At 33.6% G+C, this 144,179-nt stretch overlaps 3 protein-coding genes across 5 annotated transcripts in view; 2 read left to right on the forward strand and 1 right to left on the reverse strand.

Annotated features, from left to right (window-relative positions):
• The first annotated feature begins 1,570 nt into the window (after nucleotides 1–1,570).
• Nucleotides 1,571–97,895, forward strand: glra3 (glycine receptor, alpha 3). The gene is made up of 9 exons (XM_056457480.1): nucleotides 1,571–1,808; nucleotides 50,363–50,490; nucleotides 52,988–53,055; nucleotides 67,179–67,402; nucleotides 72,886–72,968; nucleotides 76,323–76,460; nucleotides 88,198–88,412; nucleotides 90,194–90,343; nucleotides 97,267–97,895. Exons 1-9 carry the CDS (start codon nucleotides 1,738–1,740, stop codon nucleotides 97,540–97,542), a joined length of 1,353 nt encoding a protein of 450 aa, XP_056313455.1. The 5' UTR covers nucleotides 1,571–1,737; the 3' UTR covers nucleotides 97,543–97,895.
• A 2,538-nt stretch (nucleotides 97,896–100,433) lies between these two features.
• On the forward strand, nucleotides 100,434–117,722 carry hpgd (15-hydroxyprostaglandin dehydrogenase). Of its 2 annotated transcripts, XM_056457526.1 has the most exons (7): nucleotides 100,438–100,554; nucleotides 100,743–100,866; nucleotides 102,238–102,344; nucleotides 102,713–102,809; nucleotides 112,528–112,604; nucleotides 112,852–113,015; nucleotides 117,164–117,722. In XM_056457526.1, exons 1-7 carry the CDS (start codon nucleotides 100,462–100,464, stop codon nucleotides 117,285–117,287), a joined length of 786 nt encoding a protein of 261 aa, XP_056313501.1. In that variant the 5' UTR covers nucleotides 100,438–100,461; the 3' UTR covers nucleotides 117,288–117,722. The 2 variants fall into 2 exon arrangements, with proteins under 2 accessions (XP_056313510.1, XP_056313501.1); XM_056457535.1 differs by lacking the exon at nucleotides 117,164–117,722 and having other exon boundaries at nucleotides 100,434–100,554; nucleotides 112,817–112,966.
• A 22,734-nt stretch (nucleotides 117,723–140,456) lies between these two features.
• The window catches only part of cep44 (centrosomal protein 44), a 10,420-nt gene continuing 6,697 nt past the window's right edge, over nucleotides 140,457–144,179 (reverse strand). The window contains exons 5-11 of one of the 2 annotated variants that reach the window (XM_056457501.1): nucleotides 144,045–144,143; nucleotides 143,804–143,965; nucleotides 142,406–142,618; nucleotides 141,945–141,984; nucleotides 141,733–141,824; nucleotides 141,611–141,645; nucleotides 140,457–141,500 (exon numbers count right to left, since the gene is read on the reverse strand). In XM_056457501.1, the coding sequence (XP_056313476.1) occupies nucleotides 141,452–141,500; nucleotides 141,611–141,645; nucleotides 141,733–141,824; nucleotides 141,945–141,984; nucleotides 142,406–142,618; nucleotides 143,804–143,965; nucleotides 144,045–144,143 (690 nt within the window). In that variant the 3' untranslated portion in view covers nucleotides 140,457–141,451. Of the gene's footprint in view, nucleotides 141,501–141,610; nucleotides 141,646–141,732; nucleotides 141,825–141,923; nucleotides 141,985–142,405; nucleotides 142,619–143,803; nucleotides 143,966–144,044; nucleotides 144,144–144,179 lie in introns of both variants that reach the window. The other variant, XM_056457493.1, reaches the window with a different exon arrangement.

The raw sequence follows: 144,179 nt of genomic DNA on the forward strand, positions 1-144,179 counted from the left end.
ACATAAAAGGCCTCCGCCAGATTGGACCAGGCACATTCCAGCATCGAGGGAATCAGCATGTGTTCCAGCATGTGCCATCATGTATGACTCACATGTTACATTGCGCTTAGTTTCGTCATTGCTTACTGATACAGAGTTTTTAGATTAAATGTGACTCCATGCCATGATATACTGTATCAACCATAATCTACAGTAAAACAGGACACATTTATTACAAACAAATCAGCAGTTTTGCTACATTATCAGACTTTTCAGATCACTGTTTAAAATGTATCAATCTATTTATCTGTACATCTATCTTTACATCTACCCATCCATCTATCTATCTATACATCTATCCATCTATCCATCTATACATATATCCATCTATACATCTATCTATCTATCTATCTATCTATCTATCTATCTATCTATCTATCTATCTATCTATCTATCTATCTACCCATACATCTATCCATTTGTCCATCCATCCATCCATCCATCCACCTATCCATCCAACATCCATCCATCCATCCATCCGTCTGTCCGACTGTCTATCTATCTACCCATCTACCTATCTATCCAACATCCATCCATCCATCCCTTCTTTCTTTCTTTCTTACTATTAATATTTAATTTTTTGTATTAGTATGTATTGCACTATTTTCATTTATATCAAGCATACAAATGTATGACAAACAACGAATGAACAAACAAAAGAACAAACAAACAATGATTGTGATTTCTGGTAGAAAGCATTGACAAATCTTGAAAGATAGTTTCAAGTAATTTTACTAAGCCTTATATCCACAAAATTTGCATATAATAATGCAGCTGATGTCATCATCATCATTCTAATATAAAGCTTGATAATAATGAAGATTAATTGTTCAGATTGTATTTTAACTCATGTGTCTTTGGGTTTGCTAATAGGGAATATCATTCCTAACAAAGACTTCATGCATCAATCAGATGATTACTGAAAAACAGATATTTGTAGATAAACAAAAAACATAAAAACAAAAGATAAAAAAAATTATTTTAAAACAGTTTGTGTGTACATGCATTTATAATGAGTATTAAATTAAATGAATTGCAAAATATATATATATATATATATATATATATATATATATATATATATATATATATATATATATATATATATAAAAAAAAATATATATATATATATATATATATATATATATATATATATATATAAATAAAAATACAAACAAATAATATTAAGCCTTAACAAATTTAATGCTTCCCTAACGACCATTATTTAATATTATAATCCGATCTCATGTTATCTTTAACAGTACATGCTATTTATCACGTGACCAAAACTAAAATAGGATTGCACGAGTAAGGGGAAGTATCTACATTCAGTTCTCTATAATTGGAAGTATAAGCGCCTCACATGCACGAGTACAACGCGAGTGGAGAAGCGCACTGTCAGTCAAGCGCGCGGCGCGCACGGGGCGGTCTCTGCTCAGAAATGTCTGAATATGTCAAGAATCACTTCAGCTCTCTCACGCTTTCAAACAGCACTCCATCTCTACGAGGGAAGACTATCGTATGTGTTTCTTTAGCTTCGTAAGATTATGAGGGATTCCTCCGCGATTGGCGTGCGCAGCGAGCCTACAGTGCACAGGAGTGAAGCGCTGTCCAGGGTCCTGAAGTCAAGAAGCCGGAGGTGCTGAAGAGCGCGGGCGATCACGGAGGACTGCATGTCTGTGCCAATCCAGTCTTGAGATGACTCGGAAAAGACTGCGCTTTGTGGCTGCTTGGGGATTCATTGCGTGGGAAATTGGAATTCTGTTGAGGTAAGTGCGAATGTTTTCCCTGGTGGAGGAGAGAGAAAAAATAAGAGCGTAAATTTAGTTGTATTTTTCTCAATTGTGTTTTGGGATTAATTTCATATCAACTCTCCGCATTTAGCGGATTGTCGCGCAAATGTGAAGGTTGAAGTATCAAAATTACCACTTTCGGCTTTACTAAACAACGACTAGGATTTTCATTGAACTGATGTTTTTTTTCGTCTTCTTCTTTGAGTCCGTGTCAGAGAGAGTCATAACCTAAAAACCCTGTAGCTTTGTGTGGATCGATTTTCTCATTGTAATTGATCAGCACAGAATGATGTGCGGTTTTGAATGAATCTGAATCATGAATTATCATGCTTATTGAAAACACAGGAAAAGTTATTTATTTTTTAACAGCTTGTTCTTGGAGTAACAGGTGATTTCTTGGCGTTTGCACATTGAGCATCTTACAGCTCAGAGATCAGAGACATTTTTAATTCTTGTTAAAACATTTTTTTTTTTTTTATCATTTGTGGTATTTTGAATAGTGGTATTTAGGAAAACCTATTAATGATGCTTTTGTGTCCAAGTGTTAGAAATGTTGATAATAATAATAATAATAATAATAATAATAATAATAATAATAATAATAATAATAATAATAACAATAAAAAAAATTTAACTGGTAGCCTTGTTCAAAAAGAACCATCTTCTGCATATTCAAATAAAATCTTCAAGTAGTAAATTAATAATTAGGTACAATTGAACAAGCATTGATAACATTTTAGATCAGGACAGAAGAAGTTTTTTAATCTTGTAGAAGCAACAAAGCCCCAAAAATTGCCACTCTTATGCAAGGGAGCCACATTCTGATATGCAAAATGCATTTATATTTTTTGAACAAGGACTTAATTAGTATGGAAAAAAATAAATATTAAATATTATTTGGTAATATTATTAGAAAAAAATGGTTTCTATATTTAATTTAGATTATGACATCTTCCTGCCTCATTAAAGCATGAATTAGTTGAATATTTACATATTTGATTACTTACATTTATTTGAACCTGAATTCCATTTATTTATTAAATCAGGTTGTGATTTTTTTATTTGAATCTTGTTTAATCATATTTTGGCTTTTTTTTCTATTATTTGAATGAAATTATTTATTTATTTGCTTATTTGATACCAAGGTGTGCTTTTTTACATCTTAATAAAAGTTTTAGGATTTTAAGCATTATTTTGCTTTTTTATTCAAACATTTCACGCACCTTTAGCACTCGCCTGCAGACCCCAATTTTCTAAGATGATCTCTCATTACTGCTTATTTATGTAAAGTAGGATAGTAGTTATCAGTTATCAGAATGTAGAACTAGGATCATGAATGTGCCTTTAAAAATGGCCACTATGCTAGTAATGTGCATATTACTAAGCAATTAGTTAATAGTGAATGTGTTCCTAATCTAAAGTCTTCCTGCAGTATGTTTTAATAATTTATTTTATACTCCTGATATTACACTGCAAAACTTAACGTCCTTATTAACCAAAAGCAATAATCATGGAAGCATTCTGTACATCTCTTGGTTTCAGTGATTTCTTTCCAAAACTTTTCCCATCACTTTTTGAGTCTGATCTTGCAAGTAACACTCCGAAATCTGAAATTGGCACAGGCGAGAGTTCTGGGTCCCTTTGAACTGTACAGAGTCTTCACAATTCTTTTGGCTGATGATGCTATGAATTTTTAATGTTTCATTTGTCGACGATCCTCGGGCCCACGCAAGCGTAGTGCCTTGCATTATTGATACGCTGGCACTTGCAGCGTCTGTGTCGCCTTTGTATTGGCTGCCATTCGCTGTGCCCTGAGGGAGAGTTTCTTCTACCTAAAGCCATTTCAGAGGAAGTTGTTTTCAAAGAAAAGCTGGATACACTTCATCCTGCAACTCACAATTAATTACAGTCCACGGGACACATTCCTCCCTGCTGCCATGTTTCACTTTAGTATGCGTTATACATAAATGTTCAGAACTTTTCTTTTAACAGTCAGTAAGAGTTATTTTGAGAAAGACCATGATTTTTTTTCATATAGTGGATAGTTTGAAAGGAGGTGGAAAGGAAAGGATCTCTTTTTTTCCATCAAGGTTAGCTGAGCTTTACTCCACAACAGGTGCATTGTCAGCACAGAATGTGTTGAAAGGTTGTGGTCAGAGTTTCATCTAGATGTGTTTATGTCTGAGCCAAGACCTGCACACAATCCATCTGCGGGCTCTCTAGACAGGATGATGCTTCTACCTGAGACTTTTCACAGCTGTGTTCATTTTCACAACCTGATGACTTTGGTTCAGTCTTGTTAATGTGATAACAGTGATGATTGAATGAACAATTGTAGAATGTGTTAGTTTTCTTTGATTATTTCAAACTAGGATTTCATACTTTTATGTTTACAAAATAATAATAATGAAAATCATCCTCATAATAATAATATATATAATAATATTTATATAACAGCAGAAACCATTGCTACTTCACTTTAGAGCTAGTATTTGAATGATTCTCTAGCTTAATGTCTAAAGTAATGACAAAAGTGATTTTGCTGACATTTTAAGATTATAAGGCTGAACGGCATGGAATGCCATCAGTCTAGAGACATCTCCCAATACCTCTGTTGCAATCCGTATATCACAGTAATTAATCCTGAAAAAGCCAAAGCAAAGCAAACACTACCAGACTATGGTATAAATACAGCAATACAACATATAAAAGAGAGAGATAGACTTAGAGCATCACTAACCTGTTTTATAATGATTTGATCAGCTGTAGTTTGAAAATACACAGAATTTATGTCCTCTAAGGGCTTATTATGTGGTCTCTGTCACCATCTTGTTGGGAACGTCAATAGTCTGCTCTGCTCAATATGACAGATGGATGCCAACCACTATATCTCAGAAATGATAAATATTTAAAATAGGCATTATCCTTATAAATAAACTGCATAGTTGCAATATAAACAACTACAATCTCACCAAAAAAGCCTCAAAAGTACATTATGTTGTCCAACAGCTGCAATATTTGTCAAACTAGTGCGTTTATTGATCTGCTGTCACTATGTGGGGGGAGTTATACAGAAGGTTGAAGAGGCCGAATAAATATATATATATATATATAGTAAAATTGTTCATCAAATTACTTTTATTTACATTTATTTATTTATATTCATAAAATGTTTACAATTTTATTTATTCATTATTCGTTTTAAGATACATTGGACGTATATATACATACATACATACACATATATATATATATATATATATATATATATATATATATATATATATATATATATTTATTTATTTATTTATTTATTTATTTATTTATTTATTTATTTTGTAGGAGTGGACAAAAATATACAATTATTTATTTGAAAATCTTTCACTGACCTGATGGTTAAAAAAAAAAAAATTAAAAATTTGTATTTAGGTTGATATCTAAGTGCTTAGCAAGGCTTATTAATAATCAAAAATTATGTTTTACAGTAATAAATGTACAAAATGTCTTAAATGATCATGATCTTTACCTAATATTCTAATGATTTTTGGCATAAAAGAAAAATCTGCATTTTTACCCATTTAACGTATTTTTGGCTATTCCTACAATACACTCATGCAACATAAGACATAAGGCATTGTAACTGATACTGCAAGTAACTAATCTACCTAATGCTGCTATACACACAATAAGAGTGACACGTTTAAAGCATGATTAGAATTCAAAACGATGAAACCTAAATAAATAAAAAGTGGGAACACGTTTACAATCCCAAAGCCCATTTGCATACACTTAAATGCATCCCAATTTACATCTAAAGTACTCACTACATCGTCATAGATGACAATACACACATCACAGTCAACAACCACAGTCTAACATCAAACAAACAGCCCCAGAACACACACATGCAAGCGTGCGTGCACACAAGCAGAGAGAGAGAGAATGAGTACAGACATTTGAGCTGTCAGTCAGTGTTTTCACAGTAAGGATAATGAAATATGGCATCGTAAAGTGTTGTGTTCCTGCACTACACAACTCAAAACAAGCAAGTTTACATGTTTCTGCTCCATATTACCTTGCTGAAAAAAGAAACCACAACAAAAGTTCTAATGGTTTCCAATACAAATAACACTGAAAACATTACATGCCATCAAATTTGAACCATACAAAGCAGTTCATTTAATGGTTTCTAATATATTCCAACAGGGTTTTCTGTTTTTAATATGACAATAACTTGACAACATGACAATAACAGAAGGACACAAATACCACAAGAGACCCAATGCATCATTAAAGTTTCCATTAAAACCAATACAAAATATATGATGGTTTCTATTTTTTAGCAGGGTATAGCCAGTCATTATAGTATGTGCCTCTGGGTTGACATGGATTTGAATGTGTTGTTTTCGTCAAGAACATAAAGATCTAAATTGGCTGTTTAGTGCCTCGGAGTGTTTCTGCCGCATGCTGTTTTGTTGGTCATTGAATATTGTCACAGTTTCTAACTTGTTGGTGGCGTCACGGATGACTAATCCTATTTCTCAATAGCTTTAGGAACCCAAACAAGGGTGAGGGGGGTGTTAGATGTCATGCGGGGAAGTTGTCACAAGAGCTAGATTTCAGAAACGATAAGGTTTTGCATTAAAAGGTCAATTATTCACATGCTTGTTATGGAAATGTTGGTTGTAATCCATCTGATCAATGCTAAATAATGTGATAAATATTGTGCTTTTAAACACTTGGGTAAACAAATGAAAACACACTTGCATACAGTTTGGCAAAAGTCTGTATACTATAACTACTATACATACACTACCTGACAAAAGTCTTGTCGTCGATCCTAGTTGTAAGAGCAAGAAATAATAACTTCTAGTTGGAAGAGTGACGAAAGGTAGATTTATTTCAGATGAATCATCACAAATCATCACAAATACTGCAGAAGACCTATTGGAACCTGCATGGACCCAAGATTCTCATAGAAATCAGTCAAGTTCGGTGAAGGAAAAATCATGGTTTGGGGTTACATTCAAAGTGGGGGCATGGGAGAGATCTGCAGAGTGGAAGGCAACATCAACAGCCTGAGGTATCATGATATTTGTGCTGTCCATTAACTTACAAACCACATGAGAGGGCAAATCCTTTAGCAGGATAGCACTCCTCATACTTCAGCCTCCACATCAAAGTTTCTGAAAGCAAAGAAGGAAGAAGGAGCTCCAGGATTGGTCAACCCAGTCACCAGACATGAACCTTATTGAGAAAGTCTGGGGTCAGATGAAGGAGGAGGCATTAAAAATGAATCCAAAGAATCTTAATGAACTCTAGGAGTCCTGCAAGAACGCTTTCTCCGCCATTCCAGATGACTTTATTAATAAGTTATTTGAGTCATTGCAGAGTCATGTGGATGCAGTCGTCCAAGCTCATTAGAGTCTTACACACTTCTAATTCTTTTTCCACTGCACCATGACTTTATATTCTATACTGTTCATTATTTCTGTTAAGGTGACAAGACTTTTGTTTAAGAAAAGTCAGACCTTACTGTTCTAATTAAATAATTAAAAATCAAGATAAGATCTATTTTATTTTGGTCAAATAAGTGTAATCAAGAGGCACAGGCGAGAGTTCTGGATCCTTTATACGCCACTTCTGATGCCAAATGATCAAATAGAAGTTATTATTTGTTGTTCCTAAAACTTGGATGGTTGACAAGAGTTTTGTCATATAGTGTATACTATAACTAACTTAATAAATGCACTTTATAAATTAACAAAAATACTTAAATTGTCATATTGGCATTTTAATTAAGGTTGAAGTTTTTGTGTTTCACTTAATTTATGAAAAGCATTTTAAAAGCTTTTGAGGGTTATGCTATTAAAAAAATAAGAAATAAACATTTACAGTTTTGATTATTTTATAGAAAGCCCAAATTTTAAAGTTCTGTTGAAATCCACGCGATTATGTTCACAGGTTTAAACATCATGTTTCAAATGTGTTTCAAATGTAGATTTTTTTTTTAAATCTTCAAAGTTCACCCTCTCAAAAAATACTGTTAATTTACTCTTTAGGTGAATCCAGTGTGATTCACAATAGTAAGTCATCAACTACTGTCACTTTGAGAGTCAAACAAACATAAATATTAAGCATTATAATTAAGAAAAACTAAATTACTATCTGGGATCTTGGTGATACATTGAGGTCTTAATCTGTGCAAGAAACTGAACATTATCAACATTATCATATTCTGTAATCCACAGCATCAAGCAAATGGGTTAATCCACTAATTACTATTTGTTTCTGGCTCAAAGTACAGATTCAATGTATGAACTGAAAACACATAATTATAAACTATTTATCTACATAATTGCAGTGACATAACAAATATTCAGTTATTAATGTCTAATAAAGTATTTTTGAATAACTCACTATTTCACATAAACTATAAGAAACCAATAAAACGTTCATTTCACCTCTTCTTCATAAAAGTAATTGGTTAATTTACTGTATGGGTTTATTAGCAGCTCATCTGCATATGTCTCTGAAACCCAGAATCATAGGATCATATGTGCTGGTATGTTGTTTTTAGTAGGAGCGGCATATCTGAAAGTGAGTTTTGATTATCTTACATCTTTGCCAGCACATGTTGCAAAGTGTTTCATGTACAGTCTTACAAGAACCAGATCAATAGAATGATTAATTCACAAACTGCACATTATTCCAGATTATTTGCTTGAGGGAGTGAATCCCTGTTAATAGTATTGAAATATAACAGTTAGTTTCTTGCACAGATTAATCATATCGCTTCATAAAATCTACAATTGTCTTGCTTTAGTTTCATGTAAAAATCTTATTTCATAGTGCTCTATTCAATTCATCAGATTTTTGCATGTACTGAGATGATCAGTAAACTTTCATTTTTCTTTTGCGGTAAACAATCACTTCAAGGAATTTACCGTATATAAATGTGATTCTACCATAATCAAATGTTCTTTTTGCAATTAATATCTGAAGCATTTATCACGGTATACTGTATTATCATAAAATCACTGCTAAGAAAGATTACTTTGACAGGTATATTTTTTTTATACAAAACTATTTCCTAAGTAAATAATTGTTTTAAGAAAATGAAGTAGCAAAAACATTTGTAAACGTTAGTTAATGCATTCAAATCAACAAGGAAGAAAAGCCATATTATAGTTACTTGTTAAAGTAAAAAAATAAAATAAAATAATTGTATGTCCCCATTTAATAAAACATTAACCCCATTTAATAAAATGCCTTATGATATTGAGGCATTAACTAAGAAATTAACATAACTTAAGACTAATGAAAGCTTTTCCAGTTGACATTATTTTGCCTTTAGTTAAATGAACTGATGTTAACAATTGGATACAAAATTAAGCAACAAAAGGCCTGTAAATATACAGAATTTTCAGGTGTACACCAGATTAATGTGAAAAAAATGGTAACACTTCACTTGAATGGGGTGTTCATAAGACTTAATGTATTCTTAATGTAATTTTAATGTATTTATGTCAAGTTGTCATAACATTGCCATCTTTACATTTAAAATGTCATAACTGAGCAAATTATATCTAATAACAGTTGTCATAAGCATGCATGAAATCTCCTTCACATACAAATCTGATGATTAATAAAGGTTTCATGGCAGTCTTATGAACACCCCATTCAAGCAAAGTGTTACCGAAGACATTAATATCTGAAAATAAGTCACCTAGTAAGTCTTCATCATTTAGTGCTGGGGTGAACAACATCTGTCTGAATTAGTACTAAAAAATGTACTCTAAAAGTTGTCCCCAATATGAATATTTAGCATATTCATTATTACAATACATTAAATTATTTAATATCTGCATATAAACTACTGTATATACCATATTTAAAATAATATTTGCTAAAAAGTGTGACATCTAGTTTTAATTTTTAATACTTCACAAATAAACTTTGTTTTTTTTTTATTGCACAAGAGAGAATTCTTAATCATAACTCGATACAGGAGACACAGGCAGAAGTAATTAGCGTTTGGACTGACAATTTGGAATAATCTGCATTGACAGTTCACAAAAGCTGACTGTTGAAAGACTCAAATGTGTGTTATTATTAAAACTGACATTTCCATCACAGGTTCATGACGGGTTTAATTATATAGAGCCATGAAACAGAAGGAAAAAATTCTGTAGTATGTCTCGGCTTTTATTCATAATAGAGAACTAGCATGCGTAATGAATTTGAGATGGACAGAGACGATCTCATTGTCAGCGTTCTCTATTTTATTAGGGACATTTCATGGCAGCAGTTCTGCCAACTTGACTAGACAAGGACAGACTAATATCAGCACTGTACCAAAGACAGCATAGGTCACTGTACGTCAGTGTCATCTGCTTTAACAGAAAGACACGGCTCTGTTGAGTCCTTCCAAAAAATAACCAGTCATGTCATAGTTTTAAAAGTGAGATTTGCATAAAAACAGCTTAAAAAAATCTTCCTCTAGGTATAAAAACACCTATTTGATTGCTTCATTTACACTCAGGGTGAGAAAACGAACAACTGACACAGATAATCTATCTCGACTATTGTTATCATAATTTGTGCAACAAGTAATAGAAGTTATTTAGTTGAGTCATGTGACACAGTGTTCAAATGAACTCGAGACGCACCTGAAGATTGCCACCCTGATGAAAATAATGATGATTATAAAATAAACCCATCTTTATAAAGACTTAACATTTGTACACTTTGAGTGCCTTGAACTTATGATTTTTAGTTTATTTTTATTAATCCCCTATCTAAAGAGTACTGACACTTTAATCACCCCTATAGCACTTTTTGTTTGATTTTGAATATAACGAACAGAAATTCTTGGTGTTTTAAAGCCAATAGAGTTCATTTCAGCTGGGAACTGCACGGAATTGAATGTACACCTATAATAATCATAACGAAATGCATGATTCCATGAAGAACATTTACCACTTTCCTATGCCACAACAGTTTTTTTTAAGAATTAAAAGTTTAACACTTTGAGGCTCATTCATGCCTTCATCACATCTCATCTTGATTTTTGTAATTCTCTTTTTGGGGATTTACCAGCAAGTTCTCTTCGGAAGTTACAGTACATTCAAAACTCAGCTGCATGTGTTTTGACACTTCACACCATAACAGTACTCCAGTCATTCAACAACTTGGCTCCCTATTCAGTCACATATAGGTTGTTTTCAATCATGTGGTTCTGTTGAAGTGCAAAATTCAGATGGAGGGCAGGAAGTAAAAAACCCAATGGGAGACTTAGTGGAAAGTCTGTATTTTTGCGATTTATACCATATTTTAAAGGAGATAAAAACAGAAAATAACCACATACGCTGGGCATGATCCTTAAATCATGAAGAGGGCCGAGTTTCAACTGAACTAAAATTTATTTGCCTGTCATTGAGCCGGTAAATACTGCGTGAGCTTTTATGTTACATGAAAACATACTTTAGTAAATACTATAGTGTTTGGAAGCATAGATAATGACTTGATTTAAACTGTCATAGTAATTATAATGTTGCTATGGTACAACACAACTGGTGCAATAAACAAATTACTCAATAGACTTCAGCTTCTATAATTACACACCATCACGCACCACAGTTTACACTAACGTTATTGATTACAGTTTATCAGTTTGTTATGCCACAGTATTCTGCAGCATTCATTAACAAAGAGTTGTACACATTATATACTTTACTATGAGGTTCAGAAACATGTTTATTATAAGTTACTATATTTTTTCCCCATGCCGATATCTTCCAGACAACACGGATGAATGCATGCAAACGCGTGGACACATAGTCCACATTATTTATCTATCTATCTATCTATCTATCTATCTATCTATCTATCTATCTATCTATCTATCTATCCATCTATCTATCTATCTATCTATCTATTTATTTATTTATTTTTGTAAGGGGAAATAGGTGCTCCACGATAATAACCGTCTAGTTTTGTCGCAAGGGTTGCATTTCTTATTTTGTTCTGTCAATGAATTTAACATCAACCAACACTCACTGCTGCGCATATAGACTTTAATGTTACGATTGTTTACTCTGTCAAAACACAAGTAAAGGGATGGATTATTGCAAAACAAGACAAAGATTTCATGACAACGATTACGTGGCAGGATACATTATTTATATTCTCCTGGAATTTCTATAAGTGTTGTACACATTAACACATTAACATATTTATACACGTACAGTAGTTAGGCCTGTATATAATCCTTATTGGTACTATCAAACGAATTACCGCGTTCAAAAAAAGCTTGTACACATGGATGTTTTGAAAAAATGTTGATTGCATGCCGCCTTTACTTCCGTTTTTCAGTCAGTGTCTTGAATTTTCCCCTTTATGAGCAAAAACTTTTGGAGTTCTCTAAAAGCTGTTCAGCATCACTTCAGAATCACTTCAGAATCCCTTCCTGCCCTCGATCTCAATTTCATGTGAAAACAACCTATTGATTTTAAGACTCTGATTTTAACCTACAAAGCAATACATGAGCTAGCTCTAGATTACATTTGTGACCTGGTAACTTTTTCTACACCTACTCGCCATCTTCGTTCTTCATCTGGACTCACTTTGCATTAGCCACGCTGTAGACTAAAAACCATGGGAGGTAGGGTTTTTTCTTACTTGCGCCTAAATTATGGAATGCATTACCTATAATCACCAGGAAAGCAGTTTCTTTGGATTGTTTTAAGAAGCTTATTGAGACATATCTTTTTAGCAAAACATTTAAATTGTAATAATCACTGTCACTTTTATGCAATTTGTAACAGCTTGCTTATTTATTGTTCCTTGTTTTAATATTGTAGTGTGACTTCTGGCTTCTTCCTGGGATTTTATGCAAGGTTGTAATCAGTGTTGCCATATATAGCTGACTTTTTCCAGCCCAAAAGCTGTCCAAACCCCACAAAAAAATTCCAAAATATTAGATGATTTTTTATTTAATAATTATTTTTTAAATTGAAATTAACCTAGTTACGTTAACTGTCATAATTTATATCCATACAGCAACCAACACCAGCAGTCCCAGAACCACAATATGAGCAGATCACATCAAAACACTGTCTCTTCTCACCCACACACTGCACTTAACGTTGTGTAGATTACACTACCTATTATAGTATGCGTTTACTTTTATAATGGGGTATAAATTCATCCCATTTAGCCTTTTAAATTCTTTTGAACATAATTTGGTGCTGCTTGTCAACCAGACAATGCTTCTATGTTTGTTCTTGATGTCAATTGTGGAAAAAATGATAGATAAAAGTGTCATCATAAACCGCTGTGAGTTTAACTGCAGGCGCTGCGTGATGCGCGTGCACATGAAAGGGAGTCAGATTGGTCCGGGAGTCAGATTTTGATACAACTTTCCTTCACCTCCTCTTGCAGGTGGGCGCACTGGTCTGTTTGCTCGATGCACCGGTCACTACTAACTGAATGGAGTAGGAGCACACAGTTTTGTTTTGTGAAATAAGTCGCATATAAAAGTTACGTTTCAAAACCACCCACATTTTATCAACTCATCTATGCCCTTTTTTACCTGCACAATCAAATTCAAAACCGCCCAATCTGGCAACACTGCTTGTAATTCTTTGCATTTTTTTTATTGTTATTGTATATCTTGTGGCGCTTTGAGCCTGGAAAAATCTAAATAAAATAAAAATTATTATTATTCTTACTACTACTAGGACAAAATGCTTCTTTTTAGAGAGTGAAATCATATACATGTAATTTTTTTCTTTTTGTTTAGCTTCCTCAATTTCTCTATTCCAAATATAACTACTGTTTTTTCATGTTTTAGATATGAGGACTTCCATAGTTATAATGATTATATAAGGCACAGTTGTATTCTGTCCTCATACCCTATACTCCTACCCCTAAATTCAACCATCACAGAAAGCATTCTTCAGGTTCTACATTTTAAAACTACTTCCCTCCATTATGATTTATTAGTCGTTTAATCGTGGGGACCAAATCTAATTGTCCCCACAAGGAAAACATTACAAGAATGAAATAGTGGTATTACTATTATTGAGGAGATATTTAGTCCCGACAACATGATGAATTTCAGATGCATGTGCATACACTGTGCATAAAAAAATAAATAAATCACTGAGTGTGATAAAACAGTAACAAGGGAGTCTCTTGATAATAGAAGATAATACCAAATGCAATCACACATGCACAATGCAAAGCCAGATGTTTGTTCACATTTGCGCTGCTGTGGCTTTCATTGTCATCGTCTGGGCCGCTCAACAGAGCGTAATGTTCCAATAGACGCAAGCAGAGCAGCTCCCCCTTCCAGCACAGTATCTGTTGTCTGCCAGTTTACCTTTCACCGTGTGCATTAGGACCAACCGGCCAGTCTTACCCCTCCGGCTGGCATTCTTTAACAAACCACTTGGTTTCCAAAAGCACTAATACTCTCTTTTTCTCTGCCTTCAAGGGGTATTTTAGTCCTTTTCTTTGAGCTCGTTTCACTCCTCTGCCTCCTGTGCCAGTTTGCATATTGTAAAAGGCAGATTAGGAAGCTCCTGTTGCATTATTGATATGATTTTGTCACAAAGCATTGATTGCACTTTGAGTTATTCTGCCAGCCTTGTTTCCCTTGAATACTTTCGTCAGAGCTTTTCTGGAAACCAGAGAAAGACACAGAACAGAGGGACGCATCTGTAAGCTGCTTAGAAATGTTTAAGTTTTCATAAAGCTTTCCTGTAGGAGGAAAAAGGCCAAGGAGTAAGATCCAAGTAAATGTCAGGTTAAAACAAAAAGAGCAAATTGTGACACTAAAATTATTAATGATGTAGGTTTTAATGCATATTACACTAAAACAACAGGCACCGAATTCTCAAAAACACGAAAGCCAAAAACACTGTTAAAGGTCTTATGAAGTGCTTTGAAATATGCATTTTTATTTAATTTTTTACGTAATCTCAACCAAGCCACAAAGAGAAGGTGAGATATAGTGTAGCCCCTCCTCTTTTTTAAAAACAGCCAATAGCATTTTGTGTTTTTTACAGCTCTGCCAGTGAGAGCAACTGAACTCAAGTGCTTCGATTGAAAAGTAAATGAGAAGCATCTTGAAGGGGGCGGGGCATGTCGGATACTAGAAAGCATTTCATTGGCATTGGCTTTATAAGAAACTGTAGTTTGATGTGATGTGGAAAACATTTGAATAACATATATAAGCGGAAGTGACAAACTGCAAGCTTTACATGTTCATATCACTTTTATATCTTCTAAACGCGACTTTTATGACTGTTTTTAAGCACACTAGTTAATAGATATCTAAAAAGCTAACAATACTGTACAACAATAATTTTATTTTTATGGAACCTTTAAGACGGTCACGAGCAATCTAACCTATGCAGATTTCTGGAAAACACACACTACATGAAAAAACACTACCAGGATGCTTTGCACCAATTTGGACAGACGGACGGACGCACGCACACAAGCACTGACGCATGCACGCACAACTACGGTTCATTCCCAATGATTACAAGATTATATATAATATTGTGTTCTATGTGTTCCCCTCTCATTGTCTGTTTTTTTTTATTGTTGCTCTCATGTTGCCTGTGTGTTTCCTGGTCTGTTTCGTCCTGTCTTAGTTTTAGTTTTGTTATAGTCTTTCATTAAATGTATGTTAAATGCTGCATTTGGATCCCCAATTTTTTTTCTCCTCTGCACTACACAATGGAGCGTAACAAAGACAAACACACAAGTGCATTTTTTTAAGTGTAAAAACTAAAGAATCACAAAAAAAAGGAAAAAAAAATTGTTTAATTAATATACACACACACACGCACGCACGCACGCACGCACGCACATACACACAGAAGTCAGAATTATTAGCCCCCCTGTTTGTTTTTTTTCCCAATTTCTGTTTAACGGAGAGAAGAGTTTTTGCAGCACATTTCTAAACATAATAGATTTAATAATAACTGGTTTGTTTTATCTTTGCCATGATGACAGTAAATACTATTTGACTATATTTTCAAGACACTTCTTTACAGCTTAAAGTGACATTTAAAGGCTTAACTAGGTTAATTAGGTTATTGTATAATGATGGTTTGTTCTGTAGACTTGTTATATTTAGCCAAAATAAAATAAATAAGACTTTCTCCAGGAGAAAAAATATTATCAGACATACTGTAAAAATTTCCTTGCTCTGTTAAACAGCATTTGGGAAATATTTAAGAAAGAAAAAAATAATAATCAAAGGGGTTAGTAATTCTGACTTCAACTGTGTGTGTGTGTGTATATATATATATATATGTATATATATATATATATATATATATATATATATATATATATATATATATATATATATATATATATATATATATACACACACACACACACACACAATTCATAATTTCATAATTCATAATTTTATTATAATATACAGTTTAAATGTAACCGATTCCTCTGACAGCAAAGCTTTTTTGTTTGTTCTGTCATTCATTCATTAGGAATAAATCTTTAAATTAAAAAAATATATTTTTATCTTGTTTTAAATTTTCATTATATTATAGTTCATTATATTTTCATTTTAGTAGCTGCAGGCAGTATTATTTTAGTAACACTGAGATGCTACTGTATATGTATACATATTATTTTATGTATATTTTCAATGTAATTACTTAAATTTTAGTCATTTTATAGTGTGTTTTGCCATGCTATTTTTTTGGTTTAGTTTATTAGTTCATATATGTTTATATGTCTGAACAAATGTTACACCATTTAAAAAAAATAGATATTATTCTATACATTTATAGCTCATCAAGTTAAACTAAATAAAAATGAAAATATTTCCTTGGCAAATGAATTAATAGCTGAAATTCCATATTATCAGTGTTATGTTTTTCTTAGATTAATAGAAAAATTAATTCATTCATTTTCTTTTCGGCTTAGTCCCTTTATTAATCTGGGGTCACCACAGCGGAATGAACCACCAACTGAATGAACGCCTATGTTTTACGCAGCCATGGCTCGAACCAGTGACCTTCTCACTGTGAGGCGATTACGCTACCCACTGCGCCACTGTGCTACCCTAATAGAAAAATTCAACATTTACATTTTTACATGTTTTTACAGTAGCTTTTGCTTTATTAAATGTATCCTTGCTTAACAAAATAATTAATTTCTTTCAGTAATGCAAAAAAAAATTATTATCCCAACTCAAACTGTTGAACATACAGTGCTCAGCATATATAAGTACACCCCTCACAAAGCTATCTTTTAAATTCATATTTTTAATAGGAAGCTATTCAATATTATATCTGTGGATATACATTAGATTAGTCAGTACTGAAGCCAAATCTGGAGCTTATCTAACAAAATAATGATCCCAAAACTATATGTTTATATGTTATAGAAAAATATTAAATTAAAAAAAGTGGAAAAATCAAGAGAAGCAAAAAAATTTAAAAAATTTAGTTGAAATTTTGTAGGTTGTATTTATTATTATTATTATTATTATTATTATTATTTGTTTATTTTTTGCAATACTTAGCTTGAATTTATTGTACTATCTTTCAATTTCTAAACATGCTAGGAGACTAAAATATTATTTTAATAACCATATCTGTTCAATGAATCGGCTTTGGTTAATGCACCAAAATACATTGCTTATCTTCACTGAGAAATAGATAAAAATATTAATTTTCAAAATGGGGTCTACTCAATTATGCTGAGCACTGTACAGTATAAGAACATGCATTTTGTGAAGAAACAGCTAAACCCTTACAATCCCGATCTCATTCCTCATAAGTCCCACATCAGTCATCATTAATATCACCTCTAAGCAGTTATGTCACTTACTAACTGATAAAGCAGGGATGCTGTGATACCAGCATACAGTCAAAAGAGCTGCCAGGATGGAAGCTCTTACCTGAGTTAAGTGTGCAGGTCACGGTAGACACACACAGTGGTGGAAATAAGCTGCAAGTGTGACATTTATGTTGCCCTGTGGCAGCGATGCATGAAGCTCGCACATCAGTGTCACTGCTGTCATTTACTTCAGATTGAGACTTCCTGTTTTTCTCATGCTCAGTGAAGCTGAATAAACTCTGTCAATAAAAACACGTCTTCTCTGACCACTTTAACTTGTCTCCAGTTTCCACTTGGTTTGAAAACACACATTAACAGACTAAGCAAGGTAAAGTGTACATCTTGTAAGAACGTATGAGAAAAAAGAAGAAAAAACACACACACACACACACAAAATGAGGGTGTTAAAGAGATAGTTCACCTAAAAATGACAAACTCTGTCATCATTTATTTACTTTGTGTTCAGAAGAAAGACACTCAAGCTAGTTTGGAAGAAACAGAGACATTTTGATATTGATGTAAACGGCTTGTGGTTTCCAACATTCTTCAAAACATTTTCTTTTGTGTTTAACCAATAAACTGAAGATTTGCAACCACTTTAGTGCGAGTAAATTTACATATTTGTTTAAACCTTACCTGTTTAATCAATAAATGCTTCATGATTTGTACATGCAGTAGGTTTGAGGACCCCTATGAAATTTCAGGGCAGTTTTTAAAGCTGGTGCTGGAGTGATGCAACACGGCTGAAGGCAAATCCACATGCAGTGAATGGTGAATTGTGTATGTATCCAGAGCAGATTAGAGCTTCAGCCACCGTGGCTGGCCTGGTATATAGTTAAGCCACTATAGTAGCTGCATATTTATTTAGCAGTCATCAGAGTACTTTTATTAGTATTAGGATAATAAGGCTTGTGAGTGTTACGAAGATTGTTACATTTCTGAACTGTTCTTTTTTATTTATGGTTTTGTATTTTATTTTGTGTTTGTTTTATATATTCTATGCAGTTTTTAATTTATTATTATTAATTTCATTATATTTTCAGTTATAATGATTGTAGTACACCAAATGAAACAAAAAAAGGATGTTCTTTATGGCAAAAAATATATATTAAGAAATATGGTAATTTACCGTAAAATATTAACAATTATTTTATGTTCCTACTGTATTATAACAACCACAGCTGCTGTTTTCTTTTTTTTTTTTTTTATGGATTTTTTTTTATGGATATTTTTACAGTATACTTTAACAAAGATTTAATAAATGCTAGATAATATATTGTTCATAACCAATGCCTTGATGTTAAGAAATGACTCGTTACAACACATACATAAACTGTAAAAAGTGATTAGCTGATTTTACTTTTAAAAAATTCTGCCCATAAATTATTAGGTAAATAAAGTCTGTGCATAATAAAATATAACTTTGATTTATTTTATTCAATTAAGTGGTAGCATTTTACAATAATTTTGTTTGAGAATGTTAGTTAATGTATTTAATGTATTTAACACGAAAAAATAAACAAACAAATACATTTACAAACAATAAATAAACAAAACATTTATTACAGTATTTATTCATGTTAGTTAATGTTAATTAATGAAAATACAGTTATTCATTGATATTTCATGTTAATACAGAACATCAACTAATGTTAACAAGCATGAATTTGGATTTTGCATCAGTAAATGTTAAACTATGATTAATAAATGCTTTACAAGTATTGTTCATAATAGACAAATTACCGGTTTGTAAACATTCAGGATTCTAAACATGCAGAAAAAAAACGGTGAGTAGCATTTACAGCGAGGGAATGACATCTGATGCAGTACTGAGTTAACTGAAATAAGTTATATTGATTACATATAATATATATATATATTATTTACATAATGCTTTCAGCGTATTATAAAGCTTGTCACCCAGTGATTCTGCAAAAATTAACATTAAAGCGACTGGTGTTCGTCTGACAGGTCCCTTTGCAATAGCACCCTCCCAATGGATATTGGATAAGACGAAATGGCCAAGCATCCAGCCCGAAATATACAAGTGATACAAGTGATTTTACAAGAGACAAGTTAAAGGCCTACAAGTCTTTGGATGCCTACAATTTTGTTCTGTGTGGTCATGTGCAAGAAATAATGTTTTATTATTACCAGATTCAAAACTTTATAGTGCTAAAAACCGAGGTTCTGCCAAGCCAAAGACAAGGAAAAAAGACTGAGCTATGCAAGGCCTGGATAATCATCAACAAGCAAAACAACTGCATTCTAATAGCAAACTGCACCTGTATGGCAGGGTATGTATACTTACATTTTTACATTTATTCTAAGCATTCAGTGTCCGCAGTTTAATTAACCATATTTAACAGTTTTTGCTGAAATCATTGCTGCAATCAAAAATGAGTATTGTGTACGATTCAGCATAGCGTGAACTTACCTGATATAAAATGAGAACTGCAGAGTCGAGCATTTTTAACTAGGTCATCTCTCCATTCAGCTCTCTTTTAGCCAAAGACGCCTGCGGTTGGCATTAAAAGCAGTGTGGTGTACGGTAAAAGTTAAGTTTTCTATTTTTGGATTTTCGAATTTGGCATCCAAAAGACTACCGCACAACACGACATGTTTGCTATTGCAAGCGGTCTATTTTTGCAACCAGGGAACCCGTGTGACATCATGTGTGACGTAGCTTGGTAATTCCTCTATTAGTTCATGTTAGTAAATTCATTACCTAATAAAACCTTATTGTAAAGTGTGACCAGTTACATGAATGTGTCAAATAACCATTAAAAACTCCATCTTTGTGTTTACTGATATATTAACCACAGCTGAAGAATTTCTAAAGACTTATATTTACTTTATTTTATAACGTTTTATAATATCCTTTAATTATTTGTACTCAACAACTGGAATTTTTCAGCCTGATTCAATGAATTCAAGGAATTTTTGAGCCTGAAGCTTTATAAGGATACATTTTGCTGAAAATATCTGATCGTTATGTGTCCTGCGTGCATGTGTATAAAGGATATTACATTACTGTTCATATATGAAGAGAAGATGAAAGGTGTAGATAGCTGTGCTCAGTATCTGAGGCTGCATTGATCCAAGTATTGATGCAATGTCTCAGTCCATCTTTTGAGCTACAGACAATCAATCCATTGTTAGTGATGCAAACAGACTATTAAGTACATGTGCGTGTTCAACAAAATATAAGTTCACAATATGATATAAAGCAGGAGCTGAGTTTCACAAATGAGTGTGCTTCATCCAACAAAATCTCATGGCAATTCAAAACCCGAACATCTCTTTCTCTTTGTTCTCCATACAGTACATCTCATAAATCTCATTTGCAGTTTTTTCAGATATCTTGCGACTGGTAATGTTAGGGATATGCTACAGTGATTTTGATTTTCCAGCAGTGACATTCATATTGATCTGAACTGAATCAACTAACTATACCTTATAAAAAATAAATAAATAAAAATAAAATATATGGGAAAAACTAAACAAAATAGCAGCTGTGGTGGGCAGAATATTACTATTAAAATGCCTCATAAATAAAAATGTAACTATTTAAAACATATCAAATTTTTTTTGTAAATTACTTAAATTGCTTAATTAGATTAAAACATCAATGTTTAGAAGTACTAACAGCTACACATTTGTTCTAACAGACAAAATTACAACCAAAGCATATGACAATGAAAAAGTCATTTAATAACCCAAAGCTCACCCCAAACAGCTTTTCCACAAGAAGAAAAACTAATATACTGTATAGAAGATGCTCATTCACAGTACTACTAAACATCATCATGGTAAGATACATAAAACAAAAGTGAAGCAAAAAACATTATTTATTAATATCAGACGTAACATAAAAGTCTAATCCACATAACACTAAAAAGAACAATAGATATGTCAACAAAAAATTTTTCAAAAATTAAGTGTCGTGCAGGGAATTTGGGGATATAAAGGTTATTTTTATAACCTCTAAAGATCTTATGGTTATTCAATGTATATTTTAGGGGAACTTATAGTTAAGCAGGTTACGGATTTTACTGAGTATTTTTCTAGGTAAAAATCACAGCATTTTTTATAGTGTAGCAAAAAACCAGCATTGTTTGGAACTGAATGTGTGTAATCAACTGAACTTGCTTCATGCTGATGAAACTTCATATTTGGCCTTTGATTAACGCCTGTTTTCTTTGTAGAAATTTGCTTTGTGTAAAGTGCTGCATAAATAAATGTGACCCGACTTGTCTTAAAGTGCAGCTTAGGGCAAAGATCTACAGATTTGGGTCACACTCACATGGAGAGAAACTGAGAAATATTACTGATCTGCTTGATGTAGTGACCATTCATCATATTTTATCAGTGTTCTGAAGAATGAGGAAATTAAGCATTCAAATGACATTTAGCAAAACACCTTTTAGTTATTTAAAATAAACAATATAAAGCAACACTTTAAAACAATATTAGTTAGTGTTAGTAAATGTACTTACTAACTTCAACAAACTATTAGCAATACATTTATTGCGTTATTTATTCATCTTTGCTAACGTTAGTATTGTTATTTAAGTTAAATAGCATTAGTTCATGTTAGTTCATATTAACTCATGGTGCATTAACTAAAGTTAGCAAGCACAACTCTGGATTTTAATAATGCATTAGTTAATGTTGATCTATGATTTACAAGATAATTGTATGTATGCATTAAACATTGTATATTTAATGCTAGTACATACATTATCATTAACCAATGGACCATTATTTTAAAAGTGTTACCCAATATAATATATGATAATTTGGTCATTACCTGACATTTTTATTTTAATAAATAAAAAAATACTAACATTCAAAAAAATATTTCTAGAAAATATGAAATAGTCTAGAAGTTAAACAGTGTGATTGTAAAGAACAGCTTGCAAAATGTGTTCCCTAAAATTATTCGCTAGTTAACCATTTTAAAAATAAATGAACTGAAATATAAGAAACTTAAACTAAAACATATTACGCATCAAACACTTTTATTAAATATTTTATTTTTATTGCAAGAAATATTTCTTATTTAGCAAAAATTTATAAACAGACAAGCCAACAAAAATTAAACAAATGAGCAAAAAAATAAATAAACTAACAAATACACACACACATACCTGAATATATATTATATATATTCAGAATATACATATACACATACATATATATATATATATATATATATATATATATATATATATATATATACATATATACATATATATATATATACATATATACACATACACGCACACACACACACACACACACACACACACATACATACATACATATATATATATATATATATATATATATATATACATATATACATATATATATTCAGAATATACATATACACATACATATATATATATATATATATATATATATATACATATATACATATATATATATATATATATATATATATACATATATATATATACATATACATATATATATATACATATACATATATATATATACATATATACATATACATATATATATATATATATATATATATATATATATATATATATATATATATATATATATATATATATATATATATGTGTATATGTATATATATATATATATATATATATATATATATATATATATATATATATATATATATATATATATATATATATATATATATATATATATATATAGTAAATTAATTAAAACCTCTGTCATAAGAGAAAAACTAATATTTAGGAATCTTGCAATGTCAATTAGCAAAAAAACAAAAACTAATTTGTGACTTCTCTCAAAAGTGAGATATTAAATCAAAGGTAAAATGTATTATTGAAACTTATTTATCTTTTAAATATAAGAAATAAAATTAAATACTTTGATTAATTAAAATAAAAATGGAAAGCTACACAAATGAATCCATCCAATGAAACCAAACTAGTAATAAAAAGCAGAATCTACACATATCTTAATATGAGCATATGATAATCTGGACTGGATAATTCAGAAAAAAACACAGCAACCTATATAAAAGCATGTTTACAAGCACAGAAAGCCTTCGACGTGGACTCTTCTCATTGGCATGAGTTTGTTGCATCTTACAATTGGCAGAAGAGAAAGATCATTCTGTCACATAATCAGACATGTAGCATTTGGATTCGGACTGATATATTCCAGTATATCTCTCCTGAGCAGCTCCCACAGGACAAACACGCAGGAGAGCTTTCACACCTGTTTAGCGCTAAAACCAGGATTTTTCGTCTTTCAGTAAAGCCCGACTCCACAGGGTGGCTCCCGCAAAAATAGGACAGTCTTCTAAATTTGGCAGCTGCTTTGAAACTCGCACGCTGAGCTACAAGCTACTCATCATAATTTAAAGCAGCGAACTACACTAAATATATGATACTTTAGAAAAAATATATATAACCACAGTTTTGTTTTTGTTTTAAAACAATAGGAGTCCTTAAAATTGTCCTTAAAACAATAAGAGGTTTTGGAATGGCAAACCATATTATTTATGTGTAGTAGATTAATTTAAACTAAATGAAATAGAATTAAATTCATTAAATAAAAGACTGTATGCTCGTTTATACAACTGAGCTAATAATGTTAATTTTAAACAATAGCATTGCATTAATTGTTTAGTTACAGTACATTAAAATACAGATTTGTTTCTCCAGTACATTTAAGATTAAAGATATATTTCAGATTTCTACTGTAACTACTTTGCCATGAGGACAGTACATAAGCTTTTACTAGTTATTTTGCAAGATACTATTTACAATTTAATGGCATAACTTGGTTAATTTGGTTAATTATATGCAAGTTAGATTAAGCTCTTATGTCATGTGATAAACAACTAAAGATATCAAAGTTGTGTAAAACAAGATAAAATGCATTGTCTCAATTTTTTTTGTTAACATTTTGTGTTATGTGTACAATATATGTATTTTCACACATACCGAATCATTAACCTTTTAGCACAGCTGATATCTGAACATCTGTTTAAAAGAAAACGGAACAAGGCTTTTTTGCAGCACGTACTAAACATTTCACTTTGAAACTGCCACAGAATATGCAATAAGCACCAATAACAGTATTTGAATGACAATTGTTTCTCTTCAGTAGGCCCACACAGAATCTCAGATTTTTTGCCTGTCATTGAGTCTATGTATTTTCTTGTGCAAATGTTTGTAAATTTAACTTTATTCCATTTTAAAATTAATTTCAGCAATATTATTAATTAATATGAAAATGTTCATATGATTTGTTTACAATACAGTTTGTAAAGTAATATTTTCTGTCTTTTTGTAAATATAATATAAGATATTTGCTTTACCAAATCTATAGATGGATTTGAACTTTAAACATTAAATAAATAATAAAAATGTATTATTTTTATTTTATATATTAAGTTTTTAGTTGTGATACCCCTGAAATCATTCCACATAATTCCACATTTGTTTTTTTTACAAAATTCTGTGCAGAAAAAGAAATGTCAGCAGATTCTGTCTGGCCCTTCTCATAGGGATGTCTCCAAAAGAAAATAGCTCCATAGCGCCTCACTAGCTACATTTCAATCCAAAGATGTGAATTAAATATATGCATAAAACAGGAATACTGCATAAAAGAAGTGCAAATAAAGCAGCGTTTCTATCCAACGAGTCAAAGAGACCAAAATCTTCACTTCCTGATTAACTGGTACCAAAAATCAAAAGTATAAATCCTTGCTGCGGTAGGATTGAGAAGCTGCGTGAATCTTTTCCTTGTTTAATAAATGACTTATACCTCAAAAGACAAATATCGGCATGCAATGAACGCATAGTGGCGTTTGAAGGTGTGAGACGAGGTGCATAGACTCTCATGACAGTTCTGGAGGTAATTAATAAAATAATAACACTAATATTAAAATGGTTAAGGCATTTTAGAATGACCAAAACATAATTTACAATGTTTTACAATGTGCTTAGCCTTCTGGTTTGTCCATTCACACACATTTTTATCATCACATGACCTCTTAAAACAAAATCACATGACCTTTTTCAATCCACATACTGGAATTTCTTTGGTAAAAGTGTTTCCAGCGTAGTTTATGCGCATATTTTCTTAACAAAAATGTTTAACCTACTCATTTATGCGCATTTGTTTTTTATGGGCATTTTCAAAATTGATGCACATCTTGGCTTTTCCATCAACCAACTTTTTTATGCGCGAATTCAAAATGCACATAAAATAGGTGGATGGAAACATAGCTACTGATTAAACAGATGCTTTCGGATAAAGAAAATTTGCAGTGGATATCCGAGTTTATAATCCTAAGAACGAGGTGTAGTGCTGAAAAACGCACCCCTGACAGATTATACATCCCCTCATTCGCTAGTATCAGGTAGGGTTGGGATTAGGTGAAGGAGAAGGGTTAGGATTATGAGGTATGGTAGGGATCAAGCAATCAGGTAGCAAATTCAGGTGAATGATTGTGAAGGGGTGAAATTCTTAAGGATTCTAATTCTATATGTAGCACATGGGCATGCACATGTTCAATCAGATATTAATATTTAGAAGTGTGATCCACAATCTGGTTTGGGAGGTCCACTTTGCATCAGAGTTTATTTCTAACCCTGATAAAATCATAAGGGGTATTAGCATCAGAGGTGGTGCAATCATTATGACAACAGCCGATAGTTGATGACAACAACAATAAAAAGTAGCATTTCAGTTATCTAGTCATTGATAAACAAAATACTATGGGAAAATGCTAAAAATGTCTTATGTACCCCTAAAAAATACAGATTGAATAGGGCTATAGCATTATCTTTTTTTCCCCAAAACTGCTGCCAACTGAAGTGTTTTAAGAGCCTGTGTGGTTTGTCCGTTAAGGTTTGGATTTTCTGACACTACATAAAAAGCTGATGATTTGCTACACTGCTTCTTGTTGGGATAGTAGTACATTACTGGAAAATACAGACTTTTTTTAAAGGCAGCTGATCTGCTATCACTCTTTTGAGAAATTCAGTTAAGACAGTGGCTTCAGCACACAGTTGCTAGCAAACTGAACTCTCCACAGCCTGCTTAGTCGGTAGAGCACGTTCTGCCTGACTGGAATTACATCTAGTGTTTCTGATGGACATCATACATCCAGGGAATCTCCCAGTGTCTCTCTGATCCCTGATTAAATTGATAATCTCTGCCCTCACACGCTCTCTGCACTCACTCCATGGGAGCATCATGGAAGGACCTTCATGTAACATTTATTGTGGATGGAGATTCAAAGAGGAGTAGAGAGAATTAAATGATGCTTTGCTAGAAAAAGGGCCAAAGATGTTTTTTTTTTTTTCAGATACTAAGTACTTATAAAGATACTCACGAGACATGCTGTCTGAGAGTAAGCTTTTTATGTGTGTAGTTGGCATTGTGTGTTAGAAAACCCAGTTGATCCTGAGGGTTTAATGACTATGGCTGTGCGATTGATCTAGTTTGACAATGACTATGTTTACATGGACATCAGCAATCAAATTACTTGCCTTAATCTAAATAAGACAATAATATGATTGAGGTGTTTACATGAGTTGCTATTTGAATGTTCCTTTCATGATCCCGTTTTACATGTTATGGCACATAGTTGGATTAACGTCATTGCGTCAGCAGGCTATCCACGTTTCCTCTGGAGTTTCATGTAATTTTGTGTTTCATTTTTAATTTGTCGACTTTAACTGCCGGTTGGCACTTTAACTTTCATTCAATACCCCCCGTGACAAACAAGATATTGGATGCACGTATGAACTGCTGGAGGAGTATTGTTTTAATGGAATTTGTTATATGGGGATATATGGGGGAAAAAGACTCTGCAATTTGTGATGCAGGGGTCTGTGGTCCTTTACTGACTCAGTAGGTGCAGAGGATAGTGTCAAGCAGCCGTGTGTGTATCTTGTCATAAAATCCTACACGACGGTAATAGTTTGATTGCAGCGTTTACATGTCTGTACTGCACTTCAATAATGCGACTAAAATTGGCATACTCCACATGTCTTAATATGATTTCTGTTTAATTTAATTATGACCTTAAATTAATCAAAAATCACTATTTACATGGTAGACTCTAAACAGAGTATTGTCTTAATCGTATTAAAATCGAATTATAGATGTCCATTTAAACATACTCAATGCTGCATTCTTTTCTGCTTCTTTTTACTGAATACTCTTAAGTCACCCTTCATATGTAATATCCATATCAGTTCAATTATTTAATGATATGTGACTGTCGGAAATGTTTGCAGTTCAATACTGAAAAACAAATGCTGTTACTCAGCAGAGAAACAGTGGAGCATGGACAAGAAAAGGTTACTTTGGGCTTCAGGTGTGAGCTTAGACAAATACACACAACTATGTCAGTATAGGATCTATATAAATTCAATACAACTAGCATGGGTTAGGGACATACTATAAGCCTCAAACGCCATGGATTCCTCATTCCCATGTAAATCCTGAGTTAAAATCCCAGTGGAAAAAAAGGAAACAAAACATTGATTGTAACAATCCATACGGCATCCCAGGCCACAATGTTTTTTTGTAAAATTACAACAAGATTTTATACTTGGTTTTAAGGTTATCTATTTATTTATGTATATGGAACTCGTCTTTTGACAACTGGAGAAGCTTTAAGGAAGAGTAAAGGAGCAGTTTTGAGAAGCAGACAGCCATGTATGACCAAAATGTATTTACTGCTTGTCAGAATGCAAAATGCAGGATATATAGATTAGCGTATACATTTTCTCAGTGCCACCCCACAGAGGCATAAAATCTGTTTAAATGTATCTTCCGTTAGTTTATAGTGTAAATTGAGAATTTTGCAGTATATGTTTGCAGTCGGACAAAACAAATGCAGGTAGACTTCTGAGTATAAGTGATTCATGCACATTTATGCACCATGTCATATCTCCACAGCTCCTCATTTTTTCTGGAGTGAAAGGATGCCAATAAAATTAAACTCATCTGTTTAAGCAGAGTGCTCAAGAACAAACCAGGTTAGTCTGGTGGCATAAGGATAGCTCACTCACTCCTTCTAGCTATAATAAAGCTCTCCACCAGTTAATTTCAAAGATTATCATTCAACAAGGGGTCTACTCAATTTGTAAAAATTATTTTTTACAATTGAAGTGTGATTAATGTGCATGTTTGCGTATTTCAGAGTACATGGTGCTGCTGGAAGGATCACAGTAAAGCTCGTTCTTTGTCACAACCTTATCAAATATAGTTAAAACCAACCATATCATAATTAGGGCAATTGCAGTCTATAAGGATAATCACAACATTTCAAACTTTATTTTGAAGCAAAGAAATATATGAAAAGTTATACAAAAAAAATATCTGTGTTCTTACCTGCTATACTAAGGGAAAGAAAATTATACTTTACAATGAAACTGTATAACACATCAAAATCAAGTATAAATCTGTATGAAAACAAGAACAGGAAACAGAAATCAGCAAAACCATAACTGAGCAAGCCAGAAGTATTTTAATTGTAGAAATAATGGCTTTGGATATTCATATGAACTTCCATCTGCTCCACATACTGCTGGAACCCCTGAGGCGATCGTGTCTTCAGATCACTGTTTGATCCACGTGCTCTGGTTTTAAGCTTCATTTTTATTTACAGTGCCCATTTAATTGCTCAGTTTCTGTGTTTGTTTATTTGTAGCCAACTATCTTCTGAACCAAGGATTTTTTTGAATGCTTTACAATGTCAAAAAGCTTAAAATCTTGCTTACATTTGAATGAATACAATCTGGTTTCTGGTGAACTGAAATCATGCAATAAAGATTGATTGTGAGCAACATGATTGTTACTATTGGCAATGTTGACCTCAAGCATGGCTGCCGGTTACTAGTAGGTTTCATTATTTATGTCGCTAGAATTTTCATTTTGTTGATTGATTAAGCTCTAATGACAGATTGTTGTGATGTACCACTACCTCCAAGCAATGGAAGTCATTTCACCCAAACTGCATTTATCTTTACTACCAATTTAGTGGTTGACCACACATAGACACACATGAGCACACCCTTTTGAGTATTCACCAATGGTGTGATATCAATGCAATGGGGGAGGACCAGCCTTTGTCCATCAATTAAGCAGAAACATCAACCGTTAAGTTAGCAGTGGCAGATTAGTCATTTCTACTTTGTCCATGAGATGGATAATGTTGGATCAGTTTTATTTTGCACCCTACTTCATTTGTAGATTCATTTGGATTAAAACGACATCAAAATTGCTAAATGTTGGATGGACAAAGCCTTTTTAGTCGATCAAAATCCCTAGCAGAAACCATTAGAAAATCAATACAATAAGTAGACGACAATACACTTCATTTATGGGTTGCATCAGTATGCATTTGAATCATTGGGATGATACACAACACAAAAGCTAATAGATACTTGGATGCATGGTGGTTAATTCACCATCATCAGTAGTCATTTACACCAGCATTATTTAACCCTCTACCACATGCATTATGATAAATCTATAAAGAATATATATATTTGACTGTTTTTCTTTTCTTAAATGGCTTAACTTGAAGCTCTGTAAAAAAATAAATTGGGATTTTTTTTAAGGTACTTTATGATATGTTGCCATTTGGCAACAACGTTCAACAGTGGATCTAACTTAGAAATTTCAAATTGTTTTGTTGTTTGAAATGGTTTAATTGGTGTTGCAATATTATGAGCTTTAACACAGAACTTATAAATGACACCTCATACATACTTTTCAACAACTCATATTCCAACAGCTTTCATTTATTCCATTCTTTTTTGCTTAATATTACTGAAAACAAACATAATATTGTATCATCAAGTTTACAACATACAGTAAATATAAATATTGTCTCCAGTATAATTAACAAATAACAAGTCTAGTACATCCATATGCATCAGAATAATGTAGCTACTAGCTAACAATATTTATATATTATACTATATACTATACTACACCTGTCTTATCTGCCTCTGAGCTAACTTACCTAAACTGTCTCTATCAAATGTCCAATCTGCATCATTCTTATGGTTACTAAAACCCATCTCATCCTCACTTTCATCTGCAGGAGGAGCCAGTTCTGTCATTTTCTTCTTTCACTTATACCATAGAACATGGTGATGCTCGCTAATATACTGTTCTCTGTATTTATATCTATTCAAAAGTAGTATTGCCATTAAAACTAGATTTTATCCATAATGCAAATGTCATGAACATACAAGTAATCAACATTACATTACTAGCTTTCATGTTGTTATTGTTGCAACTTAAAAGTTCACAGCTGACCTTGCTAGCTAGGTAACCCATTGCAATATTGCATGTTCCACTATTGCACATACATTTGATTGATTTACAAAAAACTAATTTGATTTAAAAAATTAAGTTGTGAATATGTCATCATAACTTACTGGAGGTGATGTTTCAGATTTTTTTGTGGATCTGACATAATTTGATCCTTTGGTTTTATTGATGTTTACATTTGCATTTAGCAACTATTCACAATAAACGTGTCTGTCAGAAATCGCGCTACAGAAAAACACATCTTCTCTTACCAACAAAAAAAAATAAAATTGTTGGTCTTAAAGAAACAGTGACAGGGAAATGAACATAAGTATCATGTTGCAATATGGTTATACCGTGCAGTAGAGGGTTAAATATACGTGAAGAATGTAATGTTGCTCTTCTTACGACAAATGATGTGTAATTGAAGCACTGGCATGGGCTGCAGACAGAATAACAAAGTATTTTTGTTGTGTTCAGAAGGCTACATGCTCTCTTTCAGCTTGTACCAAAAATAAAAGTTTGTCAGCCATTTGAAAAAACAAATGAATTAACAAAAACAAATCAAACATAATCAGCTAAAAACAAACAAAAAAAGCATCAAACAAAACAAAAAATATAATAATATATAATAATAATAATAATAATAATAATAATAACAATAGTTCTGTTCAGTTAAAGAAATAAATGACTATTTTAACAATATTACCACTCAGTACAATAATAAATAAATAAATAAATAAAATTATATTTTTAATTAATATTATTTTATTAGTTGCATTTTAAAAATAAACTAATCTAAGATATATTAATATTGTATTAGATAAAAATAAAACAAAAGAAAATGCACTGAGTTTTAAATTATTTTTAATAATAATAATTTAGTAAAAAAAAAAAAAAAAAAAAAAATATATATATATATATTTATATATATATATATATATAAATATATATATATATATATATATATATATATATATATATATATATATATATATATATACACACATATATACACACACACACACACATACATATATATACATACACATATATATATATATATATATATACACATATATATATATATATATATATATATATATATATATATATATATATATATATATATATATATATATATATACACACACATATATAAATTAATTAATTAATGTATTTATATTTGTTTATTTATTAAAACAACAGTTAATTAATTATTTTACTTATTCATTCATTTATAAAAGTTGTTATTTTTTATTATTTTTTGACTCAATGGCTTGAAATCAGTCTGTCATATCACTCTCCGCATGAGGTATTATTTCATCAGGCTGATGTCACTGGATTTTTTTTATTTATCTAAATAGCAGATGTCAAAGCAACATCCATCCAATAATGCTTAATGCCGAACCAAAGCTTACATGACTGAAATGGTGTGGGACATGGTGAGAACACATTCCCCTACACATTACACACTGACATTAAAAACTAACTAGCACCTTAACGAACAAAGACACGTTAGCAAGTCCAGCACACATGACGCCAACGGCCAGTCTGTGCCCATCAGCTAAAAACCACAAGTCCTATCAGCGTCTCACACAAAAACAACACAGAGGAGACAAAGAAAAAAAAACAAAGGAACCAAATAGTGTCCAGCCTCCTCGCATTAGCAGAGCGAGACGACACAGAGAACACCAGGATGACAGGACGGGTCACACCGATCCTGCCGTTTAGCAGTGGATTCTGTTAAGGGTGGGGGCAGAGAGAAATGTTTGTCCCACAGCAATGACAAGCCAATGAGACTGGAGCCTACAGGGGAGACAACAAAAACCACAGCCACACTCCACTCCTACTAGCTGGATACATTTCACACATTTACTATAGATATAATGAGTTAATAAGTGCTGTTTGTCTATGGTTATTTTGGAGCACGGTTCACCAAATAAGCTGATTGAAATCATAGTGAAATATAGTGTATAACGCAATACTACAAAATGTGTTGTTTACAAATTATAAACTCAATGTGTAGATTGAGAGTTTTGCTTTTAGATTATTTCAAGTTTTGAATTACATCAGTCATAATAGAATGAACAAATAAAATAAACATTTGAGGTCTTTATTAATACTGTTATTCGCCAATGGAATTTATAATAAAAGTGAGAGAAAAAGTGGAACAATGCTGTTTTTTTTATTCATTATTATTCTTTATTACATTAATAAAAATACACATTTTAATTAATTTACTAGACTCTGAAGATTAAATTAAGATTTTTTTTTTTACTTTTGAAAGGTTCTTACTCCATAGTAACATTGACTAAACTGACCATAATGTCAAATCCAAAATTCAAATAAAACTGTTGCATAAAATAACAAAAATTCATTTCCTGTTCAAAGATTCATGGATCTAATTATCAGACATTAAAGAGAAAGGTTTGCTTTTAGATTATTTAAATAAGTTTAAAATTGAATTAATTATGATCGTATAAACAAATAAAATTAACATGTGAGGTCTTTTTTTATGAATACTGTTACTCCACAATGGAATTTCTAATAGAAGTGAGAACGATTGTGAAACAATTTTGCTTTTATACACCTTTCTATTCATCAAGTAACCTTAAACAATTGTATTATGGTTTCCACAAATATATGTATACACCATCAATCTCAATATTGATGATAATAAGACATATCTTTGAGCACCAAATCACAAAAAAAAATAATATGAAAATGCTGTTTTGCTCTTATAGAAACAAATCACATTTTTAGAGAAACTAGTCTGTTACAGTATATGCAAAAAATAAATAATAAATAAATATCACGAAAAATACACATTCTTAGCTCATTAACTAGACTCTTCAACTAGAATATTTAATCAACTATTTATTTATATTTTTATTTATTTATAATTTTTTTAACAGGAAAAGATTAAAAGATAATCGGGCCTGACTCTGACTTATGCTCTGCAGAACATAAAAACATACAAACACACTTGCCATCTCATCCATCAATACATGAGAACAGTACAAACAATCACCAAACAGACAAAATAGAGGGAAGCAGGCTACTAACTCAGTGGCTACAGCGATAGTTGACCATCGGATGATGAGCATGGGATTTTTTAAAAAGTCTTCATGTTGGTATTGTTTTTATATGTTGTGGGATCTCATTCCAGGCTTTTGTGAATACATAAAAGAAAGATCTTTGTCCATAACAGTTTTTAAGAGCCAGTAATGGCAAACATCCATTTGTTGCAGATCTGGTGGAACGATCACTCCTTGTGTTAGGTTTTGGTACCAAAGCACAAAGGGCTGGTGAGGTAGCATTATTTAACGTTTGATAGTAGAGTTTAATCCCCGTGTTCATAATGTAGTTTTGAAATGACAAAGCATTAGAGAGTGATAGAGCAAAACAGTGATGTCCATCCAGAAAGTCTATTGTGGATCTTATAGGCCCTATTATAGAGTCTAGCTATTGGGACCAAGATATCATTTGTTGTGAGTGCTGTTTCAGACACAAAAAAAAAGACAAATTTGTCCTAATTTTCCCATAAACAAATAGCTTTTGTTTCAGGTTTTTATAAACATTTTGAACATGGTCACAATAAGTGAGGTAGAAGATTAAATTTAATTTTCTTTACCTTTTAAAAGGTTCTTACTCTGAACTGAACTACAGCATTTTTTTGTATAAAATAATGAAAATGTGCCATGATTTCAGACATTTATATTTTCTGAACAAATGACAATTTTTGTAATGTAAATACATACAAATAAAACATAAACTATACAATGGTTATTTAAAATTTGGAAGAAATGTCATCAGACTTCAAACAAACATTACATTTTATTCAAATTCACACCTAATAAATCCAGAGAAACTCAGAATATATATAATATGCATAATATAAAAGTATTTATGCCAAATAAAATAAACATCCTGCTGTAATTTGCAATTTGTCAATGCACAACAATTAAACATCTCATCAATAATCACTCGACATATTTCAGATACTGGATATGTGGATGGATGTTGTGTGCGAATCTGAGTCTGCTGGCATTTATTCTTGACTGGGTCTGAATGTGAAGTGAAGCGTGTGTGAAATGTAAGTGTTTTTGATTAAGTCTGGGCTGTCACACCGTAAAGGTGAAGCGATAACTCTTCATTTATAATGGCTGCACTGTGAGCTGATGTTTTCAGTTAATTGTCTTCATCATCCTGTTTCTTTTCATCACTGATATACTCTGTCAATCTGTCCGTTTTGTTATTCCTCACTCTTTAACCATCCAATGCTACCAATGCCTTTTTCCAATCCTTAACTTCAAAGTACTGCCTCGTCCGTCTTGCAACTTATATGATATTCGAACCCTTTCTTTTATCTTTGTTTTGTCTGACCCATACTTTTACCGTTTGCTTCTCTCATATTCTGATAAAAGTTTGAATCAAATATAATTAATATTAACAGATTTTAGCAATGTGTTTTTAATACGTATATGTACACTAGATCAAAGAACCATTTACATTACATCTAACATTTTCAGAAAAAAACAGACACTAAAACTATACTTTTTTCCATTACTAATCAATGCCATTGATCACTCTTTATTAAAAAGTGCCTGTGGCAAAATCTTTAGATTCATAACCAGATTAAAGTGCTGTATGTAAGTTTTTGACTCTTCTAAAGCATAAAAATATCATAATATGTTTGCAGATATTTAAGAAACATGCTAAGTGAACATTCCTGTTCATATGAAAAGCAATACTGAAGTCAGATATTGTGCTTTGAAAATGTGCGTTATGTGCCGGAACGTCTGTCTTTGCTTTGGTACCTTTAACCCACCCAACGCTAGTTTAGCCAATTATATTTCAGCACCCCGGGTTGCTTTTGTGGAAAAAAAAAGCGTATTTCATTCAATCAGAAGGCTCTAAAAGCGTGCATTCGAGAATAAAGTTCGACCTCTTGTGCACAGTAGCAGACTCCGAAATGAGACGCAGATTCAGAGCTCCACATAAGTTGGTTATTATTTAACAAATAATATAAATATTACCAACGTACACCTTGGGTAAGCAGGTTGCACTGTGAACCCGTGTCCTAACAACACGGTACGTGACAAGATTTGTAATAAGCAATTTGGCTGTTTGCATCAGAGGAAACATGACCGAAATTTAAATACAGCCTTTCAGAAGCACAGAATATGTGCACTTACTGCACTCCAACGAAATGTTAAGGTTTATAATTTAATTAGTACATATTAAACCTCTTTAACATTATTAAATGTACATGCTGAATCACTGATATGTGTTGACTGAAAGTTCTAAATTTCATTTTCAAATGGTTTATTTTATTTTCAAAATCTGAGGTGAACTATGTAGTTTGGCAATAAATGAGGTGAACTTTCAGTAGTATGGCAATAAATGTCATGTAAAATGGCATTCAAACTCACAGGCACACTCCTGTTGGTGGTGTCAACCTGGCAACCTGCCCTTGCACGTGCCTTAAACCAGGAGTGCAATACCTAGTTCAACCACTAGGCGTCAAACTTACATACTGCACACAATGATAAATGAACAACTGTTTGTTTAATTTGTCTATAATAACTCCAGCATCTGCCATCTAGTCACAGTCAATAACACCATCTTAAACAGCCTTTGCATATCACTTTCACATCTTTTATGAGATAGCAGCCAAATGGAGTCAGATTTATATCCACAATTAACTTCGTATTCTTTAAGTTGATGAAAAAAGTGCTCTACAGTAGCAATTTATAGACTGTATAAGCAAATTTAAGTCAACAATATGCTCACATGGGATTATCACTTCTACTTTGTTTTTTTTGCAAAGAATGAAAAGATTACCAATAAATATTAAGGCTGTGACTCTTTAGTCTTAAATGTGAACAATATCACAGTGGATAAGAGAATGTATATTTTTTAACTTAAGTATCATTTTAAGAAATGGTTTCTTCCTACTCTGCATTGCAAGCAGTTTACTTTATTTATTTAATTAATTACTTTATTTATTTATGTATTTATTTATTATTGTTATTATTATTATTAATAATAGTAATATCGTTGTTATTATTTTACCTGTATAATCTGTTGTTCACTTGTATATTTCAATCTTCTTCCTAAATTGGGATTTATTGAGTAATTGGGCATTTTTCTTGGTTTTAGACCTAACATCAAAGATACTACCAATGAAAACTAGGCTTTGGGCAAATTTGGGTACATTTACAATCTTGAGTAATGTTGATTAATGCACATCGTCCCTTTGTTGTTAAAATAAATAAACATTAGAGGAAATGCCATAGAGGCAGGTTAAAAAGGAGCCAAATGGTGTGTGTGTGTGTGTGTGTGTGTGTGTGTGTGTTTGTGTAGGAGCAGGCCTGTGCGTGAACTGCTAGTTAGCTTTAACCATATGTTATTTCTGTCACTGATTCATCTGTGCAGTGAGGTAGAATGCAATCTACGGATGTCGGTATTCTCCCTCCTGCCTCCACAGGAGTCCATTCACGATGTCTCCTCAATCCCCTTCGATCGGCTCCAGCGTGAGCATCATCCGTGACTTCCTCGCTCTGTTGACCACCATTGATGCTTCACTGGCCTGTGGTTTCCGTGTTAACAGTCTCAAAAAAGCCTCCTCTGGCATTGGTGGGAAGGAATGAGAGAGTGTCAAAGACAATATATATCTGTAGCTAAAGAAAACCAGTAAGACATTTGGACCCAGAGGTAATTCCTTCAAGAAGCTGCACGGGCAAAATCCATGGCTGATGGCTCTCACTGGAAGGGATGTTTCTGCCTGGACTGGGGTTTAAGGATAAGTATGAGAGAGCAAGAGAGAGACGGATGCTGCTGGAAGCTTGGCTCTTTCTGCTGAGAAGGAGCTTGATAATTGGAGGTTTGCTGGTTGCGTACTGCTCCTGGGAGCAAAGGTGGGAGGTTCAGTTCTGCATAGTAAGGTAGATCCATCGCAGAGACACCATCTTCATGGCCAGGGGGTGACACACAGATGCTGAAGTTTCTGTCAGCTTCAGAAGCAACATCAGTACTGCTTAAGACTCTGAGTCGACATCAAAGAATTAGTCAACCCAGGATCACTGGAAATATGTGACTCAGCCTACATTTTAGAAAAGTTAAAAATATATTGCTCTGGGTACGTTTTGTTGTGTTTTCCAGATGACAAATCGACTAGAGGGTGCTGTGTACATTTTTGCTAATCTGAATTGTTACTTTTCAAAATACATGTTCTTCTTGCATACATAAGAAGGCGGAGCTTGTTGTATAGATCACCTAGCAAAGCACTAACCTAAAACCTTCCCTAGAGAAAAGTGCACCGCGATCATGTAGTTTACCTGGATTTAACATTGCCAGAAAAGTTGTCCATTTGGAGAGATAGATGGGTGAGGCAAACATATTTAATTACAAAGTTTAGACATGAGGTTTTGTGGTATATATTTGCTGTTGTGCAAAGAACTACACAAAATAATGATTTATTTGTCAATAAAATATCCCTTTAAATATCATTAATGTGAAAAGGAACAAAATTTGTTGTTTCGATATGTTTTTATTTTTTTTATAATTGTTTTTGTAACTGCTGTCAAATATACGTTTTTATATAGCACAGACTCATTCTGAAAATGTAGCTCCATATATACACGTTTCTGGAGATTGCAAATTATGTAGCCAGAGCTACCACGAATGCTATGGGGCGGTTTGACGCTGTTCCTTTTTTCGCTTACTAGCTGACTGCTTACATGCAAGTGGACGGCTTTTCCACGGTTTCCAGTTTGTCTGGTAGCTCGACACGTAAGTCAGCAGACTTGATATGCAGAGCTGAGTTGACCGTGATGACGTTCGAGTCCAGTGAAGAACGGTTCCATAAAGTGGGTAAGACAAAAATATATGCCAAATATAATATAAACAAGTAAATAACAGGGTGAGAATGTGGTAAAATCTGAAAATGTGGGCTGAAAATCTGAAAATCAGGCGAGGGCTTTTGTTTTTCTGGATTGCCTTTTAAAACACTTCAGTTGGGTTTAGGGAAGGGGGTTGGCGGGTCAATCGGTGCTTTTTAAAATACTATTGGTTGGGTTTAGGGATAGGGGAGGGTGGGGCGATCGGTCGGTTGGTCAGTCAGTCAGTTAGTCTGTCAACAGTAGCCTCTGGTTGACTTACGTGAGAAGAGCAGGCACGAATGACACTCACGAGAGAAATTTGAGATTTGAAAAAGCAGATTAAAAAAAAAGCCTGGGTTGTTTTTGTGGATTCACAAAAATATAGGCTGAAACAGGTATATCTAATAAACCTTTAGTGAGATCAGTGGAGACAAAAGCTGACCATGTTGTTTTCTCATTGTTTTATAACACACTACATAGTCTATAGCCAATGGATAATTGGCACATACATTCTGTAGCTGCTTGAGAGGAAATAACTCCAAAGTATCAGATGCCAGTAGTTTGTTTTTGTCATTCTAAAAGGGAAACTGTGAAATGGGACTATTTGATATACAAGCTGTTCTTTCTTATGTTGAATGTGAAAAATAAAAAACTGTAGATCAGCCTGACTTTAATTTCATAATTTGAGACGACCATGCTTTTAATTATTCAGGTATTGGGATGCTGGCCTTTGTGTTTGTAGTCTTGTTTGTTTAGGGACATTAGTTCCTTCTTGTATAATAAATTATAAGTATAATCCCATTAATTTTGGTTAACATGCATTCATATTCACCTCATGTGACCACCTGTGTTCAGATTTCTCTTTTGCTGGGTACACACAGTAGAGTTTTGGTGGAAATCACAGATAAAGGTGCGAAATCTGTACTTGTTCACATGAACGGTAATTGATTTATGGGTAAACTCTGCCCCACTTAAGTTACTGTTGTAACTCAGCAAACAAACAGAGATGCTACCTGTCTTACAATGAAAACTCTCATTGTTAAAACCTTGTCCCGAGATGTTTTTGATTCATTTCGGACAAAGGACCTCTTATAGTTGCTGAGCATTTGTCTGGTACTTACTGTAAATATGACATGTGACGTATGATATTTGAAAATAATATGGTGGATAACAATATTAACTTGGAAGCAAAGGCTCCTAATTCAACATGGAGAAACCTCCGTTATGGTCATCATGATAGCAGCTGACACATCCATGTCAGGATCAGCACTGTTTATGTAGGGTAAACTAATTTAAGCTTGTGAATAGGTCAATGGCATGGTTTGTATTATCTTATAGATCTAGGATAAGCGATGATGAATCATTGATGCCCATGATATTTTCAGCATACAGTATTCTGTATCTGCACCTGTTTTTGATTTAAAGTCCTCAAGTTTTAAATGGAACTTAGTAATGAGAGAGCAAGATACAGGAACTCATACGGTCAAACACAAGTAACGAACATATTATATCTTAAATATTCTTCTTTCATTGTTCATTTTCACTTCAATTCAGTGCATTAACAGCTTGGATCACAAGCTTCTTGTGAGCTAATATATTTGACAGAAATCTAGTCTTGTGTGTGAACTCATGTGCGATCATACTGTAGGTTATTTAGTCCAGGCAGAGATGACACCAATTCATCCAGCTGAAATGTGATGTGTGTATTCAAAAAATAAATAAAAATTACACCAGACAGATGTGTGCTATGAAAAGAGCATCAATCCGACAACAGCAATCCGAAAATCATGCAGTGTGTAACCGGCATTAAGCGTTGCCTCTGTGAACAGTAAAGCCTGGAATCTTAGTCATTGATGAATGCTGTTAGACAGCTGAGGTAGACCAGCCAAGAATTTAACCTTTTCAACTTTTTGTCATCCACACAACAAACAAAGTGGTATTTCAGTGAGCAGCAAAAAGAATATCAGTCATATCTAAAACTTGAAACATGTCCACCTCAATGTCTACTATAAATTATGACCAAAAGATTGATTAAAGCTTTTATTTTTGAATATAATCAACAGCCTTTCTGAAAAGCATCACACGTTTGCTTCATGTTTTACTTCTCTACTAAGGATCAGAGAAGCCACATTGATAAAAGGCGATCTGGATATTAAGACTTGTATGGCTTAATATAACAATGATAGCTGAAATATCTGGCATGAAGCCTATTTAACATTTGTTATTTTTTAAATGTACATTTATTTTGGACTTAAGGGTTATTTTAATAGTATTTTTTAATGCACATTTATTTTGAACTCAAGGGTTATTTTATATTATTTTTTAATGCACATTTATTTTGGACTTAAGGGTTATTTTAATGTTATTTTTTTAAATGTACATTTATTTTGGACTTAAGGGTTATTTTTAATGTTATTTTTTTAATGCACATTTATTTTGGACTTAAGGGTTATTTTTAATGTTATTTTTTTAATGCACATTTATTTTGGACTTAAGGGTTATTTTTAATGTTATTTTTTTAATGCACATTTATTTTGGACTTAAGGGTTATTTTTATTGTTTTTTTTAATGCACATTTATTTTGGACTTAAGGGTTATTTTTAATGTTATTTTTTAATGCACATTTATTTTGGACTTAAGGGTTATTTTTAATGTTATTTTTTTAATGCACATTTATTTTGGACTTAAGGGTTATTTTAATGTTATTTTTTTAATGCACATTTATTTTGGACTTAAGGGTTATTTTAATGTTATTTTTTTAATGCACATTTATTTTGGACTTAAGGGTTATTTTTAATGTTATTTTTTAATGCACATTTATTTTGGACTTAAGGGTTATTTTAATGTTATTTTTTTAATGCACATTTATTTTGGACTTAAGGGTTATTTTTAATGTTATTTTTTTTAATGCACATTTATTTTGGACTTAAGGGTTGCTTTTATTTTATGAGCACATAGCATGACATCAGATACTGCTGCTGTCTGTTGCTGTTTTCCCTATTATTTTGATATTTTAACTGTGAATACAAAATATTGATATGCTGCCACATTGTGTGGTATTTGGCTGTTATTCTCAGCTGATGGACAACAAGAGAAGTGATGAAAGTCTCGATTATTAAGTAAAGTCTGCTGAGAAACAGCAGAGACAATAAAAGATGGACATTAATCTGACAATTGCAAACATCCGTCAACATTGCTTATTCGTAATAAGAGAACACTGTATTTTTACTGATTGACAAATCACTAGGGGTCTCCACAAATAAGCTTTACTGTCAACCATAGTATTCAGTTAAAGGCTACTCATATATCCATTGGCACTTGTAAGCTTTTTTATACCTAACAACCCTCCCGTTTTCCCCAGGATTCTCCTGTATTCCCACTATCATCCTGTCCAGGTATTTTCCTGTATTTTTCCAGTATCTTTCTATGAAGGGTGGCAATAAACATTAAATGGCTGATCCTCCCTATACACAAGCCAAACCACCGAACCACCAGGGGACACCCCTTGCTGTTAAATATGAAACTGTTCAATTTTTTTGGCCATGAAAACACTTAAAATGGTGCGATTCCCTTCCTTTCCATTACAGGCACTGTTGCCCCTCCTATGCAATCCTCCTAACAGTCAGTTCATGTAGTGGTGCTTTACTGTCAGACACACTCCATAGTGATAAATAGACGCTATTTCTATGTATTTAAAAAGACCGTAAGCATTCAAATATATTTGAAAACATTCAAATATAACCAGAGAGCTGATTTTGTCTAAACGCGTTTTCATTTTTGATTTACAATCATCATCTTTTGGTACATGACCTAGATGTTTCTTATTCTACGTTTAGTTCTCGCTTTTGCACATCATAATTTTACACACAATGTCAATTTTCTGATTTACATTATTTTTCTATCCTCGACTGCGATAGGTGGGAATTTGATCCCATATGTTTCTGTAAACGCATTTTGAAGCGGAGCAAAAGTGGACACTCTGGGTTTTGGGTGCGTGTGTGAACAGACATATACACATAATAATAATAATAATAATAATAATAATAATAATAATAATAATAATAATAATAATAATAATAATAATAATAACAACAACAACATCTAAACATGTCGACCTTGATGGGTTTTCTTATAAACACAACAAATTTTGTTTTAAATGAGCATAAAATGTTAGGAAAGCAATCAAATGCTTTCATTATAGATCTGTGCATTTTTAAAGTGACACCTGTTATTTAATGTAATCAAGCAAAAAATCTAGATGAGAGAATAATTCACTGTTCTTTAATCTAAATGTTTAGTTATACTGAAGAAAAGGTTAATGAGATTTGATAACTTGATTCAGTTTCTTTATTATAGCTATTAATTTGAATAGGCTAAACTGTTTGCTAATTTATTTAGATATCCCTTATTTTACATGCCAATGTTGACAGGTATGTGTTTTGAGTAGCTGTACTATAACGAAAGTGAGAAACAGAGAGACATCAGTCACCAGTAGGGGTGTAGCAAAAACACTGAAGTCACGGTTCAGTGCGTACCTTAGTTTTGAGGTCACAGTTCTGTACAGTTCAACAGGAATAAGCAACAAATCTCCAGTACTTACATTTTCTTCTTATTTTGAACAGTCAGAAGAGTATTGTCACAATCAGCTACAAAGCTGAAGAGCTTCTTGATACAAATTAAACACAATAAAGAAAAATAAAGCTTTATAATTAGGAAACTGTGTATTAAACTTTCAAAGATTAAGCTCAGCCCTTTCCTAAATCAACAGAATAACAACAATTGTGTATTAAATTTTACATTCAGTGAGCTTCAAAATTGAAATCTCTTTTAATGAAAATGCTAGCACTGTATCCATCAATCCAGCAGGTACTGCAAACAACAACTGTTATGAGTAGAGAAGGCACTCATTCTCACAGACTGACTTATGAGATCACAAGATACGATGCTCTATTATATTCCCATTACATGGATGTGTGTAACCATTATACACTCGGATGTTTTGCAGCACAGGGTTTTTAGATTTCAGCTTTCACTCACAGCAGTGCTTATTTGTCATTCATACTGTCAGTTGACCAAATAAAAGAAGTCAGAAAACTAGTGTTGTGCGCTTCTATTTACGGTGTAGCAAGTAGGCATGATAAACAGCCATCTGTGGTTGCCAGAATTTTACCATTAAAAATATGGTAGAAACCATAAAATTATTTTCTAAATTTATGGTAAACTACTGTATTTCATTTATGGTATTAAAGACCCATGTTTTGAAGTATGAAGATCTATACATCATACATTTTGTTGCACAGACAAAAATCAAACACAGGTAATGATGAGTAATTCATAAAACGATTCCTGGAAGAAGAGCAAACCCAACACATATACATATACATATATATACACATATACAAATATATATATATATATATATATATATATATATATATATATATATATATATATATATATATATATATATATATATATATATATATATATATATATAATACACACATATACAAATATAAATATATTTTTAAATATTTCCCAAATGATGTTTAACAGAGCAAGGAAATTTTCACAGTATGTCTGATAATATTTTTTCCTTTGGAGAAAGTCCTATTTGTTTCATTTTGGGTAGAATAAAAGAAGTTTTTCATAAAAAAAATAATAATAATAAAAAAATAAGGTCAAAATTATTAGCCCCTTTAAGCCATTTTTTTTTGATAGTCTACAGCAGGGGTCACCAAACTTGCTCCTGGAGGGCCGGTGTGCTGCAGATTTTAGCTCCAACCCTAATCAAACACACCTGAACAGGCTAATCAAGGTCTTACTAGGTATACTTGAAACACCCAGCCAGGTGTGTTGAGGCAAGTTGGAGCTAAAACCTGCAGGGACACCGGCCCTTCAGGACCGAGATTGGTGACCCCTGGTCTACAGAACAAACCATCATTATAAAATAACTTGCCTAATTACCTTGACCTGCCTAGTTAACCTAATTAACCTAGTCAAGCCTTTAAATGTCACTTTTTTTAAGCTGTACAGAAGTGTCTTGAAAGATATCTAGTAAAATATTATTTACTGTCATCATGGCAAAGATAAAATAAATCAGTTAATAGAAATGGGTTATTAAAACTATTATGTTCAGAAATGTGTCTCCATTAAACAGAAATTGAGGAAAAAAATAAACAGGCGGTTTAATAATTCAGGGGGGCTAATAATTATATATATATATATATATATATATATATATATATATATATATATATATATATATATATATATATATTTTTTTTTTTATTATTTTTTTTTATATATTTAAATATACAGTAACTATTTCATGATTTCTACTATATTTCAGCAGTTGACATTATATTAAATCTTTTTAAGTTAACAGTTAAGATTTGAAACGTAAGTGATGTTAAAATAGACAACTGTGTGAAATAAAATCCAATATACAGTCCTCAGATGTGGAAAAGTGGAGCAATGGCAAGGTGGTCCACCTGCATGATTGCAGACTCTGATTATTTTGCAATTGGCTTTGGAAGAAAGCTAGAAAGCAAATCATTTTCATCCTCTGAGCTGCTTCTGCCGAGTACGGAGAAACAATGGAACTCGCTCAAGTTTCTTTCACTTACTCTAAAATGATCTAGTTTTGCTTGGTCTCAGAGCTTTGAAGCAAAAACAACAGAACTCAAAGCTACAGAAAAATAAGAGGAAACCAGCAGAGAATAACTAGCAACAGAGCGCTGTGAGGAATGTCAGTGTCAACAGTGGTGAGCAAAGCTGATCCGTGCTGAGCAAAGCAGCCTCAGAGTTGCGTGTGTGTGTGCGCTTGTTTTTGCCTCACAAGATGATTTTTTTGCGGGACAGAGCGGCGAGTGTCAGTAATTTTGCGTCACATGCTTTTAATCCTAATCTTGCTATATGCCCTTTGACCTGTGTTGATCTTACACTTAACGAGAAGCTTCAGAATTTAGAAAGAAGCCTTTCTGTACATATAATCTTGTCACATTGCTTGATACACAGCTGACCGAAATGTCACAGATTACACTATATGGATGGCAGATCATGGTTCAAGTTTAGTGCACTGACGTAACACCAACAAGCACATAAATACCATGACACGCATGAGTATATACACAACTATAAATTCTTAGTTTCTCTGGATTTATTAGGTATAGATTTGAATAAAATGTTTGATGTTATATTCTGTTAAGGTCTAATGACATTTTTGTTTTCAAACATATCATATAAAAATAAGGTAATTGGTTTAATTTCCCATTAAATGACACATGGTGAGCAATTGTTTTCATTGGTTTTGATTAGAGATTAGGGTTATTTCATAAAGAAGAGTCAGGAAAGCAATATTAAAATTAAAACACTGGTTTAAATAAATAAACTATAAACATGTAAAACATGGCACCTTTATATTTATTTAATGCATAAAAAGTGTCAAATTAAGACCTCATGAATCAAAGAAACAAAATATAAAAAAATATATATCATAATACACTTTTTCATACTTTATTGTTCTGAGAGACTTATGTTTAGCAGTAGGGAAGGATAAGAGGATAAAATATACAGTTTTTACATCATAAAAAGTGTTACTTTAAGTGTTAAAATCTATTAATAAAATAATATTATTATAAATAAATTAAAAAAATCTAATAATTATATCCCTATAAACCTTTTTTTAACAATTTCTAATTGAAAAATGAACGATTGCATTAATATTATAACTCACATTTTCTATATGTAAATATTTAATTAATTTTTGAACACATTGCTTGCTGACAAACATTGCATTTTTTCATTAATATTCCAACTGGTCTCTTATTTTTGTATTCTATGCCTCAATAATAGAAAGCATAGTGCTTCTTTTCATTTAATGTTAGATTTCTCTATGAATTGCAAGAAAATGGCCAGTGGTGCACTTTCAGTTTTCTCATTTCCATGTGATAATTGATAATGACTGTATCAAGAGGATTGCATGAGTCAGGACTAACAATTTTTCCTGGATAATTATCTCGGCAGAACTGATTGGCTAGGAAAACACAAAATGCATGCATGGAGTATGAGGAATATGGCTGGGAATAACCTACAATTCCAACTTTTTTCTGAATAATATGTTCTAAAAATGTCCTTTTTGTAAAATATGTCAATACTTTCAGCATTCAATAGAGCTACTGTATGTCAGGTGATCATTATTAAAAGGATTCTTTATTTACAATGTCCTGTGTACACTTGATATCAATGCACTTTTATCAATATGACTACAAGTAGATGATATTAAATGGAGGTATAAATGCAGTCTGAAATGTTTTGAGCCACTTCTGGGATAGCTGAAAACACATTCATATTGCTTTCATATGACTGTATGGGACATTTGGCAAGAAAAAAACTCCAAATATAATATTCAAATTCACTGTGTTGTGCCAAACACCAGGATTACAATAGAAATTGACATTCCATTCTTTTCATTTACTTTTTAAGGGATAGGAATCTTTTGATTGTCACAAATTGATTCAAATCAGTTACGGAACTCTCGATTCCGTTCTCAATTCTGAATTATATTTTGATTTGAATTATGTTCAGATTTGATTCTGGCTTTATGTTTAGTATTTTTTTCCTTTTTGGTTATGATAGGTGAGCTTTGTTTTGAAAAAAAAAAAAAAAAAAAAAAAACATCGAAGAATTTGTAGTTGTCCTTGCAGTTTGGTAAATTCTTTTTTTATAAAATAAATGCCATTGATCATACTGCAACCATTAAACATGTGTCCGGCCTATTATTGGGCAATGCAGTTCTGGGATTACTTGTGTAGCTACATTAGACTGTAGCTATACAAAAATAGTTAGTATAAAAATTTGATTTCTTTAAAAATGTTAAAGAATTTTATAAAATATACATGATTAAAAAATTTTATTAAAAAAAAGCTTAATAATATATATTTAATTAAAATGAAACCAGATATTTTAATTTAACAGGTCAATGATAAGATGCAATGCGTTTGTGTGTGGATAATATGCTAACTTTTCTCCACATAAAACTGTAAAATACTAGTGAAGTGACTGCCACATCAGCTCTAGAGATTAGGTCGAAGTGTTCATGTCCCATAATGAGAGAGCAAAACTGCACCATTAATTCATGCAGACACACAGAACATTTAGTCTTCACATTTAAATAGTCCTTTGCTGCCTTAGAACGCTCTCAAAAGACATCATTCTAGATGAAAATTTTAAATACTGAACACTACAATTCCACTTTATATTAAGTGGCCTTAAATACTACTGTATCTACTACTACTACCACCACTACTACTGCATTAACAACTTGGTACAATTAACATATTATGTTTTTACATTGTACATCCCAGCTTAATCAGTTGGCATTTCTGTGTGGAGTTTGCATGTTCTCCTTGTGTACTGTAGGTGTGGGTTTCCTCCAGGTGTTCTGGTTTCCACCCCAGTCCAAAGACAAGCGCTATAGGTGAATTGAATAAACGAAATTGGCCATAGTGTATGTGTGTGAATCAGAGTGTATGGGTGTAACATATGCTGGATAAGTTAGTGGTTCATTCCGCTGTGGCGACCCCTGATGAATAAAGGGACTAAGCCGAAGGAAAATGAATGAATGAATGAACATTGTAATTATGTTTAAACATACATGTTATTACAATTAATTTCCTTAGTTACATATTGTCACGATTACCAGCGATCTAGGCCTTGCAGTTCTCTGGAGAACTACACGTCGGCCACTAGATGAAATACAACTCCCAGAAGTCTTTGCACTCACACAAACTCACACAGCTGGAAGCTCATGATGGAATGATTAGTAAGACTATAAAGACACTTCATTCACACACACTATTTGCTGAGTCTTGTTTAAATGTAAGTGAGCATTATGAAGCATTTCCTTCTCTTGCCATGCTGTGTTTTTGACCTTTGTTTTGCTGTCCTGACCATTCACCTGTACTCGGTTTATGATTTTTGGATTATCTGCATGCTTCTGACTGTCACTGTTTGGACCCTTGCCTGCCTCATATGTTTCCTAATAAACTGCATTTGGATCCTCAACTCCGTTGTTCCCCGACACATTACACATATATAATTACACTACATCCCTATCCCTTACACTTTAACCCACACTTAAACCTACCCATACCACCACTCCTGTCCATAACCTTACTTGTATCCCACCTCAATAGCATCATAAGGTGTTTGGCAATAGATTATGTATAAAATAGGTGCATGTATGTATGTATTTATTTATTTATTACATTTTCATTTCTTCGTTAATTTTCTTTTCGGCTCTGTGGAATGAACCGCCAACTTATCCAGCATATGTTTTATGCAGCAGATCCCCTTCCAGCTGCAACCCATAACTGGGAAACTCATCACCCATACTTTATTACATTTGATTTAATTTTATTTATTAGTAAGTATATAGGAGTTGAGGTCACAATATAAAATGGGACCCACTAAAAGTACTCCTTTGTGACTTAATGAATGCATTAAGCTAATTAAATAATCTTTTAGGAGGTTTAATTGTTTTAATGTGTGGAAATTTGTCAACGATTTCCCCACCTCCCCTGCAAGCATCTCTCTCTTGATTAATCTAGGTGAAAAAAAAAATATCAATAAAATGTCATGTCCACAAAATCCAGAAAAATATGCCATGTGTTTTCATTAAGTCAAACAGATCAATGAAGTGTCCTTCCCTCGGTCTCTTTTGAAATGAGATTCACTGGCAAGCATTTGGAAGGTTTTTTTTCTCATCACTGCAAACCTTATATGAATTTTGGCTACTGGAAAAAAATGCAACATGAACACACAAGAGCAACGCACAAAGAAAATCACCTCTCAATATTCACCAAATAATCCTTTATCTAGGGCTGTCAACAGAACTTCCTTTTTACCCTTTATCAGCATCAAGAAAAATAATGCCTGACAAAATGATTGTTTTTCAATCATTAGTAAAAGGAAATATGACTACATATTGTTTTCCTTTTGGTTCCTTTGGTTGTAGGCGGTGTATTAATCATACAATACATATGACATAATATAATTCAAAATGAGGCCAAATGATATTGTCATGGTTATACAACAAGCTACTTATACAATGCGGTGTTATAGTGCTGATATTAATGCACTGCAGTAACAAATCCATATACATTGTTGGTAGTGAATTTCTTACTTGTGCCAATGTGAAATTACATGTATTAACTATTTTTATCCTCCATGTTTGGGGTTGAATATCATACAGCCTTGTCTAATGCCCCAAATGGAAAACCTGAATATTTAATGTCAGATTACATTAGTATTGCCACTTACATTTGTAGCCTTGGTGACTGTCATTGCTGATTTGCTAAAATCTGCCCTCTTTTTACATCTCTCTCACTCTCTTTCTCTTGCTTTTTTCAGTTTGGTTGCATCAAAAGAACCAGAAAGCCCTCGAAGGAGAGCAGCACCCATGTCACCCTCTGACTTTCTTGATAAGCTCATGGGAAGAACCTCAGGTTATGATGCCAGAATTAGGCCAAATTTTAAAGGTACAGTACAAATAACCATTTTCCCTCTTCCCTTTTACTCTTTATATTACATACAGTATTGCATAATCCATTATCCATGTGTTTGATAAGGCATCATTCCTTATCATTAGAACTGATGTAGTCATTTTGACTGGTTTTAAATTTTCTAATACTGTATATGACATTTGTTAAAACAAAACACATAACTTCAGTCCCCTGACTTTTATTAAATGTGTGTTTATTTCATTCTTACATTGTTATAATAATAAAATTTGAATAAAATATAGTATTTCCACCTTGAATGGCTATAATGGTCAAATTGACTACATCCCGTCCAATATTTTCCCTCATGACTTTAAACGATTGTCTCTGTTGCCCAGCAGTTTTTGATAACAATAACTTAACCTTACTTTGCTCTCCCGCTTGACGGTCAAAGCATGATTAACTACTTATGTGATTAACTAACAATTATAAGCCATCACAAAAAATAAAGATTGTATTTTTAGGGTAATTATTTCATAAAATATGATGACAGACAATCAAAGGGTAATTCTAAAATCTAAATAGAAGCTTTACATGTAAATATAACCGGCAGCTAGCTCTCTGCAGCTCTCACATGGTCGCTCACTGAAGCTAAGCCTTAATGTACCTTAATAGAGACCACATGGGAAAACTAGGTTGCTGCTGGAAGTGGTGTTAGTGAGACCAGCAGGGGACGCTCAAACTGCGGTCTGTGTAGGTCCTAGCACCCCAGTATATTGATGGGGACTCTATACTGCTCCGTGAGTGCCGTCTTTCAGATGAGACGTTAAACCTGACTGACCTGCATCTGACTCTGTGGTCGTTAAAATACCAGGATGTCCTTTGAAAAAGAGTAGTTGTTCAACCCCGGCATCAAACCTCAGCCAAATTTGCCAACTGGCCTCTGTCCTTCATGGCCTTCTTACCATCTCCACATCATGATTGGCTTCCTCGATTGGTCTCCTCTCCAGCAATCAGCTGGTTTGTCGGTGTGCGGTCTGGCGCAATATGGCTGCTGTCACGTCATTCAGGTGCTGCGCACTGATGTTAGATGAAGAAATTCCAGCCAAAAAAATGTGTAAAGCTCTTTGAGAAGAGCGCTACATAAATGAAAGGAATTATTATTATTAATATTTAATATAACATGACAACAATTTTATTCGGTACAATATATAGTAGTAATGTTAAAAGTGGTGTTTGCACATATTTTAAACCATAATATCATGACTAGCCAAATATTGTTTAAAAAATGAAACATTTTAGTTATTTATTTTTTGAGAAATACATTTTGATAGACATTACTGATCAACAGTAATGTATTAACATGTCTTTACAAAAAATGTCTTTTTTTTAAGTGAGTTCAAGCTATTTTGCTTATATATATATATTCTACTTTAAGATTTGTGCAACACATCACTGAAGATTTACAACAATTTAATTTGGACGTCATTTTTACTCCCATGCCCAAAAAAGGTCAAAACCTTTAGTTAAAATGATCGCTTGTCCGAGATTCATCTTTGATATTGTATGAAGCTGATGCAGATGTGCCTCTTTATTTCATGCTATGAAATGATTATGTAATAAGTCTGCACAGCTCGTGGTTCTAGTTGCCTCTAGACATTTCTGCTATGACCCTGAAAACATTCTTCCATTACGCTGTTACAGAACGGCCCTGAACCCAAACCATCTCAAACCATAAATCAGTCTCAGCTTTCTTAAATTATTCAACTGGCAAAGGACTTCCCCTCAGAAGCTCATTTACAGAGGCCACTAATTCATAAATGTCAAGTAAAGAGACTTTGAAAAGCGCTGAAAAAAATGATGTGCAATGCTGAACGACAGCAACCTGGATTAGACGTGTTACATTCAAATGTATACAACTGAATGCAGCAATATTTCAAGTGTCAAACCACCCCAATTATTCTTTTACCATTTCTTTATTCTTTTTTTTTTTGCATTCTTTTTTTTTCATATCATCTTGATCATGACAAAATGTTCTTTTGATTTCAACAAAGCAATCAGCATCTCAGTTTCACGTTCTTGTTTTTTTTTTTTTTTTTTGTGGGGGGGGGGGGGGGGGTTATTTACTTACACATTATGGATGTGTCTTAAGAAAATGTAAATGTATAACTTTAACCTCCTTGATTAACCTTTAATATGTGATTTATATAATAACTGATCTGTCAGAAATATTGGTAAACAAATGACATTTTTTGAAAATCTTATTAAATGTATTTAATGAGTCATGAACATGCTGTAAAAGCTTTGATATGTTTTGTGAAATCAGAATCAGAATTTATGTGCATAATAATCAGAATTTATGTGCATAATAATTTAATTTTATATTATTGCAGGCACAATTAAAACAAAAATATATCCAGAATTAGAAAATTCCTCATATCAGGATTGATGGATGGATGGATGGATGGATGGGCAGGCAGACAGATTTGAAGACAATGTAATGTATTGAGACAGATTTTTCTCTTTGTTTTAACAGGCCCGCCTGTGAATGTAACATGCAACATATTTATTAACAGTTTTGGATCCATCGCAGAGACAACTATGGTATGTATTCACACTTCAGAGATGATGTGTGACTTTCTATGCACAAAACACTCCACAGGGGTATTTACACACTGATAATCATTGTTGTATATTAGCACTCTATAGTGATTAATGCATTAATAGTGTGCCAATAAAATATTCAGTTCATTTATTTATGAATACTGCACACACATGAAGTGTAATGAGTGTGTGTGAGGGTGTGTGAGTAAGATCATTCTCAGCAGCATCTCTGTAGGCTGGAGCAGGAACTGTATGGGCCATTTCACACGTCATGCTTGCACTACTCTATTGTGTGTGTGTGTGTGTGTGTGTGTGTGTGTGTGTGTGTGCGTGCGTGCGTGCATTAAAAAAACTGTTACATTTACTATAAAATAAACTGGTAAATGAGACAGAATTTTTTACAGCTACAATACTGTAAACGATTTTAGCCATATTGTAAAGGAGCTCAGTGTCACACAACTGCTATACACACTATAGTATGTGCATCTCAGACACTGACATTTTAACTAAATTTATGAGATTAATCATGCACCGAAAAAATGATTCAAAGATGATTCCTTGCATTTATTTATTTTTTTTAAGTGGTTGCAAACAATTTATTTGGACTGAATTGAAACCAACAAATCAAGCTAAACATTACTAAATTAAATTTGTTTGTTCAAATTCAACACATATCAACTGTTTGCAACAATTTTGCTGACATACTTTTTTTCAGTGTGGCTATACATGCTCCAATCATATGTTTCAATAGTATTACAGCACACTGTGAGTGTGTACTAGTATCATTAGTTGTGCACATTTGGCTGATAGAGCGTTTGGACCCAAAAACTGTGGCACGTGGCTTCAGACTTAACAAGCGGATTGCTGAGCACACCTGGAGCCTTTTTCAATTCAACCGTGGTGGCATATAATGGTCAAACAAGATCCCTGTGGGGATAAACCACAAAAGAAAGAACCATAACCGCTTTCTGAAACTCACTTCCTGATTGCTTGAAGGTTTTAGGATAAAGGCTACCTGTATAAAAGCAACCCAGGCCCCGGTACATCTGAGGAGAGGTTACTTTCTTCTGCATGAACTCCTTTTTGAACTGTTCTTTGTTTTTTCTCTTCGGATGCAATTCACCCCAAGGTTTGTTGTTGTTAACACAAACTGTTGTCTCCAGCTTTGCTTGTAAACCACGGGTGTTTACCTGCTCTCTGTATGTATCCATCATACAGTCTTTAAACGTGCTTTTGCATTTTTAACACAGCTGTTAAAAATATATACAAACTCAAAACATTATGGGTTGTTTTCAGAGTTTGACATTAACTTTTTTTTGATCACCAGCCACTGTGGCTAGTAGTGTTCCAACATTAGTAGCCATTCACCATTTTCACTAGCCACAATTGTGTTGTTGGGCAAATATATTTTATATGCATAAAATTTGACTTTGGCAAGCTAAAATTACTTGATTTAGATTTTGTGTTATGTCCACATGCCTTCTCACTCATTTAACTTTTTGTGTGTCGTGTATGAGCTTTCTCAATGAGCATGAGCAAATAGGTTATGGCTTCATAGTGTTGCATTACAGTTCACATGACTTTCACATGGCTCAACACTAAAGATTTGCCAGATATTTCTCTAGCCACACCAAAAAAATTATAATAATATTAATAATTCTTAGCCCAAAATAACTGTAAGCATGAGAAAGCAGGTGAAAAACACATCATGTGCGATAATGAAATTACGATCACATGCAACGTTACAGTGAAAGCAACCTGCTGCTTAAAAAAGACCTTTTAAAAAATCTGGAGCTCTTGAAAGCAGCAAGACTGTGGGTACACGAGCGTCACTTTTTGTCCAGAACCGATCGCACCTGTTATGTTTTCAGACACAGATGCTTCATGCAATGACCCGTTTCTTTTGGAAATTTTTAAACATCACATCAGATGAAATCAACCTCGGCACTGAAGCCCTCGTCAGTGCGTCAGAAACGCCTGTGTCTCGCCATGCATGTGATCATCCTCTCATTAGGTATTCACCTGCTTTTGCTCATGCAAACACAGTTATCTCTCATTAGGTAATCCTTATTGTTGAACTCTGCTTTTTAAGAAAACTGCAATTTAGAAATTATCTTCAATCAGCCAAAGTGCCCGGGAGTGACTGTCTAACCCACCACAGCTAAAATCTACCCACATTTGGCAGGTTGGCGGGCTTTATTGTCAAGCCCTGGTTGTTTCAAATATGGACAAAAACAACCAATAGTCTAAAAAATGTTTTTCAAAATAATGCACAAATTATTTGACTCAATTGTAGGTTAAAGGAACCCAATGTTTAGAATGTAATAAGTAAAAATCAATGAAAAGCATCTATTTGCAGAATTGCATTTTGATTTATGCACGTTGCTGTGTGTCTGTCAGTCTGTCTGTATTAGTGATGGGGAGAAAGTGGCATCAAAAATCTGATTAATGAAAAAATCTTGCAATTCATGAAAATAAAGTAATATTAAGTTTACTGCGCTGGTAACAAAACATATTTACTGTGGTGACTAATATGTGAAAAATGTATGCCAAATTTATAAGTTCAAGTTATGAAATGTCATAGTGCTCAAAAACATAATGATGCATTGATCATTGAAAATATCTTTATAAAGCACCTTGAAATATATATTTTTAAAAGCCTTTTTAATAAATAATGATAGTGTACATTTGTGTAATTAAAAATTGGTTAATTTCTGACAGTGTATTTAGATTTTTTTCATGTATGTTTTCGATGTGATTTTTGCATCAAGAACTGTCATAATTTAGACATTATTTTGTACCATGATTTTAGTCTTATGATTTGAACACTGTTTAAATCGACCGTAAAATATCTTCAATGTACAGTTGAAGTCAGAATTATTAGCCCCTTTTGAATTTGTTTCTTTTTTAAATATTTCCCAAATGATGTTTAACAGAGCAAGGAAATTTTCACAGTATTTCCGATAATATTTTTTCCTCTGGAGCAAGTCTTATTTGTTTCATTTCGGCTTTATTATTATTAGCCCCCTTAAGCCATATTCTTTTTCGATTGTCTACAGAACAAACCATCTTTATACAATAACTTATCCTAATTAACCTAGTTAAACCCTTAAATGTCACTTTAAGCTGTATAGAAGTGTCTTGAAAAATATCTAGTAAAATATTATTTACTGTCATCATGGTAAAGATAAAATAAATCAGTTATTAGAAATAATTATTAAAACTATAATGTTTAGAAATGTGTTGAAAAAAAATCTTCTCTCCGTTAAACAGAAATTTGGGGAAAAAAAAATAGGGGGGCTAATAATAAGTATTACAGGCATATCAGTTTAGAAATGGTTATGTTTGCATTCATAAAAAAAGTATTCATAGCAAATCTGATATTTATTAAAAAATGATTAATTGAGCAATGTACAGTGTGTCAATAGCTAGGTTTCCATCCTAACATGAAGCAATATGCTTTCAAAGAATAAATAAAGAGGGATTCGAAATCGTAATTAGGTGCAATTCCATCAAATTGTTGCAGCAGCTGACTGTAGTATTGGTAACCCAGTAACCAACAATAAAAAGGCAAATATAATGAAGTTACATGGGTGTTACATGTTCGCTACATCAGATTTTATTTGGCAAATGTGTTTCCACCTCCCATTACTCTCATCAACCCATTTTGCACAAGTTCAAAACCACCCCAAACAAGCGGAAATGTATTATAATTTTTTTTTAGCAAAAATTAAGGGATTTTTAACCAAAATTTGCTGACTCCATCACTCTCATGCGGTACTTCAAAATACACATTAAAACGTGATCAAGAATGCAGACAGTGAGTTTATGCTGTGGAATTACCATATAAAGTTAATTATACACACTACTTATAATTTAGTCACAGTCCTATTAAGAAAAACATCATGACAGGATGTACAGTTGATCACTTAGTCTGCTAGACCACTGACTTGCTTTGCTGATGCACAAAGAGTGATAAGCAAATCTCAGACTGTATTCATCAGTCTTTACATGTCACAAATCACAGATGATGCATTAAATTGAACATGGCTGTTTTGCCGTTCATAATCCATATTTTGATGCATTAAAATGAACAAAACAAACAATACTGATACTGATGTTTACAAAGTTGAAAATAAATCGTCTCTTCTACTATAAGGATCCTCTGGAAAATAGTTATTTTTAGTTATTTGACCCTGTTGTACAGTCTGTGCTGGTGTAGTCAACTATTATGTAATACATACCCAGAAATAGAAAACAAGTCTTTTTAGTAGCTTTGGTTTTATTAAAATTATTTTGGACTACAAACCTTTTAAGGTATGAAATTTACAGTATGATTTTATAATACAACAACCTCTTATAGGCCAAAAGGTATGGCTTGTGACCCTTTCAGGGATTTTTTAATTTATTTTAAATGCCATCATACAATTTAATGGTGTAAAGGGCTCCTGAGATTATACAATTTTAAAGGACGCCAAGATGATACAGGGGTCTAGAGCTCTTCCAACTTTATTCCAGCAGTGATAAAACAGACTTTATTCATTAAATAATGCTAAAGCATTCTGACTTAAAAGCCTTCCTCAGGGTATTCAACGCACATCATACACAAACATTTATAAAGCACCATCTCCATCTTGGATCACTTATACACAAATTAGCAACATCTGACAAACTGAAGTCATCACACTACTTAATTAATAGGAGTTAACTATCCACATGTAGCATCAGATTAACACACAAAAAATACATTACGAACACAAACTTAAAACCACCATCATTCAATTCAATGTAGATTGTGTCTAAGCAGCTTAACATAGAAGATTATAGTAAATTGAAACAGTGTCAGTTCAGTTTTCAAAGTTTGAGTTGAGTTCAGTTTAGTTCAGTTCAGTGTGATTTAATATTCACTGCTGAGAATCCAAACACTGAAAAGCAAATCCATTGATGCGCAGCTCTATAGGTCCCGAAACATGCCAGCCATTGGCAACAGTGGCGAGGAAAAAAAACTTTACCAACTGGCAAAAGTGAAGAATTAAAAAACCTCTAGAGAAACCAGGCTCAGTTGGGCATGACCATTTCTCCTATGGCCAAACGTCTTGTGCGGAGCTGCAGTCTAGGCATCATTGAAAATCTATGAAGGAGATTTTTTATCTTATTATTATTATTATTTTTAATCTTTTGGATGTTTCAAATTAAAATAAATACTAAAAGCTTCACGCTTCTTTCTCTTACAATTTGACATAAAAAAAGCTTAATCTTTTCCATTCAAAGATAGAACAGGGAGGACATTTTATGGTTACATCCACCAAAACAAATGTGTTGGTATTATGTAATTAATAATGGTCTCTTTAAGCAAAAGTAGTGTAGTAACTTCCTTTTCCACACATTTTCATAAAGTTTGTTTCTTGAATCCTGTGAAGTGGTAAATTTGCTCCATTTTGTGAAATATAGGGTCCATTCTATTGGTTCTAAATGTATTTATAATGTACAAACTGTTTACTAATTTCCCTACAGCCGTGGCCACCAACTTTTTTAAACCCAAGACCTTGACCTTGCACAAAACTGACAGAAAAAATAAAGCAAAGATTGCCTTATTAACTTTAATTTACTTAACATTTTATTCATTTTAAACTGATGCAATCAAGAAAATCTGCGACAATGCATCTGGATGACATTTGTCCTGTCATTTTTGAGATATACCGACAGAGTTATCAAGACCTACCAGTCGATTGCAATTGATAGGTTGGCAACTTCTGTCCTACAGCAACACTAAACCCAACACTTTAAAGGAAATTGTTAGCAGTTTTACATTCTGAAATATGATTTAAAATCCTTTTGAAAAATGGGCAATGTCCTCATTATTCACCTTTTCCTTGAAATAGCCATGTCATGCCCATGCCATTATATAAGTTTTTGTCCTTATATGTTACTTCCAATTACAACCCAGATCTACACAGAACAAACAGATGTGCTTTTAACTTTAACTACACATGTATCCCAACATTTCTCTCTGTGAAGCCAAACGCTCATCGCACACATACACACACGCACTGAGAGTGCCTTGTCGCCTTCATCCCTCAGCTGGCTCTGAATAAGTTATGTGCTGAGAGATGGCACATTCACTCTGAAGTAATTATGTCTGAAGAGACCGTGCTTTTGCCAAAGCCTTTCCTTTACTGAGAGTGGACTTCTCTTCATAAATATTCCTTCCTTCAAGCAGGGCGTGAGTCTCTTGTCATTTATTCAAATCAACAAACTGTTCTTTGTGATCCAGGGTACAGCTGGGCTTCTAGAAAGTGGTTCTCCGTGTCATGAGCCTCAATGGCAAGACAGTTTGTTTGATCTGGATTTATTAAGTTATTAAAAATACATTTAAAAGGCAGTTCAGAGACACTGATTCAATTCTCTGTGGTGGACAAGTTCCAGTGATGAAACAGAAAATTATATACAATATACAACGTACAATATGCAATTTTGATTTACCTTTGGTGATTTTAGAGCATTCCATACTGGATAAATTCAGCCCAGGCTCAATGGAAATACATGTCTCAGCCTAAATGTTTGCAAAACATAAAATATGTTGCTCTGGGTGCATTTCATTGTGCATTTCAAATAACACATCCACTAGAGGGTGCTAAACCTACAAGGTTTATTTAGGTTTACCATAATTTCTGCGCACCATCATTGTATTATTATGGTGTCATGTCTCAACTGTGTACTAAAAAAATTGTGCTTCCTGTGTTGTCATTCTCCTGGCTTCTTGCAAGTGCTTGTGACAATTCTCTGTAAACCAATAGTGTTCAGCTGATAATCCAGCTCCACCCTTTTGCTACAGTTATGTTGCATTAGGTACCCCCTTTAGTAAGGGTACCAAGGTTTGGAAAGGAACCTACACAGAAAGCACTTTGGAAAGAGAAATGTGAACTGTGACCATGTCGTTTTAACTTGATTTTTCATTGCTTTTATCTGTTTTTTGAAAATATTTCATGGGCCTCACAAAACAGATACTTTAAACCTATAAATACTTGTGTATAAATGTTCAATACTAAAGTTTCTATATACATGATTTGATTATAATTGCAGGTCAATGACACAGCTTACTGTAATGTCTGAAATTATATAAAATAAACAAATAAAAAAATGCAACATTTATGAACAGATAGAGAGCCTTACAGTCTCTGAAATGTTACGAATTACAAATAAAAAATACCCAAAATATACATTTAGGCCTTATTTGGGTTCATAAACGATACGAAACATATACAGTCAGTGCAAACTTAAGTGTACCAAACCGCACCGTACACCTCAGTGGAAACAGGCCAATAGATAGAAAGATTTGTGAGGCAAATGCATGCAATTACAAACCATAGACACCATGCCTATGTGGCATTTGTTTGGTGTTGTGTAAAAATCATTTATTTGCTGATAATATTACACTAAATATCAAAGTGTCAGAGTAATACAGTCTAAAAGAGATCAAAAGCTTTTAGTAAGGTTTCTTGGTAAACTTAACAGTACATGGCATTATTATGGACAACACCTAATACTGCCCTCTAGTGTTAATTTTACCAAGAAACTGCAGCAAACCTATGATTAAGTATGTTTTTGTTGTTTTACAAAAAACATGCTGAAGAATGTATTTCCAGTGAGCCTGTATTGATAAATTAGTACTCCCTAACCAGGGGCGTTGCTGGACATAAAGCTCTACTGGGGCACGTACCCCCTTCTGTTGTAGACTTGACACATGGCAGATAATTAGGTTTGTTAAGTCTTACCCCCCTGACTCGTCATCCCTCCTTTTTGCTTCATACAAAAATAAATCTATCAGTGAGGCATGCTTAGTAAGATCACCATCATATTGTTTAAACTTTAGTTTTGCCCACTTGCAAAACAAAAAAAGGCTGTTACGCTGGTTTTACAACGCATGAGTGGCGCGTAACAAGCAGCCTGCTTTTTTGGCGCGTATGTTAACTACCGGGACTCTCAGAAGAAGAGCAGCGCGTGCAAGAGCAGCGCGTGTTCTCTACGCACACACGGAGATGCGTCAGTTTGCTTTTTGATTACATTGCTTTCACCAGCGTTGGTTCGATTGCACATAGAGAATAACGTCTTTATTTCGTAATTACCACTCTTAATAAATACACTTGCGTATGAAGTAAATCATACCCAATGCATTTACTGGGGCACTGGAGATTTTCACTGGGGCACATGCCTCAGTGAATTGGGTCCAGCGACGCCCCTGTCCCTAACTTAGGAGTTGTTCTAAGCCAAAGAATGTGTAGTTCTTGCTCCTGTGATTCTTTGAGCATGTTTAAATTGTGACAAAGATGATGCAAGAAATCTAATCCAAGGAACAGTTTTCTCACTGCTTTTTTATCCCCTACACTCTTCATGCCTTCAAAGCTTTCACTCTGAAGGGTAAAACCTAGGAAGAGATTAGGGTGTATGGATGAGCCCTTCAGAATGGAACATCCTAAATCTATAAAGCAGAACAGAAATAGTGACAGAAATGATCCTTGTATGAAGATTTGCATTGCATGAAGATTTATCCTAGATTCTCTTGTTAAAGATTTTTCTTGTTAATGTTAGATTTGTTGCATGATAACTTGCTAATGTCAAATCATTACAAAGAATTTGTTTGTAAAGAATCAAAGTGTACAGAGTACACACCTTTGGAAGACCTTCACTTAGGTAATGATCCTAAGCGGATTGAAAATCATATGATGAATCAAGTCACATGAGTTAAATCAATTGTGGCATTACATTGTTTCTGTATTCTTGCTATGACCTCATTGTTTTGCCAAAATAGCAAGTTGTAGCATTAAACAGAAGCAAACAGTTACATCAAGCCATTATCAATATGAGAGGTAGAAATGTCTTTTTACTTTTGCTTGTGAAGTGAGTGTTGTCAAGTATCGTTTTACCTTTATATTTATAATTGGTACTCTGCTTTTGACCCATCCAATTGCACACATGCACACACATTAAGAGTGATTTTATAGTGCACATAGAGCAATAAGGGTTAGGTGCCTTGCTCAAGGGCACTTCAGCTGGGTATAGAAGACGGGAGAGAGTGCGAGTTCTGCAATTTCTGCCTAGACTGTGAAAGGAACCTGCAACCTTACAATTCCATTATATAGACAACTGTATCATGAAACCAGTATGTAAATGTACAATAATAAACAAGTTGCCTCAGATTTGTTGTAACTGGCTAGGCTTTAATAGACAAGAGTGAAGACAAGGGTGAAAAGCCATGCAAAGTAATTCTCTCCATCAATGCTTCTCCATATGTCACATATGGATTATACCTTTCCTAGATTCCCTGATCAGACCATCTGGGCCTTGGAGATTGCCTTCCCTCACCATTAGAGCCATGGGATAATCCTTACATCCAGGAACAAAGGACACTGCATTAACAGAACATCATTCAGGACAATCATAAATTCCAAAACAACTGATAAACATCATAAACATCACAATACAATTCACTGTAAATCTCTCCATTTGCCATTTAAATGCATTTAAAAGAACTAGAGGAACAAAGAGTTTCTAGTTTAAATTGTATGAAAATGTGTCATTTTCTGAAGTATGCCCAATATTTTATCTACTGTCAAAATGAGGTTATGGAGGTTTAACCTTGATTATGTTGTTGAAACAAATTCTTGAAAGGATCTTGAAAAGTTTACCCAAATATCGAAATTTACTCACTATTTAACTCACTCTCAAGTGGTGAACCTTTGAGTTTCTTTATGTTCAACACAATGAAAGATATTTGAAGAAAGAGTCTGTGGAGGCCATTTGAGTACAGTGAACTCATTGTCATGTTCAAGAAAACAGTCAGAGATGATTCACGTTTTGACATGACACGTTATCGTGCTAGAAGTAGCTATCAGAGGATGGGTACACACATTGACACAATGATCAATTGGTACTAATGGGCCCAAAGTGTGCCAAGAAAATATCCCCCACACCATTACACCATCACCATTAGCCTGAACCGTTGATATAAGGCAGGATTGATCCATGCTTGTTGATGCCAAATTCTGACCCTACCATCCGAATGCCACAGCAGAAATCGAGGCTCATCAGACCAGGCACCTTTTTACCAATCTTCTATTGTCCGATTTCACTTAAATCACCTTTCTTCCCCATTCTGATGCTCTGCTTGAACTGCAGCAGATTGTCTTGTCCATGTCTACATGCCTAAATACATTGAGTTGCTGCCATGTGATTGGCTGATTAGAAATTTGTGAAATATTAGAAATAATATAAATATTAATATATATATATATAAAAAAAAACACTAGAACGGTGTTATATATTTAGCTGGTTTATGTATGTACATTATGACAAATGTTTCAAAGAATGTAAATTCCAAAGAAATAAGCAATTTTAACTAGTGACATTATATAACCTTGATATAGATAAAAATTGACAAGGACAACAAGACATCATCAATTTCATTCTATTTAATACAAGTCAATGGCTACCATTTCCATCATTTTGCAAAATATCTTCTTTTATGTTGAACAGAAGAGACAAATCAAATGTAATCAACACAGATTGATTACAGTTAAGTCTTTCCGAATCCTGCAACATCTGCCTGCACATGTGCTGGAAATCCCAGTCATTAAGATCTGAGCAGCCCAGTTGTATACAGTACTATAATCTCAAGATTATACTGTATCTCAAGATTAGCAGCGGCTTCATAAAGTAAAGTCACTATGGTGTAATTTGCCATTTACTCAACACAGTTTCTGTCTCCACACCGAGGAGTGGTTTTGCATGTCTAGACTGAAAGTGGCATTTTTATTTATATATTTCTTTGCCACCACTCAGTTTGGCAAATGCTGATAACAAATACAGAGCTTCCAACGGTTATGCTGACAACATGCAGGTTGAAGTTTTCAATAAATCGCAACTGAAGCAGTGAATGCATTGACAAATTTGACAGAGCTATCTGACCGTCACAGGAGCCACAGACATACGGAGATGCAATTAATCGTTGGCTTGTTGGCATGTTCACAGATTGCCCCTCAATGCCAGCGAGTCCCGCTTGAGTAGGCAATCATACAGCAGATGTGTGGAGATTGCCATGGAGCCACTGAAGGCCTGCAGCGGCTGAGCAAATCGCAGATGCGCTGCGCGGTTCTGTCGAAGTCCTCCACACAGAAACATGCAGAGGACAGAATTAGCCACTAAAGTGATGACAAAGCGGGCGAGAGATTGACAAAACATTGGTGTGACATATATAATGAAGGAAAGGCATGCTTGGTCAACTAAGATGTTGGCCAATTCGATGTTCTGTAATCTGTAAGTGACAGCTATGTTTCTGTCAACAGACCACCATGGTTAGATGAGCAAATAGAGCACAACATTGGCACCTTCACTTTCTGCTAATCACCAGTCTTGAGGTATTTGCATGGCCGGTAGGGGATATAAGGTTTGCTTAGTCCCAATTCCCACCCATCAAAAAATAGTAGCAATGACATTAATGTCAATGTTTTTAAGCACACTGTTGATTTTTAGTGCTACAACTTTGGTGATGTTAATGTTTCTTTCACACTTTGAGATATAATTAGACATAAATGTATTTATTTATTTATTTTTTTACAGTACGTACTGGGAAGGTTTCCCCATTTTTTCTGATCTTATTCGTAAACACTATTTTTCAGAGAAAGTTGCTAAAGGAGAAACAATTTGTTGTTAAAGATTGCTAAATAATGCTGTGATGTCATTGCATGATGACATTATTGCGTAATCGCAACTCAAAACTGAATATGTAATACACAAAATAATTAATCAATTCTCTCAAATTGACTAGCAATCTCAATATATATATATATATATATATATATATATATATATATATATATATATATATATATATATATATATATATTATTTGAAATCTGTTCATTAAGATTTACCAATCCATCCATCCACCTCTCTCTCTCTCTCTCTCTGTAGCCAATATAAAATAGTGCATAATTTTAAAAACATTGAAGTCACATGAAATACGGTCAAACATCCAGTTAAATAACATATTAGTTTTCCAAGGATCAGAAAAGCCATGTGAATAAAAACTATATTTTTTGAGTATTGAATAAATGGAATCACTTTATAAACCACAGCCAGTCACAAACAAGAACAGTTCATATTAATTCCAATGGATGCTAATGTTTTCACAGCTGTAGTGAAAGCTGAGCAAACAGTGAACTAAAAAGTCATTACTATGGAAATTAAATATTGTCTAGTCTCCTCGCATTTGTTCAAATTCACACTCCATACACACACTTCATGAGTTTCCATCATTTTTATTTGCTTGCTTTCCTGCAAGACTGTAAGCCATATAGCACAGGCTTATTAATTCAATAATACACTGTACATTCAGCCCACTATTTATTATATTAAAATGTAATGAAATAAGAGGGAAGGGTCTGGATAAATTTTTTTTCACACAGGCGGTCACACAAAATGTATACAAACATTAACATGAAATTAATGTTATTACCAGGCGAAAACAGTAAAGTATCTCAGATGACCACTAGTGACAGGTTCACTAAAAACACAATAATAACAGTTAGAAACATGTTACTGTACATTGCTTTTCTGCAAAGAAAAACAAGAGCAGAGCCTCCCATTCACTACCTTTCTGATTAACAAGTTCTTTTTTTTTTTTAAAGAAATTCAAAGATAAGACATAAAAACCACCCTGTTTTCCATTCGCCTGCTGCATAACAAATGATATCACCCACGCGCTGTCACCTTCCATTCATTATTAGTGGCTGCCTGTCTTTGTTACTATCAGAATTCAGTCTGACTTCACATTGTATATTCTTAGACCTTCGAACAAAAGAAATATTGTTCTCAGAAAGCAGAATTTCCCCAGCTCTCCACGCATGCATTTATTTCAGTTTTTATTAGTTTCAAATGACTGTAAATCGGTCTCCAAGCTTTCTGTTGAGGTTCATTAAGTTTTTTTGTCTTCATTATTCATTCAATTTAGCCAGGCTTCCAGGCAAATATCATGAAAATGATGGCAAATTTAAAACTATATTACATTTTCTCCTAAGAACATTAAATTAATACTGACTGTGAGCCTTAAATTACTTTTAAGGATATGTTGTTTGTGAATGTGTCTCAAAGGCAGATTTAATGGCTGTCTATAATGTGCTGTATTTCAGATTGAACACCTTATTCCTCAGTCACACGTCTATTTTTTTTTAATATAGTTTTACATATTTAACAAACTGCTTTTGCATTTTTAAATATGCATTTTGCTTCACAACAAACAATACAAACACTCATTTGCTAAGAGTGGTGATATATTATAAATAATGGAATGTACAACAAGCGAGAACAGATCTGATTGATCATTGAGTTTCTACATGCCCGGTGACCTTTCAGAGAAATAACCTTTGCAAAACATTTGAAATTCATATTAAATATATAAGAATTTTTTATTTAACTGTTGGGAAGCAAATAGTTGGATCAACTAGCAAATAGTTGACCTGTCACAGCCATTTGATAATAAATAGCTTATTACGGTATTAGTGAAGGAAAAAGTAAATAAAATAAATAAATAAAACATATTTAATGTCATATCTTGCTCTTTGTTCTCAGAAGACATAATGTGAAACAATCTACTTTTATTGACATTGGTCTATTTGACCAACTTCTATAAGCTATTTTTTAAACTTTATTATTTACATGTATACAATATTTACGATTTATACTTGTACTATATTATTTTAACCATTTAACTTAATTTATTTAGTAAATATAGTTAATTTTAATAAACAATTATTTAAATATTGCATCACTTGTTTCTATTGTCTGCATTGCATACTTTTCTTCCTTTTTGTAATCTTATATAACACCGATTTAAATGTTCCCAGCTGTAAATTCTTCAAATTTAAAGCAGTGCGCCGAATGTGTAAATCTCAGACAACATTTCACTGTACCATAAATTTCAATAATGATGCTCATTTACATTTGACTCCCAGCATCTGTGCCTGCTTGTAATGTGAAAATACCCATTAAGCCTGATTTATTAAAACTGGCCTGTTTTGCCTCTCCTGTGCATTTTGCCTTGACTGACGTTAAGCATTTTCTCTTAGGATTACAGAGTGAACATATTCCTCCGGCAGCAGTGGAACGACCCCCGGTTAGCTTACAGCGAATACCCGGATGACTCTCTGGACCTGGATCCCTCTATGTTGGACTCCATTTGGAAGCCTGATCTGTTCTTTGCCAATGAGAAGGGAGCACATTTCCATGAGGTCACCACTGACAACAAGCTCTTGAGAATATTCAAAAATGGAAACGTCCTCTATTCAATCAGGTGAGATTCCACAGTCATATGCATCTAAAATCATGTTGTAGTATAACCAAAGTAAACAGTAGCTGTGTTTTAATCAAATTAACTGATTTTAGTAAAATAGGCTGGACCTCAAACTAAACCCAATAGACACCTTGATGATAAAAAAAGTAAAAAATTTGTCAAAAATGCTAATTGATTTGATGTCAAAACCTTGACGTCTATTTGGCTTCCACACATTGACGCCCTTTAGACCACAAAAATAACGACACAAAAAGCATAAGAACATAGGAAATGTTTCATTCATCTGAAATCTTTGATTCCAAATTTACATTGGACTTTGTAAATTGCTACAGTACCCTGCATACAAACTACCCTTAGGTAAAAATGACATCTAATTGACATCGGCATTGAGAATTGATTACAGACCAGTCTTATATTAATAGCTATAATGATGCAATTAGATGATTGAAATGTGCAAAATACAGGTGAGCTGGATTGGTTTACAGGTCATAGGACTGAGAATGAAGAGGCGAGTAAGTGGATATCGAGAAGCTCCCAATAAGATCTAAATTAGCTTTGGAGTTCTATTACAGTCACATCATTAAACCCCCTTTGAGATTAAAGGGTTCCCTAGTTGGTTTTGGGGGCGGGCACTAAATGTCTATACTATGTATTGACAGTGTATTAAGGTAGGATTTCAGATATTAAATGTATACATAATTTACCAATTACTAATAACTTCGAAATCTACATGTGATGCTTTAAGCTGTTCTCATACGTTCATGTTCTCAAACTCAAAATTATTTATTTATCTTTCAGCACAATCAATGCTTAATCTCATCATCTAAATTAATCTGTCGGTCATGTGGTACAAGTCAGAATCTCATAATGACAATATGATGCAAATGCAGCTACGCAAATAATAAATTAAGTATGACTTGATTTTGAACGTCATGCAATATGTTGAATTACAGCTGATTTGTGAAACAAAACTAGCCCACCAACCGCTGACTCGGTGCATCCAAAACCGCATATTACTCAAGTGGGTACTACAATTGAATATGAATTTGACTTCATGACTATTAGGAAAATATGTTCTATATATGAACGGGAGAAGTGGAATGAGATTCAGAAGAACTGTCTGCCGTTTATCATCATAACATGATACTTATGTCAATTCACTCACATTCATAAATTCCCTCATATGGCCTCAAGGAAAAGTAAAGTGTCCACTGAATGGGCTCTTCAGAATCTCTCTGGTAGTAGCACTGTGGGTCGTTTTTCCAATATTATATATTCAGACATGCGGCTTGGCTCACATACTGTTTTTCACATACTATATACTGTAGTTACTATGCAAAATGTGTGACTCATTGGATTGGGTGGAACGAATGTTAATTTACAGAGCGGCAAAACAAACTTAAAATGCAAATGTTTATAAATGGAAGATATTTGGCACATACTTTTGATTAGGTATAGAGCGATGGCCTATGAAAATAAGTCCTACACTAGTATCTGAAAATATTTCACATTCACAATTGTATACAAACCCTACACTGTAGTAGGGATGTATGTGATTTCAGACGTCTTTACATTTACTATTCAGAATTTGTGACTCATTGGATTAGGTGAACCAAATGTCAATTTACAGAGCGGCAAAACAAACTTAAAATGTAAATGTTGGTAAAAGGAAGATATTTGACACATACTTTTGAGTAGGTAAAGGGGCATGGCCTATGAAAATTACTCCTACACTAGTATCTAGTACTAGTAAAATGGTAGCATCAATCCAAAATCCTGTGTTGGCTTAAATAATTGTTTAAAAAAAGTTACACTTTCAATTAAAACATTTTGGATGGTTCACCCAAATAAGAATTTACTCATCTTTCACTTGTTCCGAACCAGTCTGATTTATTATTATTATTATTATTATTATTTTTTTACTGTTGAACAAAAAGGAAGATATACTAACAAATGTTGGGGGGAAAACCAAGATTGATTTCCAAAGTGTGTTTCGTTACTATAAATGTCAGTGGCTTCTTCTTTCCAACATTCTTCAGAGTATTTTGTTTTGTGTTCAACTGAAGAAATAAATGTGTAAAGGTTGAGAACCACTTGAGTTTGAGTTTTCATTTTTGGATGAACTACCATTTTAATATAATTTTCCTTTCAACCCTAAAAAAACCAACCCATCACTAAATGTAAGAATAACCAGAATGTCATTCAGCACCAGTCATGACAGAGCAGACAATATCAATGTGGCAGGGTGAAGGGTAGAAAGGAAATGCTGGAGTTAATAGTGAGGGGCAAATTATGTCAGGCTTTTGAGTAGATATGACAGAAAGCTGCGCAGATGTGAAACGACAGAGGATTCACTCTAACTGAAATCCACGTGGTTCCCTGAGGGAGAAGGAGTGTAATTAAAACATGGCCAATCTGCGGCTGTCAGACTCGTCTCTGCTCTGCTTTAAAGGCCCCCGTTCAGAAAAATCCCACCACTCAAGCAGCTTCCGATTCTCACAAACCTCTACTTTGATTCCTTTCTTTATCTGAGCCGTGAATTTGTGCATAACACATTCAGAGAACGTACCCTGAATTGCATTTACATTTACAATTTTTCCACCAAGGGAAAAAAGCCCAAACCGTATTACATTTACATTTCACATTTCTATTTATTCATTTAGCAGACACTTTTATCCAAAGCCACAAACAATTGAGAATAGTAAAAGCATCAGAATGTAACACCACACTCCAATAATAATAATAATAATAATAATTCAATGTTTAAACTTCTTGAGCTTTTTGGGGACAACTTAATCATTTTATGATGGAAAAAACATGAAGGAATTTTGTGGAACCCACCTTTTTGGTGCAGTGACAAATATCAGTTAGCTTAGCAGTATGTGACTTATTTATTTCTTTGAACTAGTTTTATGTTTATTTAATATATTTTTGGAAATAACCAAAAAAACCATTGAGTCAAAATTATAGATTTTTCTTTTATGCCAAAAACCCTTAAAATATCTAATGAAAATTCAGTTTCATTAAAATATTTTGCTAATTTCGTCCCATGAATATATCAAAACTAAATTTTTTTGATCAGTAATATACATTGTGCATATTTTTATTCAACATGTCATGCGGCACAGCGGCTCAGTGGGCTTTACTGTCACCTCACCACAAGAAGGTCCACATGAAAACACAAAAATTCACTGTGATGCACTGTTAAGGTCATGCTAAACCAACAGGCAGCGATAAAAGCCTTTTATGCTGGCTTCACACTAAAACCAGAGCGAAGTATTTGCACTGGTGAGTTACAAAGTAAATGCTAACACCCAAACAGAGGCAAATTACCGTCTCACTGCATGAATAATGTGGAATGCGGGATGCTTTTGTCATGAACAGGCAGAATTATTTTCAATCAAGTCTACCACATTTGGTGTAAATCCAGCATTAGAATAAAGCAGTGTTGGCCAATCAGAAAGGAGAGGGTCTTTAGGTCACAAGACCACACGGTGATACTGCGTTTCAACACTGTGACTCAACTGATACTGCCTTTTTGTCTAGACAAATGGCCAAACTGCATAGAAAAAAAAATGTGTTCATGGGAACAGGGCCTAAATTGGCTATAGTATTTGAAAGTGTGTTAATGAGGCGTTTCTCAGCACTAAGGGTTGCATGAGTACTGGTATACTTCAAACAAAGTTATTTTTTACTTTTCCTTCGGGGGGAAAAAGTAGTTTAAGGAATGATATACTATTTTTGAGTGACTGTACATTTGTACCAGCTCTGCTACTCAACCTGTTTCCAGTTCCAGTTGCTAACTTGATGTTGTTGTTTTATGGATGTTGTTTCCCTTTCTAAAATGTGTGGATATGAGATATGAATCAATTGCACGTCAAAGGCAGTGATGATCCAGAGCATGCCCACCAACTGTGTAATCAGTGTTTCCACTGATCATTTTTGAGATTTTTCAGCAGCTTAGAGTTCACCTGTGGCAAATTCTGTTGATTGGACATGATTTGAAAAGGCATACACCTGTCTATATTAGCCCCCAGGGTTGACTGTGCATGTCCAAGCACAAACCAAGCATGAAGACAAAGGAATTGTCTGTAGACCTCCGAGACAGGATTGTCTCAAGGCACAAGCCTGGGGAAGGTTACAGAAAAAGTTCTGCTGTTCTGAAAGTTCTAATGAGCACAGTGGCCTCCATCATCCTTAAGTGACAGATGTTTGGAACCACCAGGACTCTTCCTAGAGCTGGCCGGCCATCTCAGCTAAGTGATCGGGGAAGAAGGTTCTTAGTCAGAGAGGTAATCAATAACACTATAATCACTCTGTCTGAGCTCTAGTGTTCTTCTTTGGATAGAGGAGAACTTTACAGAAGGACAACCATCTGTGCAGCAATCCACCAATCAGGCCTGTATGGTAGAGTGGCCAGACAGAAGCCACTCCTTGTCTGGAATTCGCCAAATGGGATCTGAAGGACTCTCAGACCATAAGAAACAAAATTCTCTAGTCTGATGAGACTAAAAATGTACTCTTTGGAGTGAATGCCAGGTGTCACGTTTGGAGAAAACCAGGCACTGCTCATCACCAGGCTAAAACCATCCCTACAGTGAAGGGTGGCAGCATCATGCTGTGGGGATGTTTTTCAGCAGCAGGAACTGGAAGACTAGTCTGGATAGAAGAAAAAGATGAATTCAGCAATGTACAGAGACATCCTGAATGAAAACCTGCTTCAGAGTGCTCTTGACCTCAGACTGGGGCGACGGTTCATCTTCCAGCAGGACAATGACCCAAAGCATACCACCAAAATATCAATGACGTGGCTTCACAACAACTCTGTGAATATCCTTGAGTGGCCCAGACAGAGGTCAGAACAAAATCCTATTGAACATCTCTGGAGATATCTGAAAATGACTGTACACCGTCGCTTTCCATACAACCTGATAGAGCCTCTTGAGGTACTGCAAAGAGGAATGGGCAAAAATTCCCAAACACAGGTGTGCCAAGCTTGTGGCATCATTTTCAAAAAGACTTGAGGCCAAAGGTGCATCAACAAAGTATTTAGCAAAGGCTGTAAATACATTTGTACATGGGATTTTTCAAAAAATTATTTTATTTTAAATTGATTTGCAACAAATTCAAAAAATCTTTTTTCACATTGACATTATGGGAATTTTGTGTAGAATTTTGAGGAAATAAAGAAATTTAATCCATTATGGAATAAGGTTGTAAGATAAAAAATGTGAAAAAGGTGAAGTGCTATGAATACTTTCCGGATACACTGTAAGTCTCAATAAAACATTTAAAAAGTACTTTTATGAGTGTTTTTGTCCAGTGTCACATAAATAAAAGAAACTTACAATGCTAAAGTAATTGAGACTTGATAAGATGAAACAAAAATAATAAGTGATTAAATAGGTACTAAAATAAAATTAGAAACAAAAGGTGTGCATACAATAACATCTATGATGTCATTTTCTCATTGGATTTTTTAGATTGACTCTGACGCTCTCGTGTCCGATGGATCTGAAGAATTTCCCCATGGATGTGCAGACGTGCATAATGCAGCTGGAGAGTTGTGAGTAATCTCGTATGACCTCTTCTCATCAGGAGCTTGTTATGTAACTCCCCCCAGCCCTCGTTTACATTTCTCCGGAAAGCAGACACTCATTTGATAATGTAGCTTCAGCATGAGGTCAGTAGCAGATTTGATGTGAAGCATGTTTGGCATTAGCATTCACCTGGTAGAGTTGTGCTAAAATTATGGGTAGGGAGGACCCTGAAGACATTCAACATGTCGCCTTAAAATATCCTCATGGAGAAATCTTGTACCATCTCTAGCCAGTAACTTGAGGACACATAGGCCGGACATGCTTTCTACAGTCTAAGTGCCTTGTATCTGGTTAAAGATTAGTGAAGCCAGTGGTCAAAGTGTTCAGCAAATCATTCCAAGAGCTTTCTGTGGACTGGAAAACATGCCACCGCTCCCTCCATCTTTCCCATGACGATTGCTCTGAGCTGGGGTCGAGGCTTTTTAACGAAAGGCCTTATGTCATGGGGAATATGTCTTCACAAATACATATTTTAGAGTGGCCATGTTCTTGTCGCCAAAAAAAAAAAAAAAAAAAAAAAAAAAAAAAAAAAGTTGTGAGTTGCTTATTGAGAGACTCCACATTACATAATTTCTAACAGAACAATTGTCTCTGTTGGAAGTTTGATCATTCGGTAGATCAGAAATGTGTATAAAAGTGCAAAAGTGTATCGGTTAATTAACAGTTGCCTGTAGCTTGCAATTCATATGTTTTACATTTAATTAGGCTTTCCTTTTGCATTATAGGAAGTTTGGGAACCTGTTCTCTGTTTTGACAACCATTACTGTTAAAAAGTGTGATGAAGTAAGCTGTATTGACATTATGAGAATTTTTTTAACTTGGGGCAATTTAGGCATTTAAGGTTAATCAGGCACTGTGGTTCATTCTGTATAGTCAATAAAAAAAGCCTCAAGGGGGCCAATAATATTGACCCCAAAATGATTAATATATATATATATTAATTATATATGTGTGTGTTTATTAAAATAAAATAAATACTTTTTTTCTTAGCTGGCCTTCCAAACAAACCACTCATCCAGTGACTTACCTAATTCAGTTGTCTGATTAAACTAATTAACCTATTTAAGCCTTTAAACTGCATTTTAAGCTGAATTTTATCATCCTGAAAAATAACTGGTAAAATATTATTAAATATTATTATATTGTGTAAAAGCAACTAAATTGATTAAAACATTTATTATTAAAAATATTGTTAATATATATTCATTATACATGATAATTATATGAAAATGATCATATTATATATGAAATAATCATTTCACAGAGAGCTAATAAATTGTAATCTGCACCATTTTCAGTATCAAAAGTTCTTGAAGCAGAGATTTAAATCATATAACGCAATTCAAAGCCTAAATAAGCAGAAAACACCTGTGAATCGCAAGCTACGGGCAACTGTTAAAATATATATTGTTGCCCAGGTTAGAATAGAATAGAATAGAATAGAATAGAATAGAATAGAATAGAATAGAATAGAATAGAATAGAATAGAACAGAATAGAACAAGCAGGTTCACCTTCCCTCTGGTAAAGTGGCACCATCAAGAGAAGCACAAGTGACACTAGAAACAGAGATAATTATATCCACCATTTCAACATCACACCATACATTTTCCGCTGCATTTGCAGCCCTGAGGATATTGTGCTGGTGAACTGCTTAATGCTTTGTGATATGATTTGTCTTCATGTTGAAGCTGTGTGCCTTTTCATTACACACTGCAATTAGCTTATTTCATGTCTGTATGTACATAGTTTAAATATACAGTGAAGAGATCAAGAGAGAAAAAAAGAAAGCCAGTTTCTTTTTACAATATTGGATTAAAACTCACATTAGTGTCACAGTGATCTTAAAATCTAAAAACTTAAATTTTGAAGCAAATGTCTGATGTGATATTGTAAAAAAAAAAAAATTCAGACAGCTTTCATAATTAACTTTGCATCTTAGAATATAATAATAATAATAATAATAATGATAATTTCTTACATTTATATAGCACTTTTCTGGACACACAAAGCACTTTACACATTGGGGGGAATCTCCTCATCCACCACCAGTGTGCAGCATCTACCTGGATAAAGTGACGGCAGTCATATTGTGGAAGACCACACACCAGCTGATTTATGGAGAAGAGACAGAGTGATGAAGCCAATTATGATATGGGGATGGTTGGGAGGCCATGATGGACAGAGGCCAGTGGGCAAATTTGGCCAGTATGCCAGGGTTAAATCCCTACTCTTTTTCGAAGGACATCCTGCGATTTTTAACGACCACGGAGAGTCCGTTTAACATCTCATTTGAAAGACAGCACTCACTGAGTCCCCTTCACTATAGTGGGGTGTTAGGACCCACACAGACCACAGGTTGAGCACCCCCTGCTGGCCTCACTAACACCACTTCTGACACCAGCCTAGCTTTCCCATGTGGTCTCCCATCCAGGTACTAACAAGGCGCAGCCCTGCTTAGCTTCAATGGGCGACCATGTGAGAGTTTCAGAGAGATAGCTGCCGGCAAGGATATAGACATTTGTCATTAAAGTACAGAACTCATTATAGTACATATTGACCTATATATATATATATATATATATATATATATATATATATATATATATATATATATATATATATATATATATATATATATATATATATATACACACACACACACACACACACACATATATACACATATACATTTATATATATATATATATATATATAAATATATATGTATATATAGTTATATGTCAATAACTATGTACTTATACAAATTTCATTGATTGGTATACTTTAGTAAATGTGCTTATGCTTTATTGAAAAAAATATTGTTGCTATTAAGGCTAAAAGTGTTTGAGGCTTGGTTAAAGTGACAGTTCACCTTAAAATGAATTCCTTTCTTTGGTTGAATGCAAAACAAGGTATTACTACTACTTACTATGGAGATTGATGTCTGTTTTATCCACATCATTCTTCAGTGTATCTTGCTTTTTGGGTACAAAAAAGAAAAACTCAAACAGGATTGGAGCAAAATTATTTTTGGATGAACTTTGGATGAATCTTTTTAAGTCATTCGAGTGTAAAGAAAATCATACCTACCAAATTGATTAAATAAAACATAGTATTTAAAATGTTATTACATAATAGGTGATGAGACTTGATATAAAATGGTCATGAATATTCTTTAAATATTGGTGAGAAATTGTTTCTTTTAATGTCAAATTTTAACAGTTGAGTTAGTATTATTAGCAATGGAATGAAAAACGTTGTGAAATTAGCCACTCTGAAACTGACAAATCTAAACGTTTCTCTTGCTCTTTCATCTAGTTGGTTACACAATGAATGACCTGATCTTTGAGTGGCAAGAAAAGGGACCAGTGCAGGTGGCTGATGGACTGACCCTTCCACAGTTCATCCTCAAAGACGAGTCTGATTTAAGATACTGCACCAAGCACTACAACACAGGTAATTTCCAAAGCTTGCCATTCAACAACATGCAAACAATTAACTGTTCAACTGCATATACTCAAAAACGTGTTCAATGATGTTTCTTAGTCTAAATGCAAATTAAATGTAGATTATTTCATGCTTTCAGAAGGCATTAATTCACAACTCATATGCATGGCACCATTCATGGTTTTCAAGTATGTGAGGGTGTCACATTGGCATCTGGCAAATTTGGCAAGCTTCGACCATGTCACAGATCATTTCCATACAAATGAAAAAACATATAATGTACAGTTAAGGGTTTTTTCTTTATTTTTGCTCTACTAAGCATGATTGTGTGATATAATAATATTTCATTTGACTGTTTTTCTTTTAAACATGCGGGGTCATGTGTGTTTTGGGTTAAAACTAAGGAGTTAAGAACTACTCCTTTTGTGGGATGGAAGATTTACTATGTAAAATGTTTATAATTATTTTCTAAATGTCAATACTTTTTTTAAATGACATTGTTTCCATTAACCAATGTTAAACAACAAAAATACATAATTACTATAAGTAAAAAAGTCCAAAAATCAACATTGATGGATGTAGGTGTTCATCAAAGAGGATATATAGGCATTTTATGCAAGCATTAATGTTAAAAAGCCCTTATACTTGAACAAAACCACACATGGAGGCAAAATATGTGATTTTAACAGTGGAACTGTCAACACAGGCTTTAACAACATACATCTGGCTGCAGTTTGTAGTTAAAATGAACACTTCGGGACTGTATTATGACAACTTTTGTTTCTTGGTCATATTAATAAAATGTACAGGGATATACAAGTCAACAAATAAGATATTATTTTCATGCAGTTCATTGCAAAACAACAAATAAATACCACAGAACAACTTAAAGATGACTTTAGGTTTGTAATCAAATATACATTTGCCCCATTTACTGTATCTATATCTATAAGGGCATTTTTTGCTGTGGTCAGTTTGCTCAGTAGCTCCCTTTGTACAATGTTGTACTTGTGATGCAAATTACTCTGCTTTGAGTTCAGTGATTACAGATCCACAAAAGAGAAAAAGCAATGCAAAATCAAGGTAAATCTACTCACTTTGCTCATGCGTTTGTTTTTGAAAACTACTAGTTTGGTTTAAGGAAGGATTTAGGTCAGTGCTTTTGATCTGTCTAACAATCCCTGTCATCTTATTGACATGTACAAGAAGGATGTGTATATGAAATGTACAACTTAACTTACCCCAAGTAATTTTCATATTTGCAAAAAATATAGATAGCACCCTCTAGTGGATATGTCATCTAAAGCATGCATAAAAATGTACCCAGAGCAACCAATGGATGGACAGATCAATTTTTGTGTTGTGCAATGCAATAGAGCATCTAGGGGTGAACAAAAAAAAAAGAAAGAAAAACTCAAGGCAGTATGTATAAAGCATTGTTTCCCAACCCTTTTCCAGGAGGCACACCAACAGTACATATTTTGGATGTCTCCCATATCTGACACATGTTTTGATGAGCTCATTCAGGTGTGTTTGATTAGGGAGAGGTTAAAAATGTGTACTGCTGGTGTGCCTTCAGGAACAGGGTTGAAAAACACTGGTATAAAGATGATTATCTCACAGTTCTCTGTAAATGCAAAAATATGGAAGTTTTGCGAATAGTTTGTGCTATTACAGAACTGCCTGAAAAACCATCTCATGTGAGCACTAACACTTTTGCGATACATACAAAAGTCACATTTTCAATTTGTGCAATTCGAAGAATATTGAAACACAGTTTGCGAGAAATAAAAGAGAATGAAAAAAGCAATCCAACAGAATGCATTTAAAATCATGCTTCAATGAGATGCAGTGTTAAGGAGCAGCTTAACTGATAACAGAAAAAGCTTGTTATGACAGATCTCTGTGTCTCAATTATGCAGCGAACGCCTGACCTCATAATTGCTGACATATAAATATCAAGTGTGTGGAAAACACTTCAGTGAGGAAAGTCCTGTCAGTCAGTGTTTCCTGCCTATGATTTTCTATTCGCTAATCATTTTATATAACGCATTAAATGTAGTGGACCATAAAGCAATCACAAAACTTAAATTTAGAAATCGTAATCTTCAACCAGCAGGATAACTGGACCAAACATTATGCTGTAAGACTTCTGAGAACTACAGAGGATTTTTATTTTTAAAAACAGACAAAATCCGGCTGAGCAATGTCAATGTCAACAGTGACTGGAGTATTATGGTACATATATACTGTACGCGCCATCCCATTAAATCTATCTTTAAGAGATTAAGTTCTCAATACCCTGGTCAGATGTAATTGGATAAATCAGTAAGCCTTTTATTTTGCCTTTCATATTTAAGCTTATGCATTACAGTGCTATCGGTTCATACACTGAAATTATCTGACACGGTCCCGAGTGACGAGGCGGTAATGACCTTTTTTCTCTGTGTGTTTTTTTTTTTTTTTGCCTAAGAGCGACTATGTGACACTATGAATGACAGATGCTGGTGGGTCAAGGTCAGGCAGCCTCAAACAATTGTCCACAGTGAGTGATGACAAAATGAGAGAGAGATGTCCACCATATAAGACCAGAGAGGCAGGAGAAAATGGTAAACCGCGGTGGGGGGTAAGAAAGGAATAAGGAATGGGTGGTCAGGCTCCCCTAGATTCAAAGGTCTCTCTTTTTTTATGTAAATCTCTTGACAGTTGATGACCGAATAATTCTATAGGGAACTACACATCAGTCACATTATTCCCAGGACTGTTTTAAAATTTCAGACTCAGTAATTGAATCAATATTGGCTCATATATTGATATTGATCGTCTTGAAAGGTGAGCGTCCAAATGAAAGGTAAAACAATTACAAAGCGCCAAGCTGTCAATAGCTTCGAAGGGATTTCGATATACTAATTTGATTTAATTCATGCATAAGTAATTGTTAGGCTAAATAAAATATGGGTAGCCTTGCATATTCCAAACTGCAAAAGTCTGTATAAATCAAATGGTTTACAAAATGAATCCAGACAAATAAGCAAATGGTAATATACATTTGGTAAGAAACACGCACGTGTGTGTGTGTGCGTGTGTGTGTGTGTGTGTGTGTGTGCGTGTGTGTGTGTGTGTGTGTTTAGCCTGCAAATAAAAGCTATTGCACAACAACTTTTTCAGAAAAAGCAGCTTTAGAAGGCGACTTGGGAAACTGAGCTGTTGTTTTAATTTAATGCTGCTTTATTTAAGCCAGGAGAGCACATAGTGCTGAAATATGGTCAAACTGCCTAGTCAGAACAGACAAAATCATTAAATCGGAGCTAACAAAATGACTTGTTTTCTGTTCCCCACAGTATGTGATGTAGCTTCTGAATTCAACTGTGCCTCAAATTTTTTACATCAGGGGTCTTACACCTTTTTTTTTCTTAGGATGCAATATAACATGCAGTTAGAAATTAGAAATGAGCAGCTATTTTTATGAAAGGGTTTGGATATACATTTGTAGACGTTTCCATTTCAGGTGCAAAAATGATTGATAAGTATATATTTATATATACTTACAGTATACATTCACCGGCCTCTTTATTAGGTACACCTTACTAGTACCGGGTTGGACCCCCTTTTGCCCTCAGAACTGCCTTAATCCTTCGTGGCATAGATTCAACAAGGTACTGGAAATATTCCTCAGAGATTTTGGTCCATATTGACATGATAGCATCACACAGTTGCTGCAGATTTGTGCACATCCATCATGCGAATCTTCCATTCAGCCATATCCCAAAGGTGCTCCAGTCTGAGATGATTCACACTTTATGACATGGTGCGTTCTCCTGCTGGAAGTAGCCATCAGAAGATGAGTACACTGTGGTCATAAAGTGATGAACATGGTCAGCAACAATGCTCAGGTAGGCTGTGGCGTTGACACGATGATCAATTGGTACTAATGGGCCCAAAGTGTACCAAGAAAATATCCCCCACACCATTACTCCGCCACCATCAGCCTGAACTGTTGATACAAGGCAGGATGGATCCATGCTTTCATGTTGTTGATGCCCAATTCTGACCCTACCATTTGCATGTCACAGCAGAAATCTAGACTCATCAGACCAGGCAACTTTATCTAATCTTGTCAAATTTTGGTGAGTATGTGTGAATTTTAGCTTTAGTTTCTTTTTCTTAGCTGACAAGAGTTGCACCCAGTGTGGTCTTCTGCTGCTAGCCTATCCTCCTCAAAATTGGACGTGTTGTGCATTCAGAGATTCTCTTGTGCATACCTCGGTTGTAACGAGTGATTATTTGAGTTGCTGTTGCCTTTCTATTAGCTCGAACCAGTCTGGCCATTCTCCTCTGACATCAACAAGACATTTGCACCTACAGAACTGCTGCTCACTGGATGTTATTTATTTTTCAGACCATTCACTGTAAACCCGAGACGGTTGTGTGTGAAAATGCCAGTAGATCAGTAGTTTCTGAAATACTCCATACCAATAAACAGGTCACGTTTAAAGTCACTTAAATCACCTTTCTTCCACATTCTGATGCTCGGTTTGAACTGCAGTAGATTGTCTTGATCATGTCTACATGTTTAAATGCATTAAGTTGCTGGTATGTGATTGGCTGATTAGAAATTTTCATTAACGAGCAGTTGGACAGGTGTACCTAATAAAGTGGCTTTTCGAGTGTATAGTTATATATTTTAAGTATATATTCACACACTGTAAATGAATAGTGCAAGATGATTTGTTCAAGTTAGTTGTAGCCACTGGAAATGAATGAATGAATGTTTTGATTTTTGCATATTGATTAGCAAGCCACATTATTTTGCTCTTGGTAGATTGCATTTGGGCATTATGAAAATGAGCTGCTGTTTGTGTTCTTTACTTTCACCTTGCCAGTAGAAATACTATTTCTAGCCATATCTGCACTCTTATGGACTGCAGTCTCACAGGAATTTTCCCTGAATACTATAATAATATACGTCAACGTAGTGATTTTAATTTGGAGCATTACAACTGCAGTTTAGTACCACACACACACACACACACACACACACACACACAAACACACACACACACGCACACACACACACACACACACACACACAATAGAACAGTGTCTTAGTTTGGCTCACAATGAAATTAAATGGATCTGTTTTTGTGTTTACAGTCATGCTTACAGAGGTATTCGCCATTGCTGACTTGTATACAACACACTCATCTCTTAATTCACTTTCCTAACCTACATCTGTGCTTGACTCAAAAATCACTTAATGTCCCAATGCCTCTGTTACAAAAGAAATCAATAACTCAATACTTGACAGATAGCTAGTTTCAAGCCCCTGACAGGCCGCATATTTGTCAGTCTGTCAGATCATGAGAATATACCACACTTCCTTCATGCTGCCATTACATGTGGCTAACATGAGCAGGCACTGTCAGATAATCAAGCCAAATAACAATCAATCTCCCTTTATGTGAAGAGACACTTCTCTACAAGCATGTTTCCTCGTGAAGTGATTGTATAAGTGAAATGCCACCCCTGAAATTTACCCAGGGGCCTTTTTTTCCGATCGCATTACTCATACAAGCAGCCCTTGCTGACCTTGTGATTTTTATACCGACGGGTACAATATAGATGCTAAAAATCAAAGTAGCCTTCAAACACCACAATGACATTTCACTTTCAGCATCGGGCTCATTAACACTTCTTTAAATGCGTTTCTGGGCTCTACAGTGTGACAGGATGGACACAGGGCCTTCTGCATGATCGCTCACACATTTCCTCATCAAGCAGACAAGACTTCCTGCTCTGCCGTGTGGTTCTGCTCCCCGCATCTTCCATCAGTTGAGTCATGAGGGATGTGAAATAAGCACATGGCACAGCTTTAGTGATGTCACAGTGGGTTTTCATCCTGGAGCTAATGCAGAACAAGCCCGTCAGTGAAAGGATGGAGGCTCCTTTGGGTTTCCGAAATATGTAAATTAAGCAACGTGCTTAAAAATTAATCTCTGCCACAGCTTCAAAAATAAGCATCTTTTGGCAGGTACTAGTCTTGATTTTGTTGCTGTACAAACAGTAAAAATCAAAAGTTATTTATTTTAAACACTACAGTAAAGTGCTTAAATTAATCAGCGGCGGTAATTAAATGCTTGCCATGGAAATACTAATACTAAAACAACTATGATAATATAAACAAATTACTATACGGTATATTCAACCTGATCTCACGAGGAAATGTAACTATTTTACATTTTGTCAGTTTAGTGGCTAACACTTTGTACAAATTCGAGTTCAGTTATATGAAAACGTACAATTTTAAAAAGGAGGCGTGGCACCAAACCCCACCCTTAAACCCAACCATCATTGGGGGATGAGCAAATCATACTAAATTGTATGAATTAGATCATACAAATTAAAACAAATTATCCACTAAATCAAAAAGTTACGAATTGTCATGAAATTGAGTTGGTATATTATATGATAATATACACTAACTGACAAAAGTCCTGTCGTCAATCCCAGTTGTAGGAGCAACAAATAATAACTTGACTTCTAGTTGATCATTTGGAAGAGTTGCAGAAGGTAGATTATTCAGATGAATCATCTGTTGAACTGAATTCTAATTATCAGAAATACCGCAGAAGACCTACTGGAACCTGCATGAACCCAAGATTCTCACAGAAATCAGTCAAGTTTGGTGAAGGAAAAATCATGGTTTGGGGCTACATTCAGTATGGGGGCATACGAGAGATCTACAGAGATTATGGCAACATCAATAGCCTGAGGTATCAAGACATTTGAGCTGCCCATAGCGTTACAAACCACAATTTTTTTAGCAGGATAGCGCTGCTCCTTCAGCCTCTCATCAAAGTTCCTTAAAGCAAAGATGGTCAAGGTGCTCCAGGATTGGCCAGTCTAGTCACCAGTCATGAACATTATTAAGCATGTCTGGGGTAAGATGGAGGAGGCATTGAAGATGAATCCAAAGAATCTTGATGAAGGCTTGAAGAACACTTTCTCTGCCATTCTAGATGTCTTTATTAATAAGTTATTTGAGTCATCGCAGAGATGTGTGGATGCAGTCCTCCAAGCTCATGTGAATCATACACAATACTAATTCTTTTTCCACTGCACCATGACTTTATATTCTATATACATTATTTTTGTTAAGTGACAAGACTTGTCTAAGCGAAGTCAGACCTTACTGTCCAAATTAAATAATTTCAAATCAAGGCCTGATCATATTTTATTTTGGTAAAATAAGCATAATCTAGAGGCCTTTGCCTTTCATATAAGCCACTTCTGATGCCAAATGATCAACTAGAAGTTGAATAAAACTTGAATATGTGACAAGACTTTTGTCAGGTGGTGTACCTGCAATTAAAACTGTTTACTGTAATAAAAACCAAGATATACTACTGTGTTTATTACAGTTTGTCAATCCCCTTTAGGTAATTCTACATTACGCTGTAGCATTCATTAACAAAACATTTAAAATACTATAATATATACACAGTATAACTGCATAAATATACTTGTTACCAGTGGTGGAAAGAGTACTGAAAAATCATACTCTAGTAAAAGTTCCATAATTGCCAAAAAATGTAGTGCAAGTAAAGTAAAAATATCTGTTGTAAATAGTACTCAAAGTATGAGTAAAAAGTAGCCCTTTTAAAAGTACTCAAGAGTAGCGAGTATCACACTGGGAAAGGTTGATGCGTTTACATGTAATTTGTGCATCAGAATAAGAAAGAGTTTGTTTATTGTTCTTGTTATATGTTCACACATACGAGGAATGTGTTGCATGTCTGTGTATACGTAACATTCTGTAGTGCATTTAGTCATTGTTTAAGGCCATTTCAGTCATCAGACAGTAAACATTCGTCATCTTCTCATCCGTGACATTCAGTCTAAACAATCTCGGTCACTGCGTGTAAAGTATCTTCTTGGACACTTTTAATGCTTCCAAACAGTCTGTTGCATGTCTTAAGGTAGATCAGAATGATGCGATTTACTTTCTATGTGTGATTTGACAGGAATCACAGGACTGATTTTTCTAATTCCCAAAGACAGAAAATAATAAAGTTGTGACTGCAGGTGTGGTGAAAATAAAAGTACTGATACAGAAGAAAACCAGTCACAAATTACGAAAGGACAATTATTAAGCAAATTATAAATGTGGTTATAAATCAAGAATACAGCATTTATAGCTGCAGTTATAAACTGCTTACGTTTATTAAAGTGGAGTTAATGCTTAACAAATAATGAATTCACTAGATGCTAATGCTTAATAAATGATTCATAGAGTGTAGTTATTCTAAAGTGTTACCATGATCATTTTTTATAAGGCTCCTGTGTGTTTGTTCAGTAATATCACTTTTATGGCAAAGAATAAGTGCTTCTCCTGGTCTTTAAAGTGAAATATCTCAACATGAACAAAGGAGGCTTAGAAAAATTTTCATTTTCAATAAAAATTGCAGATGGTACCTAGAAGTTTTTGTATCTGAACTCTTCAAATGCTGCTAAAAGTTGGTCACAAATGTACCATCGAAATTCAAACAGAAGAATTTGGATTCGGACATACCTTCTCATCTTGGAATTTTAAAGCTTTTGCACTTAGCCCATCTCTTTTTTTTGTCTCCAGTTTGGCATGCCATACACACTGAGACAGTGATTTGTCAAAGAAAATGGAGCTTTTTAAAACTGCTATCCAGAAGTCTTTGCATTAGCATGGACTGTGAAAATAGAGGCTTTTGAAAATTATGCCCTATTTCTAGTCATTTGATGAAATCTTGTGTCTGTATATGCCTGATAGTTTTCAGTTTTGTTGTAGTTTTGGGTTATTTTGATTTCTTCCTTGTTGTGGGTAGGAGCTGCATGTTTTCTTTGAAGTGGTCCATTATTTTGCAGTGTTTTGGTGTGTTTCTTATTCATATTATACTTGTGCATCTCCAACAGTAACTACTGTACCCTCAATGTTAGTCCATTTAAAAAAAATCTATCTATCTATCTATCTATCTATCTATCTATCTATCTATCTATCTATACCAGGGGTGGGCAAACTCGGTCCTGGAGGGCCGGTGTCCTGCATAGTTTAGCTTCAACTCTAATCAAACACACCTGAACATGCTAATCAGTGTCTCCAAGATCACTAATTATCTATAAGCAGGTGTGTTTGATCAGAGTTGGAGCTAAACTGTGCAGGACACCGGCCCTCCAGGACCGAGTTTGCCCACCCCTGATCTATACATATCTATCTGATTCTACAACTAAATGCAAAAAGAAAGTTCAAACATTACTCATATAAAAATGTAAATAATTAGGGAAAGTGAGGGAGAAATAACACCTCTTAGGTTGTCCGGTCTGTTCTCCCCCAATCCCTTGTAATACAGCAGGACAGTTTATTTTGCTGGCTTCTTTCTTGAGCCTGCAGCGCATCCCTCTTTTGTCCTGTGAATGTTAGGTGCTGTCAGGCTCCATAACACAGACTGTCTCCCGCTTTTTGTTCTTTTCCCTTCCCGCTTCCTTCTGTTGTTGTTTCTCTCACCTCTCTAACTTAAGTCTCTAGGGGCTTTATTCTCAGGTCACCTCAACTGTAGTGTTGACAGCTCCAACCAACCAAACTCCTGAGGAGACTAGTTTGTGTGTGTGTGTGTGTGTGTGTGTGTGTGAGGGAGAGAGTTATAGGGCACGTTTCCGTGTCACGTACGCTCAGTAGAAGCAACCACTTGTTTAGGAACATAAACAAATTCAATGCATAGGCAGTTGAAGGCAAAATTATTATCCCTGCTGAGAAATTGAATTTAGATTTTAATACATTTCCCAAGTGATTGTTAACACAGCATATATATTTTCACAATATTTCTTATTATATTGTTTCTCATAGAAAGTTTATTTCTTTTAGTTGGCTGGAATGAATGCAGTTTTTTACGATTAAGCTTAATATTTTTAGCCCCCTCAAGATTTTCTTTTTAAGTTGGCTACAGAACAAAGCACTGTTATTAGATAATATTAAATAATCTAGTTAAGCTTTTAAATTGCACTTTAAGCCTAATACTAGCATCTTGTTAAATAATTAGAGAATATTATGTACAGTAATCATGGCAAAATAAATTGAAATTAGTTATTAAACTGTTATGTTTAAAAATATATTTTAAAAAAATCTATCCAGCACTTTATTAAAATTCCACATGAGGGCTAATCATTTTGCCTTCAAATGTGTATGTAATTGTATGCAAGTATTCATTTATTTAATGCTGCTCTAAATAAGTGGTTTACATGTATTTAATTCATGCATTTACTTTTTTATTTCTATTTTTATTTTTTTTTTACCCACGTCACTCAATTTTGAGAGTAGGGCAGTTTGGAATATTACCAAGCAAAAATCTCCCAGGGAGCTTGGAACAAAAGAGACAAAAATAGAGAAAGCGTCTCCTTACTTTTCAGGAAAAACAAGCCTTGCAGAAATGTGTTTTGAGAGAGGAAAAGGCTCTGTTATGGAGAACAAAAAATAAGAAAAAAAAACAGACTGCAGCTGAAAGCTTTCAGACCTTTTAAGTAGTGCTCTCTATCTTTCACGTGGATTATGCGCATCAACTTAACTGTCTGTATATATTGGCTGTCTAGAGTTGTTCACTAAGCGTATATAAAACAAACACAATCTTTTATGTTTTTAAAATGCAATACATAATATACTTTCGGTTTGTGGCATCAAACATATTTGCAGTAATGTTTTATCTATTCAGCCTCTTCAAGAATCATTTATAATAAGATGAATAAATTTGTAAGTTATATATAACATTATTCAGATGAGTAAGTTTTTTTAAAAGTATTTAAAAAAAATTTATCTAAAGTCTCAGCAAATATTTGTGAAATAAATAAGTAGAGTCAGTAAATAAGTAAATAAACAATAAGTAAATAAGAAATAAATATGTAAATAAGTAAATAAATAACTAAATTAATTAAGATTCATATATATTGTACCATACCGTATTGTACCGTATTCTATCATATCGTATCCTATCATGTCGAACACCATATCATATCATACTATATCATATCATTTCTTATATCATACCATATCATATGATACTATATCATATCATATCATTTCTTATATCATACCATATCATATCATATCATACAATATCATATCATATATCATGTCATTTCATATATCATATCATATCTCCTGGCAGAAAAAAACCAGTACATATTTTGTTAAAAATCAAACTGCATTAACAAATGTTATTGATAAACAGAGAGTGTCTGTTGATTGTCTGACTGAAAAAAAATTGGGATAAAGTATTAGAAAACTAGGAGTCTCAGTAAAAACATTTATATGGTAATTTCCATTTTCCAATTTTTAATGCATCAAATTAAATCAGCCTTGGATAGCATACAAGAAACCTTTAAAAATAATAATAAAATGTTACGTAGGCTATAAATGATTTCATTATTTTGAAACTGGCAGCTTTATTCATGTTACAAAATCATTAAGAAAAAAGGTTAATTTAAGAATATGATGATTCATTGTGCAACTGGATGACAAATGTGCACATTATATAAAGTAAACAAACACTTCCACTATGTTAAACTGGAACACCATTGTCATCAACTGATTTCCTCAAAGTAAACCGTATTAGAATATCTCAGTGGTTCTACCAGAACTACAATTATTACTACACCTAATCGTTTTACCAGCTAGCATAAATCCTCATTTGTAGTTCTAATCAACTCTTTCCATTTTTCTTTTTAGGCAAGTTCACATGCATTGAGGTACGATTTCACCTGGAGAGACAGATGGGCTACTACCTGATCCAGATGTACATTCCCAGCCTGCTCATCGTCATCCTCTCCTGGGTCTCCTTCTGGATCAACATGGATGCAGCTCCTGCCCGTGTGGCGTTGGGAATCACTACAGTGCTCACAATGACAACGCAAAGCTCGGGATCCAGGACATCCTTACCTAAGGTCAGACAACAACAAGTATTCAATGCCATGTTAGCTTCAATGGCTATTCCATAACTACAACGAATTACATTTCTAAAGTATTTTTTTCTCTAAACCAAATACTCTGAAAAAAATATTATTCAAAGATGATTCCTTGGAACCTTGTAAACAAAGATGATTCCTTGTGAACAATTTATTTGGGCTGAATTTAAACAAACAAATGAAGTTGAACATTACTATATTAAGATTTGTTTAAATTCAACACGTATAAATTGTTTGCAACAATTTTGCAGATATAATTTTTTTCAGTGTATCAAGTTTCCTGAATTTTGCCTGACTTTCCCTAACTAAAAAGCTGAAATTCCATGAACTATATATATATATATATATATATATATATATATATATATATATATATATATATATATATATATATATATATATATATATATATATATTTATATATAAATAAATCAAAAAAACAGGATGCCGTTGTGCTTTACATAATTTTAAAAAGGTTTTAGCTTGAATATCATTGTGTAGGACTGTAATAGCAACTATGAGAACAACATGGGATAATTCACTTTAGATTAAAATAAAAAATAAATAAAGGAATAAATACTGGTATTTTTTACTGTTTGAGTTGCATCAAAGTGCTCCCTCTAGCATATTTGATAACTTGATAGATGGTAGTTTTTAAACTTTTACTACTTTTTAAAACCCAGTTTTTAAAGTAATTGAAGCCACAATGTCTACTATTCCGACAATCTAGCAGTAGTTAACATGTACAGTCTGGTGACTGCATTTGACCTAAGTGACTGCCAGTTGATGAACAGAAAAGTAATAAAATGGAGCTCCAAAAAGTAGCCTAACCTTAAGCTTTTTGTGGTTACAATTATGGTATAGAGAAAAATAATAAAAGGTTGGTAAATGGAAACTTAAATTTTAAGCAACACACAAATTTCCTATAGTCCATGACTTTTTCATGATATTCCTTGACAATATACTGTATACAAATATCAATGTCTGGAATAGATCTGTTAAAATTATATGATATTTCACAAATGCCATGACATGTGGGATCCCTGAGTAATACATTTTTTTAAAGACGTACTTTTGATAAAAAATTTATTAATTTCAATATACAACTTTTTTTAACGATTTATATTTACAAATAATTCAAGTCTTTCCATATAAAAAAAAAAATAACATTAAAAATGTAGCAGTGAAACGGTATGTTTTACTTCTCATTTAAGTGTGCTCAATACAGCATCTTGCATAAATAACCTCCTTATGTCTTGAATTAAAAGAAGATTTTTAAAATGTCTTCCTACCAGGGCTGGATTTCAAATAGTGCATGACATGAGCTCATTTTCACCAAAAAATAAATAAAATTCAGCATCAGTATTGGGGTATAATTTCTGCAACCCAGGCTCACTTATGCCTTTTCCTGCCATTCATCCTCAGCTATCATTTATTAATGCCACTCACAGTGGAACGTATAAAGCGCATCCATGTGTGAAAGCAGGCGTGCGGTGTCTATTGCATATTAAAAACTCATAAATGCTACATTGAGTTATGTAACACAATTAAACATTCCAGAAAATGGATTGAAGACTTTTTTTTGTTGCTGGTAGAGAATTATCTCTGATTCATGGCAGGGAAAAGGACAGAAGTCAGACGGATCCTGGCACTGTTCAATAATAAATCGACTGGCCAGTCAAATAGTCTGGAATGAAAAATAAATAAAAGCTAAAGGCTAATTAAAGGTTTCTGAGAAGGGATGTGTTTGTGTCCTGCAGGTGTCCTATGTGAAGGCTATTGACATCTGGATGGCTGTGTGTTTGCTGTTTGTGTTTTCGGCACTGTTGGAGTACGCTGCAGTTAACTTTGTTTCAAGGCAACATAAGGAACTGTTGCGATTTCGGCGGAGAAGGAAGAAGTCTGGCAAGGTATGAGCTGTAACAGGCAATCATCTCGCTAAACTATGCAAAATACATAAATCCGATTACTGAATGCACATTTATGATAAGGTATAAATAGCATCCCTGTGTTGTAGAGGCATTCAGGAATGCAGGGGTCTTGCTTTCTGGCAGAAACTAAAATGTTAATGATTTATGTCTATCAAAATAGAAAAATGTAATTGCATTATTGATGCAAGTGTTTATGAGCGTTGCAGATGGATAGTGAGATTTAACCTGCATGATATCTGTGAAAATGACACAACTGCAAGTCTGATATTGATTTCACAAAAATAAAATCAAAGGTTTATCAAGCATCAAAGCCATGATTATACTTGTAGATAAAATAATGTGCTGTTCTTTGTGAAAATAATCACAAACTGTAAAAATGACAGTAAAATTGTGAAATTCTAAAATGCTGAGCTAATATTTTTGCTTAGGCTAAGACAAAAATTCATCATATTAGGTAAAAAAAATCTTAAAATAATAATTCTAAAAAAAAATAAATCAAATAATTTATATACACAGAGCAAAACACTATGTAGGTCCCGAGGGCCAAATGTCTTCAAAACACAATTTAAACTCTGTCAATATTTGATTTAGAATGAGTTAGATATACTGTACACAGTTTTACTGTGTTGACGCAGAAATATGAAAGATATAATGACTGAGGTTTGCATGAATATTTTTCAGTGTATTATACTACAGCAGCACTCATAAAAATAAAAAGAATTATGTCTGACGTTTCTATATGTACATCCAATCACATGTTGTAATTGAGATAGGGGAGTTGGTCAGTTCAGTTAGCCAATCACACATTATCTGTTGAGGACATTTTTTGATGCACACCAAATAATTTTTTTGGTAGATGCATTTTCAACTTAGTTTATGCACACATAAAAACATGGACCAGATTCAGGTTAATCTTGGTTTAAATCTCCCAAAATGTGCATAAAAATAAGTGAATATACTGTATGGCAAGTGACTCCCTCATATAGATGACTTCCACTTTGACACAATGAATTAGTGGTTTTGAATAATGTATTGAAATGGCTCACCAGCAGAAAGTCAGTTGGCTTTATCTGTTATCAGTTAATTGTTTTGGACAAAATTTCCATATTAGCACATTGCTAATTATAAAGAAGCTACTTGTCACCAACTACTGATGTACAACAATATAACCTGCAGAGAGGGTGACCAAAACACTGCTAGCAATGCACACCTGACAGCTTTTGATGATACGAGTTAATTTATAAAGTGTACATGAATTAAATAATATATAACTGATATTACAAAAACAACAAACTAGATTTATATTTAGATTTGCTCTGTCAATTGCACATATTTCCACAAGACTCTAGAAATGCTATTTTAATGATTCGAATGGTTTTTGTATAGAAGCTCATGTATAAAGTATGTAATCCCTTTTTTGGGGGTTATTATATTTTAAAATAATATTAAAACTTGCTTTTGACATCAAGTTAGATTAAATGGTAATAAAAGCTTACTTCATGACAATCCAACTTATGAGCAGATGCCTTGAAAAGCATATATATTAAATCACATTAGCATATCAATGATTAAGAATTCAAAAAGCAATTGCCTACATCTCCTCCAATAAAACATTACAATTCAATACCAAATAGAATCCTGCAAAAAGGCTAAACCTTTTATTTTTAACACACCGATCAATTAATTTTGTGTGATTGTGATATAAAAAGTATCACTTCTGAACACAGTGTTCACCATCCTTCATAGCACATTAACAGGGTTAAATGTAACATGTCATGATACAAAAAATAATAATAAAAATAAATAAATAAATAAATAAATAAATAACAGTTTGGAAAACTGACTGCATTTCTGTCTTATTTTATTTTTTATTATATTCAGAACACAGTCAAACACACAAAGTGGATATTCTGGTAGTTAAGTAGATCTGATAAAAGTTTGAGGATCTTATAACAAATTCAAAACACTTTGACTGTGTTGTTATAACTGTGTTATAACTGTTGTTATAACACCGTAAAAAGGAAGTTTGTTTTGTATCAGTCAGTTTGCAAAGAAAATCCAGAATCGTGTTTGTTTACACTGAAATTTCACAAACCCACAACTAGTTATTTGCACACATATACAACACTGCCTTCTAGAGGACAGAAGCAGCTAATGCATGTTTACAGCAAAGCTAGTAGCAACATTATAACCAGCGTATTTCAAGTAATATTATCAGGCTGCCTGCTGAACAGTACAAAGGTCAGATTGCCGTTTGCCATGTTGTCTGAGAGTGTATTAATTCTGCATCTGGGAAGGGTTGTTATTTCCCCTGGCACTATGGAGCTGAAACATGATTGATGAAGCTTAACCAGTGGAATATACCGGCAATTTTTATAGGGCAGAAAACAAATGCATGGGGAAGCGATTCAAATACAGCAAAAAGTTATTTGCAGCATTCACAGGTGAAAAAAAAAAAAAATCACTATTTTTATGTTGTCTAATTAGTACTTACAAATGCAGCCAAATGAAGCATAACAAAATATTATTTGCAGCATTCTCAGTTTTTTTCTTATAATATATATTTTTCTGCTTGTTCAAACTACTTATTTAAATGAGCTGAATCAACACAATGTTTGAGGGGTCAACTTTAAAAAGTCCAGACAAGTCAAGCAGAATTACAAAAAAATAAAAATAAAAGATAATAATAATTATCCAGTCTAATTTCATGTACTTTTACAATTTTAGGCAACTCAAACACAACAACAATAATATTTGCAGCCTTTTCAGATGAAATAACTTGATTAAAAAACATGCCATCTAAGTCAATGTACTTTAACATTATCAGGTAATAAAGCACAATAAACATTATATTTGCATCATTCTCATTTGTAAACCCTTGATTAAATTGTTTTTCATACAGTCTCAGTTGCATTCTCAGTTGAAGCCAATAGATTTTTTTTCCATGCAGACTAATTTCATGTACTTTTAGAAATTCAGGCAATTCAAGCATAGTAAAAATAATATATGCAGTATTCTTGGATAAATCTGGTTTGATTTTATGCAGTTTTTTTTTTTTTTTTCAAATTCAGGCAACTGATGCACAATAAAACAATACTAGAGCAATTCCATGCAAATGTAAACCTTTTTTTTTTTTTTTTTTTACCAAAATACGGAAACCATTTATAAGTTTTTGTGTAAGCAAGTATTTTACATTACTTTAGAAATACTCAAAAATGTATCTGTCGATGTTTTCAAACTATTATATTTGATTTACCAAAGTCACACAAGTGGCGAATTCACATCGGTCACATACCGATCCATAATAACACTTTTTCCACATAAATGCAAAAATATTAAATAAAATAAAATCAATATTGTTTGTTCTATAGAGAGCCGACTCTTATCCTTATGATTATCATTATTTGTATTGAGTTGTGCAGTTTAATTCACCGAATTTCTACAAAGTATGTTGTGTACTGCAAACTCGCATACTTTTTTTGGTCAAATCCACAACACGTTTATTTTCCTCATTTAAAATATAAAAATTCCTTACAGATTGATATTTTTCTGATCCTTTAACTCTTCGGTCAGTTGTTCTTTGAAAATATAAACCAATGTTTCAATATATTGTTAACACTTTCTATGTGAATTTATGATTGAGTTTTTATTGCAATTGTCACATCCATAAACGCTGGAACTGCTCATTAACATTCTCAGTTGAAAACACTTGATTCTTTTTTTTCCATATAGTCTAAATTCATGTACGATTACAAATTCAAGCAATTCAACCAAATTAAATAAGATATTTTCAGCCTTCTCAGTAGAAACCACTTAACTAAGATTGTTGATGCGGTCTGATTTCATGCAGACTAATCTTATAAATGCAGGTAATTCAAGTGCACCAAAAATAATATTTGCAGCATTCTCAGTTGAATTGATTTATTTTAAAAACCAACCCTTTTTACCATGCCCTCTAATTTCTTTTACTTTTATATTTTCAAAGCCATTGCTTGCTAATATTTATGTTATTTGCTTATTTATCTTCACTTTTGGACCTTGCATGATACCCTGCATGTGGAGAGCCTTTGTTTTATCAGTTTGCATGCTTTGTGTTTCTTTCTCTCTTCAATCCCCTGCTGTGCTGAAAGACATTCGATCAAACATTTGACGAGGAGCTCGCAGAGTCATTGCGTCGTATCAATGGCTCACACAGTGCCGAGCCTGTTTATGGATCAATGGGCCAGCTCGACCAAACCAATGACATGGTAAAGAGCATAGCACTTCATCTCTGTCCCTACCTTTGACTGATGGCATTGTTATGCTATCACTCCCCTTAATTTCTCATCACATGCTTATGTTCATAGTCCAGCCCTCATAAAACAGCATGCCTCATTATTTTGGTAACAGTTAGACAGGTGATCTAGATTTAAAAAACGCTATTTTTGTCTTTTGTTATTGATATAAATACAACCATTGACAAATTACATTATGGAATGGAAACTTACATTACAATTCAAAGCACTTCGGTTTGGAAAAGTTTAGCTTTAAAATTAACTCAAATCATAAGGTTGATCTACGAATAATGTTTATTCATGATTTTGACCAAGGAGATAATTTTTTTTTATCCTTTGTATTTTTGTTGTGGTGTTAAACAAAGAAAACATGTACTGCACTTTTATTAAATATTAATTTCAGTGTGCTCTTAATTTACAATGTTTTTCATAAATAATTTACTGGAATGCTTAAAGAATATCTAATACTTCTAAAAATATATATATTTTTAAATTTATCTAAAATTTATATATATATATATATATATATATATATATATATATATATATATATATATATATATATATATATATATATATATATATATATATATATATATATATATATATATAAATATATAATTTTTTTTTTCAGATACATTAATTTCTCTTTTGCATCTAATCTCTAGCAGCGGTGTCTACTGTATGAGGCTTAATTTAAAAACTTATTGACAGGTCAAATTTAAATGGAAATCATTTAAAAATATTATCAATCAATGAATTTTCCAAACATTTCTAACATTACTACAGTGACTTAATTGTGTGAATTGCTACAGAAATAATAGGGCTTTTGGAGTTATGTTCTAATATTAGTATAGCATAATAATGTTTTCACAGTTGAATGTGGTTTAAATGTACAACAATTATTGAGTAACGTCAGCTCATTATACAGAGTTTATGAAAACACACAGAAGTTATTGCCTTATTTTGTGCAACATTATCCATGGGCATATAATCTGTATGAATAGGTTTGTTCCCTTGATTTTTTTAAAATAATGAACTAGTATATAATATTTAGCAGAATATAAAGCATATTTAGCAAAATATAAAGCAGAAGCTAGTAATAAAAAAGCTGGTAATCCTATTAATACAGTTTATTTTTATGAATTAGAACAAGAATTGGAAATTTATAAACAATTTACAATTGTTTAGGTTATGGGTACAGTGCATTGACTAACACATTACATTGACTTTTTTTAATAAAACCAAATTTAGAGAACGATATAATAAATACATAATCATTTTATGTGCACTGTAAAAAGGTGTTGAGTTGACTTTAGTTTAAAAAAGTGAGTAAACCCATTGCCCTAACATTATTAAGTAAATTAACTACGTGCGTAATTCTAAACAATTAAGTAAAGGGAACTAAACAGTTCCAAGTTACAACAGAATTACTACAATTTTAAAATTAAAATCAACTTGTGGGTGATGCCATGGCGCAGTGGGTAGCGCTGTCGCCTCACAGCAAGAAGGTTGCTGGTTCGAGCCCCGGCTGAGTCAGTTGGCATTTCTGTGTGGAGTTTGCATGTTCTCCCTGTGTTTGCGTGGGTTTCCTTTGGGTGCTCCGGTTTCCCCCACAAGTCCACAGACATGTGGTACAGGTGAATTAGGTATCTTTTTTTGTGAATGTATACAACCATTCAAATGTTCTGAATCATTTCATTCAGCAAGAATGCATTAATGCTGTCCTTTTTAACTTTTATTTAAATATTAAAGAGATAGATCACCCAAAAAAATTATGCCATCATTCACAGTACTCAACCATGACTTGTTTGAAACCAGTTTGAGGGTTTATGTGTGCGTGCGTGCATGTGCGCGTGTCAAGTTAAGGGTGAACAACTGACGAATAGTTCACCTTTGAACTATATCATTAGTCAGTGATGCAATGGGTAGGTGTGGCTCTGTGGCTCCACCTTCTTTGAGGAGTTAATCTTCAACAGGCAAGCTATTTTGAAAGCATATCAGGGACTTAATCACTAGAGCTGCAAAGACATTGTGACGTTTTACAATTGTATAACTTAATAATTTAAGTTTGTTAAAATAAAAAACATAAAATAAATTTGTGTATATTTCAACCTAACATTGGTATTTTATTAAAATGACAAAACACAAGAGTTCTGAATATTTCTACCTTGGTTGTAATGGTCAAATTGACTGCATGCATTTCTGCATCCGCTGCTTTTTCCTTTGAATATGTGTGCCTCTTGCCTAGCCACTTTATGCTAACAAAAAATGAATAAATTCAAAATATTGTATTTTTAGCATAATTATATTTTAGGATTAAGTCAGATATTCAAATCGTAATTCTACAAATCTCAATATAAATTTTGTATACAAATATAATGTGGTAAAAAGTTCTTTTTTTAAAAGTCTTACTGTATTTGAACAGTCAAAATGACCGATATGGCTATTCAAGTAGAATTCTGGAAGCTCTAGTGTTAAACTAACAAACAACTCATAGAATATAGTGAGTGCCAGTATAGTGAAGATGGTTCACAATATTATACTACTGTATATCACACAATTTCCTATGATGAAATGGAATATTTGCATATTTATTTCATTAATATGTACTTTTTTTTTTCTAAGGAGGAGGAGGTGCGGGAGAGCCGGCTGAACTTCACGCCAAATGCAGGAAAAGACGGTGCTGTGCCCAAAACTGCTAACAATGCAGCCACAACACCATCAGAACCAGCTGTTGCTGCCGGAAAGAGTCACGAGGAGATGAGAAAACTCTTTATCGACCGAGCCAAAAAGATCGACACTGTGTCTCGTGCCGGATTCCCACTGGCCTTCCTTTTTTTCAATATTTTCTATTGGGTTCTATACAAAATTCTTCGCCACGAGGATGTGCACAAGCCATAGACGGACCATGGCTTGTGAACGAACTGCATATCGCTGAACGTTTCCTGCCAAGATCTATGCTTGAGTCTGAAAATGACTGAGAAAAACTGTGATGTCAAGGACCAAATGGCTACATTCAATGGTTTGTTTGTGTTGTACACCCATATAAAGAGACACTGCGCTCACTATGCAAAGGATAGACATTTGTAGGGACACTTACACACCTGTCCTGCAACTGAACCAACAGTGGACAGCACTTCTACACATTTTTAATACAGAAGCACAGTCCGACACTGACTACTACAGCCCCTTGTTGAGACAATGTGTGTGTGTGTCTTGCACTGGTTTTGTTGACTTTGTCGTCTTACAGCTTTACTGCCAATGTTCTGTGTTGTATTTTTCATATACAGCTATTGAATATAGCAGAGTGCAAGAGCAGAAATCAGTATTACAAAATTTTTCATACACTGTGTAATGTTGATTATTTTTTAAGGAAGTATTTAATAGTTTTTTTTTTTAAACATTACCTTTAATCATTCATCACAACATAATCGTCGACCAGCTCTAAAAACCAGCATCCAGGCCAAAAACATTCTGAGCTAAATCTCAAGAATGCCCTCGAACCAGCAAAGATTGTTTTGTTTGTTTACAGCTACCTTAATGGCTTCAAGAAAGCACATTTTGAAAACGTTAATTGCTAGCGTACTGTTAGCAACCACAGAGAAATTGAAACCATCTTTCAAGTCCAGCGCAAGTTTCTCTCAAACAAAAGCATTACTGTTCAAAAGCCATTGTTAGTTACGTCAAACAAATGATGCCACTGCGGAATAATTCAGCTGGGAGTGAATTCTGTGTTGCAAGTTCAAGAATAGAGAAAAAAATAAAGGAAGGCTGCAGTCTTGGCCAATGTGTTTAATAAGATGAGTCCTTCAACAAAAAATAGAAATAAATTAAGTGTCCCAAAATGATCATTTGAATAGTTTTTAACCAGATCTAATTGCATGTGATTATAACTATTAAAATTATTAAAGACAATTTAAATACTGCCTTTAAAGTTCATTTGAGCGCCATTGCAAACATATAGATAAAAAGAGAACAAAAATTCTCAGTTTATCTGGATTTACCAGGTATGTTTTAATATTTGTAAATAAATAAAAAAGCATGACATTTAGATGTTATGCAGTTTTCCACCAAATATTACATTCTTAATCCATCTGAAGTTAAAACATTGGTAATAAATACAAGCATTTCTGAAATTATGACACCTTTTTGTTATTTTGACTAGACGTAAATGTGATTTTAAATTTAAATTGAGGATGTGTGATCAATAATTTGCAAAACTAAATAAAAATTATTATGTTTTATTTGATTGCATAACTACAAATTGTAAATTCAGAAAGACTGAGGATTTCCAGGTTTCTTATTTTCTCCTATAGCTATACATAAACTAAAAATATGACATGATCAAAATTGTGAAATGTTTATTTATTTTGTCGTATACTATTTTTTATTATTTGTTCAATGATGTGTTACATAACACTGTTTAAAACACTGGGACCAGGCTTTTATATTTTGGTCATGATGACGTTAATGACCTTTTGTCTGGAATAATTGTCTTTTCTTTTGAAACTAAATGAGTCTGCTGAAAAACTGTGCCATAGAAATTTTCGAAGCATATCTGTTCTCACACATTCCTACGAGTAAATAGAGCAGCGATGTTGTGTTTGAAACATCATCTGACATCAGCATTTGGCGCACATATCATAGAATGAATTTAAGAATCCCACTGACATTTGCAATACAACGCAAGAGCATTTGTAATTTATTTTGTACAAACATAATTAAATGTTATGCATGACCTCAAGTCTGTTGTACTTCCTTTTCAGTGAATAAGAACCTGTCAGTTAGAATGTTCTCCCTGCTATTATAAGGCTACAGGTGAGACGCTTTGTTCTTCCATGTACACATGTAAATACTTTTGGCCAAATTTTGCTTTACAGTGTCGATGTTATGGACAATACAAACTTAGCTAATTTAAGTTATAATACTTAGAAGGTAAGTTAAAAATACAAAAAAATATATATTTTTGTTTACATAAAATGGGTTAAACTGCTGGAAAAAAAAATTAAACCGACACAGAAGTTCTTGTTTACACCACAAATACCATTAAAACATTACAAAGCATCAAATAACCATCAAAACCAGCACATTTTAGAAGGTAAAGGCAAACATTTACCAGTAAAAGCCCCACATTAAAACCAATAATTTATTTACTGTATGCAACAATACAAACATCTGTTTTGTTTTTCCTCACTTTCACTTTTATATCACAGAAAGTTCATTAGTTTTTCTTTGGCTTAGTCTCTTTATTCATCAGGTCACCACAGCAGAATGAACCGCCAACTTGCTGTATCCAGAAAATGTTTTACACAGCAGTGGCCCTTCCAGCAGCAACCCACTGGAAAAGCCATAGACAGATATTCACACATACACTACGGCCAATTTAGCTCATCCAATTCAGCTATGTCTTTGGACTGTGGGGGAAACCGGAGCACCCGGACAGAAATGCCAACTGACCCAGCCGGGACTCGAACCAGCGACCTTTTTGCTGTGAGGTGACAGTGCCAACCACTGAGCTATATAGGTAGTTATATAATTTACATATCAAGTTTATAAAATAAAGGTCTGTCTCTTCTTCATTCACATGAAGTTACTCAACTCGCGTGTTTATACTTGTACTGTACTCGGAGCCTGCCGAGGGCATTGAGAACGAAAGCGCTCGCTAAATTGTTAGTTAGCCTACCTATCATCTCTCGAGTGTAAATCATAGTTTGTAAAACGACACTTGGCCGCCTGTGTTTACTGTAGTAGCGCTCATTTACACGCCCCCTTCTGACTGTATACATAAAGCGGTGCGCGGTGCTCTCGGCGGGGAGCAGCATGAGTCTCCACGGGAAAACGGCTCTGGTCACCGGCGGCGCACAAGGCATCGGGAGAGCCGTGGTGGAAGAACTGCTTCAGAATGGAGCGAAGGTGGCGCTTTGTCAGATTCCTTTCTTTTTTACGTATTTAATTCAAGTTTTAACCTTTACAAAACTTTTTATGACTCTTTTAAGTTCACTATTCTTTTTATTTGGGGTCTTATTTCCATCTTATTTTGGTTCAATATTTGCTTTAGCGTGAGTTTATTAGCCTAATCCTCTTACTGTTTGATAACTCAGGTTGCACTGGTTGATCTGAACCAATCTGTGGGAGAGGAATGTAAAAATGATCTAGATGACCAGTTTGGAGAGGATAACTGTATTTTCATCCAGTGTGACGTGACGGACGGAGGGAAACTTGGAGGTAAAATCATACTTTTACTATTATACTTTGTTGTGCTTCGTTTTCGATTTGAATTCGACCTTTCAGTCAAATTTCTCGCTGCTTTTAAAAGAGAAGCTGCAGGTAGGCTACACGTGTTCGTCTGTAAACCACTCTCACACACACACACACTTAATACACACTGTTTTCTCATAAAAGCGTTGAAAAATAAAGGTTATTTATTAGCATGGTTCCATGATGAAAATCCAACATCTATTGAACCTTTATTCCATAAATTAAGTTTTAACTAAAAGGTCCATTGTGGTTCATTCATGAATTTCTTTATTCTGGAAGAAGATACTTTAAAGAAAGCAGAGAACCTGTAAGCTAACTTCTACAGTATGAAAAAACAAAAAAAACAAATGGGCTACTAAGTGAATGATTACCGGTTTCCATATTCCTTCAAAATATCATCCGATGTGTTCAACAAATAAGTCAAATAAGGTTTGGAACAAGTAAAGGGTGAGGAAATGACAGAATATTCATGTTTGTGAATTATCCCCTAAATTACAATAACCGTGATTTTTGGGGGATTTTATTTGTAGTTGTAAGCATATGAGCAAACTTTACTGTGTCAGTGTTACACGTGTAACATCAAATTGAACAGTTATAGCATTAATAAAATGTATTAACCGCCACAAAATATTAAAAGTAGTATTTATAATTGATTTGGCATAGGTTGATACAGTATCGCTTCCTCAAAACTGAAAAATTATCTACTTTTGCGCACCTGCACACGCAGCACGTCTGATTCCTGAACAGAGTGTCATTGTTTGGGAAGTTAATTAGGTTTTACTTTCACGGGCCCTCGGGCCACCACTGAGGAATGCTACTGAGATTTTGACGTTTAAACACAATCAATTGTTTTGCTTTTAGTCAGCAAGCAGCTTCATTATTTCTCCAAGACACGAGCATATGGGTTGGTGGTGTGGAGATTTCGCATTCCTGCTAAACTTGTTTCTAAAGTCACTTCCTATAGAGTTTAATTAAAAGTTTCTTTGTGGAATGCTGCAGCTGCAGGTCAGGTGAGGGCACAAGCTGGCTGGGCTTCAAATACTAGGAAGCTATCTATCTGGACTTCCCAAGTAGTATTGATATACCACTGTCAAACTAAAGTGGAACTATTGTGAAATAAAAAGTTCCTTACGGGCATCAGTGATTCCATAAAGAACCTTTTTATTCCCCAAAAAGTACTACATTGTGGAAAAAAAAGTTTTAGATTTAAATGTTTGCTAAAAATTATTATTCAAAGAGGTTTTTTTTACTAAAAAGTGTATGGGGAATAAAAGAAATCTAATTTTCTTTGGTCTTCTCGGCACTTTTATTTAAAACGCTCTTCTGTTTTTGTTTTAGATGCCTTCCAAAACACAGTAGACAGGTTTGGTCGATTGGATATCGTCATCAATAATGCTGGAATCAACAATGAGAAGAATTGGGAAAAGACCATTGAAGTCAATTTGGTGAGTCCAAAAAAAAAACGAGATGCTTTAATTGCAGTAACATAAATAATATGAAAAATAACTTTGATAGATAATGCAAAACTTAATCTCATTTTCATTCAGCACATCTCATGATTCACACAGTGCAAGGATCACACTCTGTACCTTTGGGCACAACATTCACACACACACACCAAAAATACTCCACCTCCTACTTCTAGTCCAAAAGATTTCGCAATAGCGCATGAAGTGGAAGGGATTAAAGAACTTCTAAGTGAACATATGGATCTTAAAATTATTCATGCTCCGCAGAGTGATTTACAGTACAATAATGTGTGTTAAAGTTCAAGTCAACATCTGTGCAAGTTTCTACAATTGTTTTCTTTCAGACATCTGTTATAAAGGGGACATATTTAGCACTAGAACACATGAGTAAAGAGTATGGAAAGCAAGGAGGGGCAATCATCAACGTCTCGTCTATGGCAGGTGAGCTGCTGAAAACTTTACCATGCATTTTATATATTGTTTAGAAAAAAGCAGGTTGTGCATAGTCTTGTGCTTTAAATGGTTACGTAACAGTGGTCATTAGCGACTATAGAATGAGTCAAATGTTTGCTCACACTAAAGCAAATATATTTAACCCAGTTAAATAGCTGCTGTTTTGTGTGTTGCCAAGGATTTGTGCTTGCTTTTGTAAAATGACACCTGCAATTACATCTCAATGTAATAAATATAGTGCATTTATAGGTCAAATGGTTGATGATTAAGATGCTATAGAGTTAGAGTGATCATCATTAAAGGTCATTCAGGCACACCTTTATTTCCAAGAATGTAGTTTTCAACATTTAATATGAGTATAAAATACCAGGAGAGCGTTAAGATAGTCACAGTATGTTGCAATATAGACACTTTAACCTGCAAAAGCACAGTTTTAAAGAAAAAACTACAACTTTAAAACATTTACGCCTTTGGACCACATGATCATGTGAGTATTTGTATGTATTTTTATCTAAAAATGTGGTTAGACTCATACATTGTTTTATACAGGCTCTGAAACATTCAACACTTATAACATCAGAGTTATTTACATATTACAGATGTACAACCCTTATTTTTGAAAACTGGAACTATGGAATTGATTTTTCGAGGTTTAAAAATAAATGTTTAAAATGTCTAAATGTTTAAAAAGTTAATTAGGTTAATAAAAATGTATTAAAAAGTTAAGTTAAAATAAAAGTTTAGTCATAAAATAGTAATACAATAAATGTATTCTGCTCTGTGTGACTTTTGCTGCAAGCTCCATATTTTTTTATTTTATTTTATTTATTTTTTTGCAAATGCAAAGCCATTACTTATTAGTATTTGTGTTTGATTTAATTTTCCTTTTTTCCCCTTTGCAATTTAAAAATGTTCCACAGATGACAAAATTATTAAAATGATCCTGTTCACTCGGATCACTGAGAATGACAGTAAAATGACCGTGATATTCATGCCAGGCCAATAGTTGGCAATGCTGAGTAATAAGAACATTATGTGCCTGCACACATATGGTCCTGTAGTCCACAAAAGTGTCATAAGCATGTTGCCACAGTTTGCACAAAATTGGCATTTTGTAGTTTGCACAGAGAGAGAGAAAGAAATGTTTGTCTTTTTAGGCCGCTAAAATATTATAGTCATGTAGTGAATGTGCTGGTTGTGCCTTCATGAGTGAACCAGATGATGTCAAATTGAAGACCGCATCAGATAAAAAAACCCAGTTTAAAGTAATTCATAGCTTATAAAGGAACAGCTTTTCCTGCCATATTAAAAACAAACCTCAAAAAGATTTGTCACACAAATTTAATATTACTAAAAATCTTCTTAGTTGTGCCTCAAATGACACATTTATGCATTATCATTAATGCATTTATGAACCTCAAAGTATTCAACCAATAAGTGCATGAACATGTTAAGGTTATTTATTAAGGTTATTTCATCATTCAACGTCCAATTTACCTCCATAGTAAATGAATGCTGTTACAGGAAAAAGTTGTAAGGGTATGTATGACTAACATACCACACTTTTTTTTTTGTTGAAAAGTGTATTATCCAGGTATTTAAAATACTTCAAGACAGTACACTGTAAAAAAAAATCAGTTTTTGTTAATCAACAGTTCCATATTTTGTGTTTTTCGTTTATTTACAGTTGTGAATTGCATTATGGGACTTTGATCTCTGCTTTATCTACTTTTGATGGTGAAAATTCAACTCTACAGTTTAACAAAGTGACTTTTATTGGCTTATTAGTAGTTTATATAATGTATAAGAAATATTATGTTGAGAAATAAGTCACATATTGGGACAGTAAACATTGTACCAGGGCAAAACACCAACCCAGACAATATATCACTTTAAACTATCAAAAATGTTAATAAAAGTCACATTTTCAAAAATTTCAAGGTTAAAAATTGTTGAAAGAAAGATCAAGGTCCCATAATTCAATTCAAAAGCATAAAAAAAAAAAAAACGAATCACAAAAATATGAAAAATCTGCTAGTTTACGGATTTTTTACAGTCTACTTATGCTTTATACACTAAACAGAATATGGTATAATTGGGATGCGCTGCTTTGTTTTCAAAATCTTTAACCCTGTGCTTTGCCTTAGTGATGTTTCATACCACAGACTTTTATCTTTTAACATCCTTTTAACTGAAGCGCTCAAAAAATAACTCGTACATCACCAGCATAACTGTGACCGCAAGAAAGGGAATCTATCTGCCATCAGATAACTGTGTTTTGGCACCATTGTGCTGAGATAGATTTACTGATTCTGTGTGTACTGTTTTGTATACAGATATTTCCGTGCAATATGAACTTGTAGAGTATGTGTGTGTGTGCGCGTGTGTGTGTGCGGTGAATGATGAATGATGCCTGACAGTGAACTTCATAACCCTCAGGTTTTCAGAGAGGTATTCCCTCAGTGCCTCTCAAGTTTCTTTAACTAATGTAATGTGAATAAGCATTTGTCATTTTGGGACTTGTTTTTGCATTAGAGAGATATTTGGACCAAGTTAAAATACAAATGCTTGACTGTTCTTTAATGCTGACAACACTGAAGTTAATGTTGTCCGAAAGGTTACATCGAAAACTATTCACCAGGAACTTTGCAAATCATCGTTAAAGGGTTCATATGAAAACAAAATTGGCTGTAATATATGAGTGTGTGTATGTGTGTTTGTGTGAATGAGAGAGTATATGGGTGTTTCCAAATGCTGGCTAGTGGCTGGAAGGGCATACACTGTTTAAAACATAAGCCAAAGTAACTGGCGGTTCATTCCACTGTGCTGACCCCTAATAAATCAGAGACTAGACTGAAGGATAGTGAATGAGTTAGGGTTCATATAACATATAACTTATTTTGTGTACTGATTTAAGACATCTCATTTTCCACAAATTATCCATAATTTTTGCTCTCCTACACACGCTCTGCAAACATGCTGATTTTTAGAAACCATTCTGAAAAGTGCTATTTGCACTGATTGGACACAAATATTATGGCCTCCTCTTATCAATTTGAGGCTGAATCTGTTCCAGAAAATGCAGATGACGAAGCACATAACATAACGGTAACAGATTATATTTAAAAACAAAGTTGTTTTGCTTTCACAATAAAAACACGGTGTCTCCATGACATGGCGGGGACAGATTGGATCTTATCTATGCACAAACAAACTTGTAACACTCTCATCATAATCTCATCAAATGACCTCTTTGATAAATATTTCATCTTGCACTTGTAGCCACATGTTCTCATGTCTGGGCAACTATTGCAAACTGTCGTAAAACGAACCTGTGTCCTATTTGTGAGTCCTAAAATGATCCTATATTTCAAATTTACCAGTACCAATGCAAGAACTTAAAATCACATGTAGTTTCAATTATTAGTTTATATTAATTTTACAGGGCTGTTGATGCTTGATTCTGATTGGCTGATGACTATTCTCAGGTGTGCAGTTATTTTTAGACCCAGTAAACATAGGTTGTTTTCACATGACATCATTGATGACAAGCGAGACTCAGATGGAGGGCAGGAAGTGATTCTTCTACATAGGAATCGCTATCAGCAGATAAAAATGTTTGTTTTGTGTTGTTTATAATTATTTAAATCGGCCAAAATAAGAAATGCCAAACAGCTTTTATAGGTTTTCAAAAGTTTTTTTAGGTAAAGGGGAAAAAGTTCAAGAAATTGGTTTTAAAAAACCAAACCAAGAAAAATGCGGCATGTAATAAACATTCATTCAATATATTCATGTGTAAAAACATTTTTGACAGCACTAATAATTAATATATACAGGCCTATGTGTATTATATGTTAACGTGTTATATAAAAATCAGATACAAATACCCCACGCTTATACAAAATTCAGAAGAACATGCAATTGCTGCAATGAAATCTCAGTGTTGTTTTGCAATAATTCAATAGTTTTTACTGGCGTTTTGGCGGAATAAAGAAGTGTAACGTGAAAATCGAGATGTGCATTGAATGTTTGATGGGAAGTTCAATGACCAAACAAAAAAAGAAATGCAGCCCTTGCGAGCAAAACTAGACTGTTATTATTGTGGAGCACTTTTTACCATCCACTAAAAATATATATAAATATATAATAATGATGATAATTGTAATAATGTAGACTATGCATTTACACTTTTATGTGCTTAAATCTGTTTTTTCATGTATATGTCTGGAAGATATCCGCATGGAAAAAGTACAGTAATTTATAATGTGTTTTTAAACCACACTATAGTAAAGTGTATAATGTATAGTACAGCTCTTTGTTAATGAATGCTACAGAATACTGTAGCATAGTAAACTGATAAACTGTAATAAATACTGTAACGTTGTGTAAACTTTGGTGCATTGTAATGGTATAATTATAAAGATGTAGCCTATTTGAGCATTTATTTAATACTACACTTGTGTTGTACCGTAAACATATAATTACTACTTTGATTAAGTTATTACATGAAAAAAAATATTATAGTACTATAGTGTTTTGAAACATACTTTACAGTAGCTATCTACTGCCTCGATGGCAGACAAATATATTTTAGTTCAGAATAAAACTCAGTCCTCTTCATAATATAAGAATCATGCCCAACATTTGTGGCTATTTTCTCCCGTGGTATAAATTGCAAAAATACAGACTTTTGCCTACGTTTCCCATTCAGTTTTTTTTTACTTCCTGCCCTCCATCTGAATTTCGCGCATCACCAAAACCACGTGATTGAAACGATTTGAGATGAGGCGGCAAAAATGCCCCATCATATTTGTTGCCTGTACATTCATATCTTGTGGATTAGTTAAATATCACAGTAGTGTAGTTTCTCTCATCTTTTCAGCTTGATTGAAAATTAATTGACTTACAACAGTTCAATCACAACAACAAAAGTTAATATTTGTCTTAGAACATTTCAGACATAATGGTGTCTGCTTTTACCTTGTTTCACACCAACACAGTGGTAAAGTTAACTATTTAAAGCTCCACTAATAATAATAATAAGAAAAAGAATAAGTCACTTGCTTAGCTTTTAATTTAATCAGACATTTTGACTGAATCCTTTAATGAACAATTCAGTGAATTGTTTATACTGTAAAAATCAACTTGCTTCTACCTGCTGCAGGGTTGCCAAGTCTGTTGATTCCCGCTACTCCCTTTTGTACATATCAATTTTGTTTATATGATTGCATTGAAATATTTCTACCAATTATAAAAGCTTCACTTTTTATTCACGCTTGATAAAAAGTGCAATTTTGAGATGTGCATGGGGCACTTGAGGAGAGACTGCGTGCAGCTGTTTTCGTTTATATGGTAACAGATTGACAGGACTCCACAGAATTTTTGCTAAATAATAACTAAAACATATTTATGTAATCTTAAAAAGAAAGTCTGTCGATTAAGTTTAATTAATGATAATTAAATAAGTAATGTTTTTTTTTTTATAACAGAATATAGTAATTATGAAGATTGTGATCTTTTCAAAAACAAAAATGTTTATAATCCATGCTGTGATGAAACAAAAACAAAAAAAAGTATGAATGGGGAATAACATATTTTGAGTTTTAATATTATTGGGCTGTACTTTTCGCCTGTTTTTGACTAGCCATTGGGCTAGTTTTGTTTCAAAAATCCTGGCAACCCTGACATACATCACATTTATGAAAATGAATTACTCAGAGACCCAGAGTTGTGTCTGATATTGTTTCATATTTGCCATTACAACTGAACCAAAATTAATCATATCTAAATCATTAAACATGTAGATTATAATTCAAATTATATACTTATATTATTTTGGTTTTCAAAACAGAATTGATACAAGGAAAAAAAAACCCACAAAATATATATATATATATATATATATATATATATATATATATATATATATATATATATATATATATATATATATATATATATATATATATATATATATTTTTTTTTTTTTTTTTTTTTTTTTTTTTTCAACATTTGCTAAACTAAAAAAAAGAAGCAGTTTTCCTAGTTTTCTCCTACTGTAGGTACACTATAAAAAAGCTGGATTGTTAAAACCCAATTGGATAAACCCAACCATTGGGTTTTTGAATTAATTATAACCAAATGGTTGGGTTTGTCAATAGTTTTCCTAATTTGGGTTGAAACAACCCAGCTCATTTTAATTGTAAGACTAAGACCCAATCCCAATTGTATTTTTTACCCCTTCCCCTTCAAATTTTACCCCTAAGAAATGGGACAGCACTACAAAACCTGCACACATCATCATATGTCATCGCAGTCTCTTACTTTATATGAGATTGAGGACAGCGACTGCTGCAGTTAATCCAGTTGCATTATTTTTTGGTATTTATCATCAGGAAATCACCAAAGGCAGGGATATCATGTCATCATAATGATATAATGTGGCAATAGGCTCGTAACTGTACTGTGGATTTACACCTTGACTATATTAATCTGTGTAAACACACGAAAACAACATTAACATTATACCAGACACTGTCAGAAAAGTCTAGTGGCTGGGAATTACCTTTTTACAGAGTATTCCAATATCATTGAGTGACAGATGTAAATGTATGTTGTGGGAAAATACAAGAGTTATTATGGATTATAGATGGCGAAGTTCAGTGTTTTTTTTTTTAAACAAATGCCATTATGAATGTAATAAAACATATGCTCGTCTATTGTAAAAATTGTAATAATAACAAAAAAAATATATATACATATACTAATTTGTGCATCTTCTGACTTCCGTGTGCAGCCATTTTGCCGTTGTGGCTGTTGTATTCTGGGAAATTTTCTAACCCCATGGTTTCGAGTGTGGTCCTGAAAAATCTTTGTTTCGAGGGCTATCTAGCCCAACTCCTTAGCCCTATGCCTTCAAACTAAAGAGAATTGGGATAACTCTACCCCTTCACGTGAAAAGGGGAAGGAATAAAGGGGAGAATTGGGATTGGGCCTAAAAGCACACAACCGTTTAACAATAGGCAATTCACTCCATACAGAGAAATACTTTTTTCGTCCTTCAAACCTTTAGAGAGTTTAAGGATAGAACTGAAATAAGTATATGATGGATTTCTGCAGCTATGCTGAATGGAAACATGTCTTGGTAAGATGATCTCATTGTTTGGGTTACTTTATGATGATCTTACCCCTTAATTAGCATGTTTACAGACAAGCAAGCTTGACGACCGTCTTCAAGATGTTAATGTAGTCAAAATGGGAAACAGAGGTTCTCTTTGTGTAAAAGTGGGTTAATGACTGGATATACATTAATGTTGTGTTTAGATGTGTTCATCCAGAACACACAAGGACTGTTTAATTTAAATACTGTCTCAGCTATTTGCCCCCGGCGTCTTTGGCTGCCTTGGTTTAATGCGGCTTGTAAATGTTGTTTATTATAACAGCGTCTGAATGCGCCATTTGCTCAAACAGAGTCTGAAAATCTATTGGAATTCTCCAGTAACTTTTTATACTCATCCACTGCATTTATTCATAACAAGTAATTCAACAAGATAATAGAGAAAGAAAGAAAAAAAAAACAGGTGATTTTGCTACAGAAAGGTGGATGTTTAAGTTCTGTAAAGCATCAAACTGCCCTATAAAGTTTCAAATATAAACTGAGGTAATTGTTCTTTTTCTAAAGACGCACTGTGCTTTCAGTCTATTTGATCCATTGGTTTAAACAGAGTGAAAAGCCACTAGATTTTCATGCTTGAATTGAAGGAGAAGCCTTCAGCCTTGAAAGATCCAAGGATTTTCCATGACGAAGGTATTGGAAATCATTCACAGGCTATGTTTTGTTGAAGTCTCAATGAGATGAAAACCTTGCACTTGTACAAATAACAGACTGTAATATCACAGCCCAGTTACAAAACGTCTCATTCAGACAAGCTGGAATGATAATGTTTTCACACCTTAAAAAGTAATTGCTTAACTAATATTTACTTCAAAGAGGGTAAACCTGCTGCTTTTAAAGCAATTAGTTGACTTTACATAAAAAGTCAGTAGGTAAATGATTATGTGCATAATTATTAAAAATAAGACAATAGCTAATCGATTTTTACAGTGCATGAACTTTAAGTAAATAGAAATAACTTATGTTTACATTGTTTACTCCCCTTCATGTTCAAAACATTTTCTTTCATCTGTGGGAAAACAAACGAAAGAGAAAGAAAAAGAAAAAAGGGTTATAGTTAATGAGCTGTTCCAAAAAGTACAAAATAATGCACGTTAAAAATAAATAAATAAAAAATCTCATAGTTTAAGGCTCACAGTCAAATAATAAAAGTCAAATAATAATAAAAAAAAACATAATTTATTTACATTTTTTAAATTACAATTAGTCAGGATATCAAATTTTCCCATTTGTTGTGATTGGAAAAAAAAAATCATAGATATTCTACCAAATATTGAATTCTTATAGCTTCTGAAGTTAAAAAAATGGTACTGTGTGGTCAAAAATGTTATTTTGTGGGGGGAAAAAGGCTATTGGTTGGATTTTGTTTTATTCAGTAAACTACACATGGCATTACTTCCAATTGTATCGAATTAAATTAGTTGTCTTCTTTTGTCTAAAAGTTCAATTCACTGTATGATTAGACTGCAGTCAAATATTCACTACACTACTTGACAAAAGCCTTGTCATTGATCCCAGATGTAAGAGCAACAAATAATAACTTGACTTCTCATTGATCATTTGTAAAAGTGGCAGAAGGTAAATATTTTGATGAATCATCTGTCGAACTGCAGAAGACCTATTGAAACCTTCATGGACCCAAGATTCTCTTAGAAATTTGGGGTTACATTCAGTGTGGGGGCGTATGAGAGATCTGCAGAGTAGATGTCAACATCAACAGCCTGAGGTATTAAGACATTTGTGATGCCCATTACGTTACAAACCACAGGAGAGGGCAAATTCTTTGGCAGGATAGGGCTCCTTCTCATACTTTAGCCACCAAATCAAAGTTCAAGAAAGCAAAGATCAAGGTGCTCCAGGATTGGCCAGCCCAGTCACCAGACATGAACATTATTGAGCATGTTTGGGGTAAGATGGAGGAGGCATTGAAGATGAATCCAAAGAATCTTAATGAACTCTGGGAGTCCTGCAAGAACACTTTTTTCTGCCATTCTAGATGACTTCATTAATAAGTTATTTGAGTCATTGTAGAGATGTATGGATGCAGTCTTCCAAGCTCATGGGAGACATAAACAATATTAATTATTTTTCCACTGCACCATGACTTTATATTCTATACTGGACATTATTTCTGTTAAGTGACAAGACCTTTGTTTTAGAAAAGTCTTACTGTCCTAATTAAATAATTAAAAAAAAAATTAAGGCATGATCTATTTTATTTAGGTAAAATAAGCATAATCTAGAGGCCTTTGCCTTTCATATGACACTTGTGATACCAAATGATCAACTACAAGTTATAATTTGTTGTTCCTAAAACTTGGATAGGTGACAAGACTTTTGTCAGGTAGTGCAGAGAGGAAGCTTTCTTCTGAAATCACTTAAATTTGTACCTGCTTTTTACACAAGCTACAGCACAGTTACAGAAAAGTTAATAAAACTGCTTAAATCATACAGGTTACTTTTACATTAAAACAAACAAAAAAAACTATAAAATGAGTAAAATATAAAGTAATTTTTTATTTTTCTCCCCAGCTTTTCTCCATTCTCCTCACCAGCCAGTGTACACAGCGACGAAGTATGGAGTGATCGGGTTTTCACGTGCCATGGCAGTGAGTACATCAATCCTGTCTACATGCAAATCCTTTCCCTAAAATATGACACATTCCTACACCTGACATGCAAACCGGCCGACCCAGTGTGCATTTCACAGCCCAGCTCCCCCCTCCCACCCCAAAAAAGAGAGTAGTCGTGTTTGTGCTCACAGATAGGATCTCTTACCCCTGTATGTTGACACATTCTTTGCGCTGTGTGTGTAATTTAGGCTGACCGTGTTTGGACACGTTTTGTTGTCGGCAGGACGCATCTGAACAGGGCAATTACGGAGTGAGGATCAACGCACTGTGCCCGGCGTTCGTGGACACACAACTCCTTCAGACCGTGGAGCATGAGGAAACAATGGGCAAGTTTGTCAAGTACAAAGATGATTTCAAGCAAAGGATGGACAAGTATGGCGTTCTTAAGTAAGCAGAGTTCACTACCTCAAATACCTCATTCTTTTGAGTGAGATTGCCTTTTGTTTGGCTTTGCTTTGTTATATTCAGTCAAATGAATAAACTGTTTATTTGGGCAGATGGCAAAAGATACTGTAGATAATGCAAATATGTTTCTAGTCCAGACTTTCAACTGCTGAAAAGACATAAGCAATGCCTTGAAACCTACCATTACTGGAAAATCTAGACATGAAGTTTTAATCCACCCTTAAACGGTGGGTGGTGCAAAATGAATGTTGTGTTTTCAGGATTTTTGACATGTGCTTTAAATCAAACTCCTTCACCTCAACAAATAGTGCACAGTTTTATATAGATGCCACTTTTTTATTCCTTTGAATAAGGAATACTATTGTTATAGTGATAGCAGTGCATATAAAGGTTGTAGTATTGGATTTTTCACAATTTTTTCTAGATTTTTTTTGTTTATGTCTCTCTAGACACATGAGGGAGGATGTATTTGAAGTTTGTTGACAAAGACATTGACAAGTTTAGTCTGGTGACATGAAGTCTAAACCGCTCGTCGTTGCGTGTAATGATTTTGCATCTTCTTGGACATTTTTAATGCTTCCGTACTGTACATATTTGTTTTATTTATAAACCGTTTGTATCTTGAAGCCAGTCAAGTCAAATTGAGCTGTATTGTAATGTCACTACATGAGTGAACATACAGTGGAATGAAATGTTGTGCTCGCAGGACCACGGTGCTACATAAATAAACAATAGCTTAAACAATGTTTCCATCCACCTATTTTTATGCGCATTTTGTATATGTGCATAAACAACCGGTTGATGGAAACGCCATGATGCACATAAATTTGAAATTGCGCATAAAAAAAAACGTATGTGCATAACTGAGTAGGATAAACTTTGTATTCGATAAAGATCCACATAAACTACGATGGAAACACTTTTACCGCACAAATTTCAGTATGCGCATTAAAAAAGGTCATGTGATTTTGTTATAAGAGATTATGTAATTATGAAAATGTGCGTAAATGGGAAAAACCAGCAGGCTGAACACACTGTAAAACATCAGAACTGTTGTTTTGGTCATTCTAAAATGCCTTACCGTTTAAGTATTAGTGTTATTATATTAATGACCTCCAGAATCAAGAGCATCTGTGCTCTGTGTCTGACACCTTCAAACACCACTGAGCGTTCACCGCGTGTCAGGATTGCCTTCTGAGGTGCAAGTCATTTATTAGATGAAGAAAAGGTTGACACAGCTTCTCCTACCGCAGTAAATGTAGTTTTTTTCTGTTGATATTTGGCGCAAGTTAATCAGGAAGTGACTATTTTATTTGGTTTGACTTGTTGGATGGAAAGGCTGCTTTATTCGCACATCTTTAATGCGATAATCCAGTTTTGCGCATGAAGTTCATTCGCATTTTTGGATGGAAACATAGCTAATAATACATATAAACACTGGATCTAAGAGTGATTTTAAACTTATATAAATAGCTAATAGACCAGAACAGTAATCTAATATGCTAACTACTAACTATACATATACTATATGTAACTATACATACAACCTAAGACAGATTATACAAGTACCATTACATAGTAAAAGTAAATAATAAATACTTTTACATTTTTACATTGACAGAACAACTCAGTGCAAGATATTATGCAAAAGAGGTATTTAAGGTTGAAGAAAACAAGAGATGCAACATGATTTGTGGTACATTCACTAGTAAACAATTGAGTCCTTGTAAGATGAAGTTTAAGTAAAGTGTCTGGTGTACATAGAAGAAATGTTTCAACAGGTGGTTTGTAAAGCCCACTCACCTGCGTGTAGCACACTTAATGGCCATTCACATAGAATGTGTTTTTCCTTTTCCATAGAATGTGCTACTTTTCTACTGTTTTTCAATGCAAACATGCATTTAACGGACATGTTTGACTGCAATGTTTGCGTCTTGCATTTTTTTAAAGCGTTATGCACATGATCTTCAACCTTTACTTGCAGAGCAGCTCATCACTGCGAGCTCCAAAACCAATGGACCAATCAAAAAAGCTTAGAGGTAGGGTAAGCGTTGCGTTACACTAGCAAATTGGCAGTTTTATTTACCGTTATATACACATGGCAGAGGAATCACTCATTGTAGCTGTGTCCAGATATCCTGAGTTATATGATGTATGTTCAAGTGCTTATAGCATATTATTCTCCTATTTCTAATGGGTCCATTATTGTCATTATTACATCACATTCATAAAATCGCTTCAAGAGGACCTTGTGCTACGCTGAGCTTTTTTTAAACCCATTCCTGAGTGCAGCATCTTGAGCTTTTAGAAGCAAAGACACATTCGATGTGAATGAGCCCTTAGAAATGCACAATATTTTTATAGACATAAGTAATGATTGTAATAAAGTGTTTAATGCAATAGTGCAAACTGGTGCAAGTGTTTTTTGATTTTGTGGGATTTTTTGATGCACAATTTGATTGGATGGGAATCACAGAAATGATTGTTCTAGATCGCAGGTGTCAAATCCAGTTCCTAGAGGGCTGCAGCCCTAAACAGTTTAGTTCCAGCCCTGCTTCAACATTACTTTACTTTTATCAGGTGTGTTTTTAATTAGGGTAAAGCTAAACTGTGCAGAGCTGCGGCTCTCCAGAAACTAGATTTCACACCTGTTCCAGATTATTCTAAAAGGTTAAACAAAACTAAAAGAGTAGTAACTGCAGGATGAAGGAAAAGAACGCAGTAAAAATTCTAAAATGTACTAGTAAAAGTACACTTTTAAAACTACTTAGAGTACAATTGCTGAGAAAAAAAAACGACTCCGTAGTTGAGTATTTGTGATTACTGGTACTTTGTAAAACACTGGTTCTCACAAAATAAAGCATAACAGGTTTATCAGAAGCCTCATGCAAATCAGAAGCCTTATTCTGCCAAAACAGATGTACGTGAAGAACAGTGCGTGACGAACAAGCATACAAATGCATACATGAATACGCTCAAAAACAGTAAAGAGGATTCATAGAAGCCAAATGAGCCGATGTTATTATTTTCAGCGGTTATTGCAACATGGTCTGTGGTTAATAATACAATTTCATTATAAGCCATAAATCAAAATTTATGTATCCTGTCTATTTTGTGAAAATAAATATTTCAAAAATACAATTATATTTAAACTACACAGTTCTGACTGGGTTTAGTTTTACTAATTTGATTGATTTTTGCCAATATAAGTCATCTAAACAAATTAAAATCAGCAATAATTTCTATGTGCATATATAATGATTTTTATAGATAATTTGTCATACCACCAAGGTCAGAAAGCAGTATTAATACAGAAAAAAATATAATTCTTGGCTTTATGTGATTTCATTTAGATTTTTATTCACTCAATAAAAAAAAATATATAAATTATATTTATTATTTAAAATGTTTACAGCACTCATATTTGGTCACACAGTGCTTGACAAGAAGGAACCATGTCTTCATTCTTGCATGCCACAAGGCTTATTGGAGCTTCTGCAGGAGCCAAATGAGATTTGTTCTTGCTCATCAAGAATTTCCAATGTTGACACATCAATAAAAGTCTAAATTAAACCCGTTCATCATGCACTTTGACCTTTGAAGCACCAGATTTCATACCTTTGGGAGTTTCTTTTTCTCTTGAACAAAATTGAAGCTATTATAAAGAACATTGGAAATCGGTAGCCATTGACATCCACAGTATTAGACAATGAAAAAAAAACAAAAAAAAAAACATGAAAGTCAGTGGCTACCGACATTCCAACATACTTCAAAATATCTTCTTTTGTATCATCAGTAAACAAAAACAGCAAATAGAAAGGTTTGGAATCAACCTGAGCCCAAATGAATGTTTATTGTACAAATGAATGTAAACAAATGATTTAATCAGTCCCTCCAGGATTTTACAGGAGCGTTGTTTTGATATCCGAGGCCTAAAATGACTTATTTTGGGATTTTCTCATAACGTATGGCATTATATACATCGATTATTGCGTTTTGTTGTGAAAATACACAAAAATCTTGTCAAATTTAACTTTATTTGACCATTAGACTCTCATAATACTGGAGGCACTGATTTAATTGTACAGGAAAGTGTCATCTGCTTTTGTTTTGTCTGTGTGTATCTACAGGCCATCTCTGATTGCAGAAGGAATGCTGAGACTCATAACAGATGAAAGCCTCAATGGAGCAGTGATGAAAATCACCTGTTCTAAAGGCATTCACTTCCACACCTATGAGCCTCTGTCAGCTTGATTCATGCCTTCAAACTGGAGCTCTGTTCATTTTTATTCTCTTTTCTTCATTTAATATATTTTATTGAAGTGCCTCAAAAAAATGGTTGATCAAATCAAACCCTGCTGTACACCCAGTTACAAAAAACAAAAACAAACAAACAAACAGGGAAGGTATGCAGTGGTCTACATTTGAAGTGGTTTAAAGCTTTCATCAGAGTTGTTCTAAAACTATTGAACTTATCTTTGGACAATTTTGATCCCCTTCACTACTGTAGATAATGTAAGAGCTTCCGGATTATGACTTCACTGAACTAAAAAGGATTGCATAATGGTATTCAGGCCTCTTTCTAACTGGGTTTCTTCTTTGCAAAGCCCTTTAACTTTTATTTTGTACATAATTGCCTTAATTGTGAGCAACTGCTTGTGACAATAAAATCATATTTATTATCATTAAGTCACTGTTTTCATGTCCTGTTTATCATAATGCATTCACATATTACATAATATTTTTTTTTACATATATAAACATTCACATTAATGATCACATTGATCACATTAAAGGAGTTTCCTTTAAATGTTTCTAATTATTATTATTTTTAAAGGTAAAATTGGCAAACATGGGTGAAAATGTTCCACTGTAATATATATATATATATATATATATATATATATATATATATATATATATATATATAAAATATAAATAAATATATATATATATATATATATATATATTTATTTATTTATATTTTATATATATATATATATATATAAATAATTTTTTTTTTTTAATATTATATATATATATATATATATATATATATATATATATATATATATATATATATATATATATATATATATATATATATATATATATTTTTTTTTTTTTTAATATTATATATATATATATATATATATATATATATATATATATATATATATATATATATATATATATATATATATATATATATACACACATACATCTTATTTTGAACTGTATTTAAAATATATACAAAAATAATAAAATCACAATTATTAAGTTTTATTATATTTGAAATTATATTTATTAAAATAATACACTTTTCGCTGACAAATGGGTCAAACTAAATAGCATTTTAGTGAGTGATTTTTGTAAATCTATAGATAAAAATACTTGAGTCGTTGGTTCCACTTTAGATTAAGTGGTCTGCAGTAACTACAATTATTTACATATACAATTAAGTCAAATTTATTGTGTTTAGATTGTGCTGTACACTACTTATGGTTCAATTGAAGTGGTATGGGTGAATTAAGGTGTAAGGGACGAGTCAATAGAGTACTTATATATGTAATTACAGAATATAATTACATGTAATTACTTGAAGATCTTTTTAAAATATAAATACAGAGTAGAAACAATCATCTACATGAGTAAATTCTACATAATTAATAATTTAAATGCAAGTACATAGTAATTAAGGCCACACAGTCATTTTATTTGCTCAGAAAGTACAATAAAAACAAGACAAAATGTAATGTGGTGGGGAGATTGAGGCCTATATTATATTATAATTCGCTTTAAATCCTTCTTTTACCAATCAGTACCAACCAAAAAGAAATCTACTTTGCGGTGTCAGATTTTCAAACTATAAATGTTCTTTTTCCCCCCTTTTTCCTGTCTGCATTATAAAACACGTTCTGGAATGCAAATCCAGAAACAAGTGTCACCTGGCAGCTGTGTTTACACCCCTGAAGATGTAAAGTCCAGGAATCTGCACAACCGACTTACTGCACTACCAGAAATGGAAAAACCCATGCCTTCTTATTAAAAGTAGTTTAATAATAGCTCCTATTTCCAGCAATGTTTTGTTTTTTAAAACTTTTTTATATATAAAATAAGAAAAAAAAATCATGAACTGACTTTAATGCAGCCAGATCAAAAACATACAAGTTTCTAATGGTTCAGTAATTGTACACAATGTTATATGTAATACACCACAACATCCTGATAACTGTGTTGGATGCTTCATTTGCGAAGTCACTAAGGAGCAGTTTACACCTGGTTACGTCATGCATTTTTTTCTGACCGGATAGCTATGCTATCGTGAAATAGAAATGCATTCGAGACGGATATAAATCTGATTGCTCAGATCACTTCTGAGATGCTTTCCAGATAAAACTGGACAGGTCTAAATGCATCTGGTTGTTGAAACCACGTGTAAATTTTACTCCTCTGGAAAAAAAATAAATAAATAAACGATAGCGCAAATGTTCTGAACTATATATATTACTATATTGAACTATATTGTATATCTATATATCAGATATAAAAGCACGAATGCGTAAGTAACGGAAAGCCACAGATGACTGTTTGTTATATGTTTTATTGAAATTTTTGAAGTGATGACATTAAATGGTTAAATGAATATCAGATGGCAGCATTAACAACAGAGACACAGCATGCACCTGTACCCTATCTCTGTGAAAAGAGAGGAATAATAAAAATATAGTGCTTCTTTCATTTACAAAAGGCATGTTATTTTGTTTTAGGGAGAGTGTTACACCCAAATTCATTTAAATTTTATGGTTTTAAATGATGTCTTGGACATATCTTTATGCCAAAACCAGATGTTTCATTTGGCCTATAATGAAAGGTATCATGGTTCCTGCCTGTATGCTTATAATGATGGTTTACAGCCTGCATATAAAATAATTTAAATGGCAAATAAGATATATAGCTTACGTTTCTGTAAATGATATACATTTTAATATAATAATAATAATAATAATAATAATAATAATATGTTACTTTAAAATAATATTTATTAAGTAAAATGGGTATCTGATGGTTTTGTCAACATAACCTAGTTAAATTTGCATATAGTGCGGGATTTGAAGATCAAAACCATTTCAGTTTAACAGACATGCATTTGTGGCCAATCGTAAATGGAAACCACAAATCCGATAGCTATCAGACTATATAAAATGCATAAAGTAGTCAGGTGGTCAGTCAAACAACTCCAGGAAGGCCACAGCTTTGCACAGTTTAGCTTTGATGCTAATTGAACACACCTGATCAAGATCCTTCAGGGTTGTTTGAAACCAACAGGTAGGTGTGTTAAACGAGGGTTGGAACTAAACTCTGCAGGGCTTTGACACCCCTGCACAAAATAAACATGTAAATAAAATAGTACAAAATGTCCTAGATGACTCATGGGCGTTAATAGCAATCATATAGTCATCATTTACTCACCCTCATTTGTTTCAAAATCATTCCGGTTTTCCCCTGTTGAAAAAGATATTTTGAAGAATGTTGGAAACTGCTAGGCATTGACTTCCATGGTATTCTTTTTCTTACTATAGATGTTGATGTCTTTTGTGTTCAACAGAAAAGAGAAACTCAAAGGTTTTAAAACTGCATGAGGCTGAATAAATGAGCACATTTCCTTTTTTTAGTGTGAACTATCCCTTTAAATGTTACGGAATGTTTGAGTATGTCGCATGTGGAGATATCACTGTAATCTTACATGGGAATCTCTGTGATATTTCAAAGAAGCCAAGAAACGTGACTTTGATATGACTGCATGATAACTATATGAATGTCTGTGTGAACGATTGAGGAACATCAGTGGAACTCTTGAACAATCTGCATGCTTTCTATTCTCTACAGTCAGTTTCTTATTGAATTGTTGTAAACATTTTCATCATGTAACTAGTAAAATGGCAAGCAACACTTTATGTAATCCAATCAAAATCAATTATATATATATATATATATATATATATATATATATATATATATATATATATATATAGTCTATTTGACCCAACATTGGGTAATACAACCCAGCATTGTTCGTGTAAACCGATTTTTTATTTAAATATTACACCCTATTCTCTCTTTTAGAGTACGCAATGCAGAGCCATAGTTAAATCCTGATTAACAGGTAAAAGGTTAAACACATGAGACGATGAGTCTGTCGTCAGGTAGAACATATATGGAAAAAATAAAAGTTGCACGTGTTGCTAGAGATACTATGTACTTTCTGTCATGACAACTCTCCAACATATTTAGGATAATAATGGATATTCGCTGCTGCTACTGCTTTGATAATTGGTACAGAGAGCATGTACTGCCAGTATATTCATGGATATTATGTCTGAGAATAAAACACACTGCTGCTGTAAACATACCATACATGTATATCCTTATAGCAGATCTTTACACAGGTGGAGTGGAGGAGGGTCTCAGAAAACATGCTGTAGACTGCTAACACAAACAACACTGATGCGGAGTCTAAAATCGCATACTTCCATACTATATAGTACAAAAAATAAAAAAATAAAAAAAACAGTATGTGAGCGGAGTAGTATGTCTGAATTCATAGAATTCGAAAAATAGTATTCAAGTACCACCTGGATGACCTACTACTCCTGATGAGATTCTAAAGCAGTGGTGGCCAATCTCGGTCCTGGAGGGCCAGAGTCCTGCACAGTTTAGCTCCAACTGTGATCAAACACACCTGCTTATAGATAATTAGTGATCTTGGAGACACTGATTAGCATGTTCAGGTGTGTTTGATTGGAGTTGAAGCTAAACTATTCAGGACACCGGCCCTCCAGGACCGAGCTTGCCCGCCCCTGTTCTAAAGTGTGCATCTGACGGATGCCACACTATCCCATAATCCACCGCGAGAGAATTCATGGATGGGAGTGAAGTGACGCAACTGACACGGGTAGGTCACGTGATCACGACAAAATGGCAGATGTAGTACGTCCGAGGTCTATTCATACTGCTCACATTCATACTGTATAGAATATACTATTCTAATTGCCGAGTAGTATATTCAAATTCAAATGTAGTACCTACTGAGTAGTAGGCAATTTTGGACAGCCAGAGGAGGAAGCTCATTGCCTGCTGAGATAACAGCAACTAATCACATTGGCCACAGCTAGAAGCAGATGGGAAGGACTTGTCAGCCTGCGCCCCAACAGAGTTTCACGACAGAACTTTGTTTTCATTAATAAACTTTCAAAGAGCTGTGAAGGAGACTAAGGTCTCACTGACACTAGCAGCAACTTTGTAGCTGCCTGTCGCTCTGTGTGGTGACCTGTTGGCTCCTATTGGCTGTCGCTCAAGAAAGTTGCTCTTCATTTGCATAAAGTTGAAGGATTCTCAACTTTGTTGTCTTTGAAACCTTTTTCATAGATTATTTTGAAAAAATAATAAAAAAATAGACTACTTTGAAAGTTAAAACTAACCTCATCTCTAACTGATATTATTCTATTGTGTCCTTATTCAGGTTTTTGATGTCATTGGGCCTCATATCTTAGTAATGACCTCCAGTCTCCAGAGCCTTCATGCAGGATTTGCTCCAGGATATTTAAACAACACTAGTGTTAAAACTAAAATAAAACATTTAAAAAATTGAGTGACAGACTGTAGTCCATTTTTAAAATATATTTAATCTCTAAAACGCTTGTGAAGGTATGGTTTGTTCTATTGTAACATTTTAGAGATAAAAGAGAGTCTTTGAATCTTTTCAGTCTAGTATTAGGAAACATCACAGCACAGTAATCTGCTCTTTTAAGATGACAAGTGACATTTTAATATCTGTTGATACTGGGAACTCTGTAATACTTCTGCTTTTGGATTTGGCCTTTGGATTATTTCTCATCTTGAACACTGTGTGGGTATTAAAGGTCATGCACTGAACTGACTCAAATCTTATTCAAACAATAGAACAATTTCTGTCCTGTAAAATGTCTGACAGGCAGGGTTCCCCAAGGATGTCTTCTTATCCCATTTTGCTTTCTTTACATATGCTCTACAAAAGTATCTTTTTTTATGCCAATGATACTCAAATATATGTGCCCATCAAGCAAAATGACAATGGTGGTCTGTGTGCTTTAACTACCTGTTTGTCACACATTAAGGCTTGATCGACCAAGACATTTTTAAAACTTGAGTGTAAGACTGAGGCAAGAGTGTTTGCACAATTAGCCATCTCTTGCAGCTTAAATCAAGTGTCGAGCAGGTTGGCTACCCATATAAAAACCATCAGTTATTAACTTAGGCGTTGTCGTTTACTCTGCCCTGTTACTTGATAAGCAGGAAAATGCAGTTGTCAATTCGTGTTTTTTCCAGTTGAGATTTTTACTAAGTAATCACATGCATTTATATCTTCTCATCTAGACTACTGCAATTCAGCTTATACAGGTTATTCTCACAAAACCATTAAAACAACAAAGCTAAACAAAACTTAGTCATTTAGTAATATTAAAGACATAAAAAGAAAAGACAATTCTTTTCTCTACCAAGTAGCCTACAATGTGTAATTTTCAATGTGAAAATATTTTTTACTACAATTTCTACTGAAATCTTCATTACCGCAAGGTGTCCACCTACAGGCATGTCTGAATGTGTGTTATGTTGTAATTAAAATAGAAACATGAAAATTAATTAATTGCTCTAATATATTATTTTAAAAAAATGTCCTGATGTTAAAATAGGACCCAAATCCCAGTGATTTTGAGGCCCACCGCAACGTGACGTAGGAGTGCGGTTTTCCCTGTCCACTTAATTGATTGACAGGTGCCATATTTCTATAATAACATGTACAATAACATCAACAGATTTTTAATTTTTTTTGCAAAAAAACTGTGATTAAAAAATCTGTTCCAACTCTCTGTGATTTTTATACATTTTATACATTTAAAACGTTTTTAAAATAGAGCATAATTGTAATAATGAAAGTAAAATCCCTCTGTAATTTTTAACCGCTATAAATCCCCACAGCCACATAGTGTCAATAAATGCTAATATGTGTGTGTGTACTGCAAACAGCATTTGTGTGAGACTCATCGTTTCAATAAGGCTTGAATAAACTCCACCACAAATACATGGAATCAATTTACTTGGTATTTTTGACTAATGAGCTGTATTTCAGCTTCATCCGAGTCAGTCTCTGTCACTGTGCTAATTATCAGAGTTAATGCATGATGAGAAGCAGACACGCATGTGGGAACAGTGGGTGGGGAGAAGCAACTCCTTTGGATTTAAAGCCACAGGCTACAAAAACAGCTACAATGTATTCAGACACCAAAATAGGCAGATTCTGGAGCCTATAATAAATAATCAGATGGGTATTTTTAGCTGAAACTTTACAGACACATTTTGGAAACACTGAAGGGTTATCTTACATCTTGTAAAAGGGGTAAAATAGGTGCCCTTCAAAGGACTGTTTAAATACACGTAAACCTTTAATTTTGAGTGAAAGCACATGAGCCAGTTACTTCAAGATGGCTGATATAAATATTTCTTTATATTTGTCCAGTGTAATATTAAATTCTCACATCAGAATGTTTACACAACTTTGATTATCATTACCGAAACAAGTAGTTTTCTACACTTAGATAATTGCTGGATTTACAATTTTATGAAAATGTTCTTTTTAATCTCTAAATAAATGCACTGAGTAAAAATTGCTAATCTATCATGGTTTCTCTATTATTAGCAAAACATACTCTTCCTCCACATCTTCATTCTCATATAACGTAACAAGTGTGGTATAGAGAGATTCTTTTTCAGGAATAAGTAAACAAGCATATTGCATACTCAGGGCTCACAAAATGTCAAACTCCCTTGTAGCTTTTCAGACAGCTACTCTTCAGTTTACGGTAGCATGAAATAAATTCAAGTAGCTCAAATAGAAAAGACATTACTTTCACTATAAGTAAAAATAAATACTTACATTTATTAAATACAACACTATAACGCCATTCATTATAGGCTTCATGTACATTTTTGAAAATAACCATTTGATTTAATTATTTTGATTAAACGACTGACTGACTGTCTGTCTGTCTGTCTGTCTGTCTTTAAAAAAAAAATCCTGTGGAAAAACTGGTACCAGTTCTGTTGACAACACCAAAAGCAAACACTAATTCAAGCAAATATTCAGTGTCTCCTTGAATGAAAATGACATCCATCATAATTACCGAATTTGGGAGACAATGCAAAAGCATTGAAAGAGGTTATATTTTACCTCCCATTAAGATAGTTTGAAGGGCAGGGTGGGTTAATTTTTGGTAGCCTGACTGGAAATTTAATAACCCCAGGACGTCGGGCTAGTAGTTTTGTGAGCCCTGATACTACCTTTAAACAACTTATATAAATTTAATGGTATTTAAAATGTACTAAGGGTTTATCATTTTTTTTTAGGATTAGTTTAATTGTACACAGCTAGCAAGTGCAAAACGAAAAGCTTTAGCAATAGCAAGGTTGAGAAGGTTTGGTGAAAATGTATGCAGTAATCCAGAACTGCTTGAGGATCACAAAAGGAATGAAAGAGAGAGGTTAGATTTGAAGAAGCAGGTGTGATTACCAATAGAAACACCCTACAGTATTAGGAAATGTACATAACACTCCCATAGATAAAACATCTTGGTTAAAAGTCTTTTGTGTATAAGGAACAGTGTGTATACTACGGGACATTCCGACCTGGCAGATGTATGACAGAGGGATGTATGACACTTAAATATTTCATATAATGCAAATCTGGATACACTTATATATTAGGTCAGTACATGAAAACGGCCGCAACATGAGTGTCAAACCCTATTGATTCCTTATTCTTATTTAAATCCTGTGAGTGTGGCTGTGTTTGATTGGTCAAAATGCTTCCTAATGTAATTACAACAATACAATTTATAATATTTAAGCTTATTATACATTAAACTTGCTATGCAGAACTTATTTTGAAAACAGGAGTCATTTTCACTAAAGCTGTTATTTATTAAATGAAGGGACTTTGCTAAAGCCAACCGTGCTGTACCATGTCTTTACATTACTTTCTTTACTTTCAAACCACCTGAAACTCCTCTCTCTCTAAAACAAACACTCACACTTACTCTAGTACCTAATTTTCTGAGTACTAAAAGTTCCTTAGTATAACAAGCACTTCTTGATTTTGTTTTTAAGTACATTTAACAAATGTTTTAATTTAGTTATAGCTATTGTTAAATGAAACAACTTGAGCATCTCTGTAATTTAACTTATAAATTTATTTAAAATTAAGCTCCATACCACCTCACAACAAACTGATACAGATCAAGTCTAAGTTTTGATGTGTACATAAGATTGTCATGTTGCGAGAAATTATTTAATTCCATTTTTTCTTTTGTATATACCAAAAACCACAAAGTATACTTAAATCATCACAGATATAATTAACCCAACTTATGAAAACTACATATCATTATCGCAACCAATGTTAATCAAGCGTTAATTTATTTAATTAAAAAAATGTTTCTTTTCATTTGATGTGCAGAAATTACTTTTTTTTTAGGTGCAGTGAAAAACACCATTGTGTTTAAACACCATAATTCATTGGATTTACCATTTTTTAAAGGCCAGTGGTTGCAAACAATTTATATGGGCTGAATGTAAACAAACAAATTAAGTTGAACACTAGTAAATTTAGTTTGTTTGTTTAAACTCAACCCATATAAATTGTTTGCAACCATTCACCTTGTGATTTTTCTTTTTTTTTCACATCATTTAGAAAATAATTTATCAAAATACGTAAAAAAAAATTGTCAATTGTGTAATGCGTTTCCGTAATGAGAGAAATCAATCAAAATAACTAAATTAAACCACTTAAAAATAAGTATTTCAGAATCTCAGGTACCTGTTCATGACTGTTTTAATCAATTTCTTTTTAAATGCCTAAGTGAATGCACTTTTTATCAGCCTTGATTTTTAGAAATTATGTTCAAAATTGTGGTAAATGTTAAGTACATTTTTTAATTAATGTAAACAAATGATCCAGACTTTGTTTCTAATTTCTAAAGAAAAAAAAGACAAAACAAAACAAAAAAAATCTTAATTTCTTATAAAAAAAAATTTATAGGGATTTCTCAATCCTACACTGTAAAAAAAATTACTGGGTTCCACACATTCATGGTTGTCCCAACACAATTAGTTTCCAGCCAATTTAGTTCAGTTGGTATATTTTAGAATAGAATAAAAAAATGTAACAAAAAGTTCATTTTAGGGTGACACGGTGGCTCAGCGGTTAGCACTGTCGCCTCACAGCAAGAAGGTTGCTGGTTCTAGCTGAACCAGTTGGCATTTCTGTGTTTGCATGCTCTCCCAGTGTTGGCGTGGGTTTCCTCCAGGTACTCCGGTTTCTCCCCCAGTCCAAAGACGTGCTATAGGTGAATTAATTAAACTGAAAGTGGCAGTAGTGTATGAGTGTGTGTGTGAATGTGAGAGTGTTTGGGTGGTTCCTAGTACTGGGTTCATCTACTGTGTAAAACATATGCTGAAGGAAATTTTAAATTTAATAACTAACTACACTGTAAAAAAATATTGGGTTCCACACAATTGCTTCACATTGTCCCAACACAAATAGATTAAGTCAACTTAATCGTTTTTACAAACAATTTAAGTGGACTAAACATAAAATAATTAATTTGTCCCAAAAAAAAAACTCAGCTCATTTAAATGAGTAGTTTGAACAAGTATCAAAAATCTAACTAACTAAATTGTGTATACATTTACAGTTTGTTCCCAATACAATACCTAGCACACTAACTAATTTTATCTCCTTTAAGAGCAGACACAACAAGACAATCAGAGCACTCATGAAGCATTTCACAATCAGAACGGAACAAACTGAACAATCGGACACCAGATGAGCCTCTGAGATCACAGTGAAGCCCTGAGGAGGCCTGGGTGGAGTTTGACTACAGGTTAAACACATTTAACCAATTGCTACCTCAGCTGAAAGATATGCAGCTTGCTTATGTCATGGTGAGGAGGAAGCTGTGACGGTAGATAAAGAGTGTGCTGAATGACATGCCTCAAAGACTGTCTGACATTCTTTCATGAATGAGCAGTATACCCTCATTGGAATTGATGGTCAATGAATACTTAAAAATTTCCAGTAAGTAAAACAAAAACAAACAAATAAAAAAAGCTTCTCAAATACGATTTTATGAAGCTTCTCAGACTACGCTTTTAAGAGTAGTTCATTCGAAAGAGACAATTTATTAACTTTTTTCTGAACAAGTGATTTCAAACCTGTAGTAGTTAACGCAACAAAATATATTTTAAAGAATGTTGGAAATATCTTTATTAATATCACTTTATTAGGTACACCTGTCCAACTGCTCGTTAATGCAAATTTCTAATCAGCTAAACATGACAGAAACTCAATGCATTTAGGCATGTAGACATGGTCAAGACGATCTGCTGCAGTTCAAACTGAGCATCAGAATGGGGAAGAAAGGTGATTTAAGTGACTTTGAACATGGCATGGTTGTTGGTGCCAGACGGGCTGGTCTGAGTATTTCAGAAACTGCTGATCTACTGGAATTTTAACACACAACTATCTCTAGGGTTTACAGAGAATTGTCAGAAAATTATAAAATATCCAGTGAGCGGCAGTCGTGTGGGCACATATGCCTTGATACCAAAGGCCAGACTGGTTATATCTGACAGAAAAGAAACAGTAACTTAAATAACCACTCGTTACAGCTGAGGTGTGCAGAAGAGAATTTCTGAAAGCACAACATGTTGAACCTTGAGGCGGATGGGCTACAGCAGCAGAAGACCACACCGGGTGCCACTCTGTCAGCTAAGAACAGGAAACTGAGGCTACAATTTACACAGGCTCACCAAAATTGGACAATAGAAGATTGGGAAAACATTGCCTGGTCTGAAAAGTCTCGATTTCTGCCATGTCATATTGCGCCATGTCATAAAGTGCGAATCATCTCAGACTGGTTTCTTGAACATAACAATGGGTTCACTGTACTCAAATGGCCTCCACAGTCACCAGATCTCAACCCAATAGAGCACCTTTAGGATGAGATGGAATGGGAGAATTGCATCATGGATGTTCAGCTGACAAATCTGCAGCAACTGCATGATGTTATCATGTCAATATGGACCAAAATCTCTAAGGAATATTTCCAGTACTTTGTTGAATCTATGCCATGAAAAATAAGGCAGTTCTGAAGGCAAAAGGGGTCCAACCCAGTACTAGTAAGGTGTACCTAATAAAGTGGCCGGTGAGTATGTTCAAGAGAAAAAAAGAAACATGTTTGGAAGAGGTGGAGGAAGAGTAAATGATGAATTTAAAATTGTAGGTGAATTATCCCTTTTATATGGTCTGTAAAATGTAGCTTTAATACCCTCCTCCTGTCTGACAGCTTACTATGATTCTGCAAAAAGTACCAACCTTGAAGTGGCATTTTTTTTTTTTTTGCCCTAAGTGCTGGTTATTTCCTGACCCTAATGTCGTAACTCATGTTCACATTGGCAATCAATGTGCATTCAAACAGATTCATTACAAAGCAGCTGAAATATTCTTCCCCTGAAAGTTGTGCGTGCTCTGGACTTCCTCCATGCATAATAGTTCTGTGAAAAGACAGAGAGGTTGAGTGTTTCCTTGTGTCTTCGGCTTTGTGTTTGTGTGCATGTGTGTGTTCTAGGTTTAGCTTTTGATCACCAAAGCAAGATAACAAAAAAGAATGAGAGTTTTTGTGTAAAGATTTAGAATAAAGTTTCTTGTCTTAGATTGAAGATATGTATTTTTATTTTTTAAATCTGTTTTCAAGTTGAGGAATTAATTAAAAAGTGAATAAATTAATCTGCCTAATAATTTTGTCATGTAATTGTAGAAGAGGCTTTTTTACATGTGCAAGCTTATATTTAAAATAAAATGTTTATTTTGTTAAATATTACTAGTTAATTTAGATGACACAATTGTATTTAAACATCATCGTCATTATTATTACTACTCACACTACTACCAAAACAAATTAACATTTATATTTAGTGGCATTACTACTATAGTAGTAGAAAAAATAATTATAATTATTACAATCATTAACAACAACTTAAAAATAATTATAATAATAACAACACGATGACGATGGCTGATGATGATGATAATAATAATAATAATAATAATAATAATAATAATAATAATAATAACAATGATGCCACTAAAATAATCTTTATCATTGTAATTAAACAATAGTTGACACAGAATTCTGAGGTTTAGTTAGTTTCGTTTACTGAATTATGGATAAAGCCTAAATATTCAAAAAGTGTTTATCTTTGGAAGATTGTTGATAGTTTTTTGGCGCCCCCCTCAGGACACGGTGAATGCCAGTCAAGACAAGAAACAAACACTGCCGTTTAGTTACTATATTCTTTGTATGTTTAAGCAGTATGAGCAACTATCTGTTTAAAACCACCCTTTATAATCTTACACCATGTCAATGGAAATCAAATATGAAACACAAAAAACAAAAGAACCATTAAAATATTTTCTGAAACAGTCAGTAAGATTGTTTAGCAGTTGTCCCTAAAAACACAAAGCAACTCTACTGAGAAATCAAATTAGACAAGCAAGACAAATTGCTGGTCGAGAGGAAAACAGTTTAAATTAAATATAGCAAAAATTTTGTCTTACTGAAATACTTTTACGAGTGTGTAGTTGCGTCATACTGAGTCTCTGTGGACATCTGGACTGTACCGTTCAGACAACATCTGTGAATGTTTGTTTATATTAGCACTTCACTTTCACTGTACTGCTTAGTATCACATCTTTATAGAGAAATCTAACTCCTACTAATGTTTTTCATACAATTTTATTGCATGACAATTCATGTGCATACATACGTCAAACATTAAAGGAAAAATAAAAAAAATATGTATTTGTTGTGAATTTTGCTAAATCTACAAATTATACTTTGTATTATTATTTTAGCAGATACGGCTGTAGATCTCTTCAGGAGTATCATCATGTATGTCTAGACCTACTACTACGGTGTTTAAAGTAAAGTTAGCTTAAAAATACAAATCCCCAAGGTATGTATCAGCAGATATAATAGAACTTTTTTACTTGTAATGTATTCCTGCAATTCAAAGCTATTAATCCAGTCCTCAATATCGAATGATCCTTCAGAAATTCTGCTAATTTGATACTTTATCTGATTAAGTTCTGAAAAAAAAAAAAAAAAAAAAAAATTATATATATATATATATATATATATATATATATATATATATATATATATATATATATATATATATATATATATATATATATATATATATATATATATATATATATATATATACACACATATATATACATATATATACATATATATATATATATATATATATATATATATATATATATATATATATATATATATACACACATACATATATATATATATATATATATATACATATATGTTTTGATTAAATGAACAGAAGACACTTCTTTTATATAAAAAAAATAATAATTATTAGTCACCACAGCGGAATGAACCACCAACTTGTATGTTTTACCCAGCGCATGCCCTTACAGCTGCAAACCAGTACTGGGAAACACACACATATACACCACGGTCAATAGTTTATTCAATTTACCTATATCGCATGTCTTTGGACTGTGAAGGAAACCGGAGCACCCGGAGGAAATCCACGCCAACACAGGGAAAAACACAGAAATGCCTACTGACCCAGCCGGGACTCGAACCAGCGACCTTCTAGCTGCGAGACGATAGTGGTAACCACTGAGCCACCGTGTAACCTGCACAAATATTATATTACATTACATTATATTATATACTCATCTGCCATTTTTTTTTATTAAATACAGCTGTCCAACTGCTCATTAACGCAAATTTCTAATCAGCCAATCACATGGAAGCAACTCAATGCCTTTAGATATGGTCAAGACGATCTGCTGTAGTTCAAGCCAAACATAAGGGGGAAGAAAGGTGATTTAAGTGACTTTGAACGTGGCATGGTTGTTGGTGCCAGACAGGCTGGTCCGAGTATTTCAGAAACTGCTGATCTACTGGAATTTTCACGGACAACCATCTCTAGGGTTTCCAGAGAATGGTCAGAAAACGAGAAAATATCGAGTGAGCAGCAGTTCTGTGGGCACAACTGCCTTGTTGATGCAAGAGGTCAGAGGAGAACGACCAGACTGGTTCAAGATGATAGAAAAGCAACAGTAACTCAAATAACCACTCGTTACAACCGAGGTATGCAGAAGACAATCTCTGAATGCACAACACGACAAACCTTGAGGCGTATGGACTACAGCAGCAGAAGACCACGCCAGATGCCACTCCTGTCAGCTAAGAACAGGAAACTGAGGCTGTAATTTACACAGGCTCACCAAAATTGGACAATTGGCGTCAACAACATAAAAGCATGGATCCATACTGCCTTGTATCAATGGTTCAGGCTGATGGTGTTGGTGCAATGGTGTGGGGGATATTTTCTTGGCACACTTTGGGCCCATTAGTACCATTTGAGCATTGTGTCAACGCCACCACCTACTTGAGCATTGTTGCTGACCATGTCCATCCCTTTATGGCCACAGTGTCACCATCTTCTAATGGTTACTTCTAGCAGGATAACGCGCCATGTCATAAAGCACAAATCATCTCAGACTGGTTTCTTGAACATGAACAGTTCACTGTACTCAAATGGCCTCCACATATATGCAATAGAGCACCTTTGGGACATGGTGGAACAAGAAATTCGCGTCATGGATGGGCAGCCGACAAATATGCAGCAATTGCGTAATTCTATAATGTTCATATGGACCAAAATCTCTGAGGAATATATTTCCAGAATCTATGCCACGAAGGATTAAGGCAGTTCTGAAGGCAAAAGGGGGTCCAACAGTACAAGTAAGGTGTACCTAATAAAGTGGCTGGTGAGTGTATTATATTATATTATATTATATTATATTATATTATATTATATTATATTATATTATTTTATATTATATTATATTATATTATATTATATAGCATTAGTTAGCATCTGTTTTTTTTCTATTGTTTTTCAGTTTTGTTTTTCCTTGTTTTCCGGATTTGAATTTTAGTGCATGCAAATGGTCGTGTAATTAATTTTCTTCGTTCGTTAGATAAAATTTATCGTTTTGTATTTGTATTGTGTCATTGTGTCATTAAATTCAAATTGACAAAATAGAAAATAAAATGGGTGTCACGGTAGTAGATTACCAAAAAAAAAGCACACGGCTTCTAAGAAGCTCAAATCTAGATGACCCGAAAGTGTCCTCCCTTGTCAGAAGGAAGAGGAAACGTGCAAACATGCCATTATTGTTGGCAGAACGGCAGACAAATCTGAGATAAGCGAGAGGTGTTTAGTTCATATATTCTTCACAGACTATGGTGGGAAAATCTAACACAATATTGCATTTTCTGCCAGTTCCAGCAGTGCATACAGGAGATTTCTTCAATGTAAACACAGCATGACGGTCTCTTGGGATTGTGTCTGTAGGCATTGTAAACTTCGCTGCTTTTGCACACACTGCCAAACACAGAGAGAGCAGCCTGACATTTCAACAGAACAGTTTCAGAATGAAGTGAAATCTTTAAAACTCAATTGATGAAGACAAAAACTTGTAAAAGACATCTAAAAGACATTCTGCAAGTACACAAAAGGCATATAAAAAGGCTGCGTAGATCGTCTCGCTGGTGTTTCCAGGCACTTGAGGCTCAATCAGCTCTCAGGTTTACTGAGTGCCTCTATGTTTATTTTACATCAGGAGAGCCAAGTGGCCCAAATACTTGCCTATGTGCTCGTTTCTAATGATAAGATGTTATTGTAGGGCTTCCCATGAGCATGTGAAAACTGTTTTGACTGGCAGGCAATGAGGTCTTGGCGGCTGGCCAAGGAAAATAACTCCGCTCCTACTGGCAAAGAAAATAAGCGTTGAGAGTGGTGCAAATTTGTAATCAAGGGACCTGGAGGAAATTCTTTTCGGAACAAAACAATGAAATAAAAAATACGCTAATTTAAGGGGTTAGAAAAAGAGACAGCCAGAGAGCAAATATTTAGTCCATGAGGCAATGTAAACATGTAATGCAACTATAATGGAATTGTTAAATGGTACGCATTATACATCCGTGGAAATTGTCGTTTTTAAGAGAAAAAATGGATTTACCCATTTATGATATTACATTCAAAATGTACTCCTCACGCTAAACATTAAATTAACTTACATTAACAACAGCAGTATAGTCACTGTAAACTACTCATAATTGTATGCAACTAACCATAAACAAAACGAGAGCAACTGGATTGTTAATTCTTAATACTTTATTATTTAATATGTATTTACACAGTAACAACACTTCCTCAAAGTGTAACGAAAGATTGTTCAATCAATGCTTTTGAATGTCCTCTAAACATTCTAATAGTATTGGTACACACTGAAAAAAGTGTTGCATGCAAAACTGTTGCAAACAATTTATTTGTGTTGAATTTAAACAAACAAATTATATTGAGCAATGTTCAACTTCATTTTTTTGTGTAAATTCAGCCCAAAAAAAAATTGTTTACAACCACTTAACTAACGTTAAAAATTAACAAAAAATTGAGTAAATCCAAAGATTCATCTTTGAATAATTTTTTTTCAGTGCAGTAATACATTTCAGTTTCAAGTGACAGGAGAAACAACAATTTATATAAGAATTCCCTAAATTATTATGTGAGCGTATATGGAAAACAAATCAATTCCAATGTGAGTTATTAAAGTGGGAAGTTTAAATATTTACTATTTTTAGTATATAAATACAGCATTTGGATTGGATTCATTTTAGTTTGAAAAGGCATTTTTCTTATTTGCTGTTTTTTTTTTTTTTGTTTGTTTAGTAAAATCTGGCAACACAATTGAGTCACTCACTTTACTTAAGTATTAAATACATGAATGCATTAGGGATGCTCCGATCAGGATTTGCCACCGATACCAAGTACCAATTCCATGTCATGGGGATCGGCTGATACAGAGTACCGATTTTGATGCTTCAAGCTTTATAATGCATAAAGCACATTTTCTGCCTAAGAAAGATTTTCTATCTTGTATGATACCTAAGTGGAGATCTCTCCTTACCTAAGAGAATAAATGAAGGAAGTTGCATATTAAATGTGTCTCTTATAACTATTTAGTGTGGACATGTCATGGTCAGAAGCAGCTTTACAGAAAATAATAGATAAAACATAAAAATATTGATAAGAAAAAAAAATGACAAAGCAATTTAGAAACATTGCAAAATGAGGGAAGAATAATTCATCATGTCTCAATCAAGAAAAAGTTTAAGCGCATATTTGATGCAAAAGAAGTTAAAACGCACACCTATAAATACATGTTTGTTCATTGCAGTAAGTATATTACAAAAAGGTATATTTTTAAATATTCAAGTTTAAAAAAAAAAAAAATTTTATTTTAATGTTTTTTATTTTGTTCAGCCGGGTTTTAGTGAACTTACAATATTGTCGGTTCGGTTCCTCTGCATGTAAACTCATAAACAAACACCCGTGATCGGTTCATGAGATCGGCCAGATTGGTGAGTACAAATTGAGTCATAAAATGTGATAACAGAATTTCCCCTAAAATAACGCATGTTAAATTACAGGAATTTTCCTTAGAATAACAGACGTTAAAATTCAGAAATTTCCCGTAAAGTAACCAATGTTAAATTACAGACACTTTCTGTAATTAAAAAACTTACAGGAAATTTCTGTAATTTAACGTCCCTTACTTTATGCAAAATTTCACCCCAGCTTTCTAGAAAATAAAAAATAAAACAAAAGGACGTTAAATTACAGAAATTTCCTGTAATTCCGTAATACTTTTTTTTGCTGTCATTTTACAGTAGATTTTCTGTATTTTCTAGAGCTTGTAATATTTAATATGGAACTGTATATAAATATTGTAGAATGTCGCAAGTGCAAAACAGTGTTTTAATAATTTAAATCACCAAAAATTATGATGACTGCAACACAATTCAAAAAGGAATTCAAAAAAACGTTTGGAAGCTTCTTCAGGCATACTTTTAAAGCATTGGCATGTCCACTTACTAATGTGTCTGAGCTTTCAGTTTTGGCTTACCTCATGAGTGCAAGTTTATTAAAAGTCATTAGTATTATTAAAAATTTGGTTGTGATATTTTATTATTATTATCTGTATGCAAAGCTTGTGGATTCATTTCCTTATTTTTAATCAAGATCTGGCAATAAAAATTAGTCAAAGCTAATACCTCCTATTCAAGTGATCAATTAGAAGAGATACAGCATTCAACATTGAGATAATTACTGCTCATATCATTTGCTAACATTCTGGCTTGTTTCTCTTCAAATTCTGAGAACTTTTCCATTATGACTTTTGAAAAACTAATTTAACAACCAAAACACAGCTTCAAACGTAGCTGAAAGTCAAGTAAACTCATCTGCGATTCTAATTATATCTCTTTCTCATTTCACTCTCTCCATCTCATTTGCTTATGCCCTCCAACCTTTAAAAATACTCTCATTAACTTGAATGATTAGCTCAATTAGCCTCGCGCTGCCCGAGAGGTGCAGATGCTGGCATTGCCGCGACAAACCAATCAGGAAGGTAAAGAGTTCATAGACATGCATGAGGTCCTGCTAATTAGGAGTGAAAATGAGCCTAATGTGGAGGGATCTGGAATGGCGAGGCTGGTGGAATGGAATGAAGTGAGCTTGCATAAACATACACGACTTTAAGAAAGAGAAGGAATGCAAAAAGCATTCGCTCACCGAGTGCTTTCTCTGATCTCCCCCAGCCCACTTTCGGGACAGTGATTAATGAGTGAGGGCTTTACAGCAGAGCAACAGAGCCCTGCGCTCAATGGCCAATCAGAACCTAATGACACATTCATTATGAATGGATCCCTGTTCTCATCTTTCATTCACTGTTTCTTTTTTTTTTTTTTTTTAATAAAGACTTTAGTGGGATATTATTGCACTCATTAGACCCGGTCTAGTCTGCTTTTTATTTATCCTGGAACTATCGTTGCAAAACATTACATCACAGACCAAATCCAAACTATCCGGTTGTAGTCAAGAAGTTTAAGAGACCTAAAGATACATTTGACTTGAACTCTAAACAGAATATTTTCCGTGAATGTGTCAGAATGGATTTTAGATTATTTGCCTAATTAATTTGTTTTAGATTTAGATTTGATGCTCATTTTTGGCTTCCAAATTGAGACCAAACAAACTGAGTGCATAAGCAGATTGAAGCCTATTAAAATAGGAATATACGATTATTCATTGAGTTCCATAGGAAAACCAAAGATTAAACATAAGATCTGGTCCATATTGTGTCTTATTCTGGCCAACAATGACTTTGTTAATAGACAGGATGAGGCAGACTGACAGACAGACTGTTTTCATAATAGTGTTTGCTTTTGCTCACCAAGGTTGCATTTGTTTGATCAAAATACAATAATACATAAACCATTTGAAATAAGCCTATTGGACACACTCTCTCCTCTTGTTCCTCCAAAACTAAACAAAACTGACTTGTAGACTTACTTATCCTTTATATACTGCTACTCTCTGTTGATTTGATGTGCTTCTTTTATTCTAACTAGTAAGTAGCTTTGGATAATTTTATTATCTTTTTTTATTTTAAAATTGTGTAATTTGTTTCAGTGATGGCAAACCTAAACTTTCAGCATAATTCCTTGTTACATGATCTTTCAGAAATCATTCTATGATTATTTTAATATGGACATTTGCTAGCTTAAGAAACATTACATAATAATAATAATAATAATAATAATAATAATAATATCATCAATGTTGTAATAATAATTAATTAAATAAATGTTAACAAATAAAATTAAAAGGTACAAAAATCAAAACCTCACTTACCATCCTTCAGCTTAGTTCCTATTTATCAGGGGTTGCCACAATAAACCACCAATTACTCTGGCATGTGGTTTGTATGCCTACTGGGAAACATCTATACATTCTCTCATTCACACACACTCATACACTATACAGCCAATTTAGTTTACTCAATTTAGCTATTCGCATGTCTTTGGACTGTGGGGGAAACCAGAGCACCCAGAGGAAACCCATGCGAATACAGGCAGAACCTGTAAAAACCTAAACCTGATGCACCAAAATAACTATCTGATATAATAGACTTAAAATTACGCCACATTAAAATAAAGAGCCAAATTACATATTTATTCTTTAATTAAATGCAATTAAGTCATATTGCTATAATGTCAATAGCACAAAATTTTGTTATATTATCACAGAAATATTTTTCTAGAAGAATTAGTTTTAGATTTATGGATTGTCATTACTATATTAGTGCAAATTAGATTTTATTTTGATTTATCATTTTAAAGTTTACAATTATTAGCAACATTTGTTTTCCTTAAGGACTCAAACAGCACTTTTGTAGCATAATAAATCTTTACCCCTACTTTCAATTCAATTTTATTCCTCTCTGAATGTAATTTAATAAAAGTAAAGCCCAACTGCAGAAATAAATATACAAAAAATTACTTTTTTTAAAAATATAAATTATACTTGTCCAAAAGCATACTTTTATTAACATTTCAAACTGTTAGTGACACGAAGAGTCTAATTCAAATTAGACAAGATTTAACAAATCCACTTTTTTATTTGAACATGTTGTTTCAAGTAGGACTGACTACAAAATTGTACTGCTGAAAGCTGTAAACACTGAGAAACCTGCATGCAGTCGCTAGATAGCAGAGAAGAGGTTATGAAAAAAGGTTCCCATTCACATCTGGTCCTTGCCAGAGGCCTGTTGATTCCACAGGGGTTTTCTGGGGCTCAAGTTGTTACGTAGTAGGGTCAGAATATGGGTCAATGACATTCACACTGATGAAAATGAACACTACCTTTCCTGCCAAGTAATGTTTAGCTCGCATATACACACTCACTCACTCTTCTTTCTATGTAATGCAATTTAATTTGAAAAATTAAAAATGTTAGATAAAATAACAATATGACTACTAAGAAAATAAGTAATTTTTACGAATTATCAATAAGGCCCATACAATAATTTATCCATATGCAGACAATGGCATATCATCATATCATGACTTGGCAGAGACCTTTTGTACTTTAGTTCAGTTCAGTAAGCTCCAACTGTCTAGAAAACCACACACCAGCTCCAACAGAATCTGTATGACATCTACAAATTTGGCTATTTAATATACACACACACACTAAATGTACTGTTGAACAATGACACACTAACACACACACCTAACCTTCCTTTTCCTCTCCTCGGCTGCTTTTGTATCCACTGATCTCAGAGTAATTCAGATTGTGTCTGCAGTCTCTAGTGCACTGAAGGGAACGTCTGGAGGAACAACCAGAGGTCAGTGACCCTCTCAGTGTTGTCAAATGCAGAGAGAAAATCTGACGAAGAACAGTTTTACATCATTGCCTTGTACAAAGAATGAAACATAAGAAGGGTAAAGCTTCCTGCGAGACCAACAAGTCAGATCTCTGATGCCTCACTGCAAAACATTACTAGCCCAGATCTTTCATGTTTTTTTTACAAACTGAAATCTGATAAATGTGAAATCTTGTGTTATAACGCCCAACACCAAGAGACCATCCAAAGGTTGGCTGAACTCACAAACATGCTCAAATTACAACTAAAATGAATTATACACTGCATTAGGAAATACACTTGCAAATAGCTTTTGCTAAAATATAAGTCTGGCTCAAATTTTGACTCACTCAAATTATGTCCATATTACTAACATTTGGAGACAGAAAATAACCACCATTTTACAAGATCTACAAAGACTGTTCTGTCATTGGTTAAACACACAGAGAGCAACAAACTCATGCCATTGGCTACCCTCATCCCATGTATAGGTCAGGATGGCCAAACAATCAAAGGACTATTTTAATAGTGCCAGAGCCACAATGTTTATTTGCACTGTGGAAAAATTACACATATTTGATTAAACCTAGTATCCCAGTACCTAAATGTTGGCTGACAAATTACTTAAGTGGGTTAGAAAAGAAAAATGAAACATTTGGGAGTCACAATTACACCAGAAATGCTGGGTTCAACACCATTACTTTGTGTTGGGACAACATGAGGGATTTAAGGTAACTTATTTGTTTGTACAAATTTAAGTGGATTGAACATTAAAAAAAATTAAGCTGTCGTCCCATAAAACTCATGAATTGTGTTGTTTCGGCTCATTTTAAATAAGGAGTTTGAACAAACACCAAACATAATTTTTGAGTGTATTTACAAGCATACCACAACTCTATAAAACAAATTAAACTTAATACATTCCGACTTTATTCCTCTTTTTCACAGCATGTTAAAAAAAGTCACAAAATTAAAGCACATCGTCATCTACTACTACTTCATATCCAAATAAATGATAAATGCACAACTGTTGCATGACAATAGGCTGACTCTGATTTAAGGACAGGACGTAATACAGAAAGCTGACCTCAGAGGGCGCCGTAAACTAATTTAACATCAGGTTTTAGAGTTTTACTTGGGAAGCAGTGACATCTAGAGGTCAACTAGGTGACTAGAATGCATGCATGTCAATTCATTTCTGAATGTCAATACACGATATACTTGGTCAATGCAAAGCTAGGATCGGTTTAAAGGTATTTTAAAGCAAAATACAGTTCACCACACATTTACTTACCCCAGTGACATTCCAGTAATGTATGTTGTTGTATCTTTCAGTGAAACACTTCATTCAGGCCTTTTCCTTTGTTAATAATGACCGCGTCAAGCTCCAAAACGGGCAAACATGATACTTTTATATAAACAGTTTTTAAAAAGAATACATACATTTGCCAAACAAACGGAAATGTAGCTCTTTTTTTTCAGCGAAAATCTCCCACTTTGCAAACAAACTACCACACGTGCAACTAATTACATTTCGTCATGTGACATAGGAGGAACAGTAATGACTGATGTCACTGACGTCCGACGAAAAAGTGATATCAAATTTGCCATATTTGATAAAATTGTCAAAAATAATTGACTAAATTGGCAAAAATTGGCAAATTTGATCTTTAGCGAGTTACAATTTTGTGTAGTGCTTTACCACATTTTTTTTGTGAGAAATACGGGAGTAAACCTGTAATATATGCAGCATATTATACATATAGTGACTACATGGTTTTGTATAGAGCTGAACAAACTTTTATTTTATTTTATTTTATTTTCTCGTTTCACTAAAGAACTAACAGCACACAGGTCTGGAATAAAGTGAATGTGAGTACATATTGACACAATATCCATTGATTTAAAACTCTGATCAGATTCACATTGTTGGCTCTATATTTTTCAGAATGTCAGATGTATCCTTCATCCTGAAATAGGAAAAGAAAACATGGTATGCACTGACGCAGTGATATGCAGTCCTCTTTCTAAGAGGTTGTTTTTTTATATACACATACAAAGCACAACCTGCAGTACTTACATGTAAACTATTCTGTCCAGCCTTTCTTTAAAATTCTAAAAGTTAAAGGGAAAAACATTTAATTATTAAACAATTTCTCTTGAAATTTTGGTGGATGGACAACTGGAAAGATGGATGTTTACCTGTGAAGCTGTTGGCGAAGGACTGGTAATAATGTTTCCATTGTCATTGTCAACTGGTGTTTCAATCCCAGCAGAAGAGCCATTTGCAGATACTTTAACAAATACAAATAAAAAAAACACCCTTTTAGATTTTAGAAATGCAAAAAATCTATGAACAATTACAATTATAAAGGTAAAACATTTTCAAGTACTTGTGTCCTCTTTGAATTCACCGTTTTCTGTGTTGAAGACTCCATTTCCTGATGTTAGACCCTATAGAAGTATAGAACATTTATTTTTTGTTTGTTTTAGATTCAGTAAGGACTATATTTTTTCACAAGATGTCAAAAAAAAAAAAAAAAAACTAAAATAACACACTCATGAACTGTTAGGCCATTAAATTACCGCAACATTCTGTTTCCTGAACACATCAGTTGCTGTATACTGGCCTCTGACCTCTAAAGGGGTTTGCAGTCTTCCTAAAACACTGCATTTTCCACATGAATTCCCCAGTTTTCGAAACTGACACATGTGAGAGTTATTGCTAGTGTGCTTGAGACTGTCGCTGTTTTTCATCATGTAATGCAAGTTTCATCAAAGCAAGTTTTGGGAAGAAAGCAGTATTACGCCACAACTATAATATAAATTTAAATGTACAGTTTCAAACATTCAAAGACACGCTAAACTCCCGTACCTGTGCTGAGGTCAGTGCCAGCCTGGTTTCCAGCAGCAGCACGCGACTTTCCAAGTTCTCCCACTGGTTGCTCTCGATGATGATCTTGCCAGCCAAGCTTTTTTCCAGAGCATGTATCCTATGCTCCATCAGGGCCAATCGCTGCTCAAGTCTGCCAACGGTCTCGAGAAGACCTTCCTCCAGAACTCTCAGTCGGCTTTCCAACACACACTCCTGAAGAGAATACTTGTGCATTACAGTGGTTCAGAAATTTGCAGAAGATTTGTGATCGGAAAAGCCATTTGTATTTGCAGTTGACAATGCAGTGAAGTTCTCTAACCCATACAACATAATACGAAAAATCATCACCCCAAAATTTCATATAAATAAAAAAATAATAATTAATTAAGAATGAGTAATTTAAAGGTTTGGGCTCAAAAAGTATTTTCCCCATTTCACAAGAAATACTGAAAAAATAAGCACACCTCACCTTTTTTCAACATTGAAAAATCAAAAGAAATGTTTTTGCAAATCAAATCATTAAAAAATATATTTTTATCATGTGGTGTTAAAGAATGAAGTAATAGCTACTGTAAATTCAGCTCTGCCAACACAGGAGTAAATTACACTTTAAAATATAATAAATAAGAAAACATTTATTTTGGCAACACAGAGGCGCAATGGGTAGCGCTGTCGGCTCACAGCAAGAAGGTCGCTGGTTTGAGCCTCGGCTGGGTCAGTTTGTGTGGAGTTTGCATGTTCTCCCCGTGTTCACGTGGGTTTCCTCTGCGTGCTCCAGTTTCTCCCCACAGTCCAAAGACATGCGGTATAAGTGAATTGGGTAAACTAAATTGTAGTGTATGTGTGTAGGATGTTTCCCAGTGATGGGTTGCAGCTGGAAGGGCATCCACTGCATAAAACATATGCTGGATAAATTGGCGGTTCATTCCGCTGTGGCGACGCCAGATTAATAAAGGGACTAAGCCGAAAAGAAAATGAATGAATGAACATTAATTTTTAATAATTATATTTTCTAGTGTTGTAGTTTTTTATATATTTTAACTAAATTCAGCATTGCTGAGAAATCAAACATTTAAAAAAATCCTTACCTTACTGTTTATTAAATGTAGATTTTGTTTTAATCACAAAAGTTTTATAATAACAGTTTTAAAAAATATGTAACATTATCAACTTATTTTTGTCTTTTGAATATATTGATTATATGCAATTAATTCCTTAATTAATAAAAAACTCTAAAGTAACCAATTTGTTGTAGCACTTTCCACAAATAAAGGCCAATTTATAGTCCTGCATCAAAAGAAGTATAAATCAGACTAAATCTGATTGTGAGGTGAACTTGTCGATTATTCATGGACGTCCCAGTGTGTACATATGTTGCTGAATATACATTCCACTCACAGTGGATTCAGCAGGTTGTGACAAGTCCTCTAAATGTTCACTCTCTAACTCCTTGTCTGATTCCTCTTCCTGCAGTGGATGTTCATCTGAGAAGCATCTGATCTGAGCTGCTGCAGAGCTGCTGCCAAGATGCCTTTCTACCAGTGGCTGCTTCTGAGGCACCTAAAACAGACAAAAACAATTATTATTATTATTAGTAGTAGTAGTAGTATTAGTTGTTGAAGTTAACACGAAAACTTACCATCAGAGCTGTTAATTCCAGTGAGTTACTCTCATCAGAGGGAATTTCATTTTTAACACAGCTCTTCAACACAGGCCTTCTCTTTGGCTTACTAAGATGCTGTAAGACAATATTCAAATAAAATATAAAAGAACA

Source organism: Danio aesculapii, chromosome 1 (genome assembly GCF_903798145.1).
Source record: "Danio aesculapii chromosome 1, fDanAes4.1, whole genome shotgun sequence".
Classification (NCBI taxonomy): domain Eukaryota; kingdom Metazoa; phylum Chordata; class Actinopteri; order Cypriniformes; family Danionidae; genus Danio; species Danio aesculapii.

What these genes read in the sequence shown, in the direction of transcription:
- glra3 (XM_056457480.1), top strand. Translation starts at nt 1,738, where the DNA reads ATGACTCGGAAAAGACTGCGCTTTGTGGCTGCTTGGGGATTCATTGCG. An exon ending in GAAATTGGAATTCTGTTGAG is followed by an intron (nt 1,809 to 50,362) that starts GTAAGTGCGAAT and finishes TGCTTTTTTCAG; the next exon opens with TTTGGTTGCATCAAAAGAAC. An exon ending in CCAGGACATCCTTACCTAAG is followed by an intron (nt 88,413 to 90,193) that starts GTCAGACAACAA and finishes TGTGTCCTGCAG; the next exon opens with GTGTCCTATGTGAAGGCTAT.
- hpgd (XM_056457526.1), top strand. Translation starts at nt 100,462, where the DNA reads ATGAGTCTCCACGGGAAAACGGCTCTGGTCACCGGCGGCGCACAAGGC. An exon ending in AGACCATTGAAGTCAATTTG is followed by an intron (nt 102,345 to 102,712) that starts GTGAGTCCAAAA and finishes GTTTTCTTTCAG; the next exon opens with ACATCTGTTATAAAGGGGAC. An exon ending in GACAAGTATGGCGTTCTTAA is followed by an intron (nt 113,016 to 117,163) that starts GTAAGCAGAGTT and finishes GTGTATCTACAG; the next exon opens with GCCATCTCTGATTGCAGAAG.